The sequence below is a fragment of the Boleophthalmus pectinirostris genome, unplaced genomic scaffold (genome assembly GCF_026225935.1).
Source record: "Boleophthalmus pectinirostris isolate CB_2022bp ecotype Guang Dong unplaced genomic scaffold, ASM2622593v1 HiC_scaffold_14, whole genome shotgun sequence".
NCBI lineage: Eukaryota > Metazoa > Chordata > Actinopteri > Gobiiformes > Gobiidae > Boleophthalmus > Boleophthalmus pectinirostris.
In genome coordinates this window covers 12,251,840-12,378,035 of record NW_026571047.1, presented here as the reverse complement: position 1 = coordinate 12,378,035, position 126,196 = coordinate 12,251,840, and the positions used below count along the sequence as shown (strand labels likewise).

At 39.7% G+C, this 126,196-nt stretch overlaps 14 protein-coding genes and 1 pseudogene across 17 annotated transcripts; 5 read left to right on the top strand and 10 right to left on the bottom strand.

Moving 5' to 3' along the window:
- The first annotated feature begins 4,496 nt into the window (after positions 1–4,496).
- Positions 4,497–7,631, top strand: ube2ib (ubiquitin-conjugating enzyme E2Ib). Its single transcript, XM_020924167.2, has 7 exons — positions 4,497–4,728; positions 5,513–5,591; positions 5,670–5,753; positions 5,856–5,928; positions 6,305–6,414; positions 6,501–6,580; positions 6,901–7,631. Exons 2-7 carry the CDS (start codon positions 5,526–5,528, stop codon positions 6,962–6,964), a joined length of 477 nt encoding a protein of 158 aa, XP_020779826.1. The 5' UTR covers positions 4,497–4,728; positions 5,513–5,525; the 3' UTR covers positions 6,965–7,631.
- A 96-nt stretch (positions 7,632–7,727) lies between these two features.
- LOC129407838 (interleukin-21 receptor) lies at positions 7,728–10,190 on the bottom strand. Its single transcript, XM_055150079.1, has 8 exons — positions 10,104–10,190; positions 9,637–9,757; positions 9,374–9,543; positions 9,139–9,293; positions 8,899–9,067; positions 8,430–8,526; positions 8,254–8,332; positions 7,728–8,180 (listed from the first exon to the last, which is right to left on the bottom strand). Exons 1-8 carry the CDS (start codon positions 10,171–10,173, stop codon positions 7,746–7,748), a joined length of 1,296 nt encoding a protein of 431 aa, XP_055006054.1. The 5' UTR covers positions 10,174–10,190; the 3' UTR covers positions 7,728–7,745.
- A 563-nt stretch (positions 10,191–10,753) lies between these two features.
- On the bottom strand, positions 10,754–14,705 carry si:dkey-220f10.4 (tubby protein). Its single transcript, XM_055150077.1, has 12 exons — positions 14,635–14,705; positions 13,581–13,734; positions 13,302–13,508; positions 12,879–13,013; positions 12,623–12,781; positions 12,407–12,549; positions 12,166–12,327; positions 11,975–12,087; positions 11,786–11,900; positions 11,614–11,709; positions 11,076–11,247; positions 10,754–10,982 (listed from the first exon to the last, which is right to left on the bottom strand). Exons 1-12 carry the CDS (start codon positions 14,674–14,676, stop codon positions 10,849–10,851), a joined length of 1,632 nt encoding a protein of 543 aa, XP_055006052.1. The 5' UTR covers positions 14,677–14,705; the 3' UTR covers positions 10,754–10,848.
- Positions 14,706–15,490: 785 nt separating this feature from the next.
- Positions 15,491–16,834, top strand: cfap119 (cilia and flagella associated protein 119). The gene is made up of 8 exons (XM_055150523.1): positions 15,491–15,611; positions 15,694–15,728; positions 15,803–15,868; positions 15,957–16,120; positions 16,200–16,270; positions 16,346–16,462; positions 16,553–16,616; positions 16,830–16,834. The coding sequence occupies exons 1-8, from the start codon at positions 15,588–15,590 to the stop codon at positions 16,832–16,834; spliced, it is 546 nt and encodes a 181-aa protein (XP_055006498.1). The 5' UTR covers positions 15,491–15,587.
- An 89-nt stretch (positions 16,835–16,923) lies between these two features.
- Positions 16,924–20,167, bottom strand: phkg2 (phosphorylase kinase, gamma 2 (testis)). Its single transcript, XM_020924207.2, has 10 exons — positions 20,000–20,167; positions 19,477–19,588; positions 19,223–19,398; positions 19,095–19,149; positions 18,952–19,017; positions 18,670–18,833; positions 18,498–18,588; positions 18,260–18,413; positions 18,003–18,128; positions 16,924–17,763 (listed from the first exon to the last, which is right to left on the bottom strand). The coding sequence occupies exons 2-10, from the start codon at positions 19,569–19,571 to the stop codon at positions 17,518–17,520; spliced, it is 1,173 nt and encodes a 390-aa protein (XP_020779866.1). The 5' UTR covers positions 19,572–19,588; positions 20,000–20,167; the 3' UTR covers positions 16,924–17,517.
- Positions 20,168–20,289: 122 nt separating this feature from the next.
- rnf40 (ring finger protein 40) lies at positions 20,290–28,279 on the top strand. The gene is made up of 20 exons (XM_055150267.1): positions 20,290–20,433; positions 20,828–20,976; positions 21,061–21,228; positions 21,310–21,625; positions 21,704–21,904; positions 22,132–22,253; positions 22,391–22,537; positions 22,613–22,687; positions 22,794–22,913; positions 22,987–23,166; positions 23,256–23,391; positions 23,477–23,598; positions 23,678–23,940; positions 24,401–24,518; positions 24,599–24,748; positions 25,679–25,891; positions 25,969–26,094; positions 26,784–26,924; positions 27,005–27,106; positions 27,784–28,279. Exons 2-20 carry the CDS (start codon positions 20,839–20,841, stop codon positions 27,958–27,960), a joined length of 3,015 nt encoding a protein of 1,004 aa, XP_055006242.1. The 5' UTR covers positions 20,290–20,433; positions 20,828–20,838; the 3' UTR covers positions 27,961–28,279.
- Positions 28,280–29,486: 1,207 nt separating this feature from the next.
- Positions 29,487–35,002, top strand: LOC110159615 (tumor necrosis factor receptor superfamily member 12A). 2 transcript variants are annotated; one of them, XM_020924195.2, is made up of 5 exons: positions 29,487–29,903; positions 33,115–33,213; positions 33,290–33,433; positions 33,639–33,690; positions 33,794–35,002. In XM_020924195.2, the coding sequence occupies exons 1-4, from the start codon at positions 29,822–29,824 to the stop codon at positions 33,677–33,679; spliced, it is 366 nt and encodes a 121-aa protein (XP_020779854.1). In that variant the 5' UTR covers positions 29,487–29,821; the 3' UTR covers positions 33,680–33,690; positions 33,794–35,002. The 2 variants fall into 2 exon arrangements, with proteins under 2 accessions (XP_020779854.1, XP_020779853.1); XM_020924194.2 differs by having other exon boundaries at positions 29,496–29,903; positions 33,639–33,686.
- Positions 35,003–35,583: 581 nt separating this feature from the next.
- znf646 (zinc finger protein 646) lies at positions 35,584–42,717 on the bottom strand. Its single transcript, XM_055149906.1, has 4 exons — positions 42,561–42,717; positions 39,569–41,932; positions 38,167–39,129; positions 35,584–37,136 (listed from the first exon to the last, which is right to left on the bottom strand). Exons 2-4 carry the CDS (start codon positions 41,782–41,784, stop codon positions 36,419–36,421), a joined length of 3,897 nt encoding a protein of 1,298 aa, XP_055005881.1. The 5' UTR covers positions 41,785–41,932; positions 42,561–42,717; the 3' UTR covers positions 35,584–36,418.
- Positions 42,718–42,929: 212 nt separating this feature from the next.
- znf668 (zinc finger protein 668) lies at positions 42,930–46,270 on the top strand. Its single transcript, XM_055149909.1, is given in 3 exon segments — positions 42,930–43,148; positions 43,601–45,175; positions 45,178–46,270. Coding segments are annotated over 2 exon segments (1,926 nt in total). The 5' UTR covers positions 42,930–43,148; positions 43,601–43,608; the 3' UTR covers positions 45,537–46,270.
- si:dkey-9k7.3 (circularly permutated Ras protein 1) lies at positions 45,879–52,364 on the bottom strand. The gene is made up of 21 exons (XM_055149907.1): positions 52,243–52,364; positions 52,005–52,077; positions 51,391–51,612; positions 50,906–51,127; positions 50,705–50,824; positions 50,552–50,629; positions 50,388–50,461; positions 50,047–50,220; positions 49,932–49,973; positions 49,771–49,860; positions 49,533–49,684; positions 49,374–49,455; positions 48,804–48,934; positions 48,658–48,742; positions 48,472–48,578; positions 48,284–48,396; positions 47,313–47,430; positions 46,953–47,093; positions 46,683–46,776; positions 46,593–46,619; positions 45,879–46,522 (listed from the first exon to the last, which is right to left on the bottom strand). The coding sequence occupies exons 2-21, from the start codon at positions 52,063–52,065 to the stop codon at positions 46,448–46,450; spliced, it is 2,208 nt and encodes a 735-aa protein (XP_055005882.1). The 5' UTR covers positions 52,066–52,077; positions 52,243–52,364; the 3' UTR covers positions 45,879–46,447.
- Positions 52,365–52,868: 504 nt separating this feature from the next.
- On the bottom strand, positions 52,869–58,575 carry LOC110159679 (protein kinase C and casein kinase substrate in neurons protein 2-like). 2 transcript variants are annotated; one of them, XM_055150599.1, is made up of 10 exons: positions 58,417–58,575; positions 57,524–57,593; positions 57,299–57,455; positions 56,203–56,438; positions 55,272–55,427; positions 54,738–54,913; positions 54,361–54,481; positions 54,201–54,268; positions 54,040–54,119; positions 52,869–53,387 (listed from the first exon to the last, which is right to left on the bottom strand). In XM_055150599.1, exons 2-10 carry the CDS (start codon positions 57,578–57,580, stop codon positions 53,275–53,277), a joined length of 1,164 nt encoding a protein of 387 aa, XP_055006574.1. In that variant the 5' UTR covers positions 57,581–57,593; positions 58,417–58,575; the 3' UTR covers positions 52,869–53,274. The 2 variants fall into 2 exon arrangements, with proteins under 2 accessions (XP_055006574.1, XP_055006575.1); XM_055150600.1 differs by having other exon boundaries at positions 58,456–58,505.
- Positions 58,576–60,445: 1,870 nt separating this feature from the next.
- LOC110159688 (SH3 and multiple ankyrin repeat domains protein 1-like) lies at positions 60,446–97,335 on the bottom strand. The gene is made up of 28 exons (XM_055150573.1): positions 97,323–97,335; positions 87,425–87,987; positions 85,140–85,343; positions 83,463–83,534; positions 83,275–83,383; positions 82,995–83,146; positions 82,734–82,901; positions 82,479–82,520; positions 81,398–81,514; positions 81,213–81,290; positions 81,079–81,145; positions 80,711–80,886; positions 80,497–80,627; positions 79,885–80,024; positions 79,671–79,784; positions 78,406–78,484; positions 72,545–72,627; positions 72,324–72,448; positions 71,238–71,373; positions 70,979–71,059; positions 70,797–70,805; positions 70,548–70,574; positions 70,405–70,461; positions 68,958–69,079; positions 66,766–66,892; positions 63,563–66,689; positions 62,340–63,236; positions 60,446–62,106 (listed from the first exon to the last, which is right to left on the bottom strand). The coding sequence occupies exons 2-28, from the start codon at positions 87,884–87,886 to the stop codon at positions 62,055–62,057; spliced, it is 6,954 nt and encodes a 2,317-aa protein (XP_055006548.1). The 5' UTR covers positions 87,887–87,987; positions 97,323–97,335; the 3' UTR covers positions 60,446–62,054.
- Positions 97,336–103,507: 6,172 nt separating this feature from the next.
- LOC110159755 (vesicular glutamate transporter 1-like) lies at positions 103,508–112,369 on the bottom strand. 2 transcript variants are annotated; one of them, XM_020924364.2, is made up of 13 exons: positions 112,024–112,369; positions 108,446–108,698; positions 108,029–108,147; positions 107,764–107,878; positions 107,296–107,383; positions 107,120–107,206; positions 106,762–106,898; positions 106,538–106,687; positions 106,325–106,457; positions 105,894–106,004; positions 105,672–105,799; positions 104,909–104,978; positions 103,508–104,825 (listed from the first exon to the last, which is right to left on the bottom strand). In XM_020924364.2, the coding sequence occupies exons 1-13, from the start codon at positions 112,083–112,085 to the stop codon at positions 104,548–104,550; spliced, it is 1,731 nt and encodes a 576-aa protein (XP_020780023.1). In that variant the 5' UTR covers positions 112,086–112,369; the 3' UTR covers positions 103,508–104,547. The 2 variants fall into 2 exon arrangements, with proteins under 2 accessions (XP_020780023.1, XP_055006040.1); XM_055150065.1 differs by lacking the exon at positions 112,024–112,369 and having other exon boundaries at positions 108,446–109,804.
- A 1,258-nt stretch (positions 112,370–113,627) lies between these two features.
- LOC129407964 (5S ribosomal RNA) lies at positions 113,628–113,745 on the bottom strand (annotated as a pseudogene).
- Positions 113,746–115,707: 1,962 nt separating this feature from the next.
- LOC110159560 (sodium-dependent neutral amino acid transporter B(0)AT2-like) lies at positions 115,708–125,810 on the bottom strand. Its single transcript, XM_020924127.2, has 12 exons — positions 125,482–125,810; positions 124,799–125,002; positions 120,967–121,124; positions 119,938–120,058; positions 119,688–119,857; positions 119,133–119,243; positions 118,807–119,048; positions 118,548–118,731; positions 118,250–118,451; positions 118,009–118,168; positions 117,772–117,934; positions 115,708–117,697 (listed from the first exon to the last, which is right to left on the bottom strand). The coding sequence occupies exons 2-12, from the start codon at positions 124,998–125,000 to the stop codon at positions 117,452–117,454; spliced, it is 1,959 nt and encodes a 652-aa protein (XP_020779786.1). The 5' UTR covers positions 125,001–125,002; positions 125,482–125,810; the 3' UTR covers positions 115,708–117,451.
- Between the last annotated feature and the right edge of the window lie 386 nt (positions 125,811–126,196).

Genomic DNA, 126,196 nt, shown 5'->3' with positions numbered 1-126,196 from the left:
TTCAAGAAAAAGGAAGGTCTAGGCCTGTTGAGATGATGAAAATGCTTTATTCTTTTTTGCTATTTTGATTTAACCATGCTTTTTTTGTAGAATGTCTTGGAGTCTATGTAGTCCAGAAATTGTATCAAAATACAATTACAGTTATTTCATTGCGATGATTCAATGCAGCCCCATCCATCATCAGCCTGTATAGCTCCAACCACAACACAAAACCTAAATAACAACATTTTCTCCACCCAATCTCAAATTAATATAAACCTTTAGAATATTATGCCATCTGAAACCCAGAAGCAGCCAAAGAGGAGCAGTAATAATTAAAGAAATTAAAATAAAATATAGCTACCCAAATAAGAATCATGTTAAACTGAAGTGAGATTGTCCCTCTTAGGTTTATTTTAATCCCAGTTAAAGGCATTAGCCGAGTGTAGGTCCGTGGATTAGAAGAGCTACAACCAAGGTCTTTCATTTTCTCAAGGGCAGGAAGCATGCTCCCACGGGTCCTTCCCCACAGGGCCGCTCGCAGAAGGCAGCCACACATGATGAAGCCTGTTGCCTGTTGTTTAATCATTGCTTAGACTGCATTTGAATCCAGGCGCACATCACCAAAACCCCATCTTTAAATGGCACTTTTTTTTTTTTTTGTAAATTAAAACCTTTTTGATTCACTGGAATGTGCATTACTGCCTCTGGATAAATGTTTGTAAACGTTGTTACTGGTTTAAACCCACTCCATTAGTTTTATTTGTTCCTCCTTTTCCTGAACTTCATGCCTTTCTTGTCTTTCTCTGTGCTGTCTGCATGCTGCATGTTGCTCAGAGCGAGGACGAAGAGACAGATTATGAAATGAATGACTCTGATTAGGGTTGAGCACTTATGAGTCGATGGTGAGTGCTCAACTGCTCCCAGTCTCCAGCACTCACCCCTGGCCTGTCCTCCCTATGTGCTCCCACCCAGTACACATTACACTACTGACATCTAGCACTCATCTGACTGTATACATATTGCATAGCACTCAATTATAGGCATCTGTTTTAAATGTAGGTAACTTTTACTGTCTGGCCTCAGACGTTAAAACCCACCTTATTTCTGATTGCAAATCATAGAGATTTTCGGCCACTGGAACCTGGATCATTCTGACACCCTAACAAAATGTGCACAGTGTAAATGTTAATTTGTTATTGATGCCTATAATTGTGGAGGGCACTGAATCAGCTGGTCAAATAGGTCTTTGAGAGCAGATGAGAACAGCTCTTTGGTTTTTCGGTAGTGTAATTGAACCCCCTGTAATTACTGCCGTGCCTGCTGCCTTTGTTAATAGGGGCCAAGCTGAATCATCAGCTGCTGCATTTTCAGTTCTGGTCCATCAGTCAGAGAAGCATCCATTTCATCTCAATAAAGGTCACTTTGGACTATTGCCATATTGTTACAAAATGAAAATCAAAATAAGTTATAACTAGTGAACACAACTATATGCTACTATATGCTGTATAGCATCAACCCTCTGCTCCATCTGTATTTCTGTAACCTGCCAAAGACTCTCTCACTGTGACCAAAGTATTGACCAAAATCCCTGTTTGTTCTTGACAGATTCTTCAGGAAAGGGGTTCACGAATGTGAAGAGTATTACGAACTCCAGGTGTTATGATGCAAACATATCATCCCTATGGAAGAACATTTGGCACAATGGAGTGTTTAAAGGGGGGTCTACGTTGTCTTTTCTTGTCCCTCCATTTGCTTTTTTATTTCTCAATGTAAATAGGTATGTTTACTGACAATTTGTGCCTGTCTGTTTAACTGGACCTTTGAAAAGTGTAGAATTGTAATTTACTGATATTTAATGCTACAAATGTGGCCGACTTCATCGGGGCCAACTATTAACTCAGGGTCATCTGTTGAGTTTATTCATGATATCCTCCAGCTCAAGGGTCTGGTAAGGGACTGGGCTGGTCTTTTGTAACTCAAGTATCAAAACTTTGAACAAAATAAGACGTTAAGAAGGGACATGTTCAGATTTATGCAGGTAAATGGGAATTCTCCTCTCACACACTGTTAAAAACACCAGTTAATATTTATAGCATGTCTTCATCTCCAGCATGTCTTGGTACAGACTCAATAGAAAAGAAAACTGGACACCAAGTATTGCTGTTGAGATGTGTGGGTATTTTTGTCCACTGTATATACAGGGGGCATTATTTTAAAAGCCAAGTTTTCTGGCACCCATACAAATATTTTATCTGCAACAAAAAATGTAAAACATGACAGTGGTGGATCCTTCAACTTGATCTGTCACCACATCCACCTTGATATATTTTGTTCAAATATGAAAACTGTTTTGATGTCCTTTTTAAATGTGTTTTGCCAAGATACTTGGCACTGGAAAAAATATGAACATTGTCTTGATTATTTTCTTAACTGATTTCTACAGTGACTTTCAAAATTTTTGCTTGAGGGAATATCATTAACCTTTCTGGGGCCATTTGAGGACTGGAAATGTTCAAAGGCAGTGGTGAAGGAAATTTTGATCATATCTAAGAGAACTTGATGTATATAATTCAAGATCAATATTAATATTTAACTCTTAAACTGCACGTTTTGTACACTGTATAGAAAGCATAACTTCATTAGAAGTTCTTTATACTGGATCTTTATGAAAAAAATAGTTTTAAATTCTGTTTTGCATTGTTTGTACAGGTCTACAAATTTCGGAATTAAGGATTGATGCTGAGTGTCTTTCAGCATGAACATGCTTGAGACATGTTTTGATACCAATAACAAAGCTAAACCTGGCTGGCTATGAAGTTGACTGTTACATTTAAGAGTTTTTTGGGGTTTTTTTTCTTAGGGAGATGAGATTTCTTCTGAGCATTTTAGATTTTTGGTTTATAAGCAGCATTACAGCACTACAGTGAATTACCACTGTGCACATTGCTAATGTCATTGTAAATAGTGCATTTTGAAACACTTTTAATAGTTGTTTTAAGGTTTTGATGTGTTTTTATAGATTCATCATACTTTCACAAGTAGTAATCATTTACTGTTGCCTTTCCCCTGGTTGACCAAAATCCAATGTCTTACGTGTATTGTGCACATTGATCAGTGTCAGGGATGAGTAGTTTGTTGGTTTTTTTTGTTTTGTTTTTTTTTTTTTCGTAATGCTGGCTCACATTGTAAATAATTTAGTTAATGACAAACATTTGCTAAATACACAACAGTTTTTATAGTCTGAGATACAAGTATGAGATGCATGTTTGATATAAACATATGTACACAAAGACACAAGGGCTTTTAAAGTGAAATATTTGAGAGGATGACTCGGGCTGGATTTCCTGTCAGAGCTAGGCTATGTTTACATTTGCTATAGTATTCTGAAGCCTTCCAGTTAACACTGTCTTGCACTCCCTCACACATGTTGATACAAGTCTGACTTGTGTGACTTTACTGCAGCTAGCACTCCCATCTGTACTGATATTTACATCTTTGACCGATTATCAGTTTTAGCAACCTATGCTAGAGCGTTGCAGACAATCTTGCAATCTGCCCCATCAATGGCAGACTCAGTCTTAGTTGTGACAGATCTTTATTGGCCTAGAGTAGCAGTTTGTTCATGTAGGTTTTATAAAACTGTTTTGTAGTGACATTTAATGTTTATTTGACTTCACTGTCTAGTAGATGTATTACAGAGAAAATGTTTTACAAATGCCCTGTAATACAAATATGGCCCTCAGCCTGTTGTTTTGTTCAGGTTTCCCATGTATTATCATTTAATGTGATGGATATACTTATAAAAATCTGTAGCCTAATACTTTTAAGTGCCCACCTCTGCATTAAAGTCATAAGCCACAGACCACTGTTATGCATGGTTATATATGAATCCAAACGTGATCATAGGGAGTGAATGTTTCATCTTATTACTATAACTAACAACAATCATGTTGATTTGTTTTTCTCTCATATCACTACACTCTCTATGATCTTATGCAATTATAAAACAATGTGCAAAGTAACTATGAGGTTATGGCTATATAGAACGTTATGGTATTGCATAATGTAAACCCAATAAAAAGTCCATGAATACCGATATTTGTGCTTGCGTGCTTCTTGTCTGAGTGGTTTGAGTGATGGATATCCAAATCATTATTTGATAAATAGCGACATCTAGTGTGGCTTCAATTTACTGAATTCATGTACTCTAGTCTTTAATATTTGGGATACAATTACTTAAACAATATAGTGTTTTTTTTTACTATTATTATTATTACTATTATTATTATTATAGTTTGATCTAAAGGCATTTTTTCATTTACATGTATGAATATTGATAGAGTAGACAAAGATTATAGAAGGGGTAAAGCGAGTATATAGTTACTTCGATGTTGAATTGTTTTTGTACATGCGCACTTATAGTCAAAGGTTAATTTGGCACATATTGAACCTAGCGAATTACACAAGAAGTTTAGGTTTATTGAGAAATCAGAAGTTGCATAACTGAATCAGTTCTGGCATATATGCATGTGAACTCTAAGCAATTTTAAAATGTTCCGAGCTTCCTTGAATACAAAAGCCAAAACCGGAAGTCCTGACATTATACTATTTCATTTTGCTGCTCGCGTCTGGTTGGACTCGAAGCTGGTGGTTGTTCAGGAGGGAAACTTTACAACCTTTAACTGGATTTGAACACGTTCAGTTCCTTCAGTGTGAATAAAAAACACAGTGCCGCCGCATTGAAAGGTAAGGGAATGCCCTCGTATTTGAAAACATGCCATATACTTGCCTTGTTCTATGACATTTTGCCCGCTTCTGTTTGCGCCATTTTCGCTAGTTTTGTAAGGCATTTGTGTGCGCCATTTAGCTCTACCGCTCTTTGTCTTCCTCCTTATTGAATCAAAGAGTCACTCTACCATTCCGGTTGTTTTCTTATCTCCTGTGCCCATTCACTCCTGTATTGTATTTGGTGAGGAATGATTGCAACAGCATCGTTCTCTCCCAATCAGAGGCCAAAGCAAACACAATTGCGCATTTTTGTGCTGCATCAGGCCGTGTCAGCGCTAACGTTTTAGCGCCTGTTGTGACAACGTTCTGGCGCACACGAGTTAGCTTCTAGGCTAACCGGCTGTTAGCTTTTTTAGCAGGTGTAGCATACTTTTATATTGGCTAAAGTTTTGCCTGATGATAAAAGTTTCCCTTGATAACCCATATGACAAAATGACTAACAAATATTATCCGTATGCACACTGCAGAGTCGTGGTAGTTTTAAACTTGTAGAGCTTCTGTATCATGTTTGACTTGTCACAGGACAGGCTAATTTAGCTAATCCATAGAAATAACCTAGTCTAGTTATATTTTTTACTATTCTTTAATTACCTTGTTTACGAGGTTTTGCATAATGTCAGGGCTTACTGTTAGGTTACTCATGGCACTAACAGGGTAGAATCACGTTACTTATGTCAAATACATAAGGGGGGGGGTTTAGTAAATTCATAATAATATGTAGTTGATGTCTCTACACTTTCAGGAGGCTACCAATCATGTCTGGGATTGCATTGAGCCGGCTTGCCCAGGAGCGCAAAGCATGGCGTAAGGACCATCCATTTGTAAGTGAGAAACTGCTGTCAGATTGACCCGTTTGGTTGTGATTACAGTTAACCTCCTGTACATTCATATTTTTTCAGGGATTTGTTGCTGTACCAACAAAAAATCCAGATGGGACCATGAATCTCATGAATTGGGAATGTGCTATTCCTGGCAAGAAAGCGGTAATCTATTCAATACTTTGTCCAAATCTATTAAATTGCTTACTTGTGTGAAGTGGCTGTTTTTGGTGTTTTGAAGTATGTAAATGTAAGTTTTCTCTACAGACTCCATGGGAAGGCGGTCTTTTCAAACTCCGCATGTTATTCAAGGATGACTATCCCTCTTCTCCTCCAAAATGTAAGTTTTAAGTATGAATTGGCATAAACTAACAAGCAGCTCTATGTCCAGGCTTATTGAATTATTAAGTGTACATACAGCATTTGCTGTATTATCAAGACAAACACATCTCTCCTCAGGAGAAGCAACTAAACCTTAAAAAAATATATAAGGTAGTATTTTTGCACCTAGGCTGACAGTTATAGTTTGGGTGGAACCATGGCATGATCAAATACTATAAAGAAAAGATCCTCCCACATTCACTAAAAGGGTGATATGTAAATGGTGGTCATGAACAACTAGAATTGTATTCTGTCCACTAAGGCAGTGGTGGTGGGCTTCTCTGTAGGAACCTTCATTGCTCTATTTAGTCAATTGTATTTTCTTATTGTTTCAGGTAAATTTGAGCCACCACTTTTTCATCCAAACGTATATCCATCAGGCACAGTATGCCTTTCTATTCTAGAGGAAGACAAGGACTGGAGACCAGCCATCACGATAAAACAAGTAAAATAAAAATCACAACTGTCTTTTGTTTCAGATGAATGATAATTTTTATGTACCCATTGTATTCATCATTGTGTGTTGTGTAGATCCTACTAGGCATCCAAGAACTCCTAAATGAGCCAAATATCCAGGATCCAGCCCAAGCAGAGGCCTACACAATCTACTGGTAAGTTTTCTGCACACATTTTCAATTACAGACACCAGTCTGAAATGTCAACTACAAGATCAAAAAATGAGACAGAGGCAGTGACAAAAAGTAATGTCCTAGTAGCAGGCTGAGCTCTAGCCTGCTATAGAGCTGTATATGCTGCTATATTTGTATAAGGTCATAGGTGTGAATGGTAGTAGTTAGCATTTAGTATAATTTAAAATGTAACCTAGTATTAAATTATTGTGAAGCCTCCATTCAGTATGCAGTTTTTTTTTATCTTTTTTGTAAAATTGTACTTGTACTAAATACATACATTGATTTGCTTTTACTTTCAGCCAAAACAGAGTAGAATATGAAAAAAGAGTTCGAGCACAGGCCAAAAAGTTCTCTCCATCATAAGGAAGAAGGCTTCAGTTGAAGGAATGGGTTTAACAAGGATCACCTCTCGCTCAGTCTCTCAATGAATGTGCTCCTCTCACATGGAGACTCACTTAAAGACTTGTATTTAAACTCCACACATTCTGTGCCATCCGCCCTCCCATTTTTTTTCTTAATTGCCGGTTGGCACATAATGCCGGGAGGGAGTGGGTGCTTGGACACCCTGATTCTTTCTTTTTAAACATTGTCTTATATGGTGCAAAGGACACAGCTCAGTACCAGACTCTACTCCGTGAAGCTGGCTGTCATCAATGTTCAAGAAAGAAGTGTCTTGTTTTTCTTTACCTTCTCTTGGGTTCCCATTTGTTTTCAATCCACCTAATGTACATTTTGCTTATTTCATTGTCAGTATTCCCACTGCTGTATAATGACTGGCACTTTTCTACTGTCGTATCTCACTAGTGTCTCTAGATTCCTCAGTCTAATTCTTTCCCAGGTTTTCTACTCGGCATGCTGTAATATATCAGACTCTGCTGCCTCTATTTTTTGTTTGTTTTCAGAGTTTGCTTTGAAATAAATAAAATGGCCACATTGACTGAGGCAGGTAGGCTTTCTTCTGTATCTGGCTGTAAGGTAAAATGGTGCTTTGTTCATGTATGTGTTGGCATAAATAAAACTTTTTATAGAATATATGCACATATTTATTGGCTGAATAATATGTACAATATTGTTTCTGATTATATTTTATACAGAATACACATTGGGAAAAGTCATTAAAGCTCAGCTCAGTTCAGTTCATATTTCAGTAAAGAATATCAATTTCTTCTGTTTCGTCAAATCCCATGATCATGCATTTTAGTGGCTCACTTGCACCCAGTGCAGACTGCTGGAAGGTACTGAGGGTGCAGTAGTCGTTGCAGTACCAGGAGGGGCCCCTCTCCAAAGAGTGGGCACTGCTGAGCCAGCAGCCAGAGTCCCTCTCTGCAGGACTTCTGGACTGTGGGCTGAGGTAAGCACTGGTACAGCTGGCTGTAGCAGAGTCCAGCTCCGATGTACTCACTGCATAAGGAAGACCCGGCTCCAGTAAAGCACCATCAGGCTCACTCACGTTGGCATATGCACTTTGAGTCACTCTGGGGGAAGCCTCACAAATATCCTCATACTCGAACATTTTGTCAATGTGAACAGTTTTTTCTGTCTTTGGCAGCTCCATAGTTTTCTCCATCACTACCCAACTCTGAAATGTAGAAGAGAATATTTTATTAACATTGCATTATTGTATGTGAACTTAAACAAGGTGCAAATCCCACCTTAAAATCCCCATTGCAGTCAGTGTAAAGAGTGTGAAAATAAGACTCTGGAGTTGGAATGAAAGTTTTCACTCTCCACCTGCAAGAGTAATATAGATCTATAATAACTGGAACACTGTCACGGTCAATCTTTGCTCTGCCAAAACAGTATAAAATATAAAACTTTGAATTCTTACATCTTAACAGGAATGAAACATAAAATAAGGAAAAATGGCACCAACATGCACACAAGGATGAGCACTCTTTCCAAGTATATGGCGAGTGGATTATTTTCTGTAATGAAAGAGAATTTTATTATTGAAAGATTAAGAAGGAACAAATTTGTTCACTATTGATGTTATCATGAAAATTGTTAGTTATTAATGGTAATTTTATTTCAAGTATCCACAACAATCTGAAGTTGTTGTTTTTTTTCATAGTATCAGTTCAAACAAAAATCCATAAAGGAAACTGCTCTGTCTTGAGATATGGTATGTGCATGTATATGCAAATGTTCTACCTACAGATGGACTATGGTAGCTTTCCTGGTAGAGGATCCCCAGCCCGCTTCATCTCCACGGAGATGGTATTTTGTTTCGTATATTCCTCAGTATGGCATTAAACATATAATGTTTATAATTTAAATGGTATATGCTGAGATATTACCCTCTGCAGTCTTCCAGTAGATCTCTGTGGACCAGTCACTCCATTGTCCTTTGTAATGAGCCTGGTTGGGTTCAGACCGGACCTTGGCAGCATACTCCGTGTCAGGCAATAAAATACCATCTCGAACAGTAAAAGTTTTTTCATACGTAACAACATCACGTAGGCTCCCCTGTGACATAAGTTTATTGTATTAATAAGTGCCTACAAACAATAATTTTCTAGTAGTAATAGTAATCTAACATTGAACTCTTGTCCTTTTTTGTAGAAACGTAGCTGATATCTCAATTTTTGGTCAAGTTCCGTAAAATCGTGTTCCTCATACTGGCTTTTCCAAGAGAAGCTGTACCGACTGGAGTTTAGACTCATGGTAAAGTTACATGGTGGCATTGGTTTAACTAAAACAGCAGGAAGAAATAAACAAAAAATTCATACAAATCACATTTACATTTGTGTTGAATACAAGTTGAGTTCTCACTGGTTTCAAAAGGGATAAACTTGTCATCTAGTAGCTTACAGCTCTCTGCCTCATTATGGTAACAAAAGAAGATACTGTAGACATCAGTATCCACAAAAACAAAGGGTACTTTAACAGTACAGAAGAAATGGTCCATCTGCCAGTTCAGCGGACACAGAGTAGGCTCACTCCTGGAAAATGGGAAATGGTGAGGGCAAATTTTCAAATAAATAAATTAACAAAATCTAAACTAAACAAAGGCATTAATAGGAAGTATCACTTACTCCACATCTGATTCTCTTAATTTGAGCTTTTCAGGGATGAGATCTGCAGACAGGTTGCCTTTCAGGGTGCAGTTAATGATGGACACGTAGTCATTAACACAGTGCAAGATGTAACTCAAATCTAGACAATACACACTGAGTGAGGTGGAAGAAGTATTCAACTTTATATTCAAAATATAATAGTCAACAAATATCTTATGTAAATGAGAATTATGGCTGTACAAAACTATGTTTTAATACTTGTTATCATATCTTACAAATATGACTGATAATGCTACTTAGCCTGTATTATTACACTATCTAATACCATATGTCTAATACTAGGACTCATAATCCTAATCATGCTTCTACTCAGTAATATTAATACTACCACTACATACTAACTCTGTTTTTTTTTTAATAAGATGAAAAAAAAAAAAATCTTGGAAAAAAAATATAGAGAAGCTATTGGATATTTTTGACATTACCTGTCATACGAACAAGCGTGAATAGCATTAAGAGCAGGATAGTCGCTGTCAGCCTGCGAGTTAGAATCATGTTGTAGGCAGGACAACGCTCTCGTCTGTCCTCTTTGCTGTGGGACCACAGTTCAGTGATGTCTGTGTGAAGCTATCATACACTAACTGAGAGAGAGGTATCAGTCAATCTTCACTTCAGATACGTATCTTTCTCATGTGACCACTGTGTCAGGATACACCCATTTGTGCTACTAAACTATATGTTATCTTGATAATATTGGTAATGTTGTAACCCATAGTGGTTTATTTATGTGAAGATAGATTTTAGTAAGAAAAGGAAGCCAGTATGTGTTTAAATGGGGCCTCAGTCATCATAGCTTTACCACAGACAGTATCTTACCGCACTGCACTGTCTAAAGGGACATATATTTTTAAAATTATCTAAAAATGTTTCTACAACTGTGTGAACTCTACATCTCAGTTCATACCGTATGTTGTGCAACAGTCTATCTCCATCTTGCTGCAGTTCCTGTGCATCTGATACATATATGTTTTTTCCACATTTTGTGATAAGACCTTTTAAAGAAGGGCTTGTGGTTGAACTTAAAATTATCAGATGTACAAGGACAGATGTATTAGTATTTTATTTAAAGCTGAAGTATTTGTACAATTTTACATAAAATGTGTGTATAAATATATATGACTAAAAATAATAGTTTTATATAGGCCTGGATTGTAACATTTAGGCAAACCATCACTCACAGGCTAGCTTGCTATCAAAGGCAGACAATGTGATGGCGAAAGCTTGCAGGGCGCACATGGGGTAGCTGTAATCCATGGAGAACACATCTTCTGCCACACGGCCAAACTGCATCACTATGTAATCCTCTGTAGTAGACATCAGCAGGAGGCACAAAGAAGAGACGATTAACAAGAGGAACTTTAATGGATTGAAAATAAATACATTTGTGTTTATCTTACCATTATCAGGGTGAATTATCTGAAAGTTTTTGACGGAAGCTTGCGTGACACGGCCATGAAAGTTGAGAACGTACGAGTGTGTCTGCTCGTTCCAACTGGGACATTTGTTGATAAGAGTAATGAGCTGATCCGTGTTGTGATTGGCATGGCGAGTGAGCAGTGTTTCCAGTTCCTAAAAAAACAAAAACATTGCTACTATAAATGAGAGAAAAAATTAAAGAGTACTAAAAATTTTACACAAAAATCCACTTTATAACTATTACGAAGCCTATACCACATTTTAAAATTCCCTCCTCGTCAGCTTTTAGCATATTGTTTCTCATTACATCACTTTTGGCCACTTGATGTTACCCAATAAGTCAATCTTTCTGTTATTTCAGGTCTTCCAAGATGTCTGTTAAACAAATGAAAAATCTATTCACTGCTTTAATTAATTTTAAAGCTGCGGATGGTCAAATATTTAAGCAAACCCAGATGTAGATTTGATTTCTAAACCGAGCATGGCGGGCATGTGCTGATATTTTGACAGCAGACTCACATTCTTTGGTGCAATGGATACTCTTTCATCATCAATCATTCCTGGGATAATCACAGTCATTTTCCTGGGACCTTTAAACCCCAACACATTTGTCTCCTGGAAAAATACAAAAATTACAATTTAATTAGGTGTTATAGTTTATTTAATTGAATAAGTAACTGTTTAGACTCACATAACAAATTGCTGCCAGCTCTTGTCGCACTGATTCACTCTCTTTTATAAAGGGCTTTTTCTCTGGGTTTTCCCCACCGTCATATACTGTGAATTTTGTACCTAGAACGTTGGACCTGAAGAAAGCAAGCTAAATATGTAATATGTGGACAGTAAAATACTACTCAGGAATACATTGGGGATTATATACCTTAATTTTCCTATGTAGCTATTTGTATTCCTGGACAGATTTGTTGGGTCAGTTGAAATCAAATAATTAGCAGTTTTACATTTTTTTCTCTTTCTTCCCGCCATTAAAAACACCTGTGCAGGGATAATAAATGTTCATATTTATGTTTTTCTAATGTCATTAAATGTATGATTGGTTAGTACTAAACCTACCCTTTTTCCATCATCTTTCTCCAAATGCAGGTAGTACGTAGGAAACATCCCCTTCTCCATACCTCTCCGATCTCTGGTCACTCGACATTGTATCGTCACCTCTTTTGGGGCTGGGCGCAACGCAAACTTCTCCAGATCCTCCACGGACATGGGAGAAGTTGTCTGAAAGATAAACGTGTTTTTAAATTTAGAAAAAGTCAGTCTTCAAATGATTTTTTCTATAATGAGCTGTATGCCTTACTCTGTCATGGTCACTTTCAGAATTCCTCCTGTAGTTGGAGTTCAATGATGCTAGACTCTTTTCTTTTTTTGTTGATTTCTTTTCTTTTTTCTCTTTTTCTGAATTATCTTCATCTTTGCTTTCATCACTTATTTGGCACCTTGCTATAGGATGAGATTAAGTATTTTATTACTGAATTATGATTTGACACATTTATACTATTATAAACATACTTACTAGTGTCAAGCTTATTAGCTCTCTTTTCTGACTGTGGGGAAAGCCACTGCTGGTTGCTCTCCTCATTATCACTTTCATCACATTTTTTTGCATTTTTTAGACTTGTAATTTCATGAACTGTGCCTGCTTCTTCTTCTGAATCTTCTTTTGGATTTCTCTCTATAGCCAAGAAGACATCAATTTGAACAAGTTATGATTAAGATGAATATTGTACATTACATTTCTATTGAGAGTGTCTATGTAAGAGTGTACATACTTTTATGTTCTTGTCTCTGTATTTTTTCACTGTCATCTGAGTCTTTAGAGCCTTTAGATTTGATTTTCTTTTTTGTTTTCTTTGGCTTTCTCTCTATCTCTTGCTCTTTCTCATTTTCTTCAGTTTGTTCCACTTCTAAAAATTAAACACAACACTGTGAGAACAGACATAAAGGTGCACTATGTAACTTTTCTGGTAAAGGGTCTGTCACGTGCTTGTCTCCATGGAGACAATGCCCTAGGATGTTCCTCAGCATTTAGTCAAGTTAAATAGGCTGTACTATGGAGTATTCCAGGCAAAACAGTAGTATCTCCATAGAGAAAAGCAAGGTGTGGACCTTCCACCAAAAAAGCTACATATTGCACCTTTAAATAGAACATCTCTGCACACAGGAATTATTCACTATAATTAACAATATCATACTTTTGTCCTTTTCTTTTTTCTTTTTGGATTTCTTGTTTTCCACTGGGACATCATGTTCAACTTTACATTTTGATTCCATCTCTTTGTTGATCTCTAGGTTCACTGTTTTCATTGTCTCCAGTTTCTCCAAAGATATCTCTTCTGGAACGTCACATTCACCCAGTGTGATCTCATCCACTGGGTTGTCATGGGCATGTTCAACTTGGTCTGAAAAGAACACAGCAGAGGCATAAGACATAAAATAATGTGTTTTTGTTATACTTTACTGTCTTCACTCACCAGTTAGGGAAGCAATACTGAGGGAATGGTTAAATAACAGAGGTGTCTCGTCCGATTTGGTTTTCTGTTTTCTCTTTTGCTTTGAGTCCATATTTGAAACTACCATCTGATTGTCAGCCCTCTTCCTCTGCTGTCTTTTCATCAGAATGGCTCTCTGAAACAAATGTAATTTTATAATGTGTAATCATTTTACATAATTATGCTTGATTTAATAAAACATATTGGTCTATTTATGCCCACTTTTACTACAGTTGAGTCTTTGTTTAACCATAATTTATTTAGCATTGTTTCAGTGATGCAAGCCAAATAAAACCAGGTGGTTTAGACAGCAAAGTAGCTTTGCAATTAGCTTACTGGTTCTACTTTTTGGCATTACACAATGTTATTGGAGATAGTTTAGGACTGTAGACTGTATGCGATGTATTCTGGGACACTTCATCCAATTCAAAACTCCAATCACAGAGTGAAGGAGGACACTTGAAGGGATCTGAGGAGCTTTAATGCCCTTTCTTGTATCTTTCTCTCAGGTTATCTATCCTTTCATCTGGTTATCTATATTTAAGAACATTTAAATCATATTACTAACTGAAAATAATTGTCACAGAGCTACTACATATAATCAGCATGAACAACTGTTAAACAGTTTACATCAACAATCCATCAAAATATGTAAATTAATCACGTTAATCAAATTAATTAACATTAGAGCATTACATAACAATTAAAGCAACAATTAAATAAATAACTGATGCTACAGCAGTTAGGTTAAAAGTAATAGCACTACCATGGTACCAGCATGGATTTATAATAATATTATTATTATAGTTCCATAAGTACCAGTAATAGCGTTGCCATGGTACTCCCAAGGACTCCTGGGCTGCCTAGAAATGCCTGAACTAAATAAACAGTTACTGAACTAACAGTTATACTGGGGAATTTACAACAAAGTAGCTGTGAAATCCCAGCCGCTGTTTATGCTAAATTATAAAAGATTTTCACATTTAGACAAATTATATCAACAGTTTGTCATCCATCAATTGTATGTCTTAATTACCTGATTTTCCAGTTTTTGTTGTCGAATATCTGTATCCTCCATGATGTCTTAGAGGCGGTGTCACTTCAAAGCTTACAAAGATTGCAGAAAAAGAGCAATCTCAAACTTGTGTTTCTAATTAAACAAACTCTGCCATTTCACACATCGTAGGTTACCTTGTACATTCGAGAGACTGTCAGTCGGGTGAAGCAGAAGGCAAAGTGGATTAGAAGGAGATAATGTTCTTATATTGACCACACTACGGAGTATGGACAGGGAATGGACAAGGAGCGGACGGGGGGGCAGGACGAGGGAGGCCATGCCGACCAAGAAAGCCATCGGACCGTCGGACCAGTGTCATCAGTTCACTTTCGCATCAACGCTGTCGAGAGTTATTGTACCAAGCCATCATCATAATGTTATTAAAAAGACATCTGCTTTGCTTGTAAAAAACAAATAAATTACAAAAAATTGAACCCTCGCGTTTTAATCCATCTACATTTGATGTTTGTTCCTAAAAGCCTTCAGAAGCGCTAGCATTGCACACGCTACTCTCAGCGGGAAACTCACAGGTTTATCCCGTTGTCATGGATACAACAGCAGTGATCAGCACCGTAAGGCCACATTTCAGAAGACGGCCTTCATGATAAAATCAGTTAGGCCTACATCAAACATACGTTTATAGAAATATACGTGAATGGTTCATATGAAATGTCATATTTAAATGTGGCATTAGCTTTTTAACAGTATGTCCACTTTAATGACCAACATAACCATCTGAAATATCATGACCATTATTATGGTAGTAAACGAACCGGAAATGCAGCCACCGTTGCTAGGGAACCGTGAAACTGACAAACAGAAAGTGGTCCAGGATGATTTTCGGGCTTTCCTTCATCTGGTTTTCTTTAGGGTTTATTTGTAAAATATTAGCTGGTTGGTGTTTTTTCTAAAATTATCTGGTTTGGCCTAAGATGACAATGGAAATAAAAATTATGGTGAGATTTTTATTTTATTAGAAATTCAAAAAGTCTCTGCATTACATCTTCTGTAAAACCTCATTCATATCTGATCTTCTAGATACCACAAGAGCCAAAAGCCAAAGTCATGCTGTGGTAAGAATTGCTCTATACACTGTTTTTAGTTAAATTATTTTGCTTTTAACCTTTTGTGTATTTGTACATTCCAGGACAGACATAAGCTACCATGATATGGAAAGGCTGAATAAAATACAATCTATTCCTGAGCTACAAATGTGTGCAAAAATATATTCTAAACTCTTCTAAATGTTACTTCTATTTTCAGCCATGTACACTATATTTGATACATATTTTGCTTGACAGTACTTTGTGTGAATTACTCGAGATAGATGTCCCAAACCCAAAGCGTGGAATTCTGCTGGACCTTTATGTCCAAACAGTATTTTATTGCAGAGAAAATAATTTTAAACCTACCCAAACATCCACCCTTCTATCCATCCTTAAATCTATTCACAAGATTAATGCTGGTTGGTAACTCTTACCATTAATAAATGAGTTGACTAGAAATATAGGGCTTTCATATTTTGTCCATGCTTTCTCCTGCAGAAACTGTCATTAACAACATAGAACATTGTCATACATATTGCAAAGAGCTGTTGCTTTGTCATTCAGTTCGGGTTGGTAAACAAAACATTTAATTGATCGAAGCTTTAAAATTGTCCATTATTAAGACTTTTTTGTAACTCTCACAGCAACCACCATTTAGCATTGACCTTTATAACTCAGAGGAAGTGACTTCTATCTATAAATACATCTACAACAGTTATATGAGACACTACAGACTCTATAAATTTGTTTTTACTCCACAGGTATGAAAATGAAACATAAGCATGTTTATTATATGTATACTTTATACACCATAAATAAAGTACACTAACTTTTTCTTTTCTGTATCACAGTTAAAACTTGATTTGTCTCTGACATATTCGGATAGCACTGATCAGAATGTTGCTGCTACTTCAGGTAATGATGTCACTATACTTTTTTTACACTATTCTTTCATTTAAAGCTATATGCATTTTTATGCATGAAATGATAAAATAGAAGATGTATACCTTTCCCCAACAAAATCAGAGGACAGCTAAGAAGGCAAGCACATATTCTGCAGTAATTATATAATATTTAAAATAATTTGGTTTGGTTTAGTTTCATAATGTCATTCTTTTTCATCTTCAGCCTAGAACCAATGGGACAAGCAATGCAATACTACAAAAAGTAGAAGCAAAAGAATGTTCTCTGTATTTGCTTTCTAATAAAACACACTGAAAAATTGCCTGAAATGTTTTATTGTCACAAGGAATTGGCCAATATTTTCTCATAAGCAGATGGTTCAATTACACATTCTTCAAATATTGATGAAAAGGTACCAGTGGTTCTGAGTTTTTCAAACAGTAAAACCATTCAGTTTGTGTAAGCAGGTCTTTTAATCACAACATACCTTAGAATGTAATAGTTTCTCTACATCAAGTAATAGTCATAGTAAATAATTATATCGGTTAATACAGTGTTCCTATATCACAACACACAAAGTACCTGGATGGGTTTTCACTGAGAATGAATACAATGAACAGTTTATATTATTGTGTTATTTTTTTTTTCATAGTATTTGTGCAATGAGGTTAATGGCGATGTGCCAGTGCAAACATGTTGACCTAACATAAACACTAAAATCAAAAGAGAAAAAAGCATTTTACTTTATATTGTGCGTGCCAGAGATAAAATTGCAGAACCAAGGCTTAATTTAAGGCAAACAAATAAAACTGGTCTTTCTTAAAACAGTCTAAAAATATAACTTGATAAAAGACAGACATAAACATGGCAAAAATGCATGTGGTCAAATTAAAAATAAAAGGAATGAGGCTATTTAGGTATCAAAGTCCTCTAGACCCAAGAGAACAATTTTAGCTGTGTTCTGGAAGAGAGCTGCGCGATTCTGCTGCTCACCTTTCTTTACCCAGTGCCCATAAATTCGGAAAGCACAGCCATCAATGAGCTTACGCACCCCACGGATGGAGTAAGGGTCTCTGGCCAAAACGTCCCGGGTTAGTGGGCGGACCCTGCGGTATCGACTGTACATTCGAATACAGGCCAACACTGAGACAATCAGCACCTAAGGATAAAAAATAAAGGAAATTAGAGACTTGTACTTTTTTTGTTGATAAAATGTGCTATAGAAATTTTAATTTGTATGAACCCAATTCTAAAAGATGAAGATAAAACAACACCATTTAAAAATAACACACTTAACTTAAAATGCATCATATTTTATATAGACCACCAATATAAACACATTGCTTCTTGGAAAATCAGACAGCAGACACAAGCACTGACATTTGTAATTTTGCTCACCCTAAAAGACTTTCTTGGGCTAAAAGTACGCAACTCTTCTTTCTGATAAAGTCGGAAGAAGGAATGTGCCAAAGCCTGTTCAGCTGTCAGACGGGTAGCAGGGTCCACCACAAGCAGCCTGGAAATCTGATTAGAAACAAAGTTATAAATAATGTTATAAAGAAGGCAGACACATTTACATACAGTAAGTACATATGTACTACACACATGTAAATTTTAAAAAAGCTGTTAAAATTAAGAATTTTCAATAACTTTACCAAGTCTTTTACAGTGTCAGACCGGTCATCCCACTCCGGGGAGCTGAACTGATAGCGCCCCTCCATGATCATTCTCAGCATCAGCATCTGTTTACGATGCCAGAAAGGAGGAGACCCAGCCAGAAGGGTGAAAAGTATCACTCCACAAGCCCAACTAAGTCACAAGAAAAAAATCATCAAAATCTTGGTATCAACAAAGTGTTTTCTGTAATGTTTGTATACAGATCATAAGTCTTACAGATCAACCTCTTTGCCATAGCCTGGATGCATTTCATCCATTGAGCATCTCAAGATTTCAGGTGCCAAATAACCAGGTGTCCCACAAAGCTCTGAAGATAAAAAATAAAAATAAAAAATCATCCAAGAACAATCTGTGAGGGGCAACAGAATCTGAAATGTTGTAGTAGTACCTCTGAGTTTTTCTCCTGGTTGTAGCTGCACTGAGAAACCAAAGTCAGATAGTTTAATATGTCCTTGATCATCAAGAAGAATGTTCTCTGGTTTGAGGTCTCGGTGGACAATGTTGAGGGAGTGAAGGTACTGCACAGCCTCCAGCAGAGCTCGCATAATACTCCTTACAAATATACACATAAATAATACATTTAGATAAAAAGACATTGCAATGGATTATTCTGATTAAAAAAACACTTCATTCCATATCCAATGTCAAGATGCAATCATTCTTGTCTCACCTGGTTTCTTTTTCACTCAGAGTTACTTTTTCAGTGAGGTAGTCAAACAGCTCCCCTCGTCGCATGCTGAAAATATATGAGTAAAATCAAGCTTATCTTTTACCTAAAGATGTCTAGTTAAATCAACCAGACTTAATACTTACAGGTCAAACACTAAAAATATGAAAGTTGCTGATTCATAGGAATCCACAAGTGTAACTGAAAGTAAACAGATAATTTTATATATAAAGGAAATGCACACATATAACAAATACATAACTTCTATACATACTTATTGAGGGGTGCCCTTTCACCATGTTGAGCACTTGAATCTCCTTCAGTGTGGACACTTTAACCTCCTCCAACTGCTGGATAGTCATTTTTTCTGCTGTTATTTCAATAATCTTCACTGCTAACTCCTGCCCAGTGTGTCTATGCACACATCTGCGCACAACACTGCTCACCCCCCTTAAAGACAATGAATTAAGTAGATATGACACTGCTGACAGTTCAGATCTGCAGATTAGAATTTACTTTTGGACTCACCTCCCAATCACCTCTTTGGGGTCATATTTCTGGTAAAACTCTTTGGCCCCCACCCAGTCTGGTAATTCATCTCCAACAACTATATCTTTGGTCATAATGATAGCATATAAATCTGAAACAACACAGGAGCCACACAACACCAAACATTGTTAGACTGAGGGCTGTGCATTTAATTAATTAATTAGATGTATCATGTATTGCTAATATGTGTTCTCTGTAAATAGTGTACACAACAGGAGTAGAAATAGGCTATATTTCACTGGAACCTATAGAAAACTATACCATAAATGGCAGCATATTGCAACATTGCTACAGGAACTGGAAAGCCGCAGTACGCGTATTTTCGTACAGGCAATCTTCGGGATAGTTTTACCGTAAATTACAAAACATATTTATGTTTCACCAGGTTCACGCGCTATCTCAGATACACCGTATTACTGTAGCCCTATGCCCATCAAAAGAGTAAATCCCTCAAGGACTTTGGCCTTAGCTACCGTCTCCGCTCATGACAAAATCTACTTACAGTGAAATCCCACAAAGGCCTGGACGCATCAGCTGACAAACATGAAAGTGCACCTATAGGTGCATTTAGTAGTCATAAAATCAGCAGGGTTCTCAGATTTTACATTTAGATCGGACATGGACACTATTTACATTTCTGGCACATTCCTGTAGGAGAGTGTGTCAGTAATGCCCCCTGGTGGTTGGAGTTTAAACTCCAGACAAGTGAAGGAAGTTATATGTTTTTGTTTGTTTGTTTGTGTTGAACCACGTGGCATTTCGTTTAATAGTATTTGTTGTATTTTATATAGTTCAATTATTATATTTTATAGTAAAATATAATTCATATGGCATACATTTTATCAATGTAGATTTTTCAGTCGTCCCGGCGGAAAAACTATTGTGTCACTTCCGCTTTTCTATGTGTACGTCCGTTCTCTGTCGATTGTAGTAAAGGTTTGTACAGTTACATTTTGTCTAAATATTCCACATATCCGATCCTGCTGAGGTGCAACATCCTCTCTATTTCGTGTATTATGCAACGGTTACTAAGACATTAACCAAGAGTCATCTTTTCTGCCCGATTCATGGTGTAGACTTGAATCAATCGGCAAAACGTTAGCTTTAGCTTATGTCTTAGCACTTTGCCGTTCTTAAACCTTAAATTACTCTTGAAATATTTGTTAACACCATATATTGCAATAATATATAGCTATAGTTCAAACTGCAAGATGCCTATAAGGTATAATATAGTTTATTCATCTAGTAATACAGGGTTGGTCTTTGCACTGTAGCGATTTTGTGATTTCCCATGCATGCGTGTTAAAATTATTTGACTTCTTTCATTCAGACAAAGTGAAAATGTCAGGTGCTGGGGGAGGAAAGCGTCCCATGGGCGGGGACAGCCCCCCTGGCCCACCTGAGAAGAAAAGCAAAAAGGAGGAGAAGACCACTACCACTCTGATTGAACCCATTCGCATTGCTGGTGTCTCTTCAACGGTTAGTCTGACCCTGTTTCACACTCTCGATTATTACTGCATGTTTTTTATGTGAGTTCTCAATGCTGATATTCACCATTCACAGGAGGAAATGGACATGAAGGTTATCCAGTTTAAAAACAAAAAGCTCTGTGAGCGTTTGGAGCAGAGACAGGCTATGGAGGATGAGTTGCGTGAGAAAATTGAGAAACTGGAGAAGAGGCAGGCCACAGATGACACAACTCTCCTTATTGTCAATCGTTACTGGTCACAGGTACTGCACAGTTTTGTATTTGTCATATTAATTATATTACACTGGACAAAAACATTATTAAGTTGTCTTATTGATCTTCAGCTGGAAGAAAACATGCATATTCTACGCAAACGCATTGAACCAGCGCCATCAGCTCCATCTGCCCCTGTTCCATTCTCTGCTCCACTCCCTGATTCAGCTCCAATGGAGGAAGATGGCATCAACATGGTATCGCCAACTTCATCTTCGTCTGTGCCTCTGCCTCCGTTGCCGGAAGGACAGAGTGTTGCAGAGCAGCCAGAGCCTCCAAGAGATGAACACCAAGAGGAAAATGTCCCTGAAGCACTACATCAACCTGCTCCTCCTGCTGAAGGAACAGAAGAGCAGTCGGCATCTACCGAGCAGCCACAAGAAACTGGTTTGTTTTACAATTTAACCAACAGGTGTGGAATTCTAAAATGAGACTGATTTGTTAATAGTTTTGTTTTCTGTGCAGATCCACTTCCACCTCCACCTCCTTTGAGCGAGAATGCTAAAGTTTTTCTTACAATATTGGAGCACAGCAGTGAGGAGGAGTTGTCACTTCATCTTCAGGATCGCATGAAGTTTAGCAAAGATGTTGTTGGAAGCTTGGTGTGTGTCTTTGACAGACTACACAATTGTATTGATGACATGTGCAAGAAGCTTCAGGCCGAAGGTAATTCTAAAAACATGACTACAAATGAAAGAATTCAGAATCACTACAATTATCTGATAGTAACCAGACTATTACACATTACTAATAATAATTATGTTGAATATAAACAAGACATACAATATTGTTGTTGGTGTATTAATAATAATTATTATATAATGAATATCTTTTATGTGCATTCAAACATTCAAGAGTGATGATACAGTAGGTTATATTTTGTATTACCACAGTATGCCAAGATGATAACCAGACTGAAATTATGAATACAAATCGGAGGCTACATGATGAATACAGCCGTCTGAGGGACATTGCTACTCAACTGCAAGGCCGACATCACAAAATGTCAATGGAGGTATGCTGCTCCAATTCAGCATTTTTGTTGTTACAAAGTGTTGATTGTAAAACCATGTACAGACAAATCTATGTGTTACATATATTATTTCTGTATGCCATTTGTTGTAACTAAGGGTAATTTCACTTGTTCTGCAGTATAATGAGTTAGTAGATAAAGTGACTAGTGCAGAAACCAAAGTGACTGAGATGCAGACCACAGTAGAAGACTTACAGTGGGATACAGAAAAGCTACGAAACAGGGAACAAAAGCTTAACAAGCATCTTGCAGAGGCAATGGAGCAGGTATGTGGAATGTCTTATTAAACAGTAAGAATTTTCAGATGTTGTTTTTTTGTAACATATGGTCTGTTTTTGCAGCTTAAGTCTGGTTACAGTAGCACTGGCAGCTCTGGAGGGTTGCCTGGAGGCCAGATCACTCTAAACATTCAGAAGGTAAGAATCAGAGCCCTTAAATAACAAATCTTTTACACATTCCTTTGTAATAACTTGATTTCAACATCCAGACTCTACATCTGAAAATGCTTCTTTTTTTTTTTAGTTTGAGAGTCTCAATGCAGAGCTAGAGCACTACCAGGAATTGGCAAATAGCCGAATGGCAGAGTTGGAGAAGCTTCAGGTGGAGCTTCAAGAGGCAGTTCGAGAAAGTGAAAAACTCAAGGTAATTTTTTCTTCATGGGCATCTGATGCAATATTTCTGAGCAAGTAACTAGCTTCACCTCTCTGTTTTGTAGATGGACTTGCGCAATATTCCAGAGGAGGTTGTGAAGGAGACCACAGAATACAAATGTCTTCAGTCTCAGTTTTCGCTATTGTACAATGAATCTCTTGGTGTGAAAACTCAATTGGATGAGGCACGGGCCATTCTACTGACAGCGAAGAATGCTCACCTTCGTCAGATAGAGCACATGGAGGTAGGATTCTCCCTCTTACTGGTAACCTTTCAAATACAACTTGCTGAGTTGCCTTCACTGGACTTTCTAACAACTTTCTTCTTGTTTAGAGTGATGAGCTGTCTCTTCAGAAGAAGCTGCGGACTGAGGTTATTCAGCTAGAGGACACCTTGGCCCAGGTGCGCAAAGAATATGAGATGTTGCGTATTGAGTTTGAACAGAATTTAGCAGCAAATGAACAAGCAGGTATGTTTTACCTTTTCTAAACAGTTAAAGTGGAGCTCTAATGTGAAGTTTTTAGTGAATGGTCTTATCTCTGTTTTTTCACCAGGACCAATCAACAGAGAAATGCGACATTTAATTAGCAGTTTGCAAAACCACAACATGCAACTGAAAGGTGACGTACAGCGCTTCAAAAGGAAACTGAGAGAAACTCAAATGGAAATTAATAAGGTACATAAACTCATTGTCATTACCTTGAATTGATATGTTTTACGTTACATTTTTTTTTTTTTTTATACTTGTTATACAGTTGCGCTGTCAGAGTGGAGACACAGGGGTTCTGATCCTTGAGGAAAGCACGTCTGACAGTATTGATGTCAAGAAGGAGGAAGAAGACGACCAGGAGGAAGAGGAGGAACGAAGGAAGGAGCTGGAGCGGCAGCGGGCTCGAGAGAGGGAGCGAGAGAGAGAGGTTGAACGAGAACGCGAACGTGAGAGGGAGAGAGAGAGGCAACGCAGTGATGAACTCAAGAGGAACTCTGACACTCTGAAGATGCTCAGAGTGGATCTCAAGTATGTCACTCATCTACAGTTTGTAATATTGAAAGTGCTGTGGTCTGTTTTTGAAAAGGTTTATGGTTCCTCTATTAGGTTAAGTTGATGTAAACATAGAAGTAGCAGCTTAGCTAGGACCTTTAAGACTCACTCCACAACAGTCCTCCCAAGCATGCAACACAAATAATGTCATGTACATCAACTGTCCATTTAAATAATTAAAGTTTCTAATTTTCTGTTGTATAGTGTTTATTGTATTATTAGTAGAACATTTGGGCCTGTAATCAAATCCGCAACTACTTTGAACTACTTTTTGGAGGTGACAAAATAAACCAGGGGTATTTAAATAAGTCTGGCTTAGCAATTGAGCTAGATTTATGAAACAAAATTATTTTGGTTATGCAGGTTACCAAGGTTCATGCTTTATATTTTCCTATTGTGATCTTCTCTGGATATTGTTCTCTCTTCTCTTTGTCAGAAAAGCCCAAGAGTCACAGAAAGAGATGAAGCTCCTATTGGACATGTACAAATCTGCCCCAAAGGAGCAGAGAGACAAAGTGCAGCTGATGGCAGCTGAACGCAAGTCTAAAGCAGAGGTATATCTTTTAAGTTTTCTTCTTCAGTAAATCATTGCCTTTTTCAAATGTTTCTAATTTTTGTTTATTTTGTAACATAGGTGGAGGAGTTAAGAATGCGGGTTCGAGAGCTTGAGGAAAGGGAGAGAAAGGAGAGTAAAAAGTTAGCTGACGAAGATGCATTAAGGAAGATTCGGGTGGCTGAAGAGATGATTGAGCATCTGCAAAAGAAACTGGCTGCTACTAAACAGGTAGATTTTGTCTCACTTAGTGCATATATTACTTTTTCACTCTGTTGTTAGCATTGAGCAAGTAAATAACCATTTGGGAGAAAAATGGAAGATTGTCAAGTGTAGTCTAAAGTTCTTTGCTTGTTACAATTCTGCACAATTCTGCTCCTAAAGTGTGGAGGTCAGATATTGTAAGTAAATAGAATAAATAGTATAAAACTTGTTTTTTTTCTGCTACTGCATCTGATATTTCCCTGAACACTTGAATGAGTTGTATTTTAACCCCACTGATCTGTAGTTAATTATTTTAGCTATTACGATGCAAAATAAGTGGTTGTATAGCTGGCTAAAGGCTCATTATTGTTGATGATATCATAACACTATGTACAAAATTTGAACAGAATATGATGTTTGAATTTCTGTTTCACTGCATTGATGAATGAATAAGCTGCAGTTGCGTATGCTTTGGAGCCCGAGTGGAAAAGTATATTATCAGAGGATAAAACCCAGAACAAAGCTGTTTTACCTATTACAAGTTAAAAGTGCAGTGAGTAGAATTGTACTGGCATCAGGGCATTAAAAAGCTACTTGTGAGTTCATACCACTTACATTTATTGGACCTGGTTGGCCTATACAGAATGAAAGAAGGTAAGAAAAAATGATGCAACTGTGAATGATGGAATAAATGAGGGTTAGGATAAAACAATTAAAGACTACACTACTACTATAACCAAAGCACCACTGTAAATTAATATTATAATAATATAATTAATATCATTATTCCTATAGCAAGACTGTCAACTGGACAAACCTTTTTCAAAGAATTGACTTTTTCTTTTGCTATGGATTATACCTGGATGACTGAGAGATTGCACAGACATTATTATTCCTAATACCACTATTCAAGGTGTGAGTCAGTACAAAATTGTCACATTACTATGTTGTTTCCAGGAGGAAGAAAATCTATTGAGTGAGATGGATGTCACAGGCCAGGCCTTCGAAGACATGCAGGAACAAAACAGTCGGCTCCTGCAGCAACTCCGGGAAAAGGATGATGCCAACTTCAAACTAATGAGTGAGCGAATCAAATCAAACCAGATCTATAAGTTACTGAAGGAGGAGAAGGAGGAACTGGCCGACCAAGTCCTCACTTTCAAAACCCAGGTATTTAACTCATGAAATATGTTGGAAAAATGTTGGGAATAAGTCTGTTATGAAAGTGCATCTTGTGTTTTCCTCAGGTGGATGCACAGCTGCTTGTGGTGCAGAAACTTGAAGAGAAGGAGGGCGTTCTTCAAAGCACACTGGCCACTCTGGAGAAGGAGCTAGCCGTGCGGACACAGGCACTGGAACTCAACAAGAGGAAGGTGAGACATTTTCATCTGAACTTGTCACTTGACTGGAGATTATTGCCAGATGGGTTTCTGTTTCACAGCAGGTGCCAAATGCCACACCTTCCCATATCACCACTTTAGTTTGGTGCATTCAGATGCCTGTGAGACATTAATGCAAGCAGCTCTAACCCTGAATTGTCCTTGATTCAAAGCAACAATGGAAAAAAATGTCTCTTAAATGTTTGTTAAATGGTGTTAAGTCTATTGGTCTATTTGAGTATTTCAAATTTTTCTACCTTCCATGTTGAATACTATAGAGCAGTGGAATAGATTTATGAAAGACATAATGTTCATTTACTTTTGTAGTTTCAAAAACAATACTGTTATGTGCTTACAACGTGCTAACAATAAAATTAAAATGGAAACACATGAGAGAGGCTACTTAGTTTAAGTGAAACCAGTAGTTGCCTGGAAGCCAAAACGGAGAATTTTAAAATGCATTGTTTGCTGTGGAAACCTGCTGTCATAGAAGTTTATGTTAACAGCACAGTAAATACATTCAACATGAAACCATTAACATTGGACCACAAAGCAAGACTGTCCAAACTGGTTATGTGCTGATAAAAGGTTTCATGGTAATAGCGGCGTCTTGTAGCACCTCCGCATTTCTGGTCTGCACTAGTTTTAATTGACTGTGTCCGGTTTCCTCCACGCTGCTGCAGGCTGTGGAGGCGGCCCAGCTGGCAGAAGACCTGAAGGTGCAGCTGGAGCACACTCAAGCCAAACTCAAAGAGATCCAGGTGTCTGTGGCCGAGAACCGCACAGCCCGTGAGAGAGAGAGCAGCAACCTCAAGCGTGCACAGGTACGTAGCATCTCCATTAGGGTCACATAGCTGCAGCAGACAAAAGTTCTAATCTGAATGCTCCCTGTGCTGTTGAATAGGAGGATCTATCCAGGCTGAGACGGAAGCTGGAGAAACAGAAGAAGGTGGAGGTGTACTCTGATGCGGATGAGATTTTACAAGAGGAGATTAACCAATATAAGGTTGGATTCAATAACTGACTAAATATAACTGTAAAGTACTTCAAAGAATGACTTTTTTAATCAATCTGAAAAAGGTAAAAAATAGACCATGTCCTCTCATGCACCATCGTATTGTGTTAAAAGGGTCTAGAATGTTGTTGTTTTCACTTATTTTAATTAAGTTAATAATAATAATGCATTGGATTTATATAGCACCTTTAGAGACACCTAAAGCACTCAGTTACAGTGAATTATTCTTTCACTCCACAATCGGTGGTGCTAAGGTGCTATTGTAGCCACAGCTAGGCTAATCTGCGCCATCGGCTTCTCCAAATAGGACCAACACTCACACACACCGTTCACATAAGATCCAATTAGAAGAATGTGTTTAGCTTACTTGTCAAAAAGCCCTAAGAGCCATGTGTATCACAATTGGAATCTACACCATAGTTTGAGAATCACTTTGCAATGTATATTTAATTGTTTTGTGGACTGTTTCTTTTTCCCATATACACCGTGTCTTTAAGCCAGGAAGTGATCTCAAGCTCTTCCACTGCTACTCCATTACAACCCATTTGTGCTTTGGGATGTCTATAGTCATAATTTTTACACCCGTTGCTACTCACAGTGCCAGTCGCCTGACTGAAATGTTTACAATCAAATAACTTGCAATTTTTTGCATTTGTTTTTGCACCCAGGCCAAGCTGAGATGCCCCTGCTGCAACATGCGAGACAAAGAGACCGTACTCACGAAATGCTTCCACGTTTTCTGCTATGAATGTCTCAAGATGCGCTATGACACACGGCAAAGGAAGTGCCCAAAGTGCAACTGTGCCTTCGGAGCCAATGACTTTCACCGCATCTACATTACTTAAAGCAAATAGGGTAAACAAAAGGACTTCAAAAGTGTGGAGAACCAAAAGAGAGAAACACACAAACTGAAATGTGACAGGTCCTGGGTGCCCCTTGTTTTCTGCTGAAAAACTTCAAGTGCTGCATCATTGTCAGTCTATAAATAATATTGTGACCAAACCGAAAGTGACACAAGTGTTGTGTTGTTAACATTGTAGTGAATAAACAGTTGTTTGTAACACATGGATGCATTTGCACACAATGAGCTGGTCCACACTGATTTCCTCTATCATGTAGTCATAACAAAACAGACCCATGATAAAGTGTTTTTAATGTATCAAAGTTTGATGTGTTTTATCTTTCCTGATTTGGAAAAAATATTTGCATTGAACTTTAAATTATAAATTAAAATAAGACATCGGTTAACAATTCAGTCCCAGACGTGTAAAACAAAGCGTGTTTCCAATAAACAAAGCACTTCAGGCCCAAGGAGTTTTTGGTTAGCCTATAGTATTTACAAATCCAGTGCGTCAGAGAGTTTGGCGGGCGGTCAGCACATACGGGAGAGCTTGGATCACCTTGGGCACAGTCCTCAGTGTGTGTTCATCCTGTTGCCATGGTTCCTATTGCAGAGTTGGACACAACATCTGCAGCTTATAGTGCCTCATTACTGATGAAATCACTGCAGTGGAAAGTCAGCTCATATGGGTGTCCTTAGTGTGCTGTGCTTCTCTGCTCCAGGACCCGCTCTCCTAAAGGTTAGCCGTGACAGCGAGTACAAAAACATCTGTCCAACAACATGCTTCAGAGCTAATTGGGCCAATGAAAACCGTCCCCCTCTGCCCCGATGATGTGAACTATTTACAGGGAGGTTGGGCAACGTCTGTTTGACGTTAGCGTTTGTGGGAAAGGCGGTTCACACCATGTTGCACATGCAGAAAAAATCTTCAGGCTGCAGAGACCGAGTGAATACATAAAAAGTTTATCAGGCATTTGGGATCAGTTAAGAAAAGTTTCAAGAGAGTCGGTTGGCAGAGGTCAGAGTCAGCTAGGAGTGGCTGTTGTTCACACAACAGACTGCCCCACCTGCCATAAACAGTTTACACTTGCAGTGGTCTTTATTAAAAGGTGAGACAGACACCAAAGACATGCGTCTTCTCGCTTTGTTTTTGCATATTTGTACAGCGGCAGTTACACCCAGCTCCACACAGCGCCCTGTGTCAGGGACAGTTTTTAGTTTTTAACTTTCCAAAAACATGCCTGTGTCAGCTCTTTGTCTGTGCGCTAGGGTCTAAGCCGAGGAGAAAAGGCTTATCTAAGTGTTCCGGGTGTGCAGAAAGTTTTATTAATGTGCACGTAGCTTTAGTGGGGAATGTCATCTGTTTTCTCCTGCTGCTTTTGCGTATGGGACTCGCACTCATGCCAGAGACTTGTGTTTTTTGGCATTGCGCAGAGAATGACGTCGACAGGCGTGGTAATAACAATGAGAACAGTATTAAGTCCAGACACACAGCCTGTGGCGTAACAAAATCATGTAAAAACTAGAGGCGTGGTTCCAAACCTTAACATTTTTGTACACCTTTACTAATAAGGCTGATTTAATTCTGACTTTTATGTGAGGGACTGTAGTGAGCGCACGCAGCGCGCTTGTGGAGTTTCCTGTGAGCGCGCGCTGAAGATCCGAGCATACAGTACATAGGAAATGAGTCATAGGAGTTGAACTGTGGCGTGGGTGTGTGCGCTATTAAAACAAGGCGCAGACTCCTCCAAGTGACTCACTCTGATGCTCGCTTTTCCATGGTGAAAACCAAGCAGCGCGGGCTGGTGCGCACATGAACTTTTGGGAATTCTGTGGGACACGGCGAGCAGCTTTAACACTCAGACATGGCTTCTAATACCTTTTGCGCTTTGTGCGGGATTATCATAGCAGCTGTGACTCATTTCCACGGAGTGGATGCTCAGAGAAGTAAGTGGATTACTTTTTAAATTTTATTTTACAACACGTTGTTTGTGAAAATGTTTTCAAACATTTTGGGTTGCCTTTAAATGTGTGAAAGTAAAGTGATAGATTTCTCAGTTTAACGTCGGTTTGTCTACAGCTATTGCGTTCTATGTTGGTCCATGTGAACACAAGTTCAGGCCCGGTGGTCCTCCGTTATGATGGACGCAGATACCGCACTGCTTACAGTTGGCTTCCTTTACCAGCTGCATATCTCACCGGTTCCGCATTCCTATCGCCTTATTTCACCCCGTCCATCCGTGCCCCTCGAGTGAGAATGGACAGACCACATGCACAGCGCTCTGTTTAGTGTCCAGTTTAGAGAGATATGCTTTCACCTCTCCTGTTTCCAGACTCTTTGAAGAGGCTTTCCTCCATCAGCGTGAGCAGATTTGGCTTTGACTCGAGACACAGACTGATATCAGAAGAGACAACAATGCATAAAGATTATTCACACAGCACTTCCCAAAGAAATAAGTCAAAGTCTACTACAATATGAGTGTGAACAATCTGTACATCTGGTCATCAGCTGTTGGTCCACCCACTCCTCCTCCTTCTCACTCGTGACAAAATACAGGCCCCCACACCCAAAACACCCTTTGTCAGCCGAGGTGCAGAGATCTGCCAAGGTCCTGGGGGCAACAACTCTAAAATATGTCCTCATTCATGCATAACTCACAGGCAGTCCATAAAAGTATGTCTATGTGGCCGTTAAAGACTGGCTAGGCATGTTAAGGTGTTTATATTCTCTGTATAAACAATGAGGCTTCACAGTTTGGACACATGAACCAGCAGTCACAGTTCACCTCCTTCCTCTGACCTTTGGAGTCTCTCTCTCCCTCCCTCTCCCCCTTTCTCCCCTTTCTCCCCTTTCTCTCTCGCTCAATGATGTAGAGTTGAAGTCATCCACAGAAATGCTTACAAGATGTGTGACAGGGTTGTTACGGTGACCACTGCAGTAAAATCAGTGGAGCAGGAGGCTGGGGTTGGCCTCTAAGGACACATCCAAATACCTTCGACATGACTTTTTACAACAGATGTCTTTTTTCACGCAGGCTTGTTAATGGCCGGTACTACTTTGTGCCTTTAGTAATGTGATCCAACCTTTTGTTCAGCTACAATGTACCTCAGGATCTTGTTCTTGTAAAGGAAAGATTGCACAGATCTGGAGATTTCTCTTAATTCCCCATGATGAGACAATCAGACCATTCTGAAATGTTTCACTGTTGAGGTTCCAGCTACAAATTTGCTAAAGACTGCTTCTTTTTCTGTTTGCAATGAGCTGAAACGATTTGATTTAGCAAGAAAAGCATGTTGTCTTGTATACATAAATGCCACAAATATCTTTATCAGAGTTGAACTAAGGAAAAATCTAACTAGGAAATAAAGTCTTAATTAACAATTTCCTCAAAATGCAACTCACATGCTGAACATGCCTTCTAAACAGTAAGGAAATGTTATCAAGGCAACTCAAGACTAAATGATTCTATTCTTTTAACTTTCTTCAGTTGACGTAGCCACAAAACCCATGTTTCAGACATTCATTTCATTCACCACTCTCTGTGCTAGTGGTTTTATGACTAATAGTTGTAACCACAGCAGAGATAATACTACAGGATGCTTATTTGTCAAAACTCAGTACTCATTTCTGCAAAGAAATTAAGATATCTTACGAGGACAAGAATAACTTGTGATAAAGGTGGGTGAGGCTGGACAAAGTAATTATCTCTTGATCTTTGCATTATCCTGATTACAAACAGAAGAAATAGCAGTGAATGTAGCAGTGTGCTAAAAATTTCTTCAAATGTCTTGGTTAAGGTTCAAGTATTGTGCAAGAAGTGAATAGACCATAAAGCAACAAATGTGCAGAAATATTTTCTTGCTAGAAAGAGTCCACAGCGAGGATACTTTTAATTGTGGTGTAAACAATTGTTTTCCACAGTAATGCAATTTGAGCAAAGATATGGATTAATATTGCATTATATTAGAGGATAAAGTCTATTTACCTAAAAAATGTGTCATACATAGCGCTGCAGTGGGTTGAATGCTCTCTGTCTCATTTAAACTGTGCATATTACCATGAGCGACACTTAGCCAACATAGACCACTGCAGTCACAGCATATGGCTGGTCATGAAGAATCATGTTATTGTTTTTTGACAGTGAGTAGCATGTTTTGACAAAAAAACATTTTTTTTACTATACTAATTTTAAAGTAACGTTACTTTTAATTCAATGCAGATACTTCCCTCCGTTGCTTAACGTTATAATGTATTGTTTGCAGAGGCCAGGCTGTAACCCTATCTCACAGCCACAGATTAAACAAACGACTTGTAATAATGTTTCTGTTTATTTACTGTCCCCTCTGCGTTTCATCTTTCGTTCTAAATCTTTGTTCTCGTCTGGAAGTGCAGAAGTTTTAATTGTTCAGCTGTGAGGAGGCCATAAAAATAGATGAAGCGATGCTCTATGTCTGCAGACAGTGATCTCCCCTGCTGATGTCTCCTCTGTCCCACCCGCCCGGCCGCACACGTACCACTGCACACAACACAAACAGTTCAAGCGCCCACCGTCTATCACACATCCTGAGCCCAAAGTCACTGAGTAATACTCCCGCTGATGGCACCAACCCAAAGGAATTTCCCCAGTTTCTTTTTAGAGGAAAGCCACAAACGTGCTTTTTCATGTGCACGTGTCTTATCTGAGTCCAGAGGAGTTACACAGCTAGTTCCCACCACTGGGTTCAATACAATATGAAAACAAATATCATGAAAGTGCATTTGGGTGCATGGATGTTTACTTTGTAACTTAGCAACTCAAATTCAATGGACAGTGTAATGTGCTTCTCGGTATAATGTTGGAACAGTGGTTACAATACCAGTCTTCTATGGTCTGAGCAATTAATTAATTAATTTTATTTATTTTGCACATCTTTGAGCAAAATGGCCTATTAAAAATATTAACAAAATATTCACCTGACATGTTAGTGTGGCACATTGTCAGGATGGTTGCAGTGACATAAATATTTTCAAGCACTGCTGGAGAACTGGAGTTATGTAAGATTACTTCTGGAGTGAAAAAGTTCTGCCAATACTAATACTGTATAATGATGTGATAACACTGATGTCCCTCTCCATCCCTGATTCTTTTCACTAATGAATTGTGGTGTTTGTTTGCAGGTCAGTGCAACAGTGCAGAGTTCTGGAACTCAGATTTGGACGTGTGTGTCCCGTGTTCATCGTGCAAACAGTACCCCAAGACTCCGTCCTGCAACACATGTACGCCACCCACTTTCACCTCAATATCATCAAAGATTTTGAGCACAGAGTTGATCATGTTTTGTGTTTTTGACAGGCAAGTCCATAGATGACACTCCAGATGTGTGGAAGTTGGCCGCAATCACCAGTTTCTCCGTGTTAGCAGTGGTCCTTGTAGGAGCCGCACTCATTATTGGGGTTATGGTGCACCGACGCAAATCCCACAAGAGGCCTTTACGTGGTGAGACTGCATCATCAACATAATAACACAGAGGACATGATTAGCTCCTTTTCCAAATAAAGATAATGAACATTATATTTGAAAATATGGACCCCAATAACAGTGTTGAAAGATTGTCATTGAGAGCAAAAATAATAACTAACTAATAGTAACTAATAATAACTTAAGAGGGTCTTTAGTGAAGGTTCCTTTATTTTTGTTACAGAACCTATTGAAGAAACTGCAGGACCACTTTATCAAGCTTAACATTAAAGTAAGTAAGTGTTTTAATATTTGTGTGACACTTCTCCATAAGTAGTCTAATAACATTTATATGTGATGCTTATATGCATACTAAACTACTTTTCTCTGTCTCTTCAGCCTCATGATGGTTGATGTGACCACCCTCACAATGAGGTCCGCCTCTGTTAAACTGTGACTGTAGGGTATATTCTCCATGGACCTTTGGACATTACACCGTGTCTCCTCCTCAGTGCAGGTCCAGTAGTGGAAACCCAAACACCTCCATAGCAACAGTGGACAAGTGACTTTTTCTGTTTCAATCCAGATGTTTTCTTCTGTTGGTGAACTTGTCAAACAACTTGTCTCACCTTCTTTGGAAGACATAGTGATTCCATATTTGTTTGATATAAGCTGTGCCTCCTCCCATATTATTCCCAGCTTGGGACAGGCTTGAAGGGTACACTGACATATCACCCCAGCTATAATAGTTCTTTAATTGTTTGATTGGTCAGAGGTAATGACCTAGTAGTTTCTGTAGAGAAAAATACAAATTGGTGCTCAGGAAATTAATCCACAAAACAATATAATTTGTTCCAGTTGGTTGAATGTAAGATCCCATAAACTTCATACCTGGCACATCAAGGCCATTTGAATGTAGCTACTTTTAGATGAATCACATCTAACTCTGCCAGTACTTCATAGTTATTAAAGCAATCAGATGAAGGGAAGAAACTGTTTTTATGCACTGTTCATGGGTCCAAAACTTTTTAAACTTCTTTAACTGTTAAGTTTGACATTACCACCCAATGTTTTACATTAAGTCGTAAGGAAACACTAACATGGAACAAGGAATGTACAAGTAATGGAAACAGCACCTCCACTTATTGAAGGTGGAGCCACGCAATTTAAACGCTGCCAAAACATTTTATATTTACGGCTGGAGTGAAAAAAAAAAAACAGTGGAAGTCTGGTTTGAATTTCCTGGATCTAAACAAGTGCGTTGCTGTTTCCTGCTTTTTATTCCATTCACAAAATCGACAGAGTATTTGTAGCAACATACAAACTCATTCTTTGTTTTTAGTTTTCTAGATGTTTATATTATTTATTTGTACAAATCTTACAGTGTTGTCAATCTGTAAGGTACAAGCACATGATTTTTAAGGGACTCCGGTGAAGATTCTTCGAAGGCCAGCTTTCAATGTTACTGAGCTAAAACTTCCTGCCTTTATTCGCTTTGTATAGATTCTTGTAAATATTGTACATGCACTGGCTTCTTTTTAGGCAACCTTATAAACAGTTTTATGTACCAAATGTATTTTCACAATAAAACTGACCAGTTGTTTTGTATGTGGTTTCAGTTCTTGTTTTTCTAGTCTCCCCACCTTGTTTTTTTGTCAAGATACATTATATTCCTTACTATGGACTTATTTAAAATATTTTACATATCAATTCAATATCAAATGGGAATATCATTGAAAGGTGTATTAATTTCAGTAGGCCAAAGGTGAAGTTAAGTTAATATACATTAAGCATATTATAGCATATTAATACATAAAGCATATTATAATGTATGTATGTTAACATTAGACCTATATGATGTTAGCAATGTGGATGTATTTTGTATTGAATAGAATTGAACTGTCTCAGTTAACACTAACATTATTGAGTAAGTCTGAACTGGCTGACCTGTTCAAAGGATTTGTGCAATCCAAAATGTAGCTTATTGTACAATAACCCTCAAAGACAGGTAAATATTGAGAGGTCAGCTAGTGAGGAATTCTGGGAAAAATCTGTACAAAAAGTCTTAACAGGCATTGTTTGAGACTTCCTGTATACTTTACTAGGCAAATAAAGGAAATGTACCAATATTACCTTGGGTATTTTTCAGCCTCAATGTATAAATATGACTAGGTTACTTAAATATTCCTTATGTAGTAACAGAAGATTGTATGGCAAGTAACAGTTTATTTTAAAATGACAGTGATTTACATTTTATCACAGTATCTTAATGATAAGCAATATAGGCACACGTAGTAAAATGTTAATGCCAAGCAGGAAATTCAGTCAATACTTAATAAGAAAATGGTATATACAGAATAGATGCTTACATGCCAGGTCTGTTTCCGTGCTATCACAGATCAGTCATTTTTTAAGAAAAACAAGTGTTAAGAAATACGAGGTGATATGATTTGAGGCTAGTATATAAAGTTGCATATATAGATTTTTCTACAGTACAAAACCATTTAAAGTGTTTTATCTTGTTTTGTCACTGACATTTGGACACACCCAGAGGTATTTCACTAAAAATAACAAGCCTGCCCCATGTGAAGGCCCAGAGGAAGTGACCACTGATAACGAAGCAAACAAAAGGATTCAGAAATGCAGATAAGCAGCTACAGACTTCCCAGAACTCAATTATAACATGTTAAAGTTTAAAGATGTTATTATTTACATTTTAACAGCCAACTGACAACACTAAAATCTGGTATTGTAACAAGTTTCTGCATAACCAAATATCCTACTTTCTTAAAAAAAAAAAAAAATTGAACCATTGTAACAAAAATGTGTATGAGTCATGTGTCAGGATAGGTAAGAAATGTAGACACTAATATATTCAGGCTATAATCAAAATGGAAGCTATACAGACTAAAGAGATATTAGCTTGAAGAGGTAACCCTGTTGTCTATAGTAAAAATATATAATTATACAGTCAGGTTCTTTACAATTACTGATACAGCCCTCAACTCCCTATGCTGTTTTTACTCAAATATATGCATTGATATCCAGGTCCAGAAAATCATTAGAGTCCATGCTGTTCTGGTGGCTCTTCTGGTGATGTCTCAGGTTGGACTTACTCGAGAAGCTCTTATCACAGACTGAACATGCGAATGGTCTTTCCCTGGTGTGAATCCTCCTGTGGCATATGAGCTGACTGGACACTCGAAAGGCCTTCCCACACTCTAGGCACTGGTACCTCTTTGGCTCTGTGTGAATGCGCCTGTGGTTTTTCAGAGCCATGAGGTTGGTGAACTCTTTGTGGCAAACGGAGCAAAGAAAACATCCAGTTTTGTGGCTGTTTTTGTGGTTGAGTAGAGAGCCTGCGTGACGATATGTGCGACCACAGTGTTCACAGATATGGATCTTATCTTCTGAGTCTGTTTTCTGCTGGGTTAAAGGCGCTGGGTCATCTGTTAACACGTTTTGGTCGGGGGCACCCAAGATGTCGTTTTCCACATTGTTCTGGTGTATCTTTTGGTCTTTGCTATGCACCTCCATGTGGCTCTGCATGTGGGACAGCAGGCAGAAGGTCTTTCCGCACTCAGGGCAGCTGTGGCGGTTGATTTGGGAGTGTGCGTGTAGGGCGAGTGAATCGGGAAATGTCTGAAGGCACAGGGAGCAGTGGTGGAGGTTCTCTGAGTGAGTTTTCTTGTGGTTGAGGAGAGAGCCGGCGTGGCGGTACGAGCGGCCACACAGGTCACATCTAAAACAGGAAGTAGTACATGTCTGGTCAGCACATTTGACATATGTTTAGAGCTATTCTAAAACCCATTGCTTTAGTATTTTAATCAAGTTTGATTCTAATTCATTTGTCATCTATGTAAAAAGTAACCTCTGATATTGTTTGATAGAGACATTATGCATTTCCCCTACACACAAAAAATAAGAAATTCTAGTCTGGGCGCTAATACACTTTCTTAAACATTACAGTATAAAAGATGGTGGTCAGTGGTTCCTGGGTTTATCCTTTGAATAGGAGACCATGTGCATTTTTTGGACATTTTGACTGATGGTTTTGTTACTGTTAAAGTTCCTCATTTAAGTAGACTGAAACTAGTGTTATCGTAGTATTTTGCATTTGTTTAAAGGAAGCTTAGTTGGTTCACTTTTATTTAAATCAGCAGATTCAGCACCAGATGTTCCTGATGAACTGATGATATTGAGTGATGTTTACTAGTCACTTTACATGGAGGAACTTCAACCAAAACTACTGTAGAATCCAAAGTATCAGGTGTCATGCAACTTAGTACTTTTTAATGTAAACATGTTTTGCCAATGTGAGCAAAAAACTAGCAACCACATGGTATCCCCAAACTACCCTTATATATTGTTGAATCTCAATTTGAGATAGGCTGATAAATATGTTGGCCAATGTACTAGGCTGATACGTGCACCTTTTAGCATATCTATTACATGTCGTTATGTTTAGCATATATGTTGTTTTGGTTGACTAAAAGGAAAGACCTTTAGCTTAATTTGAACAGTTAAATGGGAATAGGGCACAATGTGACTACAGTGCTCTTTGATAATCACATAAAAGAATAGAATACATAATAGGTAGACATGAATAACTGCCCCTATACATCAACTCAGCTCATACATCATTTTCTAAAAAAAAATGGGTAGCTGCATCAGCCATGAAACAATTCATATTGGTCGATCTCTAACTTGAATACAAATCAGGTTAATTATGTCTTATGTATAATTCATGCTGAATTGTTAACATAACTCACTTGAAGCACTTGTCTCTGTCTGAGTGCTGCTCCGCTGTGCCACTCTGCTGACCTTGGGTGCACTGGTGTCTCTGCAGTCCGGTTCGCCCCCTAAAGCCCCTTCCACAGTCAGGACAACTGAGGCGACTGGCCCCGCGACTGTGGATCTTCTGATGGTTGTACAAGACACTAGCCACTCGAAAGGCCTTCCCACATGTTAGACAGGCATATTTCTTCTTCTGTGTGTGGATGCGTGTGTGGTTGCGCAATGCCAAAAGGTTTGAAAAAGGCTTGGAGCAGAACGTACAGTTATATTGTCCAGTCTTATGGGTGTTTTTGTGGTTGAGGAGGCTGCCAGCATGCTGATAGCTGCGATTGCATATATTACATGTATAGAAGTGGAGCGCTTCTTTTTTAGTTGGCGGTTCAATAGTTTGACCACCACTCGCTGACGTTTTGGCACATTTGGATCTAATACCTCTCCTACCTCTCTTGAGATTTGTGCAAACATGGACTAAAAGCTGCTTCCTTGACCGCAATCTTTTCCCACACTTCAGGCAAGAATGTCTTTTAAATGCAAAGTGGATGCGCAAGTGGTTCTTCAAGGCGAGCTGATTAGAATAAGAGTTGTTACATATGGAGCACAAGTATTCACCTGTTTTGTGGGAGTTTTTGTGGTTGACCAGACTTCCTGCATGTCGATAGGTGCGACCACACAGGTCGCAGGCAAAGGATCGCTTGTCACTGTTGTCCTCAGATTTGATTGGAGATTCGTATTCTTGAAGCTCTTTTTTGTTATTCTCGGAGGGGGAATCATGACTGGCATTAGGACTCAAGGGCAGCTCTTCTCCTTCAGACCTGCTCTGCTGTTCTGTTCTGTTCTGTACCTCAGATTTAAATAGTTTTTCTTTTTTGTGTCTCCTCATGTGGTTCAGCAGTTGCTTCTGGGTTTTGTAGGCTTTTCCGCACTCACCACAACTATATCTGAAGGAGATATGAAAAAATAAATGCATTATTATTATTTTCATAATTGTATTCTTTTTACTTTTATTTTAAAACATGTTTTTTTTTTTTTTTTAAGGAATAGGCTGAAGCCATGCTTATATGTTGCCTATTAAATATTAAATCTAATTCTTTTACACAATACTGGAATAACTTTACAATAACAAATTCACAAGCCAGCAAGATACAATAGTATAATCACTGATAATTTTATCTCTAAAACATAAGAGAAAATACAGAGAATTTTTTTGTTTGTTTAATAGTTTAAAATGTTTTTAGACCATTTTTATCATACCAAAATATTTATTTTAAATTTAGAATTCAATTTGTGATGAAATTTTAGAAAAAAAATACTTCTATAGTCTACAATAATCTAATTTATCATTTATTGATATGCAGAAGTTGAGGAGGAGAAACAAACCTTTTAATATCAAAGTGGGACCTCTGGTGGGTTTTCAGAGCCAGCAGATTGTAGAAGTTCTTCTGGCACAAATGACAGCGGAACAGCCCTGTTTTGTGGGACTTCTTGTGGTTCAGCAGGGAGCCAGAGTGTCTATACGAGCGGCCGCAATGTTCACACTTAAACTGCCGCTCCTCTTTGTCTAAACTCGTGTCTGCATTATCATTTGGTTCCCTTATTTCTTCTTCATTCTCTGCTGCTGACTGATTAGTATCAACATTACATCCATGGCTTTCAAGATGACTGTAGCTGGTACAGAAGATGCCGCAGTTGCCACAAATGAGATTCTTCTCCTCATTCACTTCATCATTCACTTCAAACTTATTATCTAAGGTTTTAACATTGTCTACTTGATCAGTGTTGTGTAGAAGCTGATGATTGACAAGGTCTTGACTATTTGAAAAACTTTCTCCACATAAACAGCAAATTACAACATTGCCCAATTCTTCTTCTTTGACTTGTTTAGTTGACGATGTTGGGACTGAACTGGTAGCAATGCTCTGTGACTGTATGTGGCCTCGCATGTGGTTCCTGAGGGCCCCAATGCTGTTGTAGCGGTTTCCACAAAATGAGCACTGATAAAAGTCACGGTCATCTTCGTCCTGTTCATCAGCTGCGTAAGAATCATCATCAATACTCACACGCTCGGGAAAATTGTTCTCTTCAATGTCATTTCCATTTATTCCATCAAAATGAATATGATTGCCTTGATTTTCAGCACTGTCTTGGAGATGTTCATCATTGTTATTAGAATTACAACTTATACTGCATGGCTGTTGATCATATTTCTCCAATTTAGTTACACCATAATTCGATGTTTGACCACAGTCCTCGTTTAGGTATCCATTTAACAAAGATTCATCTCTGGGTTCAATACCAACATCAGTGCCATCTTCTGAGGTTTCTTGTTGGTCTTCCATGGTTTGAAGCTGCCTCCTACAGTGAGAAGAAGCTTCTTTATGTGTGCGAAGGTGACTTTTGAATGATGCCAAATGTGGACAGCTCTTTCCACAGATAGAGCACTGATAGTCCCCAACCTGGTGTGACCTTTTGTGGTTGACGAGGCTACCATAGTGACGGTAAGTTTTAAAGCAAATGTCACATTTAAAAGGCCGCTCCTCTGAACCTACAGCTGAGGACACAACTGTAGCATGGTTTGTTACACTTGTGGAAGGTTGCATTTGAATACTGTTCAAAGGTGAAGATTCTACATCTGAACAGTGGTAAAAAAGACCATTGTCATTTGTCATTTGCTCATTGGGCAAATCAAATGACCCACTGTGACTCTGCGAAGATGCAGGAGAGTCATGTTTAACAGGAGGATGATAAAAAGGGGACTCAGAAAAACAAGTGGCAGTTTCATAAAATGTACTTTCATTCTGGTTTAATAAAAGTGAAGAATTATGCATTTGGATGTGATCCTGAAACTCCTCTTCACTTGAGAATAATATCTGACACAAGTGGCAGAAATTTACTGGCACATCCTGATTCTGTGGTGAAAACTGGTCTGAAGATGCAAGGGTGTAGGGGCCACAGAGAGAATCCACTGGACCTTTAGATTTATGACTTTTCTGATGGTTAAAAAGAGCATCCATATCGTTGAACAGTTTGAAACATACAGAGCACTCAAACATTTCAGTTTGGTGCGTCTTTGTATGATGTGACAGGCTTCCCTGATCAGTGTATGAGTTGTCGCTTAAATCACTTTTAAAGGGTTCATCCACAAAGTCACTGCTCTCAGTCTGTGTGTTACAAGCTACATCTGTTATATTCTCAGATAGGCTGTTTAGTGTTGAAATACCAGATGAGAGAAAACAATCTGTGTGTCCATTTTGATCTTCATGTGTGACAAACCCCATATCTACTTCCATGGGAGGCTGTTCTTTTGGTTGCCTTGATTCATGCACTCTTTCATGTGTAACTAGTTGTGATGGCCTATAAAAAGTTTTCCCACATTCCAAACAAGGATACTTTTTCTGTGAAGTGTGGCTCCGGAGGTGGTTCTTAAGTGCCAGAGCATTGGAATTTTCTTTTCCACAAATATTGCACTGAAAAGAACCTACTTCATGAGTCTTTTTGTGATTAGACAGGCTGCCAGCATGCCTGTAGGCACGTCCACATTCATCACATTTAAACTTGCGTTCCTCTTCTGGTTGCAGGAGAGCATCCATGTCCATTGGCAAAAAGGCTTATTGATATGTACCATTCCAAAAAAAAAAAAAAAAAAATCTGGTTATAGAGTTTTTCCAAGTACTTTAACCTTTAATAGGCATGGCATATATTTCATATAAAATGAGGTGATGGTGGGGATGGAAGCATCAAATGCTGTTGAAAGAAAAAAAAGAGAGTAAGTGTCTGTATTCACAAGTATTCAGCAGTACAGACAGAAACATAACGTGATAATAACACACATTACAATACATAGACATAACGATAGCCAAAAATTTATCATGTTTAGGGTAACCAGACATCCCTATTTTTACTCGGGGCAGTCCCAGTTTTGAGCCCTGTCCCAGCAGATTTATCCAAAACCAGTGATTTGTCCCAGTTTCATACAAGAAATGTCCCAGATGTCCCTATCTTTCACCAATCTGATCCGTGCCAACAGTAAAGAGAGGCATACATGTCATTGGTTTAGGTAAAATACAGAAAAGCGGCATAAAACACAAAGAAAATGTGACTACTGGCTCACATTAGTGCCGAGTGCATAACAATTTTCCTTAATTACGCACTCGTTTCACAATTTTATTATTGCCAACCCAAACCAGAGATGTCCCAGATTTTTATTTTGAAACACTTGTGACCCTAATCATGTTCTTCAATTTTATATCCAACGTTATCGGTAACCCTTCAATAACAACACTAGCATCAGTTAGCATATAGCTAGCTAAACAAACAGAAGAACTCTACTGTTAATTGCATAGTAAATCTACAAATGTTCTAATTTAAGTACCTGTTGCGACACTGGAATTGAGGTACACATTCTGAACACGGTCAGTGCCCTTCTCATTCACAAAAATATAATTTCTGTGCTCTTTTCTCCACCTTCCCATACCGTTCTGGTTGCTGGGAAACAGGAAATGTGCAGCAGAGAAATAGATCCCCCTCGACACGAAGGAGCAGAGATGAGATAATTTAAAAAGAAAACACTATTTGCCAAAATGCTGGACTGATATTGGGATGTACCTTCCACTGTCGAGAAAAGGGTGAATTAGAATAATAGCAGATTCGGTGCTTTTGCTTAATAAGTCATGAAAACGTTTAGGCGGAACCAAGTGTAGGGTAGCTAGGTAGCTATTATGTAGCTTTAGTTGTGTGGCACTATTGTTGTAAGCTATACTGATTTAAATAAAATCACCTGCCATCCCTTAACATTTTCTTTAGTAATTGTTTAATGTAAAATATCTTATTGCACATTACACAAATGAAACAGCCGAAAGGTTTCGTCATCATGGTCCTAGAGCCGTCAACTTCCTGCAGACACTGCTCAACGCGAACCATCACCTTACTGTAAATGCGACGTGTCTGTGTCTCGATTCAGGTAAGAAAGACATTCAAATCTACATAATGTGCGAGCTCGTTTAAAGTTATCATCTTTTTGATCACAGTGTCAATTGCAATGCATCAACTATGGTCCTATAGCCAGCCATTTTGAGTGGAATAAAATGCTAGCAAACTAGCTTGTATAAAAATCGTTGTGGTTTCATGCAAATGTGTAATTTCCAGATGCTGATGCTTTCTCACGGTCCTCTCTTGTAAACAGCTCGGAGGTTGACACCTCAGTGCTGTCTGTCACTGGACCTGCTTCCCATGGCTTCAGAGAGCCCTAGCTTATTGTCCCTGAGGTCCTAATGCCAGCCATTTTGGCCCTAATTTTAACGCATATGAATCATAGATGATTCGACATGACTTATCGATTTACATGCCATACAAGTGAATTTCCAAGCTTTCGGTTATTTATTGTTTGTATTTTCTCACTTTTTTACACTGTAGATGTGAATATGGATTCTCTCCAGCCTGGCAGCCCACGTCTAGCGGACCAAATACCTCCTTCTGCTCAAGATGACATGAAACCACAAGAGAGAGATATGCCAGCAAAAAAACGAGGGAGAGGCAGGCCACCAAAGGCCAAATCGCCCTTTAAATGCTCTGCATGTACGGAGGTCTTCAGAAATATCTCAGCTCTATCAAGCCACAAATTGTCTGCACACTCAAAAGAACGCCCGCAACCACTCTCTTGTTCTCAGTGTGATAAAACATTTCCTAACAAGGCTCAGCTCTCTAAGCATGAGCGCAGCCACTCAGCTCAGAGGCCCTTTCAGTGTCCCGACTGTCACAAAGCCTACAAGACTCCCACTGAGCTCCGCAACCACAGCCGCTCTCACACAGGTGAAAAGCCCTTTGTCTGCAATGAGTGTGGGAAGGCCTTCATGCAGGCTATATGTCTGAGAATCCATATGACACAACACAATGGAGAGCGCCCATACTCTTGTCGCCAGTGCTCCAAAAGTTACCCCACCTTATCCAAACTGAAGGTGCATATGCGCTCCCACACAGGCGAGAAGCCCTATTTTTGTGCAGAGTGTGGGAAGAGTTTTGCTGACCCCTCTGTTTTCAGGAAGCACCGGAGGAATCACCAGGGCCATCGGCCTTATGCCTGTGAAGAGTGTGGTAAAACTTACACAGAACTGAAGGATCTGAAGAACCATGAGCGCTCTCATACTGGTGAAAAGCCCTATCTGTGCTCAGACTGTGGGAAAGCCTTCTCCCGCTCCTCATCACTGGCGTGTCACCAGCGCATCCACTCCCAGAACAAACCCTACCAGTGTGAACAGTGTGGCAAAGGGTTCACCCAGCTGTCCTCTTACCAGTCTCACCTCCGCACCCACTCTGGAGAGAAGCCCTTCCTCTGTCCACAGTGTGGCAAGATGTTCTCCGACCCCTCTAGCTTCAGACGACACCAGCGTGCACACCTGGGTTTTAAACCTTATCCTTGTGACAAATGCTCCAAGAGATTTAGACAGCCGGCTGATTTGGCTGTGCATGAGCGAGTGCACTCTGGAGAGCGGCCCTTCAAATGCATGAGCTGTGACAAAGCCTTTGTAGCATCATGGGATTTGAGACGCCACATGCTTGTTCACACAGGACTCAGACCTTTCTCCTGTACTGAGTGTGACAAGTCATTTGCTGAGCGCTGCAGCCTCAACAAGCACCGGCGTGTGCACTCAGGAGAGCGCCCTTTTAAATGTGGAGAGTGCCTAAAGTCTTTTGTGGTGTCTTCCAGTCTGCGTAAACATGAAAGAACCCATCTGATAGAGCAGACAGTGCAGCAACAGGCACAAGAAACTGACACTGGGTCAGCCTGTGAGGTTAATGCCAACACAAATCTCCCTCAGCTCTCATCTACCCACATTGATGCCACCTTTGGGACATGGGATGAAGTACAGGCCCCCGAGAGCCTTCACACTGTGGACTCAACCAGTGCAGCTGTGACCAAAGTGAGTGTACATGTCTGTGAGACCTGTCAGGCAGAGTTCACTCAGCTGACTGAACTTCAGGAGCATGAGAGCAGCACCCTAAGCCCCGGCCCCATGTGTGCGACAACTGTGGTAAAGCGTTTCACAACAAATCAGGGCTGCGCAAACACCAGAAGATCCACTCCAACAGCAAGCCCCATAGCTGTTCCCAATGTGGCAAAACATTTCTGTTTGCTGCATACCTTCGCAAGCATTTACGAACTCACGCAGCATCTACCACAGCCACTGATTTGAACACTGTCCACACAGACCGCTTTCCATCTGCTCCCAGCCCTACAGAGGCTCCACCCAGCACAGTGGAGACCAGCGCTATTGCCCTAACTGTCCCTGTCACTGCCTTTCAGACTCTCCCAGAGTACTTGGTCAAACAAGAGGAACTTTCCTCTGTCTAGTATTTTACCTGTGGGCAACAATAATGAGATCTTCTTTAATGAAAATTAAGTTTTATCCATGTTTGATTCTTCTCAAAATATATGTTGAAAATATGTAAAAGTTGAAACTGTCATGAAAAGTCTCCTAACATTCAGTAACTGTTTCATTACCATTTGTATTCATTTCAGTTGTTTGTTATCTTAGTTTATCATGCAAAAAATATTGTAAATACTCAAACAGTCATTTTGGCATAAAATGAACATATTTCTTCCCTTGTTATCTGTTAGTATTATTGAAAGCTCAATCAACCATATGTCATATGTTTGGTCAAGAACACATACATTAATTACTCAAAAATCAAATGCAATATGATGAGGCATTTTAATTAAAGTATTAGCTATTGCCCAAGTAATAAATGCACATTCATAGACACATACACCTCAACAAATCTATATTTACTTTTAACTTTTGCAATTACCCCTATATCATATAATACTAGAAGAATTAAAGAAGTTTTAAAAATACACTGCAGTATATGGATTTCTGTGCCTTTTATTTTCCTTGATCAATAAATGATTATATAAGAAATGTGTAGAAACATCTTCCAAAAATCTGCAAATTACAGAACCAGGGGAGGCAGCTGAGCTTTTTTTTTTTTTTTTTTTACAGATTTACTGATTGTGCCACTTTCTTGAAATAGCATACAATGTTCACATTATTTTTAAAAAAGTGACTGGACACAGGCACAATACAATATTTGTGGTGACAGTAGTATATTATTTCAAACTTTACAATAGTCCTAAAGTACTGACCATCTATCATACCTATCATGTCTGCCTTTCAGCTGCAGTCCAGTATATACACAACATAATACTTGTCCTACAGGCTTGAGTCTGATCCAAGGAGGTGAAAGGCTGTCTATGTTTGTTCTTCAGTGAATATGGATGGACTTCCTGTTACTGTGCTTCATAGTGTAGAGCAGTGCAGCACCAGCATCAGTAAGAGACTGCAGACAAAATAATGTATGAAAAACACAAAATATTTTATTTATTTATTTTTGTTTTTTAGTTTTTTACCTGTGAATCTGAAGTGACAGATTTTTTCTGCAAAACAGAGAAATGTATCCATTATGAATTTAATCAACAACATCCAAAATAACAACTTACCCTTGTGAAGTTGTTAAAGCTATTGTGGATTGCCTCCATGGTTTTAACCCATTCTTGATACATATCTTTGTCTTCTATGCTGCCATTAAGAGCACTAGAAGAGATGGTTCTGTGTGAAAAAATGGTCACAGAGCAGTCTTATACCCAGCCCCAAGCCCATATAAATACTTAAAATGGGCATTCAGTAAGTTTGCAATAAGTTTTCCAACATTTAATCCACTCTCTGCCACTGTTCCCAGAACGATTTAGTTATTTAAAATGCCTGCATACATTGCCCTCTCTATGAGCCTCTTCTGCTGCTCTCCCTCTTTAACAGCATCCACAAAGCGTCCCCGCACGGCCAGAGCAGCAGTGGCTTGAGATGAGTTGAGCTCAATGATAGGCAAAGACAGGGAGGACAGCGCTGATGGGCTGAGAACAAGAAGCAAGAGACACATTTTTTAGCATTTCCGAATCAATCAAACATCTCCACGACTGCAGCGGTATAAATACATAGGCTATAGTGTGGCCTTCATTGAGTGAATAGACAGAGCACTTGGTTTTATGTGGATAAATTCTACAATCTGTGGAATATACTTTTACTACTTTTAGGATGGCCTATACATTTATAAGACTGTAAATTGAGATTACCTATCATTAGTGACCTCCCTGGGAGCAGTTATCACTCGCAGCCTTTTCTGTCCATTTCTTTTTCTGTATCTGACTTGGAGCTGTACATAAACTGTGGTGCCTGAAGCTGGAGGAGGAACTGAAAGAGCATGAGAAAAATATTAAAATATTAAAATATTAATATCTTGAATAAATCTTTACTATTATAGACACTCAGCACCTAAAAAAAGACACCAGCTGGATGATTTTTTCAGAATGATGAAAATGTAGAACCATTGCCATAGCGATTAACAATTTAAAACAAACAAAACCAGACTGTACATTGAGTAATCCACCTATAGTAACCATATGCAATACTGTAACTTACTGTAATTTAAATTATTCTGGCACAATTCTCTGAAGTCATTTTACATTCTATTTCTTTTTCATTCTGTCCATATGGCATACTGTAAATATCCACTAGTAGTACTGTAGCCTTTTTTTCTTTTTACTATATTTGAACAGCCGCAAAGCATATTTGATCAGAAAAAATTGACAAAATTTAATTTCTCCTATACGATGGATCCTACCTAAATGACTGAGGCATTACACGAACATCTATTTGAACAGTCTATTAAGTCTATTTAAAATATATATATTTTTACCTTTATTTTGATTCTTGATTGCATATTTATCTTCTCCTTTTATCTTTTATCCTGTATTATCTTTTACTATCTTATACTATTTTTTTTATGGAAAATGTCCTGAAAATGTTGCCTAAAAATATGGTGAAAACCATGAATAAAGCCATAGAGAGAGCCAGATAGAAATTGTTTGGACTTCTACACGATGACTATTTCGGTGATGTTTATTGTTTCCTGCAGTAATCTTCCTGTTTTTAATGGCAGCATTGCTCAGCTACAAACACATCTGATGACAAGACTTGTTGACTCACATTTTGTGCAATTTCCAACAAACCAAATTCATAAATATTTGAATTATTTTATTTTTACCTTGTGCTCCATGATCATTAACTCCAAATTGAAAAGTGATCTCTTTTTCTGGGTCAATGTTCCCCACCTCTCGGATTCCTTTGTGACTTGCTTCTCTTTCTCCTTTCACTCGTCTAGATAAAAACATACATATCAAAAACAGTTGAGCTTATTGGTGACTACAACAAACTCTTGGGAAGGGATCTTACAAGGAATTTGGCAGCAGAAATGACACTGTGCAATGTGTGGCTATTGTCCTATTCTCAATAATCTCTTCAAACTCCTGATGCAACCTCTCAGGACTTGCAATGACAACCTTAAAGATACAACTGGATGAGTAAAACATAAAAAAAGCAAAATAAGCAAATTTGAAAGTAAAATTTGAGATGGCTTACTTTGCCTCCCGTTCGATCTGCTAGTCTCCCAAGTTCATCCAACCTGCAGTCTGTTCCCTCAATCGATAATACTGACACTGTCACACTAAAGAGGAGATATTAAATATGAGTCAAGTCTGCAACTGTCAATTCGTTAGCACTGGTACCCCTGACTGGCTGCGTATTCCCCCAGGTCCTGGTAGAAGATGGTGGAGGAGAGAAGGGTGCGAGCATCGATGTCTTCCTCCTCTAGGTTTCCCAGTTCAGTGTTGGCCTTTCCGTCAGTGCAAATTATTACCTTTCGAAAACATAACTGGAGTTTTCATTTGGAACAGAATTTGACAGCAAGCCTTGTTACTAAGATTATATCCTGCCTAAGGTCGACACTCTCTGATAATGATTTCACTGGCCAGCCAGGCAATAGCCAAAATATATAGAAAAAAATAAGCAACAGATGATGTCACTACATGATATATGATATATATGTGTTATTAGGTATAGTTTTAAACACATATTAATAACTATTGTTCCCTCACTGAATAGAAAAGTTAGTGTACTCTCCAGCAAATTATCTGCCAGTGTATATGAAACAATGTAGTTGGATGTTGCAGTATTTGTCCAGTAGGTGGCACTATGTAAGATAATGCCCAACATCAATGAACCTTAAGATAAAATATAAAACCATAAAACCAATAGTAGTAATTGTTACATGTGTCTACATGTGTCTTTCAGCCCACCTTTGACCCTGGGTGTCTGGATGCCATTGCAATGGTAAGTAGAGCAGCTGGACCTAAAGCTGTAGTCCCACTTTCCTTTAACCTTTTAACAAATGCAAACTTGTCAAATAACTTTGCATTAACTTTCTTTGAAGTGTACTAGTATGTCATATGTCTTACCCCATTACTTGTTTCTGTAAGTAGTCCTTATTCTTGTAAACAGGAGGTGGACTGGGGAAAGAGGCGGCTGAATTTTTCAGATACTCAGTGTCAATCAACTCGTCACTGCTGAGGTAATGCGTTGGGTAATTCTCATATCCATGCAGAATTACCTAGGGAGACAAACATTATTTCAGTATATTTATTAATTAAGCCTATGTGCAGAAATAAGTATTAGTAAGTATCATTAGTAACTTACTTTGTAGTTAAACGTTATAAGCCCCACTCTTGTATTTGGTTGTTGTTCACTCAATCTTTGTACACAGTGCAATACAGCCTTTTGAACAAACTTGTAGAATAGACATTCATGAATATTGCAAGCCATAACTTTATTTATATGGTTTGTGGATTTAAAAGTACCTCAAGTCGAGATCTGTGGACTATTTTACCTTGCTCAATGACCTAAAACACCAGAAATATTAAGATCATTAAAGATGAAGGATGCCTGCATACTGGTAATTAGATTATGGATTACCTGTGAGGTGATGGTCATGGAGCCAGAAGTGTCGATGCAGAAGAGGAGGAGGGGATCTGGAGGCTGTGGGCTGTTCAGGTCAGGGCTGAGTGAATACAGGACATCCTGAGGTTGCTCTGGGACACTTATAGGGACAGTCGTCTGCTTGTCTTTACAGAAGTAGCACACTTCCACCTATGGGGCAATGTATATGCACAAGGGAGTGAAAGAGACAGGGACAATTGCAATTGCGATCTCTCAGCACTAGAAATAACACCACTTGCTTGTAATTACTGAAATTATCTATTAACTATCACATTTTCTCTTTTTCAACATATGGGTCAAATCAATAGCGTATTTACCACATTTGCATAAATGGAGTCCAGCACGGAGCCACATTTGGAGCAAGATACAGGCTCTCCTTGTATAAGCTGCACTAAAACATACATAAGTGATTAATTATTTTATTCACCCATGTTCAGATTAAAGAGATTATGACATGTAATTATGGACACATGCAGCTAACCTCTTTCTTCATACAGCATCTTTCCCAAACTGACAAGAACTACATTAGGGTTTCCTGGAAGTGGTCCATTGTCAAACTCTACAGAAATAATAGTTTGTCGGTCAATGCAAACATATTACACGTATTGCATTGTAAAAGTGAAACAAAACATACTTTTGGAAGTATTTTCAACAGGCTGAAGAGCTGATTTTGTTGTAGAGGGTACTGATGGTAGAATCATCAAATACTCAGGCATTGACTGCATATTGGCCGGTCGAGGAGGGAGAGTTGGAACTATGGCAAAAACATTATGAGCTATATACTAGTACTTGTGTTAAATTTAAAGGTACTAAATGTAGGAAAGACAATGCCTACTCGTGTTCTTTCTGCCTGGTAGCCGTGTCTCATACACACTATCAGAGCTCTCAAAGCTCTCAGGGATGCGGTATGTGTAGTTTGGGTCCCAGGGCTGGCTGTTTAAATCAGGCTCACAGGGGGGGACTTCATACTGACTGTCAGGTCTCCAGGGTTCACTGTACGAAGCAGAGCGAGGCTTAGCAAGAGAAGGGGCGACGCGCATGTGTGGGGGCAAAAGAGCTGTAAAAAGACATAAGAACTTATAGGTCAGTATTTTATAAACTAAATAATTATTAAAGTATTAAATACAAGTTAAAATAATTAGAATGCCATTGAAAATATGTATTTTCTAAAAAACAATATATGTGCTTTTTTTTCAGAAATTCCCTTGGATGAAATTATAGTGAAATATTTGATCTGAGATTACCCTGTTGAACTAAACACTGATAAAACTATACTACACACACTCATATTTTACTGTGTAATTTCAAGGGTCACTTTACCTGTTTTTTTAGCTGAATTCTGAGTAGATTGCATGCTGACAGGTAAGACACTGTTTCTTAATGTGGGGTTTTCATAGAAAACTGTGGTCATTAATTCCTTCTTCACTTCATTGGTTGGGAGCTGCTCGATGATCGTGGAGGAAGAGGTCACCTGTCTGGTGGATGTTGGTGGAGGTGGAGGAGGCACCCGAGGACGGATGCACTTCTGTGGAGGCAGCAGAGCTGGTGGCAACACATGAACATATGACAGTCATATTTTCTGGTAGAATGTTTCTATTTGTTGTGTGTGAGAAGTCCAACATACTTTTAAACCAGTGACATTCCCTTCACATAAACATTTAAATAAAATAATGTTTAATACCTAAAAAATGTCACCCCCAAAGGAACAGTGATGTGGTAATATAATTACATGACCTTTGTGTTTCTATGAACAAAGAAACAGCCTATAGACTGCTACAGTATGCACAAGGTTGCTCCCTGTAAGAAAAACATGTTGCTATGGCCATGATAATAACATCTGACTAGATGAACAAAAGAATATTGACTACATTAAAACACACGTGTACATTAAACTCCTTAAAATTATTGCAAAGATGTAAAATACAAATTTTTACCTGATCGTTTAAAGGCATTTTGTGTAGGAGGCACATAAACAAATCCACAAGCAAATTCCATTGATGGTCCTTCCTGCCACATAATTAACAAACACAAAGTCAGTGCCGTTGTATTACAGTAATCAGTGTAATTACTACTACTAGAGCAATCACATCTGCCTTTAGAAGGCTACAGCAAACAGTGCAACTTTATCCCACAGCTTATATAATATAAAATCTAATGAAAAGCTTTACTTACATGAAGAGTAGTTACTGTAAAGCTGATACTTCTGCTGTGTCACAACAGCTGAAGTTAGTCATGTTGTCCAACAGGTTCCACTTTCATGACAGCAGTACAGCTGGTTTGCTGGTTAGTCACAGTTTTATCTCACTATGCACTTGTGGTTAAACATTAGCTGTAAATGGGTGTCACCTCTAAGAAGTACTGATTTGTTCAATCCTGAACTCCATCTGCACCAGGATTTATTGCTCATAATACTTTATAACCACCTGCAATCAAAGTCCATAAAATCAGGCAGGCAGAGACAGCATAAATAATACTTAATACTAAGTCATTAGCAATGCTGTCATAGATTGTATATAAAAATGTACTTAATGCACATATCTGTTATTAAATGTATGAAAATGTACTTTATTACTAGCTTCTGGGGGTCAGTTATCATTGCTTTGGCAGTTTAGATTGAGTGAGATTTGATATTCAGTACTACTGTGAGAACATATCTGCTGAAAGTGAAAATCCTCTGAATTAAAATGCTTTAGGTATTTAGGATTTTGTTCACACAATACATTGTTGCAGAGGGAAGAACATGTAATATTACATCATAATAATTATATTACATTTGCACTAAAAACATAACAACAATATTGTATAGTCATACAATAACAAACAAACTTTTATTTTGAAAATATGTCCCTTTAAAAAGAATCATCTTGTTACATTCAGTAAACAATAACTGGATTGCACACACATTGTAAACCTGGTCTTGATAAACACTTCTCTTTAGGCCATTTAGTTTTCAGGTAAATAAATAAATTCATGATTTCATTTCCCAGAATTTGCTCACATGCAAACACTTATCACAAATACAGTACATTTTATACACACAGCCCGACATTCTTGATAAGTTAATTATATTTAGAAATATTGCAGAAGTGCCCATAGATACAAATATTAAGGCTTCTGGTGTTATATTGTTACAGTCTCCGGGACAAAGTGGTAGACTTCATTCTTCAAATGTAGTGAAAAAGGAGTGTTTTTGACAAAAAGATGTCACTCCACAACTTCTACATAATTGGCTGGATAGAAGCCCTCTTTCCCTCCACTGAGCACGCCTCGACACCAGCCCTGGTCATCCTCTTCCTCCACCTTCAGGAACACTTCACCTACATTAAAAAATAATACACATATGTTGCTTCTACTTTATGTTTGAATTTTTAAATAATTATGTACAAAGATACCAGTCAGGAAAAACTGGACACTACAGACTAACTAAACTATCATCAATGAAATACAACTCTTAGGGCCTGGCTCCACTGCACTCATATTTCGTCCTGCGTGACCGTAAAAACTGCAACTTTTGGACGCGTAACTTTTAGAATGCATTGGAAGTGAATGAGGGCGGCTCCACTGCACGCACTAGACGCACATATGAAGCAGTGCATCCTGCGTGTCGTAGATTTCAGAAAATAGTAAGCCAATGATATGGGAACAGAGTTAAAAGCTTGAAAGAAGATTTTACATTATAATGTTTTCAAGGGCAAAAACTGGCAACCCAAATGAGAGACTTGTGTCAGGCTAATTTCTCATGATTTCTGATTGGATAATCAACTTGAGAACCAAAAGACCAAATTATAACACAAACAATTTGTCCATCATGTCCATTTCACAACCCCTTTGTGTAGTCATGGCAGTCAGGTTTCATCAAGTGAAACAATCCTTCTTGGCCATATGACACATAAATACTATGCTATTAATATCATAAGATTTGCTTTATGATAAACATTCATATTGTAGTCTAAATAAATGATTCATCACCTGCTTTAAAGGAAAGCTCATCGCCCTCCTCTCCTGTGTAGTCATACAATGCTCGCACCTTCACTCCTCCAATCATCACCCTGACACACACACAGTAAATATTTTTCAGTGTAGAACAATAAGGTCTTTATTGGAGCTGGTTTGGGACTGGGATCACTTACGGACGGGAGTCTTTTCTTTTCTGGTCTCTTTTTTTTCGCTTCAACTTTTTAACTGGTGGAACCCATTCCTGTTACAAACACAAGTACCATATGCAAGCTTTCATTCCTCATGTTTTCAATGCATATGTCTTAAATATTCCTTTGTACATCTCTAGCATACCTGGATCTTTGGCCAGTCTGTGGGCATGCCTGGGCCATGATTGTTCTTCCACCATTTGAGGTCGTCCTGATCGCTGATGGCCATGAGAGTGTCATGCAGCTCACTGTACACTGCCTTCACACTGAAACAAGGACATATGGATTCATTCACTGTTAATTGTACTTTTCCACAGCACACAATCTGAGTTAAATTACTCGCACATTCATTTACAGAGGTCTCTCCTAACTCAATGATGTCCACATCTACTGGCTTATTCTGCCTTATTTCTCTTACATATCATCTTAGCATTATAATTAAAAACTAATGATATAACAATGAGCCATTATCCATTAACTGTAATCTAAACTAAATACCTTATGATCCCAGTAACCCTTTACCTCTCATTGTTGGTGATGTCCAGATGTCTGTGAATGGAAAGGAAGGCCTGTTTTAAAAAGCTGATCCTCTTCCTCTCCTCCTCCTGTGACTGCTCAAATATGGCCTCCATCTCCTCCATGTAGCGGGGGGTGTAGCTGGTAACATCCTCAAGCACTTTTTCATAGTGTTCCCTCATCTGTATGACAAGGGGGTCTTATTTTGAAAAGCCTCAGGAAGTTCTTATTATGTGTTCACAAGTGCAGCCGTCCTATAGCATGTATAAATCTTTGCCTTCACTGTTCCCATGGCGGACTCCATAAACACAGAATGGTTTAACAATAACACTGCTCCATACAAGGGAATGTCTGGTGCAAAAACGAGAGGCTGGGGGTCATGTTTAGAGTCGGATAAATAAATATTACCACATGGATCAGGCTAATGAAACACATGTTGTTAGGGGAAACGCAGTATTTTAGCAGCGAGGGCTTATAGTATCCAGTGGTTGTGAGTAAGTGTTGTTGAAGAGTTGCTACAATGTGCAGGTCTGTCCTCACCTTTTCTTTCTCCTCTGTCAGCTTGACTTTGGTGTCGGTGAACTTCTGCTTCTTCTCCGGACTCAGCTCAGGGTTGTCGTTGGCCTGCTTCTCTTTGTCTATGGCAGCTTGTTCCCTCTGACAGACCTTGTGGTACGCCTCTCGGGCCTTCTCCAGCTGCAGGCACATTCACACACATGTATGCTTTTTATTAAGTTAACTTACATGGAATGAAGATGAAAAACAAGTTCTTTCCATGTCCATTCACAGATTTAACTAGGAATGCAATCCTTAGTATGAGGCATTATGTTGCATATTGTAGGCTATATATTTTTGATAAGTCTTTGATGAGCTTGATTTGCTGTTATTTCTATGCAACCTGATAGGCCCTTGTAATTCATTGTGCTGTGCCTGTGCTGGCTGCAACTACAGTTGGAGAAAAATCTACAATCCAATTTATTCTGATTTCTGTGATTAGATTTACGATAAATGTTTAAAAGTAACATTTGTTTCAGAGTAAACAACTCCAGGAGCATTACCTTTGTTATTTGTGAAATGACTGAAATGTAAACTATAAACTAATATAAGAATCTCATACATTTCAGAACATGTCTAAACCACAGGTAAAACAAAACATGTTCTATAAAAAGGATATTTTAGCTATTTGATCATCTAAATAATTGCAGCTTTTGCAATTTGATGATTGTCCCAATTCAAATTGAGATTTCGGTTCGATAGCAATATAATGAACAGCTGTAGATGGCCTTTTATTGTGATTGTTGAGATAATTATTCAAAGCGGTATGAGTCTGGGTGCCTGGCTACATACTGTAAATGTATTTGTCAAGAGATCAGGCCATGCAGTTTTGCTGTCCATCATTCTTTCATCAGAAAACATTTTTTTCTTTTTTATAGTAGCCTATTCAAAGGTAATACTTATGTGTTATGTGCACCTTGACAAGCTTTTTGGTCCAGGGTTTCTGTGCACGTGAAAAGCTAGATTTGTTCTCATGGCTCTCCTTGAAGCCACAGAAGATCTTTTTGGGGAAGGTCTCTTTCTGCCAAGTCTTGATCCGCTCCCCCTCCTCAGACACAAGGGACTGTGAGATGGACGAGTGCAGGGCAGACAGGCGCTCAGTGGAGGTGAAGAAACTCTGCCACGCCTTCATCAGCGAACCGTACAGCGGCCCTGGGGACACAGAGCAAAGAACCAGGCCATGAAATAAAACACACAGAGAAGGAGGGGGGCGATGTTGAGTCATGGAACCAATAAAGACGTAATGACCTCCATTTGTCCAAACAAGTCCAGATGCACTCATTTAATAACAATCAACAGTTCATGTGGACCTGATGAAAGGCAAATGTGCAAACGGTTCTGGAACATGCAGAGCTTTTATTGATGATAGGGCTGGGCACTCTTAATTATTGCTACTTCTTACTTTTTAAACCAAGGCTTACAATGTACTCATCATGTTCTTTTGTCATCAAAACAAATGTCATTTTATAAGTAGGGCTGCTTGATTATGTCAAAATTCATAATCATGATAACTTGGCTCACAATTGAAATCATGATAATTTCAAACAATTACTCCTATACTGTCAAAAATGTATAATGTAGAGTAGATCCAGGTTTTGATGGACAGAATATGTAATACAGATAGTACAGAAGCGAGAAGAGAATAGAGTAATAATAATAATTGCTATCACAAGTTAAACTTTGAATAATTACACACTCAGAATTTTGCAGTTACATACATATGTGGTTGCCGTGTGTCTTTTGTATATGTCCTTTCTTTGTTTCTGTTCCCCCTATGTCTACATTCTGGCCTATTAAGGGTGTACCCTGCCAAAGACCCATAGTTGCTATTAGTAGACTTCTAATAGAAATTATTAGAGAACTAGTAATTACATGGTCTTGTAATAATTAAGAGGGCCATGAAGAGAGATTGATAGTTGCTGTCAGTTCCAAACAGTTCAGTTTCATAACTATAGAAATAGAAAACTATTTGCAAATATGTGAACAAAGCACTGAACAGCTGAATCACTTACTAGAGTCTACTATTGTCTTCCACTTGGTGCTCCACTGGCTCAGCTGCTGTGCATACTGTCTCTCCACTTTAGCTCTTTCAAGAAAGCAGGCCACTAGATCATTAGAGGCCTGGAAGGACTGGTCAGTTCTGTGCACGGTCCGAACATAATTTCCAGGCTGAAAAAGCAAGAAATTGCTAAGATTTAGGATCTTATTATAGATTTAATGTAAAGTCTATTTCTCACCATCCAAAAGCTTAGTTTCTTGGGGTCCTCTGGAGGCTCCTTGGGGAGGCTGGCCATTGTTGAAAGATGTCTGTCATGCAGAGGCAGAGAGAGCTGTTGTCATTCAGCAGAGTAGTTAGACTGGTTAAGATGCACACAATACACAGGGGAAGCAGCTTTTATTGACAAACAGGTAGCAATGATTATCATGCCGCAGGTTGGACGTCTTGACTGTGAAATGTGCTGTTGGTGCTATGTGACAGTGGTATCTGAGAAGAAGTCATCGGCACCTGACTCTTAAGTGCATTTGTTTGGTTTAAGCGTATTACCATAACAACATCTCAGCCTCATGCCGAGTGCATGAGTAAGGGGAGTGCTCCAGTGGCAGACTGGAATTCACAGGGTGGGATCTGACAGCAGGAATAGAGCAGCTGCTCCGGCATTCTTCCTGTTGCCTTCCCAAAATAAACAGCGACGAAAGGTCATCTTTCACCAAGGCTCTGACTAATACAAGCTGTGTTATAAGCAATGCGCTCTATTGGAAATCTATATAATAGTGCAATGTAGTGTTTTTAGAGTGACCAAACACCAAACAAAAGGAAGGACAAGCAAACAAGCAGATAATGCAGCTACATTCAGGCCTGTTGGGGAGTGCTGACACATGGCTGACTAATATGAAGTGACTAACCACACCTCATCATAGACAGAGCATGGCACAGAGGCTGCTGCTAACTACAGCCAAAGTCTTTTCTATTGGTGCCTCATAGATTAACACACTTTATTTCCCGTGGTAACACTGAAAGAGCAGCTCAGGCTTCTGTCATGTCAAAGTGTCCAGTACACACGCCAAGAAGAAGATCACAGCACACAAAGCAGCAGCAGAGTAGGCACACCAGGCACAAAGCAGCACTTACATGTCTCCCTGAATCACCACTGATTACTCAAGTGCTCACTTGTTACTGGTAGGGCCGCTTTGAGGGTCTCCTACTCCATTTGTGAGTCCATCTCCCCTATCCCATCCCCGTGCCTCTCTCCTCCTCTAACACAAGCTCTTCCCTCTCTCACTGACCCAATTTCTCCCCCTTGGCCCTTAAAGTTACACTCGCACTATGTTGATTCAAAAGTGGGTGTGGAAATAAAAACACACGCCTGGTGATCTCTTTGCTGTCATTTGGCTTTAGGGCAAACAGTTAAAAGAGGAGGGAACTTACCTTTGTAGCTCTGCTCCACAGTCCCACAAATGATAGAATTTCAGCTTTCCTTAGTCAAAGTCCATGTTGGTTAACCAGTGTTTAACATTGACAGTCCACTCTGCTAGTATTAAAACAGCTGGCAGAGTCCCCCTCCTACCCTTCTCTGCCCGTCCCTCCCTCGGCCTGTCTCAATATGGTGCTAATGAGACAGGGGTCCTTCATTTTGACCTGGCAGTGTTCACAGAATCATGTCACTGTGGCACAAAGTCATGTGAGCTTATTAGTGACAGTGTGTTAGAGCAGGGGCTGTCCCATGAAGCTATGTGCAACATTTAGTCCTCTATGTGGGCTCCCTTTGTGACCTGCCAACTCTGGTCGGGCCTAGAAACACTGAATTGTAATAGTAGTGTGTACAGTGTGTATTTACCTCCGTGTTGGGGTGGTGTTCTCTTTGGGACAAAAGCCAAGGGAACACTACAGTCATCCAAACCGGTGATGCACCTCTGGCACCAACATGTGGTTTACATTGACATTCTCCTTTCAGATCAAGGTTGTATATACTGTGTTCAAAACAAGAACTAATAGTTAACAGATTGTCAAAGAAAATGTGCAAATCATATAGACAGGCACTTTTAACACACTTTTAAACTTAAGTGTAAACCACAATTGTATGGTACTTACTAGCTCAAACTCATTTAACCATGGAATAATTAGGAAAAGAAATTGAGTAACACTTTATAATAATATGCATAACTAGCCTTAACAGAGCACAAAGAAAGACCATAATGAATAAATAATACTACATCTATTTAGTTCATTAAGAATGATTCACTCTTAGTAACTACTTGATTAATACCTTAGTAAGCCTGAATCATTCTTAATAAACTATTTGTACATTAAGTCTTTTTTTAATTAAGGCTAAGGTGTAGGTCACTCTTATAATGTATAACCAGAAATATTTATACAAGTGTAAGTTAAATTGGCATTGCATTTTCTTACACATAAGACAAAACACTGAATTTCACTGCCAAGACCGAAAAACATTATAATAACTTGGAAATTCCAGTGTGAGTAAGTGTCTTTCTTGCATCACAAAGTAGGCTCCCATATTTTCCTTAGTCACTATGATAGTTACCTCATACATTAGCCTATTTTATTTTCTGAAATGTGTTTTTACAGTGTCAAAAACTGTTCACTGTTAAAGTTAGCAAAAACATACAAAGTATTGCTATGTTAAGACTTGGCTATGTTTCTATGGTGCTATGGCTTAATGGCAGAGGTGGGTTCACTCAGAAAAACAACCTCTGACATGTGTAATGTTGCTAATCGCTAACAGACTGTGCCTGAGGGTAAAACCTGGGCAACATGGACCTTACAAAGCCCTTATATTTACAGTAGATTATAATGGAGCTCAAATAGGCCACCATCATAGCAAACAACCAGTATTCATCTTGGTCCAAGTTGTTTTGGAGCCTCGCAGGCACCTCTTTAGTTTACTGCATGAGTGAAGAAACCACTTGTTTTGGATTAAGCCATCTCATCTTCCCTCCTTTGTCCCATTAGTGTGCAAAGCCTGATGGGAAAGTAATTCTGGAAAAAAAACAATGGATCGTTCAACCACCTCAGGACTGAGAGGAGTAACTGCCAAACGACTCAATTCAGAACAAAAGTCTTTGAATGTGAATGAGGGACAAGAGAGACAGAAAACATAATTTTACCTTTTTATTTCAACACCTTAGTTATACCTCTATCATAATATTCATCATTATATATACTGTATTTTAATAAAACAAAACTTTATATATTCATTTATTTATATACTTTAATCTCTGCATACTTATGGTCATATTGTTTGTAGTTGCATTCATTATGCATTTCACTAGACCTAAATCATAGTTTGTAATGCTTTCTACACTACTGCTCAGTCCTATTGTGCCAGGGTAGTGTCCATTCACTCAGAGTCATGTTGAGGCAGATGCATTATGGAACACATCAGAGTTACCACAGTTCGAGCAGTATAGAAAGCATTTGGAAAAAAGAAAAAAAAAAAAAAGAAATAAACAAAAAAAGTATCTTAAGAGAATTTGTCCACACATATTGGAAGACAAAGATTCTTAAAAAGTTGTACGTACTTAATATAGTCATTATAATATACTATGATAATTATGTTGTAATTGTCAGCATGAATAAATATACTGTAGATCTATAAATGATGGGTTCTTGCCTCATATTTGAAGCCAGTGACAAATAGCTAATGTTTACATGTAATTCTTTAATGTATCTCTTCCAAAACTGGGATATAGAAAAAGGATGTATTTACTCTGGGCAAAAGTGTGAGGTATAAGGATTATTTTGGAGGGAAATTATGTTTTTGGACCATCATTTACATGTTTCATCAAAGGCGTTACAAATAATGTAAGTTGAGTAAAGCATTTGGCCACTGAGGCAGACACAGCGTCAGACACAGAGAGTGAGGAAGTCGGTCAGACAGAAGAAGCAGAAGAAAGCCCTTTTATGATCACTGCACCTGCTGTGAACTCACAGCACTCCATGTTATGGCATCAGAGATTTCTCAGCCAGTGCTATGGCCAAACTTACTCTTGAAGTAATGTGCACATAATTCCACTTTCAGTTTGCTTTCTCATGATTGTATGTAGAAAATATAGTTATTTTCTAATGCTGACTTTGTGAATTCTATACATACACTGTAAAAAATACCCTGACCAGAGACTGCAATCAGCACAGTACAAACAAGTGGCTTGTGGATACCATTGAACATAGATATACTAAGGCAAAAGACGCACATAAATAGCCGGAGCATTAATTTGGGCAATTTGCGTATAATGAATAATACTATGATTCTTTTAACATTTTAGCCACCATTTACAAACAGAATCTTTGTTGTCATATTTTAACCATGAATCCATTGCTTACAGCCATTTGAATCTCAGATGTGCTTAAAGCTACAGAACAGATGTTTGATGTAAAACGCATTGTTTCACAACAGTTTGTGGCCAAATAAGTTGAGAGTCAGTGATGGATTTCGAGCAGCAACTTTTTGACTCTTTCTTGAACTATGATGAGAGTTTTCTTACAGCAGATGGTGTGACAGTCCATCTGTTAGTAGATGTGAATACAGAAGTGTATGTATAAGTTTATTTTGATAGCACAAAATGGTGTCCAAGTATTTCTTCCATTTGACACAATTTTCATATCTCAAAATATATCACTGCATTATCGGTGTATGGCATATTAGCAGCCCTTTGTCCTGTTGAAGTCCACTTTTCTTCTCTGGTACATCCTTTGTATGCCTCTGTTCATAATAATAATTCCCTTTGATTCATCTTAAAGGTCCCCCCTCAGTCTGTGTCTTGGGGAGAAGTAGTGACATGCATGGGAGAACTGGGTACCCTGGGGAGAGAGGTTAAATCAATGTATAAGAATGGGAAAGATTCAAAAATAAAAAGTATGTAAAGTTGATAAAGATAAAGAATAGGAAATATGACTAAGAAAAAAAGAAATGACTATGGTAAACAAAGAAAGGGGATGGTGACTTTAGGAAGAGGATGACCTTCCAGTACCATCCATACTTCCTTTGTGACTTTTATAGGCATTTGTCCCAAAGTTAGTCCATCCTCCCTCACCTGTCTGTGAGCTTCTTCAGTGCCCGCTCGATGTTCATGCGGTGGCCTACTCTCGTCACCCCCAGGTCCAAGAAGTCGTCTTTTGTTAGTGAAGGTAGATGTGATCCATCAATCTCATTGTCTATAAAACGCTCCCTATGTTCACCCAGGTTCAGGTACGTCAGCCAGTCCGCTACGTCGTACTTGGTCCAGTAGGGCAGGGGTTTCACAGCAAAGGGTTTGGCTGGTGGTGGTGGGGTGAGGTGGGGAAAGTTGAGGCATGATGGGCTGGGGGGCAGGTGCAGAGGGGAAGATGCCCCAGAGAGAAAGTGAGTGGGAGATAAGGAGCGAGAAACTAGCAGCGGGTTTGGACTCTGCATCCCTGATGGTGAGTACAGTGGTGGTGTTGAGGCCTGGTAGGGGTCTCCAAGTGGGAGGCCGGGGGAGGGTGGGGTGAGTGGGCCAGGAAAGTCAAAGGGGCCAGTGTAAACGGGTGTGCTGGGAAGTATGGGGAGTGAAGAGGGCCTAGGTGGAGCAGGGTTTTGCTGTTCTGTGTTGTAGATAAGAGGACTAGGGGCCCGACGGCGAGAAACTGATGACCGCATCTCCTTTGTGGGGCTGCACTGGAAGTCAAAAGTCTGCCTGCGCATTTTGGAGCGATGCTTTGGTGATGTGGGATACGGACAGTATGTTGGAGAATGTGGAGGGTGAGAGTGAACTGGGGATGTGGGCATCTGTGGGGATGGAGAGCGGGTCCAGTTCCGCTGCACTGGTACATGAGGTGTGGGGGAGACAGAGGGGGAGGCAGCCAGGTTAGGGGCGAGAATCTGACGGTGCTGTGGTGAAGAGGTTGGTAAAGGTGATGTGGAGCGACCAATCGGAGGACTGTGAAAGGCATCAGAGAAATCTGCAGAATACCTGAAAAACACAAATAAAACTATATAGCTTCAAAAGGAAATACGTAAGTGAAGTTGAAACTAACTCACAGAATATTGTAGTGCAACTTTTGTCACACAAAATGAATGGATAATGACAGATATTTTTGTTATTTACAGCTTTAACCACAGAGGAGTTTACCAGCCTCCTTTGAGACTCCACTGGGAAAATAGCTATTATAGCATGTGGAACTGTCATCCCATGACACTGATGTTTTAACACCATTGTATTACATTGACTAGATACTCACTGAGGCAGTGATACACCAAACTCTGCACTATAATTACTTTATGTAAAGCCATACAAACCTGTTCATGGTGGGTGATTTGGGAGACTGACTCCAGTCGTCCATGCTCTTCATTCCGCTCATCTGCTGCAGCTTGGAGCTGAGCTCATTGATGATGTTAGCCTTCACCCCAGACAGAGGTGAGTGTAGCCTACGGCCATCCATGGCCATGGCCCCTCTTGGGATCCTTCCCTGTTCATGCTCCTCCAGATCGACCCAGCTCACCTGCCGAGTATCCATGGGCCTCTCTAAACATGCTGCCAAAGCGGTACTAAAGCCATCCTCCATTTTGGATCTGCCTTGTTTTCCTCTTGCATCTGGGAAAACTCCATCAAACCTAGGATCTTCAGGATTGACTTGTCTGTGCAGCTGCAGTGGAGCAGGATTGGTACTATTCTGTCGCCGAAGTGCAACCGAGGGACCCCTCCCTCCCCCTTCTTTGTAATGAGTCATCTTTGGAAATGCAGGATTTGCCAGTTTAGCACTGAGTACATCAAATGTTTGCCCACCTGAGTAGGCTGTGCAAAGATCCTGGTTCTCAGAAACCTTTTCTGTTTCTCCTGCTGTCCCTCCTCTGTCACCCCTTAGTCCAGACAAACCCAGCATCTCCAAATGATGGTCACTACTGCTGTGACTGTCCAGCTCTTCTATACCAGAGTCCACCACTGCATCCTGCCACTCTCCACTCTTATGAATTGTGTTGGGATGATGCGGATGGTCAGCAGCTTTACCTCCTGGGGCAATGCTAGCTTTGGGCCCTGTCATGCTGTACTCAGTGGTGGTAGGGGAGGTTGTAGTAGTAGTGGCTGCTGTAGTTGCAGTCATAGTGGTAGTTGCGTATGTCATAGTAGTGGTGAGAGCAGCAGTACCTCTGTCTGGAGGCAGGCTTTGTTCACTCACAGATGGGTCATTGGAGCTACTATAATAAGGCAGGGACTGGGACATGGGCTGTGGCCTGTGCACTGATGTTGGAGCAGCAGAGCTTGTAGCAGCTGTGGTTGTAGGTGGAAATATCTGAGGTGAAGGGTAAGACGGTGACAGGGCGGACTGTGTGAGGTTGGCCACTTCGCTGTCATACGAGGTTAAACTGGACGTGGCTGAGTCCCCTTGTGAAGTGGTCTGAGAGGTATTTTTGGCAGGTGGAGGTGGATGAGGTACACCAGCGGCGTTTTGAACATGATGCGGTATACCCCTCTCATGTTTACCATTGGCAAACTGAAGTGGCGGGGGTAACGGGTCAACAAAGACAAACTCATCTTCTGCATCTATTGAAGGAGCAGGTGGAGGGAGAACCATAAGTCCTAGACCTTCTTGGGACTGTCCTACCACTCCCCTGCCCGCACTTTCATGTGATGGGGCTGAAGGGACAGTGTATTGAGGAATGTAGCCCGTGTGAGAACTGTCAAATTGAAGAAATGAGGGTCTGCATGGAGCTGGTTGACTTGGCGGCGGCGGTGGCTGCACCATTGATACAGGCCTGTTGTTGTACACCTCTTTCTCTTTTGAGCTAGGGTAATACTGCGGTGAATACTGACTGGTTCTGTCCTCCGAGAAGCGAACTCTGAGACCCTCTCGTGGTCCTCCTTCCTTCTCTCTCTCTACCCTTTCTCCACCACCCAAACGCAATATCCTCGGGGACTGGGGCCGGCTGAGCGATGCCGGTGAGGTGGTGGCAGTAGGTGACGTTAGATGCATTGAAACTGGAGAAGTATATGTTGATTGGGTAGGGGTCGCAAAAAGTGAAGGAGTTGGGGTTTGAATAGGGGTGGGAAACGATCCAACGGTAGACATTTGACGACCAAAATATCTATCATCACGCCGTGTTCTACGGTCATCCTTCAAGGCCCTTTCTCTTGCTGCTAAGGCTAGACCAAGTGGTGATGAAGGGTCCAATACTTTCCCAGTCAGTGGATGGATAAACGTAGTAGTAGGCTGGTGGCCATACATTGAGGGAGCTGACTTGGGCTGGCCATCGTGACTGAGAATCGGTGAGGAATACTCCGGTAAACCAAAAGCAGGGGGCATACTGCTGGAGTAGTTGACATAGTTATCTCCAGAAAACATGCCCTCATCAATAGACTTTGAAGGCCTTAATCGAGGCATAGGCACATCCATTTGAGAGCCGTGTAAAGGCTGAATCCTGCTCCCATACTGTCCACCTAGATCACCTCCACCAGCCTCTCCTTGGATATCCTCCTCTGATGACAGGAAAAAAGAAGCACTTTTTCTCCTCATGTCTCGAAATCGTTCCCGTTCTTTCCGCGCTCCTACACCGTCACCCCCTCTACCACTCCCCAAGCCTCCATATGATGTTCCCATAGAAGATGTGTAGTCTAGGTTTTCCACATTTTGTTGGGATGTAACAATAGGGGCAGTTGATGAAGGTGTTGATGTGGATGTTGGTGGTTGGGGTGCTGTGGTGAGCGGCTGAGGCAGGCTGTTGTTGGGACTGTCTGCTGAGTTGTCTGCAGAGGGAGAGGGGGGTTCTTCCGCATCCTGAGACTGCTCTGCCTCCATGCTGCTCCCCTGACTGCTGCGCCCACTGCTGCTTGTGGATGGAGCTTTTACGATGATAGTAGGTATTGGAATAGAACTCTTCTCTTTAGGAGCCCCACCTTTAGCTCTATGCTGTCGGATGCCATCTTCCACTTTTGATTGTTTCATCAGAGCACCGCGTCCCCCTCTCCTGGCTCCACCTCTCCCCGCTGCCCCAGGTTGTTCTCTGTTGCCCATTTGTGGGTGCTGTGGCACTGGTTGCGGTTTAGGTTTAGCACTTGTTGGTGGTGTAGCACTACTATATCCTCGTCTCAACCCGCCCATTTTCCCACCGCCTCTTTTTGGTGCTTCTTGCTCTCGGACAAGTCCTTCCGATTGTCGACGAAGGGTGGGAACCATGCCCCCTGATCCTGCTCTGTCCCAGCCTGCTTGAGAGGGATGTCCTACCTGGGGATGGTGTTGGTAGTGAGGTTGGGAGACAGGGGGTATGGGCATGGCAGGGCCTCTACCAGTATAAGGGCCTGCAGATAGGGGTGGCTCTGGGGCAGATGTGTTTGGGGGTGGAGGGATTTCCTCAGGCCCTGGGACTGAGAGGCTCCGGGACAGCTTCATAGCAGGTGGGTGGAGAAATCCCCGCTCCTCCTCCATTGCACCTGAAGACATAAAAACAGTTAAGCCAAATCAAACTACAAATAAAATAAGATATCTTTTTCAAATGTTGGACGCTACCGATGGATTTTTGTCGCATCATAACTGCATGTTGAGGTCCCTGACCTGGCTGGTAGTAAGCTTGGTTATAGCCATAACCAGGTCCAGACTGCATCATACTCATTGAAGACTGCTGATCATAAACTGGCTATAAAAAAAAAAGAACAGACAATAAATAAAAACAAAAAATGAGTCATATGTTTTATATGCACAACTATTAGAATTCTGGCACTGGATAGGTAACAGTTAGACACCACCAATGGTAAAATGTCTTTCTAAAAATGCTCACAAAAACCTGTTAACTTGTAGCATGCAATGCTATTTTGTCTATTTTCTCATTTGATATAAATGAAAAAGGTGTAAATGTATCTGCCTGCATAATTTGTTATGCTTTAGGCAGCAGAAGATTATAGATGAATGGACACTACCTGACTCACACTTAACAAGTGTTCTCATGTGGGTGGGCTATTGTCAATCATCCTCTGTAAAGACCAGCGAGGGCAGTGGCTAAAAAAATCTAAAGATCAAGTCGCTTTTTAAGCATCAGCATTAGTCACTAAATCATGACTAATCTGAGCTACATCTCAGTGCATTAGAAAGTTATTCTCTCTTTGTAATATATAGGACCTAAACATATTTAAAGGGACAGTTTAGAATTTTGGACTTAAGGCCTCATTTCCTAGTTAGCCAGAATGTTGGAGACGTGTGGAGACATTTAAAAAAATATTTCCATCCAGTCCTTGTATTTGCAGAGGTCGCTAGTGCTAGGCTAGCGCATGTCAATAGCCATAGTTAACCTGACAATAAAAAAGTCTTACCCACTCCACAAAGCACCCGAGGCAAAACAGTTATAACGCCAGAATGTTGATGTGAATGTCTGTGTTGATAGAATAATTTTAGAAGTAAAACAAACCTTGCATTTGAAGGATTTATGTGTGAGCAGCAGCAGCAAGTTATACTTCCTGATAGAAAGCTTGGCAGCAGCGAACTGATATATGAGAAAATAGTCCCTCAATATGCGATGAGTCATGCGATGCAAGGTTAGTTTTATTTCAAACTAGGGATGGGCATTTAATAAAATTTTCTTAATCGATCGATTATTGATTAATCATTAAGGTTTTTATATTAAAATTCAGTCTCACAGAAACAAAACTTAAAACTACATGGCTAATTTGCATAAACTAAGCGAAGAAAAAAAAAACTGCTCTTGTGCGCTGATGCGGCACTACTGAGTGGAATACAGGTTAGTGTGACCATATTTGCGTTTGACAAAACCAGGACACCGTACGGGAGGTGGGAGGTGGGGCCTCGTCATCGACATTGCGCTACTCTCACCTGGCAAAGCTTTTTAATGTTTTCGGTGTCCTGGTGAGCTTTTTCCCACTGGACACCTAAACATATGTGCCTGCTTTGTACACTGTGCACATGACTACCCACTTGTCCCGACCGGAACAGAAAGCGTAGAATTTCTTGTACAAGTCATCATTAAATATGGATTTGCGCTTTGGCATGTTGCAGGCTGACCGACTGTAGCTACATGTACGGACCCCTGTTTGTCCCCGGACACGGTCACCCTACGCTACACACAGCAACCTACATTCGGTTTGTCGATTAAAATGAACGTAATCGATGAAATTCTTACTGATCAATTATCGATTAATCGACTAATCATGCCCATCCCTATTTCAAACATTATTCTATCAACACAGACATTTACATCAATACTCTGGTGTAATAATAGATTTGCTTTGGGTGCTTTTTGGAGTGGGTAAGACTGTTTTTAGTGGCAGGCTAACTATGGCCATTGACATGCGCTCGCCTAGCACCAGCGACCGCTGCAAATACAAGGACTGGATAGAATTTTTTTTAAAAGTGTCTCCACATGTCTACAACACTCTGGCTAACTAGGAAATGAGGCTCTATGTCCAAAATTCTGAACTGTCCCTTTAAGCATATTTAGCATTGCCACTAAGGCTGTGGTCCTTTAAGTTGTTAAGTCAATTAAGTCTTTGTTGATTTTTTATTAGTCAACTAATAATTTTATTAGGGTTAGAAGGATTTATGTGAACCGCAGCAGAAAGGAATACTTGGAATGAGTTAGCAAGTGATTTGGGAGTGATTGGGCAGTTCAAGCAGCCCTAATTTCCACAGCTAGAATCACATAGTTTTATTACTCTAGTCTATATTCTAGGTAATAAAAGTCAAGAGTGTACCTCGTTGGGTGTGTTGGGAGCAATATTCTTGCCCCTGTCCCTCTTGCCCCCATGACCCCTCTGTCCCTGGCTCTCCGGTGTAATCGTGTGTTGGGCAGCAGCCAAGATTTCGTCCAGTTTATCTGAGACACAGAGTGGACAAGGAGGTCAACATGACTCAAGAGAGCATAACAAGTCCTAAGCTTTTTCTTATTCTTACTCCTTGCCCTATTAATTCCTTTTGCCACTTAAAGGGCCTGTATTACCTTATTTTCTGATTTATGTTAGAATGTTGTTACCTCAACAAAAACATACCTGGAGTTGTGTTTTCTTTCATTCATACATGTATAACGCACAAACCCTGAATATTTAGGCTGAGCTCTTCTCTCAAAGAGAAAACATTCTGTTCCACCATGTGATGTCATGTGGTAATACAGAAAGTGCCCCACTGTGTTTTAAACTTCATACACCCTCACTAGAATCATTTGAAAATTTTCTGTCCTAGAATTTCTAATCACTACTGAACAAATTGCCTAGTATGAAAGTGGTGTGTGCGTGAGTGATGCTGGTGGTCGGAGGGGCCAATGGCACAGATTGGCAGCCTTGCTTCTGTCAGTCTGCCAGGGCAGTGGTGGCTACAGTAATAGCTTACCACCACAGAGTGTGGAATGAATGACTAATGCTCTGTAAAGCATCTTTGAATGTACAGAAAAATGCTATATAAAACTGATCAAGTAAAAGGTAAAAGGTAACCGTTAACTTGAAAACTACCACCACATGACATCATGAGGTGGAATTTTTGAGTTTTGGAAATGTAGACAGACTAATAAAGCAAGATTACTCAAATATGTGTGAAAAAAACAAAATACAACTACAGGTATGTTTTTGATGAGTTAACAACACAAAAACATGGCTTACAGCTCACAAGAGTCAAATTTGTGTAATACAGGACCTTTAAAGGGTGAGTCCTAAGGAATGAGATGCCAATATAACTTTTCTTAAACAATTTAAAATAGCTTTTTAATACATGCTGAGATGACTACTTTACACAATGTTTTGTTTAAGAGGGCTTGTGTTTTCACTAAATTCAGCAAGTATTTGAAATGCAGAGGAATCCGTGTTCCATCTGAAGACACTTGAGTACCACCAGTGATACAAGTACCACCATATGAGCACCACTGCCCCAGAGTTCTACTGCAGTTTAAATATTTGCTGAATTTAGAGTGAACTTAATCCTTTGAGGTAGCACTTATTTAGAACAATTGTTAAGCCCTATTTAAACCTGGTTTGAGCAGGTGGTACTCCAACAACACCAAGTATTTTCATAGGTGGTACTTTGTGTGAAAATCTAAGAACCACTACTGAATGCTTAAATGTTTAAAAGGGGCCAGTGAGACACAGTAAATTGGTACTGGGTCTTAATTTTCAAAACACACTCAATTTCACAAGAGCTTTTATAGTTTCTTACTCAGTGCCATCTGATAGACTGTCCTTTTCTTATCTGGGCCCTGGGATGGTTCATACTCTGCAAAAAGAGGAAAAGCTTCAACTGATGTTGTTTTAATTAAAGCTGGTGGACTGATGGGGGGAATGATAAGAGCTGATATTCACCTGCTTTCTTTTTCCATGGAGAGGCAGCTGTTGCATGCATTATTTGAAAAATAGAAATCAAACTTGTGACTCAAAGCGCAATGCCCATGCTAACTGTATATACTCTAAAGCAAATGAAAGGATGGAGTACATACATACACTATACTGGTCACGTGACACATGTGATGGCGTGAGTGCTGATGAGAGGACAGGGACTAGGATGAAGGACATAAAAAACAACCAGGGAACACATTGCTGACATATCCACACCTTTGTCCACTGTACGCAGCATACAGCATGTTGTTGGAAGGGTTCAGAAAGAAAGATTAGTTAGACATCATGTTTATAAAAAGACACTGGTGAATATATTTTCCTAATAGTAACTATGCTTTGTAAATGTGCACCCCCTGAGAATAACTGTAGTTTTCTTAGAGTCTCCTTTGTCGTCTTACCCATCTCTTCCAGCTCTGATGTCATGGACTTGGAGCGCAGGGCGATGGCAGGAGGGGTCAGTCTCTTAGTCTGCTGTGGGGCTGCCAAAAGGGAACCCAGCCAAATACAGTCTTAATGTAATGTTTAGTACACTCATATAAACACACAGTCACCAATGACAACACTCAGGCTTTTTAGAAAGACACATACAAGCAATCACTCTTTGTATTGCACCATTAAAAAAAGTGGAACACATCATGGGGAAAAGCTGAGTCGTACCTCTCTTCCTGGTGGTGTCCTCGAGCTCTGGGTTTCGCGCCACCATGACGACCTTCACCATCAGGCTGTTGCCCCCTTGTCGGATCATGTTGACCACCTGCCTGTGACCGACCTTGACCACATTCTGCCCATTCACCTGACCACAATACAAGGATATTATGAACCATTAGAGTGTAAACATTCCACGCTAGAGTAAATATTTATTCCCTCTCTATCCAGAAGTAACTTCAGCAGTACTAAAACTAAAAACCTGCCATTCCTGAGCAATTACAAAAGCTGCCACAAAAATGACTCACTGCCGGTTGAATATGTAACATATAAATTAGCATTTGGTTGAATTTAATAGAGGTGCACATTTAAGAAAACATCAGTAAAGGGACAAAGAAACTCTGTTGATGTGGCACTAAAAAGGTTCTGTGATTACCGCAATATTAAGTGGCTGTGTAGCCTACGCAGCACCATTTTTCAAGAACAAAATGAACTAAGAAACTCATAATAAATAATACTTTGATTAAATAAATATTTGCCTTTGAGCGTACACACACAAGTGTAACAAATATGGCAATTTTAAGCCTCTGACATCATGCTTTAACTTAACCTGTATTTAAACAGACATAAAAAGCTGCATACAATTGACTTACTTTTTTTTTCTTTTAATAACAATCTTGTAATTTCTAAGCTAATTTCAAACAAGAATGTTCCAGTGGCTTTGTTCTAAATCTCACAAAATCATTTTTAAAGTCATATGACGACAAAACTGTATTTATCACTCACTGAGAGGTTGGAGCCCTGGGTCTTTAAGGCATTATAAGAGTGCATCTCTAATTGTGTTACCATCAACAAACAGCACGCTGTGTAATTCAAACATAGCATCACCAATCAGAGCCAATCACACTTTTTCGATAAAACGTAATTTGTCAGTGGAAAACTTTTCTGTCTGTTGACATAGGCCTGCATTTAAAGCACTGGAAACATTGCATAATGCGCTAAGACTGGACCAAATGCTGAGTAAACAGACAAAACTGATGATTAAATCTAATGTACCATGGGAACCACGGATTAAGAGCCATGAAGCATGGTCCTTACCTCGATGAGGAAATCCCCCATCCTGAGGCCGGCCCTCCAGGCCACGCCCCCCTCATCGACAGATTCCAGGTACTGAAGCGCGGGGAAGGCTGGCGTGGGGGTGAACTCCTCTATGGGAGTCTGGGCTGCAGTAATGAACAGGATTTGAACGGATTAAAGAATGCTACTGGAAACAGCAAGTCTATCATAAGTTCTGTGGGCACAATTTGATCAAAGCTTACCCTTGGCACCTCGCAGCACAAAGCCAAACCCCTCATTGTCTTTCTTCTGTAGCAGCACTGTCTTCTCCTTAATGATGTAGTCACTTAGAGAAAGACAAGTAAAAAAAAGCTTCTATTTTAGATAAACTGCCTCACAGAATATGTTTACTGCAGCAAACAGGATAATTGGCAGAGGATGACATACAAAGAGATGATGTTAGTTTTTGTTAATGAAAAGTGTATCTGAGGTGACATGCAATACTAAATGGGTTAATGCACTTTGAAGAGACAGGGACTGGATCAAGAAAGAATTGCAGAAATCGCAAAAAATTAAAATTTTGCATTAAGTTTTGACATTCATAACATGAACTCTCATATATGACACATTTAATTAGACACACTAAGGCAAGACTCTATATCCACAATACTGACGCCTGGGAAGACAGACAGACTGGATGAGACTTGCGGTGTAGCGTTGCCATTATTCCATTATTATATTACCACGTCTGGGACTTTTGACCAAGCTCTCTGTAATACACTGCACACGGGTGGTCAAATGGACTCCACGCTGCCACATCTCATGAATCATTTCTGGGCAAGCGTTTCCAACAATATCAATTCCCCCTTGTTCTCGCAGTGAAACCCGCGGCTCAACAAGAGATGGATGATGTAAGAGGAATTGCATCTATTTCTTTAGAGGCAGATCATTTCTGCATTAGTTGGCACTCGGCCGTTTAACTCCAAGTGACTTCACACCTCAAACCAAAAGACATGAAACAATAAAAGGGCTGCACCGTGGACTGGTTTGTTACCGAGGTCTACTGCCAAAACAATGGACCTAGCAACGGGCATTACAGGAAGTAATTTCCATTGCTAATCATTTTTTTTATTTGGAACTTCAGACGGGTTGCTTCATAATATGCATAAACACTCTATTTAGCTGCAAGTTAAATGCCTCCCACACTCAAGAGACGGACTGTGGAGCTGTACATTCCATCTCTGAGCAAAACAAAGGCATTTGCACATTAAATGCTAGAATAATAGTTGTCTGTCTGCTTTGCCGGAATTTGGATTTGGACATTATAAATATGAATCCCCACACAAAAGGTTGCTCCTTATGTCTGAATTAAAACCAGGAATAACATTCACAGTAAAACATATGACAAATTAATATGCAAATCATATCAATTTGTTGCTGCCATGTCCCATTAAAAAAGCCAATGACAAGAAAATGTATTATTTCAATAAAGTCCACAATACAAGTTAGCTCTGTGCAGTAATGCAGCAATGTGTGACTCCTGGAGGTGCAGTGGAGTCGTGAGCCACAGGCCTGGAGTCCCAGACTTCAACACCAAGCCATAACTTTAGCACCCAGCAGACGATCACTAGTTTCCCCTACTGAGGTCCATCCCTTATGTGTTCTCCATCAATGTTAACTGTTTCGCCAACGCACGGCCGCCTTCCATCCATCTGCTCCTCACACCTCACTCCTCTTTTCTCTCACCCTGTCCTCACATCATGCCTTCCTTCTCAGAGGATCAAAGTAGCATGCAGTGGGTGGACGCTCCAGCGGGCCGGTCGACTATGGGTCTACCTCTCCCGGAGGTGGGTCATGATGTTCTGCCTGCAATGGACTACACTCCTGAGTCATCCTCTCCACTCAACACAATTACCAGAGAAAAGCAGTTTTAACCATTCATCTGCTTTTAGGCGTCTGTTTGAGGACCCCACAAGTGATACACTGGATAACTATGGACATGAAGACAAGCAGCAGAGATATGTATAGCCTACTATACTGTTTCAGAGACACTCCCTCAGCAGTCGTACACTATGACGTATGCGGCTTATATGTGAAATGTCTATGTTCTTTTCACAATGGACACACACACAAACCCAACCACCGGCAACACCGCACACTCCCCCCCTCCCCAGCATTGACTTTTATCTCCCGGTGCAGGTAAAATGGCTAATAATAAAATATCAATGTGGACATGGACTGGTGGGAAGCACAGGCAGACTTTAAATGGGGAAGTGGTGAATGAGTATGATGTGCTTAGAGAAATCATGACTCAAAGACAATGAAATACACCCACACTGTCTGACTGAAACGCATCAATATGAGCGCTCGCTAACACACAAGGGGACACACACACATGCACACAAGAGGGAGAAAAGACACGCAAAAAACACAAACATGCTGCAGTCACTCGTCAATGGTCGCCACATTGATAAAACATGCAGGGAGGGAACAGAGGACTAGGCATCCTCGTACATACACGGACACACAACACATAGCTTATTAGACTGTCTTTGAAAAGGCACGGCCTGTCAGTAGCAACATCTACCTCTCCCCTCTCTCCATTGTCCTCTCCTCACATCCATAGCCAGCCAATGAATGAGGAAACAGCCCGCTACCTGTAAATGTACCACACGCTCCTGTTTCTGGGGCCCAGTGACGGCCACGAAGAAGAGAGGGAGAGAGAGAAATCTCGCTCTCCGCATCCCCCCATTGCCGCGAGCCCCCCCTTTTCTCCTCTCTCTCTCCACAGCGCGCTCCTCACACCAGCGCCGCACCTCCTCCCCCCTCCTTGCTTGCTCTATCCTGCTACAGCTCAGCCTCACACCAGAGAGAGAGAGAGAAACAGGAGAAGACAATGTGGAGCTAAAGAGGACGATTCCCAGTGGTTATCGCAACACAGGGGGGGACGTAGGGAGATGGAGAGAGCAAGGTGAGCAGTGGGAATGCAGTGGGGGGATGGGTGAACAGCAAAAGGCGATATGGGGACATGTACTGCATATTTGCAGATCATATTAAATATCACTTAAAAATACCATGATAATAGAAGTGTTTATTATTGTATGTATAGCAAGGAACCTCAAATAAATAACAGTTGATAACAAAGCAAAGTCCACTTCAAAATATGCTCTGACTGGTCTTTACAGTAAATTACCATGTTCCAGCATTAAAAAAAGGTGCAAAATGTTGCAATGTTGTTCACCAGCATTGCAAAATACATACATGCAATATAAAATGAAGTGGTCTCACTCTCAGATAGGGATAAAGAAAAATAATTATAATATCTGAATGTGTTACATTTTTATTATTCATTACAAGTTTAACAACAGTTCCAAAGACAAAAGTCAATATGGCTTCACTCCATACTCTTGATGGTGATGAGCTGCCAATCTGCTTCATATGCCCCAACAACCACTGACACCCACATTCATTGAGTGAATTGTCTTACCCACAGACACAACAACACTGTGCTCTAGTAAGAGCTGGGATAGAACCACTGACCTCTTGGTTGGTGGGCAAACCAATTACCATTAAGTCAAGGCACTGCTGCCCTAATAATTCCTATACCGGATTAGGCTATTTTAATGCTGTTTCCAACCACACTTCAAAATCTGTAAAAGCAGTTCTAAATTTAACTCTAAGGCCAAGGCCAATCAATTTCAGGGATAGTAGACCATCCACATGTTAGCAAAATATAAAAAAAGAATGCCTAAACTTAACATGTGAATCTGTAAATGACTGTTTTTATGGTGCACTAAATTTGCCTGTAGAACCCTGTTCCTGGAGCTGTCAGCGCCCCTCGAGCGAACACAGCTCTACAACAGTCATTGACATTCTCCTGTGCGCAGCGCCACAGAGAGGGGGAACATGGTCCAGATCACAGTGTAATGGAGCACCACTTCACTTCACCATGTGGCTGCAATTACCACCCCCCTCCACATATGTATCAGGACCCATGGGCTGCCACTGCATTCATTTACAAAACAAGGCAGGGTGAGTTAAAGGGCTGTGCTTTCTGAGTGACAAATGTATGACGTATGGGAAACTGTGAAACCTTGAGGAGAGGCTGGCAAGTCATCTATGTTAGCCCAAGGAACTAACTGGAGTTTGTGCTGTAGTCATGACTCATCAGAGATATGAACCATATCCTTACTAAGAGACACAGACAAATGCAACAAGGGTAAATGACGATATGGGCATATAAAGTTACAGTATGAAGCTTTATAAAATCTAAAGGAGAACCATGCAATTATCCTGCAATGACAGTGATCTAACCTCAAATTAATCTGGTGATCTTTGAGCTCAGATACTACTAGGAATCTGTACCACTTATAACTAAGCCTGAACAAAACTTACTCCATGATGAACAAATATTTTTTTATAAATGGTTCAGTCTTAGTAACTAAAGGATTAGGGTTAGGAGTTAGGGTATTAGTTAAGTGGTTACTAAGCCTTAATCATTATAAATAAAATGTGTTCACTGTGAATGAAGTTTGTGTTCATGCTTTATTAAGGCTATTAAAAATGTAGTTATTATAAAGTGTTACCCAGGGATCCCAAGGAAAACATTTGCCATAAATATCAATCAATCGTACTTTTACTGACCCCTTGTGACTGGAGTTTACTCCTTTCTCACATGAGCCAAAATTGTAAAAATGCTACTTTCAGTTTTTGGTAGAGGTAAATGGGAAACACATTATGTCACATGTGTCTGTTCCACTGAGTTGCAAGTGAGTGATAACATGGAGTAGTGTTACCCCAAATAGCTTTAACATTTGACTGTCCCTTCACTTTTCCCAGTATCTGTTCTCCATATGAGCTCTGTAATATTGTTTATAATAGGATCATCATATTTCAAGAATTGTTGGCAGCTGGGTTTTTGCGTAATGCATATGAAATGGAGAAAAACATGACTTAGCAACACAATAACAAACCCAACACGTTTTGATGTCTTGTGGCTTTCACTGTGTATCTAAAGGCAGAAAACAAAACTTCATTTCCCATGGTACATGCAGGGGTCAAGCACACATGCCCACTGTGATAGAGCGCCTCCCGCCTGTTGCCAAACAACAGTGTGTCAACTATTTCAATCACCTTGACTGGCCTCACAGGTTCCCATTATAATAATAAACTAGCAGCTGCCTACACTCATGTGACAAATCACGGCTACAAATATATTCTCTCTGCACCCACTCCAGTTTAATCCAGCCTTTGTTAGCCTTGTACAAGTTGTAAAGGGCCGTATCCCAGCATGCTTTTGGTGAGAGATTAAATGCATAGTTTTATCCACATCTGGTTTGGAGTATATTGCACTGTTGATCTTAGCTGTCCTGTGTCACGGCTTGTTTTTCATGATGCTATCTGAAGTGGACACCGCCTAAGTTCATGACCGTGTCCTCTGAGTCTTCGATGACCACATCAGATTTTACTGCACCTCAGCACACGAAAATCCTTCAGCGTCCCAGGCCACATTGTCTAGTGCACTCGTTTAAATAACAGATCGCAGTTTTGCAAAAAGAGTGTTTCCATGTGTTACCCAATATTGTTGTTACACACTGAATGAATGATGATGTGACAACTTTGGCCATTTATTGTGTTTTCCTTGGCTCAGGTATGTATCTGTGATAATTGTTCTGGCAATGGTTGCAGCAATCCCATCTAAATTGTGTAAACTATCTAATTAAATATCTCTGCTCAGAGAGTATCTTGATTTCTAATGACGTCAATAGCTGTTAAGTCAACTACAGCTGCTTATGCTTAAGGTTTTTGTCTAATTTATTGATGACTTTAGCTAAGGTTTATAATCTGTCCACAAAGCTTTGGCTGAATACAATGGGAGTCATATCAAAGACATCTGATACTTGATTTAACTTAATTATTGTGTTTTTCAAAATGTAGTTATTTGCCTATTTACATTTAGTATAGTATTGTAGTATAGTTGTATTGAGAATTGTGCCATTGTATCATATACTTGAGTTGTGTTTGCCTGTACAAAATGTGTAATGGTAAACTGGGAAATGGTGAGTGCTTTTAGTTTTCACCATAAGTTTAAAAGGGGGACATAATAACTGTGGATGTTTCTTACCTGGGCCCATCAGTGCCATCATAGGCTCCCACAGTGACGTTACGGAAGAGCTTCCTCTTTGCTTTCTCGCTGCGTGTCTCTGCAAACACACAGTCATGTGTCAGTGCCTTTCTGCTCAGGTCTTTTTATATCACACTAATCAAATATGCAGTATTTACTCTGTGTTTCAAGGCAGCTACAACACATGGCTCAGTGTATGGCTCACTGATCTGTGAAGAGGAAAGTTAAAGTGCCTCTGTCAGCTGCTCCTGTTAACATGACTGTTTCTGGTGCTACAGTGACTTAAAGGAGACATTCAGCCTCAGGGAGAACACAGCCTATTACTCACAGTGCCCACTGTCATGGACTGTATGTGCAATCCAGTTATGGGCTCAGTGAATCATATTCACATATAATATATAATATCTAGATATTTTTTTAAATAGATGTTTAATTTGACAGCAAGGAGCTAGACAAAAGGTTTACAAAAATAGAATTTTGAGTGGAGTAACTTAAATTTATGCAATTTGTTAGGATTATAGTTTTGTTTACAGTACTTGTTTGTTACATTTTGTTATTATTTCAAACAAAATCATCTTCCAAGGCAGTAGTGTTCGGAAGTAACTATATACAGTACATGTACCGAAAATATGTATTCAGAATACAAGGTACTGCATTCCGATACACCTATTCATTCCTTTTGTGGTCTTTAGAATGAAGTTACTTAAAAATCTATTTTACATTCCAGTACATTGCCATTTAAGATTCAAACTGTACAGTGTCTGTGAGAACAAAAAGAAAACACTGCTCTTGCTGTGCATGCAAGTGTGATCCTCCTCAAGTTAGTGATAAATAAATGCATAATAAACATAAAGCTGTTTTAATCCTACACTGCATTTTACACTATAATATAATGCAGTCAATGTAAAATTATTCCAAGTATTACGAATGCTGTACTCTGATTGGACCATGTAACATAACTTTTACATAAGTACATTTCCAGTATTCAATACCTGAATACACTTTTCAAAAGAATATTTCCATCACTTGGAGTAAGACTTTTTATGTGTATACTAAGTATTACACAGATTTAGTAGAAATTAGTCAAGTCCAAAAATCAAAAGCCATAAACTAAATAACTAACTAACTCTTGTTTTACAAAGCAGCTAGTCTGGCTTCTGTCCTATGCATACAGTCACTTTGTTTGCCTGTAAAATGTAAGCTAAAACTTAACAGACAAACAGTGGCTTACATTGGCACTGAAGCTTCCTGCGGCTGAGACTCACCTGATCGATTGTCCTTGCCGAGAGCTGCCACTTCCTCCACGCAGTCCGAGGGAAACCATCCGGTGCGACCTTTCACAGTGCCCTCCCAGAACCCGCCCTCACCTACGCTCAACACTACATCAGAAGTACAGACAAGAGCAGAGCAGGTTTTGATATTTAGACAAGATAGTGAAAATTATGTATGTACCACGTTTAAAATATTGTTCATGATCACCTTTAACTTTGTCTCCTTTGCTGACCGACAGCTCTCGGTCTCCACTGGCAGAGTAGGACTTGGTAGCCACATACACGCGCCCTGGTACTGCGCTGTACATACGCTTCACCTGACCTCCCCCACTGCCTGCTGATGGCGCACTGCACAAAAAGTAATCTGTTATATATAAATCTGTTCAGACTTGTTTTATAGTGAAAGCATTAGCAATGATTGGTAAAATAATAAATTTAGCATTTAGTTATGTTTGGTCTGTTACTCTGGCACCATTTAGCATAAAGAACATTAGCTGATTATACTGTAAACATGAACTAATTGGCAGCACAAAATAATAATGTATGTTTTAGCTTTTGGTTTTCATCCTGTGATCTTGAAACAGTGGCAAAGTTTACAAGCACATCAACAATGTTAATTTCTGAAATCTAAAAATCTGAAAATTTCATATTATTCAACATCTTATGTGAGTAATCTGATGTCGGGGATTGTTCACACCTGTGCATGTCTTGGCAGAAAAATTATACAGTCTTATGTGACACAGATAAAAATTAAAGGAAATGTTAAAGATTGAAAGAGTTATTTTCTTCTTAATGTAACAGTTCATCACTTGTGGGTTACCCCTGTCTCCCCCGTGGCTGTCTGTGCCTCTCCTCCGTATCACTCTGTCCCCCTCTCCCTCGGGATGGGGACCTGTGTCTGGTCCTAGGACTGCTGGAGCTCCTCATACTCACTGATGCTCTGCGCTGACCCTACTCCAACAACAAAGCATACTCTAAACATGTGAAAGATGTATTACAGTGAAAATACAGGACCATCACCTGAGACCTTGTACCTGTGCAGGCGTGGGATTGTTGGGGGGCTTGTTTGATGGGTGTGAAGGGTCTGGCTGGGTCATAGTGTTGTCACTGTTGGCTCGCAGTAGGGGGTGGTTGTGTAGTCCTGGCAGAGAGAGGGTGTAGGAGCTCTCTCTGCGTTTGGGAACATACTTAGGTGACTCCAGAAATGGTACTAAGAAAAAAAGAGGAAGTGTTCAGTACACAGAAACCAGACCAGAGTCCAATCTCTGAACTTTATGTAGCAATGGGAAATAGTATAATGTGCTGTGCTCTAAATGTTACAAACAATTTAACACTGTATATTATTCTCTGCTGACCAAATCAACCATAAATGCATTACTTACTGCATTTTACTAACACATACCTACATCTGTGTCCTTATGGTTTTTGATGAGTTCCCCGAGTTCAAAGTGTCCAGACATAACTGCCAACTGGAAAGCAAAACTTTATAATCTAATTCAAAATCAGGAATTTCTGTCTTAACTCATACAATTTTACCTGAAAAGGTGTGTGTCCATGCTTGTTTTTGGCATCCTTATTGGCTCCCCTGTACAGAAGAACACGCACACAGCTCTCCTACAAGCCCCACAGAAACAGAGACAGATTTTGCAGCATAAAAAATATGTAAAAAATTATGATTATTGCTGCTGGTTTATTATATAGCAGTTGTTTTTCATACTCGCCTTATTGTAGAGGGCTGAGATGTGAAGAGCTGTGTTCCCTGAGGCATTTTGAGAAGTGGTGTCTGCCCCATAAAACAGCAGATGCTCCAAGTGCTGGGCAAAGCCATTCTGACAAGCCTTCCACAACATCAAAACAATATGATTAGGGTTAGGTCACACAGGAAGCAAGAAGTGGCACGGAGGAGATTATAATGCCATTCGTCAAAATTGCAAATGTGTTAAATAAATAAACATATGCACTGTTATTGTATTCTAACCACAAAGGAATTGATGTGAGCTACACTCACGACAACAAACAATATCCTTTCCTTCATTTTATCTGACCAGTACATGCAGGATTCTGGATTGTGGAAAGCTTGAGATGAACTGTTGTACTGTTAACATAAATCAGTATTTGGATGACAAAATAATATACAAAAGGAACTCTGATTATTGTTATGATAGGGTCTTTGTTGTAACTAAATGTAATTCCTAAACATTAAACTTACTGTCTTGTACTGTAGTACAGCTTGACGCAATATTGCAATATTGTTATTTATTGTTGTCACTTATATATCAGTTGTGACTTTTGCATGATTACACTAATTACAAAATAAGTTATAAAACACTGAAATCTCATCTGTGCCAGTTTTCATGTCACTGTGAATGTACCACTTGATAACACTATAAATCTTGAATACATATTTGAATGCATAATGTCATAAAAGACTGCACAAATCACTGTAGCACATAACATTAGGCCCACAAAGTCAGAGTGAGGGTCAGACTTGGTTTCTCTGCACCATGGTGAAACACTTTGAAAACAAAAACAACATAAACTTGCGAGGTTTCCTTCATATTTTGCTGCAGGGATGGAAATATCACAAGACATGAACTAAGTAAAGATACAGACACACAGCGCGCAGTCACACCAAAATAAAACTCCATGACAACCACCGGCTCACGGCTTAATCATCATGTACGCACTGTTGGGGAGGCAATGCAACCACAAAGAAACTCTATATGTGGTTAAAATGTGTCTCAACTATTCTGAACTATTTAATATTAGGCAGGAATATGGGAATGGAGGGATGAAGGGTACCTTATGTATTTCTTCCATTCCAAACTCCTCTTCATCCCTGTGCTATGGAGAGAGAGAATGGTTGAGTGAAAGGGTGAGAGTTCCAGTGGCTAAATCTCTGTTCTGTAATGTAGTGAGCTATAGTGCCAGACAGAGATAAGAGTTGGGAATTGAGGTGCCTTGCTCAAAAACATACACAGTTGGGCAGATGAATGAAAAATGAGACAGGAAAAATGATGGATTCTTTTGACGAGAAGTTGCAGAGTTTGTTGGTACCTGGTGCGTTTCGTCCCATCCATTCTCATCTCTTGTGCCCAGTTTTGCCCTGTAGTAGAGTAGGGTCTCGCAGCAAGAGGTGTCTCCCCCTGTCAGAACAGTATGGTACAGCGGGGTCAGGCCACAGCGGTCCTTGTAGTCCGGAGAGGCGCCCAGAGACAGGAGAGCCTACAAATAATTCATGCACAAAGTTTCATTAATGGAACCAAAACCAAGATTTTGCTATATTGTATTGTAGTCTGAATTCATGTTACTGCTTACCAGGAGTCCAGTGTGATTGTGAGCTCTGACCGCCTTATGCACCGGAGTCAGCCCATCTCTGGTTCTAAAGTCTAGATGTGCTCCCCCGTGCAGCAGCACCCTCACCCCCTCTACAGACAGACCAGTCTGCATGGCCACGGAAAGGGGCGTCTCTACAATTAATGACAAAGGTTATTATGGCATTATCCAGGCTCATATATGCCTTTACACCAAAAGACCAAAAGACTCAACTTCCAAACCTATTGTGTGTAAAGCTTAAATATACGGCTCATGACCTTACCTCCGCTGTCAGGATCATGGAAATTTGGGTCAAGCCCTTTTTCAAGGACTTTAGCTAGTTTCTCCACTGCTCCAGTTTGAATGTAATCAAGAAATTTCTTGAGACTTGCCTAATAGAAAAAGGAGCAAGATGAAATTATTTAATTTGTTTTCCCGACAATTCAGTGGAATTCATTGAAGAAGAGATACCTTTGTGGAGAGCTTGGCGAGAGCTTTTTCATCCAGATTGGTCTGTTTGTACACTCTGGTTTTGTACCGAAACTGAGAAAGGAAAACAATGGAAAATGAATGTGAGTCTCATCAGACCTGCGTACAGCTGAATACTATGACTTTCAATCTGCTTTAATGCCTCTACTAAGGAAATAAACCCCATTATTTTTAAACTGTAACAGCACAGCAATAATTTGAAATGAAATTGAAAATGTTTTTTTAAAAGTATGTAATCCTGGCTTGCACAAACAATTCCCCCCAGCACATAGAGTGTCTGCATCGTGGCTAAAGGGATGATTATTCAGAAAAGTAAAGTCTTTGAGTGTTTGCACAGATTTAGTCTCCCACTCATTATCACTGGAACAGCTCCACCACTTTGTTCTCTCAGTTATTAAGCCACACTTTCTCTGCTTTGGGGAAAAGCTTGATTTAAAATTTTTATATTTACACAATTAAAGTTCTAGCATCAAATCTCTACCTACTGGATGAATTTATGTCAAAGGTCTAATATTTCTTAGTTATGTAAAAATAAAAATATAAAAATAGATATTTTTTGTAGTTACAGTGCTTAGTTGTTAGTTGTAATGGCAGAGTTCATTGCATTTGTATACATAAGTTGCAAATTGTTTGCATCATGTCTGTTTTTGTATCATAGGCATATTAATACTAATATTAATATTGTAACTGTTCATTTCTTGTATCTAAACATATTGTTTAGATACAAGATACAATTGTTATAAACATGTTCATTGTTATAATATCTCAACCACTATTACAAAACAAAGAGTATTCAATAGCAGGCTTACATTATACAGAATAATTGGAGTATAAATGGGTGTAGGGGGTTAATACACTTCAGCTGTGGCTATTTAGTGTCAACAGGACAAATATGACTTCACATATAGTGTGTAAAGACTATAGGAGATTGTGGGGTTTTGGCAGACACTCCAGAAAATGCCAAATGAAACCTGATGCAATGTTATAAATACATTTGATGTGAGACAGATGTGGCTTCATGGTTGCTACACTTTACAAGGCCTCTTCATGGAGAGGCATATCCTCCACTGGAGCAGAGTCAAGAATGTAAACTATCTGGTCCACAGCCAGGATCTCAATGGGGTCCTCTTTCTGCCCCACCCTCTAACATGAACTTCCACAGTTCATCCACCAGAGGACACTGTCACACAACTCTACCAGAGAATCAGCACCAACTCTTCCTCCCGACTTGCTTCTGAACTAGGTTAGCTCTATATTATTTTAAAGCGGTAGTACATTGGAAGCATTTATTCGGATAATATATAGATAATATCTGACAAAGCTTAGTCAACAAACATATACCAACTTTGGCATCTTAGTACCACATATCTACAATACATCTTTCTCCATAACATTTTTATTAACTATGGTACCACAATAGTTTTAGTACCAATTTAAATAAACTAGTCCCAAATAGAACTTTGCCTGGTCTAACTATGACTAAATCAGATATTAACTAGATTATAACCAGGTTTAAATTTGAACTACCAGGACTATATTAGGACTAATCTTCCCTATCAATTTGAGAATATCACCTGATGAATCCCACACTGACAAGCACACTTTAACCAGTACCAACCATTGATTGAACTTGTGAATATGTAAACTACGGCATCATACCTCAAGGTAGGGCACCCCCTTCTCGAAGGTCTGGGCATAGTGGCTCAGGGGCCGCTCCTCCTCCAAAAAGCGTGCGTCCCGCCCCTCTCCGGCTGGCTGAAACAGGCCATAGTTGTAGACGTCCCACAGAGACTCACTGAGGGAGCAGATGATCTGCTGTTTGGCGTTCCACACAGTGCAGTCCTGGTCAAACTGGAGACACCTCTAACATCACAGACATAAGATCATGTTAACGTATAGTAGTGGTCATCAACACCAACTAGGCACACTATATTCGTTCTTTTTGAAAATTTTGTTGTTTTTTTTTAACCCAAACATGAATCATGTCTTGGGTAAAATGACAGAAATTAGCACAATTATGAATAGAGTTGCTTCTCCTTTGAAAAAAGTCAGATGTAAAACTCTTAGGATTGTTACCAACATCATATTATAAATAATGCCCAGTTCACTTCAGATTAATTGTGGCGTGAACATGATTAGTTTCAATTATCACTTTGGAGTTTGCATAGTGAGTCTATTTTTGAATATCAATCAATCAAACTTTATTTGTATAACACTTTTCATACATTTGAAATGTAGCACAAAGTGCTCTATTTTTGAATAGTAAGTCTATTAACAAAAACTTAAGCTTTAGTGTTTAATTTATGCCTATATAGCGGTGAGTGCATGAGGACAAAATGCTGAGCAGAATATAAATGCACTATCTGTAAATAATTAATCACATGACACTTTCGTCAAGATGAAATTACTTGAGTTGTTGAGATCGTGAGCTTTCCTCACAGTTCACACTCAAGCTGTGGGAAGCAGAACTACAATGTGTATGCTAGGATAAATATTTCCCTTTGCTGATTTTCTTTGATGTCTTTATGAATAATGCCCTTATTTCCTTTCCAGCTATACAATAGACATAATATCATTTCACAATAATTTGTCCATACTGTACATAAAGACAGTCATTTTTTGTTATTTTCTTTGTAAAATGTAATGTTACAGGGCAAAAGCTCTGAATGAAATTTTCATATTTCCAGAGCTATTGTTCTGTTTCAGCAACCTGTGAGTAAAATTGCAGAGCTCAGCACACTACTGTACCCCCTGTGCACCCCACCCCTCTCTCCACTACCTCCCTATAGGATGCACTATTTGATTGTGTAGCCGACTGTATTGGCATGGCAACCAGTTCATTAGAGGAGGCAGGCAGCCGTTGCCGTAGTGATGTCTTAGTGGTCCCTGGGAGGTACACCACATGATCAGGGCGTACTTGTGTTGTAAGGCTTTCTAATGCACAACTAACCCAGTAGTAGATATATATAGACCTTATATGGTTGACTGTACTGTGTACTTCATTATATCTGGATTTACAGAGGCGCATGTCCACTCATTTACATTGCACTACAGGCTTTTGCAGATGCATACATCCTGCTTTTTGCTTATTCATCCCATCCCTAAACCCGCACCCCTCTCACTTTAACCTCCTTATGTCTCAAATTATTCCTCTGCAGTGTTCAGAGCAGAAAATGATGTATACAGGAGTACAATTTCTTGCACATATTTCCTTCCTTCTTCGCGCCTGTCCCCGAACTCATTAAAAAGCTATTAGATAATTAGCAATTACTGTTATATTGAGGGCAGATTAGCTGACATGTAGAACAGTTGGCATGTTCAGGGAGTTGTAAATGGGGAAAACTATGGAGGAGGGCTTACACTAGGGGACACATTCACACCTGGATATACAAAGACCTCAGGTCTGAAGGAGGCCGGGGACAGACACTCCCACTTCAGCAAACAGTGTGAATTGGTTTTGTAAACTAGCAATACTCACATGACCCACAGCTCAATATTGGAGTGTTACCAAAGTCTGTTTGCACCCAACACTAGTCAAACTATATTTTTATCCTCACCTCAATTTTAGAAAGATTACATCTTATAGGATGACTGCTGGGGCTTGTAGTAGTCCCTTAAGTAGTAAGTGAAAGCAGAAAGAGCAATTTTCAGTTTTTGCTTGAATACTAAGTGGTTGTTAAGTAGTTAAAATAGGGGCAAGAGTTTGGTTTAGCCTGAGGTGTAATAACCCATATAAACATTTTAGTAAATATGTATTATTTAATATAGTAGATGTTAAAAATTTCAAATATAAAAAAACTTGAAACTGTATAAACAGAGGGACTTTACTAAAAGTCTAACATTGTTATGAGGCTTCATTTCTAGGGTAAGGTTTTGAATTATAAATCTCTGAGATTAAGACAAGCTTTAATTTTGTGTGTGTCTGTATGGCAACATGCACCTACTGTTTGTTTGATGTCTGGGATGCCGATCCGAAACACCATCATGGTGGGGTAGGACTCTTCCATGGGGGCCACTGAGGTCATGCTGCGTTCCATTAGGGCCCTTCTCTTCTGCACAGCATTTAGCCCAGAGTGGTGTTGGTTGAAAACATTTGGTAGATGCTTATTGGTTGGCAGATGAGGGAACTGACTGGATGTGTAACCTCGGTTTCCCTGGTTACCAGGCCTCTGTGCTCGGTCAGCTCTCTGTCTACCAACCACTATGGCGGCCGGTTTGGTCACCTCTCCACCTTTAAGGTCCCAAGACCTTCCTCTCAGCATATCCCTGTCGTCCTTCAGCCCTCCGTTCTCCGGGTCACAGCCACCTTCCTCGCTCTTCTCTCCAGCCAGCTCCTCTTCCTCCTCCTCATCCTCCCCATCTTTGCCATCCTGACTGGGATAAAAGGGCTTGTTATTTCCCAGCATCCCTTGCTGTGCAGGGGTCACTGCAGAGAGGGCTGAGTGACATAGTTGTCATGAGGACAAAACATGGCTATCCCATGACAGGGTCCATCCAGAGACATACGCTGTGGAAACAAGCAGAAAGGAGTAAACTTAAGCCATTGATTTTACCTTGTCATCCTCAGGGTCATCTACTACAGACATGTTCCATAATGAGACAGAAGCCAGCGGCAAAGCTAAACGTCCGTGTGTAAATGAGAGCTGGTCCGCATTCCCATTTAGCCACTGGGAAAGCATCAGGGAATAGCAGGCTGATGGAATACAGGCTAAATATACTCTCTGTGAATTTGCATCACGTTTTTGAGGAGGAGAGTGAAACGACAGGCCATTTTCACGCAAGGTCAAGATCACTGCTCTTTTATAGGGCAGCTGTCTGAGGCAAGACCCAAGGCTAAAGAGCGTACTGTGAACTTCTCGTCAAGCATTACTTGTCAAAACTGCTTCAGCACAATTATTCCAGACAATAGCTATTGGAAGTCCTCAGAGAACTTACATGGACTGGATACAAAGTTATTTTTAGAGTGACTGGGGCAGTACAGCTGGCCAAGCCTGAGTGTACAACTGAATTTGATACCTGTTTTGTATACTGTATTCTCACCTTAAAAAACATTGTCCACAAAAAATTAAATATATAAATTCAGTTTTTGCAAAGGTAGCCAGTGAGATAGATATGGTTAATGCCATACTGTGGAACATTTAAATTAAAGCAGGTTGTGGAATGGACTCCCCACCAGAAAAGTTAAATAGTGCATTTTGCAATTTTGCAATTTTGCAATGACAGTAACAGGAAGATTCAACACAGGGAAGCATGACCAACCACCTCTAGATGGATTTTAATTGCAGAGTTCATCTTGGGGAAACTGGGGGCCTCCATATGTTCTGTCCCGGTTATTTTATGGTGAAGTCTGTCTTGAGGGCTGTGCCATAATGCTGTTCTGGACAAGTGCCAATAGATACTACAGTGCTGGTATATAATATGACTCAGGAAATCTCCAGAGTCTTGTGAGCATCTTGAATACTACATGAGATGTACTGTGGAGTTCATAGATAAACAAAGTCACAAACAAAGTAAATATAGCATAAAACACGGAGACAACTAAAATGGGGTACTGAATATGTCTTAATATTCTGGAGACTAAGAAGACGTATTAAATTTTATAAAAAATACTGTGGCCCTGAAAGTTCTCTGCATATGTTTTACATGTATTATGATGAACAAATCTGTCACTTCTACAACAGTGAAAACTGATTAAATGTCACATGTATTAAAAAAGTATTGTCTACTTACTTTTTTGGTGAAATTAAGCGGCACCCAAGGACTGTACAAGTTAAAAACAATGAAAATGGCATTTATCTTAAGCAAATGGTTGCGTTGTTAGTATTTATACATTATATTTATCTTTGAGATTTCTCTAAAAGGTCATTTGCCCTTTACCTTGCGTTTGTTTGTTGTTGACTGTAATGCATTTCGAGCTCACCTACTAATACCTGCAAAGAATTATACAATGATAAAACGATAATTGTTTTAACTGTTATGGGTGTACATGAAGCTCACCTAGAAGTACATAGCCAGCTTGAAGAGAAATATAAAAGATTTAACAATTGAAAAACACTTTATCCTAAGGGGAGCTTATTATATTGCATTTGCTGACAGAGCACATGAGTCATTCCTGACATAGCTCATTCTTCTGTGTTCAAAAGTGAGCCACATATTTTTTCTGCTGTCATTTGAATAAGCGCAAAAGTGGCATACACACTAAGGGACTGATTTGGACTTGAACCTGCAGTGCTGGCCTGGTTGTATACATCTCAAACTGCTTCTTGTCCAGTTGGCTATTATTGTCTCGTGTGTCAACAAAACTAGATCAACTACTCATGGGAGCAGATGCACACAGATCAAATCACAGATATTACAAGGCTACGATTGATTTGCTGTGTGGAGCGAATGGTTGCAGCACACTTTCCTTTCCTTGTTTTTCATGTTGCACTGCACAAATGGATGTATGCTTTTGGGTCGTTTCTAAACTTGTGCCTTGTTCAATTTCCCATGATGCTTTGAAAGTGACAGGTAGTCTAAGAAAATAATATAACTACCTACTGAATTAAGACAAGAAAAATGGCAAGAGGGTTAAACTTTACTGTACACTGTACACTTTACTGCTCAGTGTGTTGACGTATTAAAGATAGAGCTGTCTTATTATGAAGTGGCAAAAGGCTGCATGCACGACACTCAAATGCTCTGGGAAACTACTGTTATGATCCTTCTCTGAGTGGGAATAGGGCTAGGGAGTGATTTATTAACAAAGCCTCATCAAATATTGAACAACATTGAATCTGCACTGGGCAAGATAAGGGAGTGGTGGGACAGGCTGAGAGGAGACAGGAGGCAACTAATTGGGATGTAAAAAGCAAAAAGGCGAATGCACCAGAGAGGACGCAGTTGTAGTTTGCATATAACCGAGTAATCAGATTGAGAGTGAAGAAAAGCGCGGCTGAGGCAGAAGATCTAAGACAAAATCAACAGTAAGATGGGAGAAAAAACAAAAACATTGCAGTAACGAAGGTGTATTTTAATGTGCTGCCCTTCCAGTATCTCCTTTCTTAAAGACACATTGTCAGGGCTCTCCTTGGCTTTTCCTTCTACTTTATGTCACTCAACATCTACTCCTGCGGTCCATCATGACAGCCGCGAGCACATCTTTGTCAGTGTTTTTCTACTCTCTCAACACAGCAATGACCGTATCTCTTTATCAAGTCAAGACAGCAACTTTAGGGGAAATACAGCGGGTACTTTCAATCCCCACATGCCAATTATATGGAACCGACATCGCCATCTTCTGATTGTTTCAAATACAATGTTTAGTCTGTGTCTCTACCCAGGGAAGCTATAGGTTAACTTATTGAACAGTTTTTCATATTGTAGTAATAGTAGTAGTATGTCCTCTTTTCTTTTGTTTTTTAATTAACAAATCATGAAAGTTAATTAAAATTCAAATGGCAACCTATTGGGATATTGGCTAAAAGTGAAGTAACATTTCAAATTCTCAAAGTAAATTTGTCAAAACTGGGATTTGGAGTACCTTATTGTGTGACAATGATTCACCATTTGATTTCACTTGTCAGGTAGTATCAAGTATATATAGTATGTAGATGTGTGTGTGTGGTCTTTAAAATGCTCTAACAACATTGCCAAAACTCAAAACTATAACTGATTTAATAATTATCTTTTTACCATTATCTTTTTGAATAAACCCCCTTGGTTACCACAAATCCAGATCAGTGTCAGCAGACCAGAGTAAAAGCGTATTTGAGGAACGGGGGACTGATTAATCATGATAATGAGGAAGTGGATGGACACCTGAGGAGCAGTGATGGATGCTGCTGCTAGGACTTGCTCTGATTGGTCCTATTTCTATTCATCTTATTCTTTCCTGACTTTTAACCACATTGTATCCCTCCTCACATTTTGGATGCTTTATTGCCTTTTATAAATAAAACATGACTCATGGTTTGAGTTTGCTGCTGTGCAAATTGTTACTAATTAAAACTGTGTTGTGGTTTGAGAGTCAACAATCTTTAGAAAATTACATATTTTTGGACAGATGCCAGCACACTGAGAGCCTTACAATTTGCCCTATGTTAAACTCCTTTTCCTTTTTGTCACTCTCACTCACTCGTGCACTCTTCTTTCTATGTAGGACAGAGCATGTGTATAGATATATTTTCAGTGTATTGGTCCCCGGAAAGTAGAATTGGAGACCATCCAAGGAACAGATTGTCCCACTTTTACATCCTGCAAAAGTGGAGCGGCCAAGTCCTGTCCTCTATCCTTCTCCATCACTGGGTCTTCACTCTGTAGCCTATTTAACACCAGTCATGACAGGTACCACCACACCAGTCACTAAACTGTGGAGAGGCCTGGGCTGGTTCACATGAATGATGCAGGACAACAGCCTGAGGAAGTGCGAGAAAGCTGCTCTGAGGTCAAACTGGGAAAGTATGCAATGTGCGACTAAGAAATATAAAATGATATATACGAGGAGAAACATATGCTACTCTATAGGTAAGGTGGCAAAGCGTGTAGATGTGTATATATATTTTTCTTCATTTTGACATAATAATAAAAAACTCAGGACCACTACCAAGGCCTTAGCTCTATCTTGCTAAAGTAAATACAATTCAAAAATGGACTCTTTGAGGAAAGGTGTCTCACAAAAAACACTAAACACTAATCACTTTACTGTCCTCTTGAGGTTGGTCTTTGGTCAGTCAGTTTCTTGAAAATATGAAGACAGTGACAAACATCCACACCAAAAGTAGCGCAGCAAGGCTCGGGTTGGTACTTTTGTCACTAACGTAACAAATTGGATAAAATCAGCCGGAACTAGCCTGTGTAATTGACAATCATGGAGCTGAGCCTTGCTTCATTTTACCACAGATAACAATACCACTCTCCAGATATTTCTCAGTGGGATATGAGACCAGTCCTCCACACAAATGCAAGCTTTTGTAATCATTTTCACATCGGATGCTAATCAAATCCACGCTCTAACCAAAGAGCAGATAACCCAGCTAATCAGTAATAAAGTGGATGATTAAGATAATTAGTCCTGGCTTTGTAATTTTTTCAACAAATACCCCTTTGATGTGCCATCCATCTTTCTCCTCTTCATCGATTACATGGGCTTTTCAACAGTAGTACAAAGGCGACTTCTAAAGCTAAGAGCCGGACCAGCTAGTGTGGATCAAAGTGTGCTGTGTTCCCCTCTGTATGGGGATAGAACTGGGTCAGGTGGAGTGTGCGCTTTGGGCCTCTTTCGGGCTAAACTTGGCTACATGGGGATGGGGAGATCTCAATGCAGGGTGAATTTAGGAGATGCATACTCCCTGTATCCTGAGTGTAAACAGCTTAGTACAGTGGAGGATGATGCAAAACAAAAATCTCCTAACATTAATTGCCAAACATGTGAGCATATTTTAAGTTTTCATGACCCAATAACCACACCAAATATAAGTCAGTGTTAAAATAAGACATCACATGTGCGCTCTACTTCCACTCCATTTGACTTTAGCTTCTTCCTATAATGAAAGACTATAAAACAAACAGTGATGCAAGCTGCCTCATTTCACAAACAACAAGCAAGCAGCAGACACACAATCAACAGACTGGAAAAAATAAATGTTGAAAATCTCTGTTAACTTTCTTCAAGGGTAAAGTTTCTCTATTCTGGCCCCTCGCTGAGCCCTTGGCCGAAACATACTCAAACAGTGTTAGAAGCAGGCCAAAAATGAGCCAGGCACACAGAGGCTAGCCAGGCATATGCTTAATGAAGCTAAAAAAAGCCACAAATAGACCATCTAGTCATTGACACATCCACTTACCTTCAATGTCATCTCATTTTAAAGGTAACTCTGGGAGACAAAAGTCAACATGGGTCTGATATGGGCCTTTAGACATGGCCGACAAAGAGGGGAGCACGTTCTACGCTGTCGGACTTCATTACACACTAACCACCACATTATAACTGAATCTAATGAAATCTATCAGTTGAGCTGCAGCTACGAGGTACATTGTAGAAAGTCACAAGTGCCAGTTCTTGTTAAAATGGTACAAAGTGTCCGGACATGTAATAGAGTTTAAGCTAATTTAATGATAGGTGATAGAAGTTTTATGAAAATGTTCCTTTCACTGTCCTGTATAGCTAAAGGACAAACTATCAGCATATATCTATAGCATAAATTTGTTTAACTCTTGGCAAATGTTGCTGACTGGACCTGTAAGCCTAACTAATTAATTTCAGAGATAAACAATGATATACTATACTACTATAATGAGAGAAACAATTGAAAAAAACATGTTGTAGAAAAAATTCAATAGTCAAGTGAATTCACGTGGGGTACTCAAATGCATATGCTAGCCTAAAGGTTTAGGGCCTAATTCTGAATTTTTATTTTACTTTATTTGAGCTCTCATAACTGATCTGAATGTTGTTGTAGACTACCTCCCTCCAAAGTTAGTCTCCTCTTCTGAATACTAAAGTACTTCAAGTAACATAAAGGTGATATTACATGATTTTCATAAATGTGGGAAGTGTTGCAGCTCACCGACTTCTGTTTCCTCACTGATTACGGCACTCCTCTAGATCTTTACCCTGGAGACTAGTCCCTGTATGTAATAATGGAAATCCTGCAGAGTCAGAGGAAACTGCTTTTCCAGCTTGATCTTAATGAGCACCGCAATGGTCCTCTGCAAATACATCTATTATCCATTCATTAAAATCACAGTGGTTGATGTTTGTGTTTGAACATGGAATCGCACCTTGAGCTTATTTGTAACTGCCCTTGACTAATGACTAGTGAGGTGTTCATGCGCTTGAATGTGCTTCTCATGCAGCTGTAACCTACTTCTCCTGTCCCCTGAGACTGACTTGAGGAACATTTTGTTGTGGTATACTGCATTCACGCTTTACACTTTGCAGCTAACAAAAGCCTTGTAGTTGTGATCTTGACTCTCACTGGGGCTATTCTTGTGTTCCGTGTCTGTTTTTGTCCTCCATTCGCTCCACACCAAACCCAGGGGAATAACTGGACCAAAGAGCTTTGTCACATCTGCCACAGAGGCCCATCCTCTTATCGACTTATTCCTCCTGCAGAGAAGGTAGAGGACAGGGCAGTACTGGACTCATGCGGGAAACAATGGGAGGAAGTAACCAGTAATTGTAGAAATGTTGTGCTGAGCGTTGCCGTGTTAGTAATAAATATATTATGTATACTGTTTTTGCCAGTCCCAAACCTGAATAAAAAGGCAGGATGTCAGGAAGGGTAATTTAGTAAAAAAAATCGATGCCAAATCTATGTGTAATTTAATCCACATAGAAGGCAGATAAATGCAAAGAAAGTAAAGTGTCCTAAACACAAAAGTGTCCTAAAAAAAGAAAACAAAACAATCGGGACAACATTGGGGACAAGTGTGAACGCACCATTAGGTCCAAATCTGAAATAAATCTTGTCTAGACTAGATTAAGACATGATCTAAATCTGTACTGAAACAAAACTACCAAGGCTCTACTGAGAAACCTAATGGAGTTCTTTTTTGATAATTACTTAGGGGGATATTACATTAGTTCTTGCACTATACAAAGTGCTGCAAACTTGCTATTACTTTAAATTGCAATATTTTTAGTGCATATCCCTCAAAATTACACAATTATATTTACACCTACCTATTATATATCACTTTTGTTTCATAAAAATCAATAGTTCTATGTGTACAGACCATTAATCTTAACTGCTCTAACTGGCCACTTTGTTTATTTTTCTTCCAAATGAATTCCCCTGGGTTCAGTTTCGCCAATAGAGAAATATGCTTTTAGGAGGTGGAATTGCTTGCACAGTGCGGGGGCCAAGTCTTTTGAGGCCAAGCGAAGTCAATTATGTCGAACGAGGAACTCAGCGGTGGTGTGGAACTCAAGCGGTGCTAATGCTTAAAACTGTAACTGTTTGAAGAAGCCAGGTGAGAGGCCCGAAAGAGATTTCACCTTTCTAAAAAGCGGGCGTCAGGTAGCGCTTCTGACTCCGCTGCAGAGGAAGAGTGTGAAGAGTGGGTGTCAGTACACTTGATTTTTGCTCACCTTTTCACTTTACAGCACCTTTTGAATGTTACGCCTATCAGGTGTTTGAGATATTGCATTAACATTTTAGTTTAACATGCCTATTTTAAGTCATAGGTGCTTTATGACAGACTTCATTTGTGTAACTTGAATCCTAGTACTGTAACTGATGTAGGCTTAAATACTTAAATATATATTCAGAATACCTATTTTGAGCAACTATACCAGAATCCTACAGTTACTTTTTCATTTGGTGGTATTCAGAATATAGTCAAATCAAAGGAATATATGGCAATACTTGATCGCAAAATGTATCTTTCAGACTGCACAGTGGGCTATTAATAAGAAGGAAAGATCTGTATGCAATGTTTTCCTTCTGTAATTGTAATTAATAAAATGTATTGTAAGTGGTTCAATAAACATAAAGCTTTTCTAATCCTATCTCTTGTTTTTACACTCTAACATACTGCAACTTAAAGTAAAAGTATTCACAAAGTTTTAAGAATTCAGTACTCTACTTGGAAATCAGTATTCTAAATTTATCCCTCCATTCACATAGAAAATAATTAGCGTGGACTAAAAGGTCAAAGGTCAATAAACCAATGCTGGACACTGGACACTGGACACAGGAGAAATTGTCTGTGTTCTCTATTTTATTTGATATCTTGAAAAGACTTACTTTCTAAAGATTGGTCTCAAAGCCATTGACCATTATACTAGAATAGAATACCATGAAAAGACTCAAAAGAACTACCATGGTTCAGTCCCAATTTTCATTCTCTGTTCTAATGTGAAATTAAATTAAAAGCTATTTGTTAGGGTCCTGTCTTTACACTTTTGCACTACTTGGGCCAAAGAAAGACTTTATATATCGAAACTATCATATTTTTGTGGTGCCTCTTTTCTGTTAGTTATGTCTGAGTTGTTGCATTTTGTAGCCAAACATAAGAGTTATCTTTCTTGGCTGTATATAAAATTGGTTATCCCCAGGAACTATAAAGATCCTCAAATCAACTTTATCATTATTTAATCAACAATATTCTATTTAGTATACAAAATGTTCATTTCAGTAGTATTCAGTGAGCCAAGCCGCCATTTTGCTTTCACCTGCCCTATACAACATCCCATTTTTTTTTTCTATTTAAGATTGGTAACATTATTAAAAAAAACATGTACAGGTAAAACACAAAATTGGCGACTATACATAAAATGATTGGATTAACTTTTTTCTTATGAGCACCTTCCAACTAACTCACTTATCAAATAACTTTTTTACTTCCCACTTCTCCACAGTGCCCAGAACAAACCCAAGCACAACCCCAAATGTCTTCTCCTTTCTCTTGAATATCATCTATATTTGTCTTTTGACTATCCAGCTTTAATTATGCAGAAAAAACAAATACAGTGTCTTCCGCTGTGTTTGCCCTTTTCCCAGAGCCCCTACAAGCTCTGGCCAATGAGCTGCAAAGGTGGTCTGTACTGATAGGAGTTTGTTTGCCTTTGAAGACTAGCTGTACCAAATGGCTTATTTTCTGTTCTACTTTGTTCCTCCACCCTCCCTTCAACATAAAAACCAGGATTTAAACCTTGTGATGTATAGACCCTCACTTTGGGCAACACCCCTAAAACACCTCTGAAAACCTCTATGACCTGATTCTTTCTTCATTTTACTTTTTTGTAATGGTAAATCCTTTTAAGTATTTCATTCGTTAGATAACGTATTCCAGTAACTTTTAATTGGCAACTTGACAACAATATAATATACAAAATAACCTAAAAAAAGTACATACCTTGTGGTTTACACTTCACGTCTTCATGCTCATCATTGTTTTTGTAGCCACCTCCTTAAAACAGGCACAAAAAGGCAGGATTAGAAAATGTTTTTACACTCCAGTTGCTGAAACATAGATAAAAAAGAATAATTGACACAAAAAATCTCATGCCTTCAAGTCTTCAGCAGAGCGTCTGTGATGGGAGCAGCCGGAGTGTGGAACTGCCTCTCTCACATAGATACACACACTTTCACCTACTTGAAGCCCCAGTGCAGTCTCTCCCTCTCTCTCTTTCTCTCCCTCTTTCCCTCCCTCTCTCTCCCTCTTCCTCCTCACTGCCTAGATTGATCTGCTCCACACTCCAGCGTCTCCTCCTCCTCACACCCAAGTACTCCTCTTCTCTCCCATTATTCCCAATTTTCTACATTAGTTTCCCATATTCAGTCTTTTAACACTGTGTCGTTAGTGCACTCACTCCATCATTTGCACTGCTGTACCCTCTCTTGTCTTGGAAGGGAAAGATTCAGGCCAGCGCACTGTCCTCTTTTACTTAATTATGCGAGCTTGGAAATGTATAAGACAATTAGTCACTAGGCAGCCAGGCGCCCTATATGCTGTATTTCTATGGTTGCTATTATAGTCATCATGCTATTATTCTAAATGTGAATTAAGTGAGAACTCTCAGTTATAGACAGTGAAGTACCCATAGTTAAAGGTGAGAGCTTTATCAGAAGGTGTAGATTCTTTAACTGGTATAACCTCCCAAGTTGTCCAATTAACTGAACATTTTAATTTGACTAAAAAGAACATTGGCTGAGGCATAATCGTAACATAACTGAGGATAATGACAAAATAGAACTATACTTTAGAAAGCAAAAGATTTGTATTTAAACGAACTGTATGTAGCTTGCCCTCTGACAGTTTTACAGCTACTACAATCACAACTGAAACTTAGATGCCATAATCTGCATATAGAAGACACATACAAGTTGTCCTCATTCTCAGTATATGGACACCATGAGAGTCCTTTTAGGTTTAAACCAACTGGATTTCAGCATTGAAACTGGCGATCAGAATGAGAGCTTCATGTGAGGCTCACTCTGCTTTCTGCTTGGATAAATGTCTTGAGAACCAAAACACCAAATTATAGCACAAACAATGTGGACATCATGTCCAATTTTTTTTGTAATTAAGACTAAATCAGCTTTAGAATTGTTATCAGTAAAACTACGTTTGATTTGGACATGTTTACCTCTTGGGATACAGACATTTATGTCACATACAGTTCCTTAAATTAATAGTCCAGAAATTACAAAAATAACAAGATAATTCTATCTAGAATTATATCACAAGGAGATCACACCAATCATTTCAAAGTGAATTTGCAGTCTGAACAACATCATGTAATATTTAATTCTTTTACTTACTTGGATGAACAGAAAGAGGAAATTAAGAAGGGAAATTATAATGTACCCATAACAGTGGAAAGATGCTGCATAAAGTCCTGTCTTTTTCAGTACAAGGGAGTGCAAACAAGTATTCAAGAGCTTCACAACTCTATCTACACAAACGTTAAGACAATACATTATTAGCTGACATGTAAGCATCTTTCCAAGCCATCAGAACAGTTCAAATAAAAACAATAATAAACCATAATTAAAAAGATTCATTCAGTTATCTGTCTTGGTTGGATGCAAATAGATTCGGATAGGCTACTTCTGTAATGTGGCATATATTTCTTGAATTCAGTTCTATTATTACAAGCTATATTTGTTTCATAAATGGGTATTTCGTTGTGTCAAATTGTATATATCTTTTGCACTTTCTCCCTGTCAGAGTTAGTTGAATTTTGACAATGAATAATAGCCGTGTTCTGAGTCTTTTCCACTCCATTGTACAAAGATTTTACAATGACAGTAAAGCTATTCAATTGTAATGTATTGTTTGTAGAAATCTGGGACTTCAGAAATGACAGAATGAGGAAAGATGGTGTTTTGCAACTCTTAATGTTCATGACTGATGTCAGTAATGAAATGTATTGTTAAAGAAGAGTCAGATAAAGCAGAATTTAGGATGACAGACAGTTTACAGCACAGTAAGATGGTGTGTGTTAGTTTCTGCTCTGCATCTCAAAAATATGTTGAACTGAATTTATAATTTAATCTTTTTGTTAGATTTTTATATCAAATGGCTTGTGTGATATCAGTTTGTATGATAATCTTATTGACAATAGACTCAGACTTAATCCTTATTGATCCACGAGAGAAATTACTTGGACACATTAGCCATCACGTAATTTATAATGACTTTAATACATTTGAGCTATTTTTTGCACAATGACAATATGTATTCACTTATAAATATTAATATTGATCCACTCCTCTGACTTCGCAATAGTGAAATGCCCCATACCCTGTCAGGATCATCCCTAAGGCTTCTCGACAGGTGAGACATGGTGTTTGTGACATATCAGTGACTGAGTGCATCATTATATACTGTACTATCCTGTGTGTCCCTCGAGTAAGAGCCTAGATGTGCTTGCGCTGTTCTGCCATTACAACACTTTATCTCACCCTCTCTGCCTCTAGAAATGTGAAATATATAGCAGGTAATAGGGTATATGGAAATGCTTTTATGTATCTGAAGTGTGAGAGTGCTTGAAAAGACATAAATGCGCATCTTAGTACAGTGACAGTGGGTGTTTGGTTAGATATTGCACCACCTAAGGACAGACCAAAAGCTCTTGTAAGTAATAGTGCATTTACAATTGTAGTACATGTACCAGACTGTTTCCCACTTCAAGCTCATAAGACCTTTCTCCATGAAATTAATGTACACCATTTTTCAGCAACATAAAAGATGGATCATAGGCATAAAAACAACAAGATGGTGGATAGATTTTTTGTGTAATGTGGAGGGCTGTATTGTGCTTGGAGGTAAGTCAGAAAAAAACAAGTCAGTAGCCTACTTGAAAAGAAGTAAAGAGACCAAGAGAAGTGTAATTACTGATTTGTTAAAGCAGGGTTGTTGAATGGTTCCATTACATGGATCAAAGTAAGATTAACATCAAATTTGCGAAAAACGTAGAGGGAAAGTACTAAGCAAAAACGAATGTGCTGAATGAATTTTCCTGTGCAAGTTTGATTCACAAGTTTTCATTGTTATTCTTTTACAAAGCGGTAGTGGACTCTGGTGGCCATAGGGTGTAACAGTTCTCTAACAGTCCATATGGAGTATATTTGTTGGTCCAATTAACACTGTGACCAAAAACTGTACCACTTAGATTTGAATAAATGCTGAAACGTTACAAACGGTTTTGCCAAGAGATAACTCGAGTACAGTCAGGTTAAACCACACAGTTGAAAATGTGTGACCTCTTGGTGTTCTTACTGAAAAAAAGTGAAAAGTGAAAAGAAGAGAAAGCAAGAAGTGACATGTGGGAAATACAACACATTCAAAACTGCATCTCTTCTATCAGAGGAAATGCAGTATAACGAAAGGTACAGTAAAAAGCTGTGTCTAATTTACATCTTACACAGTGAAATGCCATAGGTTATTTCGTTTGTTGTATATTACATTACTTGTAGGATTACTGGGTTAGCACGTTAATCGTTAACCAAAACAACAAAGATATATTTGTACCTGACAATTCGTGCATGCGGCTCGTCATCCACTTGAAACCTTCCCAACAGTTGTTACACAGGGCTCGGCACAAAAACTACATAAAAACATGCAACACATAAAAATTATTGTTAGTTATTTAATTACATCCAAATTTATGCAAATACAATCGTTTTTTCCTGACGTCCCGCGCCCTGGTAACCATCCCACTCCCTCCCCAAAGCAGACACAGCGCATGTGTAACTTGGAATCAAGCATATTTAAGAATTAAGTATTTATTATACAAAAAGAAAACTAAACGTGTTAGTGATGTGTTGGGTAGTTTTGGTTGTTGTTTACTTTACTTCCGTTTTAAATGTATTTTCAGTAAATGTGTTAATCATATTACATGCATGAACTTCCACAACTCCAAGTAAGCAACCGAATGGCAAAAAAGTTAAATCTACGAAAGTAGATTATAATGCTCATGTATCAAATAATGACATTTTTAAAGCAATTTTGAGTCTGAAGTTAACGGTATCTGAAGTAGAGCCACATATTGTTGGCGCGGAGTCTCAGCTATGGGACATGAAAAGACGAAATCAACAGTCCAGAACTATTCGCTAACTTGGCTAAAGCTGTTAAGTCCAGTGCTCAAGAACGGTCAGACTCCAAAGAGTGGGCAAACTTGAAACCGCCAGTGGGAATTTGTTGAAGGAGAATAACCAGCTAAAGGGCAAAATAAGGGAACAAGAAGGGTACAAGATGCGGTAGTGTCTCCGACTAAAGCCTTGTACACACACAAAGCGTCAAATCACATTCGCTTGAAGCCGCTACAGACTCGTGAATTTGGCGCTCTGTTCGCGAGGTGTACATTGGCCTTGGTCGCCTTCTACTCCAATGCGCAGGCAGACAGTACATCTTTTTAACAAATTTTATTTATTCAGTAATTTCTAAGTAAGTTATTGTATTATATGTTGCAAGTACAAGGCAAGTGGAGGCAGTGCGAGGGTCTTTCCCTCTACCAAATGTGATGACCACAAAACAATTGATAAAAGCTGTACCCAAAATGTGAACCAGCCACCATTTTCCATGGACTGACTCTTGAAGATATACTGAGTAATTTCAGAAGAGACCCAGGTAAACTCTTTATCTCACCAACCCGACTTTTGAAACTTTGAATCTATGTACAAACATGTGAAACTGAAACTCATTAATGAAGTTTTAGTTGGAGTTACAAATATTAGACAAAACTACGGTTACAAAGAGTTGAGGAAATGAAACTTAGACTATACAAGGGTGCTTGGAATGGTGAAATGTAAAAAAAAAAACCGTTCAGTTGAAGCTTACAATATTTGTGTCTTTAATATGATCAAAACATTTTGAAATTCACAAATTTTTTATCATTTGTATGTTTTTTAGGACTAAATTTGGGCTCCAGTCATTAAAAGGTTTCTCCTCAGTGTCTCAAGTAGGACTATTTTTTGTCTCTATTGCAGCTACTAAAATGGTTTCTCTTTTTTTTCCAGATATCCTTTATGAGCTTTTGGAGAACCCTGACCAGAGGGAGTTTTTGTTTTCATGTTAGATGCGACTTGAGCTTGGTAATTGTGTTGAGGCCGAGAAGAGAGAGCAGTGCATAGAGCTTCTCAAGTCAATGTTAAAATGGGATGAGGAAGACAGGATCACCCCTTGGGACATCCTTCAGCACCCATTCATCACAAAGAGTTTCCTACTGAGTATCCACATTTATTCTTGATGTTTGAGAGTTGTGTATAGATACTCAGCTCATTTTCTTTGAATAGCCAAAAAGTTCCATATAATGAGGCCCTATCAACTTCATCAAGGTTCAAGTTTTTTTCAGAGACCCCTTTCACGTCCAGAAAATAGGACACGTGAGAATGTAAAACCTGATCACTCACGGTATTCAGGGATAAACAGATCAATGTTTCCCAAAAGAGAACAAAAACCTGCTGTCTTTTTGTTAACCACATATAAAGCTATCGTTTGTGATCCAGAAAATACCATACCATACCAGACTCATTGTGATGGCTTTTGGTTACCTTAGATACATATCTGTGTCGAACTTCCAGTGTACAGCACAGCTATGTTTTTGTTTTTGTTTTTTTGTCTAAATTAAAGGTCCAGCTAGTATTTATTATTGCTTTCACTGGAATGTTCCACACTGTGGCATTAAACATATCTATCTCCATTGGGTAACGCCTCCAAGCTGACATAAAGGTCAGTTGTGTGAGGAGGCAAGCCTGCTCACAGTAAGAATGCATGTTTTTCAAGGTATTTGGAGTAATAAAAACACCTGTAATTGAATAAATGCAAGATAGATGTATTTAATACCATACTGTGGAACATTCCATGCAAAGCAATGCATGCAGCTGGTATTCATGGATACATGCAGATGGTAGATCCCCACCATAAAAATTACATTGGGCAATTTTTACTTCTTCATTCATAAGTAGACACCATGGCATATGAAGTCTTGGTCCACCAAGCAACAGAGCTGAATAATAATACCAATACCATTGCTATTTTAATACAGAATACAGGTTCAGGTTACAACCAAAATTGAACAGAATAGAATAAAAACACTGTAAACATTGTAACAAATAAAACAGACAAAATGTAATTAACTAACATTGGTAATAAATTCAGAACTAAAATGCAACAATATTTTGTGATTTTTTTCATCCATTGCCTTATTTGTTAGTAGTGATTTAGTCACTTTTCCACTACACAGCCTCAAATGACCACAAGTGGCTTGATGCTTTCTCCTGTCCAGTAAAACAACCTACACAGCTTTATCGATCACCTTGGAACCAAAGGTCTACACAATTTTCAAAAAAGAAACACTGGGTTGTAAAAAATATAACATTCCAAAGACTTGAAGGCATTTTCAATGTGAAAGGGCTTTCTTTAGGGTGAAATCAACCCTACATGATTATTGGAAATACTGTATTTTGACCAAACTAGCATAAAAGAAACTCACATAACCAAAGTATTCAAAAAGGTCCATAGCAGCGGACCAATCCTAGAGATGGATCTTTGCCATGCAGTGAAAAAGTGACTTTTTGACTTGCCGACTCATTGAGGCTGATTATAATCAAATGTCACTGAGTATTTACCAATTTTCTGCACTATAGGTCGAATGGGCGTCAACATGTCAGTTAACCAATACTACAAGAAAAAAGTATTGGCACAAGCAAAATGCTCATACTTTAACCAATAACATGCAATAAGGGCAATGATTAATACTGGTATTGCCTTTTGTGCAAAAGTTTTGCATAATGGTACTTCCTACGGTGGGATGAATAACTAAAACATGTATAGTGACTGTGGTGAGATCAAACACAAATAAGAGGCATTAAACTGACTCAAACAATATTAACCAGTAGATTTCTAAGATATTAGGATTCAGATTTTCAAAAAGTTTTTGTGAGATTGCAGGAAGGCTCAAAGACATTTTATCTGCCACACAAAATCTCACTCAGAGTTAGACAATCACACACAAACACATAAATCTGACTACAGTCTGTTTCAAATGTGCGACCTCTTAAAAGTCCAGGGACAATAGTGAAACAGTTTCCTCAGTGCTTCATAATAAGTAAAAGTCTCACTGGGCCCAGTCTTATGTTGACTCTTGTTCTCCCGTATAGCAATTATTGGCTTCTGGTTGTACATACTCTTCTGTTTTATCCCAGTCGGACACCCAGCCCCCTCCGGACACAGGTGCTCCTCCGTTGGGGTCGCCCCCCTGGTCCATGGCTCCATACCCCCCTCCGCCGCTGGTCCTGTACAGCTCTTCTGTCTCATTCGCCAATTCATCCTCATCCAGGATACCACATTTTTCATCACTGGTCTGCTCTGGCTCCGCCCACGCCTGCTTCTCTCCAGATGCAAAGAGGCCTGCATCATGGAGAATACAAACAATACGGTAAGACTCATGTGATCACGGTTTTTGTTTAATATTATTAAGAATTTAGACCCACCATAAAATATAACTCCTCCATAATGGACTAGGGAAGCGATGAGGAACACACCCTGCCACTCTTCTCGAGTCTGCAAACATGAAAGAGGGTAAAAGTTATTATTAGTGTTAACTAGGGTCACATGGTGGTATTAAACATTTGGCAGTACTTTAATTTATGTGTTTATTTATTTATTTACATATTTTAATTCATAACAAATGGGTACATGTGGCATTTGAAGTTAGTTTGGTATTGATCCACAAATGCAACTACAGTGACAACAGCGACAAGCTTTTTTTGTATTTTTAATCTTTTTTGTGCTGGGCTGTTCAACTTTGAATATAGAAAAGCAGAGTTGTGGAGTCTTGTGTTGAGCATCTGATGTGAACAGCAAAATATCCACCACACCAGCTCAGAGGTCTTTCTTCTGTTTATTTTGGGAAAAAACTGCCACAGACTGAAACAGATCTATTTGCACAAATGTATGTCCAGGAAGCTTTAAGTGGCTTTAGCGCCACCCGGTGTTTGATTTCATGTTTACTTTTCAAGGCAATGGCCCATTTCTCGTCTGACAGAAAAGCTATGTTTGAATGTTGGATGAATCGGTTTAAAAGATACTTGTTACATAATGAAATAACTGTTTCTGTGTATCATTAGACAGTCTCTGTGGACTAAAATGTCAGTAATGAGACATCACTTTCTGTGCTATTGGTTCAGATCTTTAGCTAAATACTGCCCCCCTCTGTGTGTTTCATGCACTGTCTTATGCCATGCTTTATCTTACCTTGTGCTTTGTCATGGCACCAACAATCAGAGGACACACCATCCCAGACAACGTGCCCACACCATTGGAAATGCCCATGAGGATACTGGCATAACGCGGTGCAATGTCCAAGTGGTTCACATTGAAACCTTTAAGGAAAACATTTGCACTTTGTTACTATTATGCCTGCTGTACCTCAACATTCCTTGTTTCTCCTTTGAATTTTTAAAAGACTGTTTGAACCTGAAATAGCAAAGCCAGAGAAGCCCACTGCCAACACCAGGAACGTAATGGCCACTCCCTTTGTGTGAGAGAAACCCACCACCAGCAGCAGTGTGGCCTCCATCCCAAAGCCTGAACAACACAGAGATGAAACATGAAATAAGAGTGTGTTTGGGTCTCAGATGTCATTTTATTAGCTGGGAGACCATTTCATTTTTGCCATTTAATGATTTCTTGTTAGAGCTATGACCTTACTTGGCCTGATACTAACGCTGCTTCCCACAAAGAGATCAGTACACTCTATGCCTCTCCATTTCACTCTCCTATTGATTTCTTTTGCCTCATCAAAAATAGGCCAGGACTCGTTTGGTTTACTGGATATTTCCCTTCACACTGCAAAAATACTTTCAAACAGCTCACTTCTATTTTTAAGTTATGTGAATCCATCTTACCTCCACAGTTCATGAGTTTTCTGACATTGGTTGTTGTCATGATGTGATTGGATCGAAGGTAGTCAGCAATTTGTCCACCAATTGGTACAATAATGGTCATAACCAAGTGTGGGAGAGCAGAAACAATGCCAACCTGATAATATGTAGACCAGTGATTACAATTCAACTAAAGGATTCATTGCATAGTTGTGTTTTTATGCTCGAAAGTATTACCTTGCTAATCTCAAAGCCAAACACTTCCTCAAAGTAAGCAGGCTGGCTGATAAGAAGCAGATAAAATGTCCAGCTTCTGCAAAAATTAGCCACAATAATGGCATATACAGGCATAGATGTGAAGAATGCTCTCCATGGAGTGTTGAATTTCTATTAAAATATTTACAAAGATTGATTAGTTTAGGAGAAGAGAGAAAATAGTTGCTTTTGTCATGGGCACTCACTGTAACTGAATGCTGGGCGGATTCTCCAATGCTTTCTTCAATGTACGTCCTCTCCTCCTCTGTGATGGTGGGGTGTGCTGCTGGACTCTCATATGACACCAGAATCCAAAAGCAGTACCACAAAACACCAAAGGTCCCTGCAAATAATTAGAATTTTTGTTATTTGTTTCACCATGATGTAAATCAGGGCTGTCGGAGATGTTAGATTTGATTATATTAATTTCAGTTAAGACTCTAGCTTTGTGTGTACATTGGGAGAGAGGGATCAGAGCATCATTGTTGTTTAATCTAAATATGTGAAAACATTCCTAACCTTAACTAATCTAACAAAGAATCCAATCCAATAATTTTCTTTTACCATATACATAAAACACAGATGACCATCCTGTGTACTGGACTAAGACCCCAGCTAAAGGCATGGCAATCACAGCTCCAGCGTAAGACCCTGCACACAGGGGCATTATGGGTAAATAAATGTACTCATTACATATGCCAGGATTGGCGAAATTGGTGACTTTTGTTCATAAGACTTACCACAAAATGCTGTGGTTGCCAAACGACTTCTTTCAAGAGGTGGTGCCCACTTTGCCCAAATACCATGACAAGCAGGGTATGAGACTCCCTAAAAGATAAGAAAATACTGAATGTTTAAAAAGAAGGTGACGATACTGCTTGAGAAAATGCCCGATCTTGTCTGATCTGGGAAGTTAAGGAGGGTTGGGTCTGGTCAGAACTGGGATAAGGGACCGCCTGAAATACCAGGTGCCATAGTGAGACAGCAGTAGCACAGTGGGAAGAAGAGCACTTTCCTGCTCAGACCAATGAATACTTTCATTGTGTTTTTGGGCAAGACACTTGACCGACCTTGTCTTCAGTTTAATTTATGCTGGTATATGAATAAGAGTGCATTGAGTCAATATGGAATGGAAATGAGCCCATGTGTGTTCATAATTATGAACTGTCTCCACCAAATAAACCCAAGAGTCGAAATGTCTAGAATACCTCCACAAGTCCTTGGAACACCCTCACAATGATTACACAGCCAAAGTGCATTTTTGCAGCTGAGGGGATGAGCATGTTCAGGCAAGAAGTGGCCACTATAGCAAAGCCAAATACCCTAAAAAAGAAAAGAAGGATCAGTTTTTGTCAACATAAACATAACACGATTTGTGAAGTTATTGAAGTTTAATCGAGTCCTTTCTAATTAATAATTTCACTATTTACTGAGTTTTTTATGAATTTATGGTTCTAATGTTTTGTTTCTTACCTGTTGGCTGCAAACTTTTGACATATAAAGCCTCCTGGGATCTGGGTCACTATGTACCCCCAGAAGAAGGAACCATGAATCATTCCCACTGTTTCAGGGTCCCACTCAAACTCAGCTTTCTATAAGAACATGAAAAAGATAAATTAGAGGATTAATCGTGGCTATTAATGATGTGACTATTAATAATCTGGTTCAAAGTTTTCCTTTCCAAATTTCCTTTTTGTTAATTCTTGTGTGTTCAGAGATAGAATCACCGAGAACCACAGAAAATTTCAATTTGTCAACAGCAGTCTTCCCCATCTAGAGTTTCCAAAGCAAATCATTTACTTGCTGGGGTCCAAACTATGATAAGTTAGGGGCCATTCCTCAAGCGACCATGTTATGTTTGACATAACATGTACCTTGTAGTTGACTGACCTCTATATACTCCTTGTCATCCCTGAAGACTGTGTGCTCGTTCACCATGCTCACGATGGCCACTCCGAGGTTACAGCGGATGCCAAAAGAGATGCAGAAGCCAATGCCTGAGAGAATAGCTATGATGTATCGCCGTGGCAACCCAAAACATGTACAATCAATGACGGGCAGCTCCTTCTCCTCGATCAGCTCTGGACGGCCCTCTGCCGACAGCTCAATGGTCTCCCCATTCTCCTGCTTCTTCTCAAGAGCCCTGCAAAAACACAAGTGAAACTCAAGCATCAAGATGTCACTGTCACTTTTACCTCACATGCTACCAACAAACAAGATTTTAGAAAAGGTCCAAAGAGTTATAATCATGATCATGATCAAAATGATCCAAGGCAATATCAAACAAAAACAAATTTCCTGTGAAAAAGAATGTTCCAGCCAATATAACATCCAGAAGTATTGCTGCACTAATTGTATTCAAAGATCCTTATAAAATAATACATTTCGTTAAGTATTGGTATTTGTGTGATTAAATAAATAAATAAAACTGAGTGTTTTGAGCTCCTGGAAGACCTGTTCACTGCTGTCCACTCCATAGTCTATCATTACTTGCTGAACTGTCTGCTTCACAGTCAAGAGGTCTGCGTTGGTGTATAAAGTTTACCCATACGTGAGAAAAAAGCATCTTGAAACACAAAGAATAAACTATTGCAACTTCAGTACCTCTGACTGTGTGAAAAAGGGACATCAGAAAAGTATTTGAAAGCAGCCACTCACCAGTTACTAGAGTATGTTTTTCAAAACCAGGTTAGCAGAATGCTATTTGAGTGTTTTTGCAGTTGCAATAGTTAAGGTTTTACCCTGGTGCTCTTCTAGTTGAGGATCAGGCAACGTTTAAAGGAGGATAGAGGATTTAGAAAATGTTAAAAAAAAAACTTTACTGAATCATGGCTGATTTCAGTGTAGATAACAATGGAACACAGGAATCCTTAGTCTGAAAGGAGGCCTAAAATAGCTTACTGAACAGTAATATAAATCTGAGCTGTGGACAGAACAAAGCATTAGCGTGGCTGTTCCAGCAGTGGTCATCTGAACAATGATCGAGTTTCAGACAGAGGCGTCTCCTGTATCTCCAAGAGCCACTGCAGTGGAGTCTGTAGCCCACTGAGACCTACATAATTTATAACAGGGCTGTGACATGATACCAGCCATAAAAACAATTAAAAACACTTTTTATTTAGGGTTTGTCAGAGCAATATTTCAGTACATTAGGATTATGCATTCTCACAATCCCTGTTTTGCTTCCATATATTCTATTTAAAATAAATACAGTTGTAGCATAATATCTCTTGACTGGTACACATCAGGGTTAAAACTTATTTTAATATGGCCTCATTTAAATCTGGTAAAAAAATAACACTTTTTTTTTTTGTCAAATTAAATGGATTTGTTGGTTGGTCTGCTTATAAAACGCACTTATAGGATGGATATTTAGATTCCAATGCTGCCATCATATTAAGCCACTTTTGTCTAGTTCACCTTGCATGTTTGATAACACTTAAAATATGTTCAAAAATCCATTATTAAATCCTGTGTAAAGATTTTACAAATAGTGCTCTGAAATCTATCTGCACTTTCTCTGAAATAGCACAAATAGAGAGAAAAGCACAACAAAGCACGGTCCCAAATTGACAATTATACAAGCAGATCCATTAGTTATACTGTAAGCAGGGCTTCAGTCTTCAACAATGATCAAGTATTAATGATTTTAAATATGAATTATTTACATCTCTGGCTTACATGAACTATTTTTATCGAGCTCCCTCCTCACTCTTCCTGTCTCTAATCTTTAATCAAACCATATTTGGACTTTTTATCATCATTGTATTGATCAGTTCCTCAAAGCCTAAATCCTTTTAGCCACTAATATATAATTTCATTACTTTACTGTTTGTTGTATTTATATATTTACTCATAGAGAACATGCACCTGTTTTAATTGCCAAATTAGAAAACCCATATTCTAGACAACCAACCAGGTGTTTGTTGAACTGAATGAGAAGTCAGGCTGCAACTGCTGAGAAGAAACGTGAATGTAGTGTTTTGAGAAGCTTGTCTGCCTCTCCCACAGTCACCAAATCAATGCATCAAGGGCGCAGTCAGAACAGCTGGACCTGCCCTACAAGAACTTGCATATGATGTCTGTTTTTGACTGTCAGACAGCTTGCTGTCAGAATGCTGCCAGGATCTATGACATAGTATTCATTTGCTGTGACTAACAGAAAATACATTATTTTAAAAGAACATGATGCAGGCGTGTGTTAAGTGGGTATATTTTATTTTAGGGGTAAATTCTCAAATAAATTTGATCAGTGAAACTGCAAAATACTTCTCACAAGATAAAAACATTGTTTTTCTCAATATTAATTAATCAAGTTTATAAGTCAAAGTTTAGTTCCAGAAAACACCTAAAGTCTTTTGACCTTGTTGCAACTAAATTATAATAAGACTAAAAATGTAAAAATCTGTTTTCTCATTCTATTTTCCACTTTTGGAAATAATCACTGAAATAATAGCGGTGTCTGCAGCAGGTGCAGGTTGCGTGCAGAGCTCCTCCCGTTACGCACGACACCCATGTCCCAGCGAAGCACCTGTGGGCAGGTGCTCTCACCGGAAACGAAATCTTATAGGTGGGTGGCGGTCTGTGTGGCGGGTTTGTAATCTGGAATCGGAGGGGGAGGGACGTTGTGATAGGACGAGCTACTTGGCTACTTAGCGCATGAGCGGGAGGAAGTGAGAGGCGTCCCAAGGTGTTCACGGGCGGATTTACGTGGGCCGACAGCTTGGAGGAGAACAGGATCTATTTCTGGAGGGGATTTAAGTGTTTAGACGCAGCATCAAATCCCAAGAGAAAGAAAGGGAACCCATCAATACCCCCTGCATTAGGCCACAAGACTTAACACACATTCAGCCAGGCTTTTCCATAAGTCTCCACTTTGATTTGTGTTCCTTCATTTATGAAAGTGCCCAAAATGATCCCAGTGACTTGGGCAACCGCCCAAGCTGCCCTCGAGTGCATATGACCTTTGTGCACATCACAGGGCCGAGGAGTGATTCCTGGAGTGAGAGAACCCATTGATGCCCAAGAATCAAAGTTTACCTAATCCTATAAGCAGCGCTGGAAGAAAACAGGAAAGGCTATATTGATATTATAGATGGCTGAGCACAAGCACATTCCAAATAAGCTGCTACTTTTGATTTCCATAGCCTTTAGGCTGAAGTTTCATACTGGACAGGGTAGGCCTAAATTCTACTCTGGGATCTATCTGCAACATTCAGGGCTATGTCTAAGTGAAACGCAACTTAATTAAATTCATGCGTAGGCCTAATGGGTGAGATTTGCAGGAAAAATGAGGTGCCGTTTTGTCAGTGTGTGTTTCCATTAATAAAAACAGGAATTCGTCTGCTGATGCGACCAGTTTAGAAACACTGTGGCAATACATTTAAATTTTTACGCACAGCGTTAGTGCTGTATGTTGATTACCTGTCTGGGATTTATGAAAAAATTAATAAAAAAATAATACATACCCATATATTTTACCGAGAGTCTTGGCAGTTACTGCCTTTAACCTGTCCTGTCGGAATTCCATTTTGTTGACTCCAGGATCGCGCTAAAGTCCAATGTGCGCGCACTCCCGTGTGAGCACACAGACTCGCCTCTTGTGCCGTGCTTTTCACTGAAACTTATAAACGCGCACGGTCAAAAGTAAACTCTGAACCAGACAAATTGTTTGGTGTGTTCTCTCAAAAATAATTAAATAAACCGAAGCCTGCAGACATGGTCGGAAGTCCACTTTGTCCCACTCCAGACTCCACAAAGATTCATATAAAGTTCCCAACTTTCGACAGGATACATGGCCAAGCAGTGCCTCTGGCCGTGGTCCTGAAACCAGATTACTGCAGTCCGCGCGCTAATCTCTCCAAGTGTGTGAGTGAGTGGAAGGTGGATGTCACTTCCTGTCCATTCTCCACTCGAGCAGCGGCTATTATTGGCACACCCCGGCTCAGAATGGAAAATAAGAGTAAACAGTGCGATACAAGCAGTCATTCTTAGCCGACACTGAGACTACGGAGTAGGAATAGTCTTGTCTTGTCTTGTTGTTTTAAGTCTTGTCTCAAATTGGGACAATTACTGAGAGTGAAAAACTTGAAAAGGAAATACACAATGCACAAAACACAGGCGACTGAGTTTTTTAATGAGCCATAATTATATTATGTCTGATTCAACTTTGAAATGTATTGTGAGTAAACAAACCAGGACAGAAGTTGTGTTAATGGCTGTGTTGTGAGCACAGTTAATGCAGTCAGATGCAGCTCTTCTGCAGGTCCCGTGCTGAGATGGTCCTGAGAGAGTGAGAGGAGAGGAAGGGGGGTGGGAAGGGCATAGCGCAGGGGGGAGGGGACAGGGTGGGGGGTATAGAGATGATGGAGGGAGCTTCAGACAGGGAGCCATATCTAGACTTTTGAACATCTGAGGAACTGGAGAAGGTGGAGCCATGGAAAAAGACCCGGGGAGGATCAGATGGGTCTGACAGGAAATCTGGAGAAACATGACATTTTTATAAAGTAACTTCTATAACAAGAACTGTTGACATTCCATTTGATCTGCTCTAGTTGTTGCTATTACAAGTCAAACTAATCTATCTATTTCGGAGTGGTTAAGAATAGACAAAATTCAACACTGGTAGAATATATGTAATTAATTTATCATTCATTCATATTTTAGTTTTTAATAAATGGGTACAAAAATATTAATATAAACATTAACACTATTTTACAACACTTTTTTTGCATTTTAAAATGTTAACTTTGCATATTTATTGATTCAGCTTCTTACTCCTCCAAACACTTGGCATGGTAGGCTTAATAATGTTTTATTATTTATTATTATTATTGTTGTTATTAATAATAATAATAATAATAATAATAATAATTATTATTATTATTATTATTATTATTATTATTATTATTTTACCAGATGCTCAAAGTCACTTTTGTGCATTATTCTCAGTCTGAGAGGCAGACTGAGGGAAGCGATGGCACAGTTTGGCAGCCTTGCTTCCCTCAGTCTACCTCATACTAGGCAATATGGATTAAGTGTCTTGCCTATGGACACAACTACAGTTTTTTTGCCACTGTGACACCTGATTTTCCCAGCAGTCTCCCATCCAAGTACTAACCAGGCCCTGCCCTGCTAAGCTTCTGAAATCTGACGAGATCAGGCTTTGACAAAGTGGTTTGGCCACAATTTACATGTGCACTATATAACCTTTCTGCACTACCTGTTTATCTCTATGGAGATGTTATTCTTATTGTTCAGAAAAGTGACGTAGTGCACCTTTTAAGACAATTAAATTTGTGTCCCATCACCCACATCTCCATATGTTGATCTAGTTGTTTTTGAGGACTAGTACTGTAAATATAACCACTTATCAATAAATTGGTACCATCCTGGTGTTACTGTAAATTGCAGGAAGTCTGTGATGATATTGCTAAATCAGCATCTCTCTATTTTGATCAGCTGACTGTTAACTTCTCTGGTTTCCTTACAGCCCTGTAATAACACTCAGAGTAGTGTAAACAGGTGAGGTAGTTCTTGTATGTTTTGCAGGATAAAAGTACACAAATGTATATTAAGTTAACCCATAAAAAGTACCTGGGTCATCGTTCAGTTGGGTGTGCTGATATTGCTGCTTGGTATAAAACCGATTGTAGATGCAGTAAACAGCAACCATCAGTGCAAATATCCCAATGGAGGCTCCGATGAAAAGCCCCACTTTGGTCATGTCACTGTCTGACTGGTTACCTAAAATAATAATAGTAATACAATACAGTAGAATAGAGTACATGTCCAAATTTCCATGCACAATTTCGTTTTTGAATGACACTTACTTTTGGTGTTCACATGTGGGTTTTGATTGTGGTCGAACAGGTTTCGGAGCTGTGCTGGAGGCGGGGGTGCAGCCTGGGCCTCGTGAGGATTAATTTGACCCTCAGACTGCAAAGTGCAAAGAGGAAGGAGTAGCAAGACATAGAGAGTAGAAGCACCTGCCATGTTTGCTCCTACAACAGAAGAGAAAGCTGGAAAGACAAAACAGGATATATGGCATTATATCTGAACTCAGAGCAAGCTAATCACAACATAAAATCTTGTACAATAAATCTTAATTCCTGCTTTTTTTTTGTCATTCCTTACCTCAATGTGCAGCTGCTGTGTGGTCTCTGCTCTCTATCTTGTTAGTTGACTAAAATGAAAACTGCATCCAAGACAACAGAACTCTCCAGGCTCCTTGTATCTCCAAAGGGACACCTGCAATATACACTCACACAGAGCCAGAGTCAGAAGTATCCAACCAACACACATATATGATTTATCAAAGGAAGACATTTGTAGCCTAGCCCAGATTATTTAGCTGTGTAAAGTTTCTGGCTGAGTCTTGTGCCCTTTAAGCCATGTTAGGACATTGTTACCTCATTAAAAAAACAGAACTGGAGTTGTGTTTTGCTTCATTCGCACATGTTTGAGTAATATGTTTAAATAAATCTAAACCATGGGCTGGAGTAGTATGTAAATTGTATTTGCATGTTAAGTAGTAGAAAGGAATTGAGAGCAACAGAGCCCTCTATTGACAAGTTTGGGAAGTTACTCCGTGTGATTTAACAGCTGCATGTACTAGTATTTATACACTGTATTGATTTTACACTGAAATTTGTTTGATTTTTGTAAATAAATAAAATGGAAACGTATTGTGGCTTAGAGACGTCTATAATGGAGCAAAAGCTGCAAGGACATTATATGAATAAGATATAAAAACAAAGACAGAACCAAGTCATAATGATTCTTTTACGGCAGTGTTATTAAAGGTCATTGGCCTGAGTAAAATCCTCAATGTTCTCCTTAAGGCCACCTGGTGTTTGGGGGTTTGGGGATACAAATGAATAACTTTACACACACTAAACTATTTCGACGTCTGTTTGTACAAAGTTCATGATAACATGGTTTTATGTTCTGGTGTCTAACTTTCTCAGGCAGAAGCCATACTGGAAATAGCAGGAGGCGTAACATGTGTAACCCACCCTTATCATCGCATGTGTTAAATTATCTAGAATGTGCTGTGTCTAAATTATTCTTCCAGCATGAAATTCACTATTTTCATGTGTTGCAGCTATTAACAATCCTTAACCTCACCAAAGGAATCGTTTTACAGCTAGTTCAAATGCTCAAAATGTATTTATTAAAAAAATCCATAAATATATTACAAGGTATTATATTACATTTTCTTTTCATCTTTTACAAACAAATCTACAAGACAACTATACTCAAGGTAATGGGACAGTCATAAAACCTATACATACTGTGTGTTGGAATGTGGTGACATCAAAAATTCATCATCAATAAAAAGCAGAAGGCACTTGAGACTTAATAATCCAACAGCATTTAAATCTACAAGAAAACCACAGCAGTGATATTACAGTACACCAACAAAAAGACAATCCAACCATAAAGGGAAAAAAGGTATCACCATCAAATGTTGACATAATTTTGGTCAATTACAACATGCATATGACTTTAGAGTTATTCAATGAATTTGTTCTGGGCTATGTTATTTACAAATTCATTAAATTAGACCAAAGTTTCTTGTTGATCTTGATGCCCAACTTTTTCTATACAAAGTAACCCAGGGCCCAGTCTCATTATATTCTACTGATTGTAGGGCCCTCAAGGAGGGGGTCACAGCCCTACTTTATGTCCCAGCCCTATGATTGGGAATTACTGATTAGACACTGTTACGGCCCCAGGCCTTAGGTTTAATTTGCTGTGTGATTTTTGCAAAGTTCTCCTAATTCCTGGTCTGTGATTGGTGGGGCAAGTCGACGCCCACCTCACCTGCAGCCACCGCCCCCTATTTAAAGAGATTGCCAGCACCTGTTCGGGGCTGCTGGCCTTGGTGGCTAGTATGCCATATTGTTTTGTGTGTGTGTTTGTGTGTGTGTGTGTAGTTTTAGTTGTGTGCCTTTTTTGATTTGGTCACTCGATTCTGTTTGTGGGTTTATGTGGTTTAATTTGGGGAACTTGTGTTTTAGTTTAATGTGTGTCCCTAAGTTTTACCACTCGTTTTTGTGTAAGCCTGCATGTCCCCTTTTCTGGCACAAAGCTCTGTTTATTCTGTTGTTCTGTTTCTTAGTTTAGGTTGTTTTCTGTATATTTTTAGTGTTTTGTTAATTTACCTTTACATTCCTGTTAATTAAACATTACTTAATTTATTCCATTTTACATCTTGGTTTTATTTTTGTTACTTCCCTCACCCCAAACGAGCTGGGTCGTAACAGACACTATTCTCACCAGTGTCCATATGATATGTACCAGAGCAGTTTAGCTCATATGCATCATTTGTGCTCATACTAGCAGCACATCACAAAGTGTGTTTGAAAAGGAAGACATGAGACCTTTATGACTCGGGAGGAATATTAAAGCTGTAAACGTGTTTCAGTGTGATTTACATTAATACTTTATCTGCTATAATCTTTAGCATCTTCATGGCTAAACACTGGGTGTGTGCTCTGGTGATCATGTTCCAGTTCTCGCTCTTATCAATACACAAACAACAGTGTCAGTGTGTGAAGCAAGAGGTCTCAGTCTCAGGTGTTCACTGTACAAACTCCCACATTTTCCTGTTAATAACAGCAGGACTTTTAGATGATATATCTACACCAGAGATACCCAAGAGCATCTGAGTTTGTTGTGAGGAGAATATTTTGGGGTGTGATTGTGGACAATATTAATGCAATTTCCTTCTGAAATGTAAAGGCACATTTCAAGTTGTTGATGGCAACAGTGAAGTAATACAGTTAACACACTGTTACAGCAAACTGCAGTAACTGTGTCATGGCTGAATCAAAATCTCATCTAAAACAACAATCCTGTAGAGCATAACAAAGAATTTGTAACGGTTTACTAGTACATGGCCGCAGATCCATTCCTTTGCTCCAGTTCTGACATGTCTGTGAGGGGAGTCTCACACTTGTCATCTGTACTGACCATGCTGTACGCTGTATTTTCTACATCTCTGGACGATCGCCTCATTCTGTCCCGCAGCACTGAGTAGATGAAACATAGAGGGACAGGCATCATGGCAAATATGATCAACAAAGCTAGAACAGCCAGTGCCCAATCAGGATAGTCTAGGTAGACCTCAGAGGCCTGGATAAACAATGCAAAGTCAATTAGTAACAATAATACAAGTAATACTAACATTAGTCAATTTATTTCCTTACTTTTTCACGATTCCATGCCATGTATGTTGGTCTTTTAATAAACATGCGGATTGTTGTGGCCAGCAGGAGACCCAACATTGAAAGCAGACAAATGTATTTCCACAAGTATTTGTAAATAACATGTGGCCGCCATCCAAGCATCCCCTCACAATCATCGAGAAACCTACAAAACATGAATGAGAGAATTTACAGGCTTATTAATATTAACTGCCTTTTCCAGGTAGCACTAAAACTCGCCTATCAGCTCCATAGAGCCAAGACACACTGAAGGTCTCGAACACCACCACAATGATGAGGGGCAGAGTGGCAGAGTAGTCGTCAAACATGGTGACGAAGTAGTTTCCACAGCGCTGAGTGAAGAGCAGGCCAATCAGAAAGCCAATGACACAGCTGAACACTACAAGAACAGTTTCACATTAGCCTCTAAAGTACACACAGTATACAACACCAAAATCACACCACTGGAACAAGTTCCTACCAGTGAGTTTTGTCTTGTTATTGGCCAGTGTCTGAAAACGGTCACTTAGTGGGGCCAGAATGCCTTCCATAGTACCAAACATTGTGCTGAGTCCCAGGTTGAGAAGCATGAGGAAGAACAGGGCGGACCAGAAAGGACTGCCAGGGAGCAGCGTAATAGCTTCAGTGAATGCTATAAATGCCAAACCAGTGCCTTCCGCGCCCTCAAAAAACAATAACAAAGGCACAATACTTTCAGTTAACATTAAAAATAAAAATGTCCCCAAAGGAAAATCATGTTATATCGAAGAGAGTTTTACCTTTTGCATCTCGTTCTCCAAGTTGCACTCAGTTATACTCCCTGAGATGTTCTTGCCATATTGTAAAAACCAGGAAGTGTAATCTTCAGGAGCCACAGAACTCAAGTCTGACATGTTGAACTTTGGCATCATGCTTATGTCCATCATCCCACTGTGAAATCCCTCAGACAACTTCTTCATATTACTGTGAAAACAAAAGCAATGTTAACAACGTTTAATCATGTACAAATCTGATCATTAGGTAACATAGTATACATACCTAGAGATACATTCTTTAACCTTGTCTTTGGCACGAAAGCCTAGCACTGCAAATACAACCAGAGTGGCCAGGACTGATGTCAGGAAGTTGATGAAGGAGACAGTGAAAGCATCTCTGTGGCAGTTATTATTTTTAGGATTATAGGATGAATACGCGATAATAGACCCAAAGCCCAGACCAAGGGCAAAAAACACCTGGGTGGCAGCTTGTCTCCAGACCTGTATGTTGCCCCAAATTTCAATCTGTAAATTTGAAGAGGAAGCTTATAGCAAATATCAACTTTTTGTAATAACTTGTAATAACAATGGACAAAAATGACAGTGTACCTTTGGGTAGAACATGTGGGCAATGCCCTCCATGGCACCGTCCAACATGAGTCCACGCACAAGAAAACAAAAGAGCACCACATATGGAAATATAGAAGAGAAGTACATAACCTGCAAAGTAAACAGAGGATAATGGTTAATGCACAAATAAGTAAGTAAGAGGAACATCTTTTGTATTATGGTTTAGTTTTCATAAAGGTACATTTACATCATAATGTACAATTAAATTTAAATGAATTGTTAAGCAAAAATAAAAAAGGTTTCAAGTATTCTGTACTTCAAATACAAGTGCATTCAAGTGCACTTCAAGTACATTACAAAACTAAAACAACTTTTGTACTTCACCAAGCGCTACACTAATCACTAAATATCATAGAATCCTTGTTAAACTGTAGTAGTAGAGTAGTAAAGCTAAACCTTTAGGTGAGGGGTTTTGTAATTGTTTAAATTCTCACATTGTACAAACACTACAAATATAAGCCCACCACAGGACATGGCTATGATGAGCTGAAACTGGAAACAGTGTTAAGAAGTCAAATGAGATTAGCCCAGTACCTTGACAGAGCTTTTGATTCCTCTAAACATTCCAAGGCACACGATGGCCCAGGCTCCCAGCAGACAGCCCACAATGTAAGGGTTGAATGAGCCTGTCTCATCAATCGAGTCAGTGATGTCCAGAGCTTTCCGGTACCAGAAGTATGATGTGTTAGAGCTCTTTTCACACTCTGTTATGGAAATAAAGACAAAAACATGTTGAAACACTTCCCAAAAATGTATGTGTGATTTGCTGTAGGGGAGTATTTACCAGTAGTATTGCCCTCACTTGGACACTGTTCCCAGGGTAAAGGGTACTGGAATGAGTTCCCCAGGTAGAAGAGGCTCCAGGCAAGAATCACATTGTAGTAAAGAGCAACAAAGAAACACACCTGGGAACAGTGTGAAACAAAAGATTAAAGCAACATAACAGTGTAAGGTTAATTTTAAACATAAAAACATAAAGAATTGTGACTTAAAAGTGCACTGTGTAACTTTTAAGCCCAATTTATGGTCATGGTCAAATTGAGTGTGTCACGACACAGAGAGCCTGCATTGCCATAAACCCTTTCCGCAGAGCATCTGTGTTGACCAACGTGCACCTGAGAAATTTTTTAACTACAAGACAGCAAGGGGAAGCGATGCAGACAATAAGGGCTGTGATTGGTGTTCTCTACCACCTCTCTACATACATTTCTGGTATTCTACTTTCCTGCTTCATTTTGTAAACATGCATGCAATCCTAGCCTCCTAGCATTGTGGTGGTGAATTACTTCGCTGCACATAGACCTCGACGCAGTTCTATAAATCAAAACAACAGCGATAGTGTGCGTTGAGTTGACACAGAACTATAATTCCTTTTTGGTTAGACCTGCTTGTTAATAAGGAGATGTCACTGTTCTACCTGGAATGTTCTACAGTATGACATTAAACAGCTCTAAATTACATTTATTCAATTATAGGAGGTTTTATAGCTCAAAAATACCTAGACATTCTGACTACGAAGCTCTGACCTCTAACTTGGTCTGGTTAATGGCATATTGTGAAACATTGCAGACAAAGCAGTAACATCTTCATGGAGAAAAAAAATTGATGGACCCTCCACCAGAAAAGTTACACAATGCACTTTTAAGTTATGAACTAAAAGCTGAAGTCACATTATTTTTTAAAGAAAGAAGGCTACGGTAATTGAATGCTCTGGTATAATGTATAATATAACAATTACTATGCAAACCTACCTAATGCTTTTGTGGACAAACAACAATAGTTAACATAAAAAAGTTAATTGACAGTGTCTAACCACACAGCTGGAGTAGCCGATCCCAGACAGCCTTGGGGAGATGTACTTCCACACACCGATGCTCCCCTGTCTAATGGCCTGTCCTGCGGCCAGCTCCAGGAAAAACAGGGGGATACCCACCACCAGCATTAGCAGAATGTACAGGAGGAGGAAGGCTCCTAGAGAGAGGACCAAGTTACTTTACCTATTTTTAACCAATTAACAATAAACATCTATGTATCAATTGCAGTGAACGTTAAACCAACAACTTGTAAGTTTATTTCTTTAATACATTTAAATGTAGATTTATTTTCTTCCGCTTATCCGGGGCCGGGTCGCGGAGGCAGCAGTCTAAGCAGGGACTCCCAGACTTCCCTTTCCACGCACACTTCCTCCAGCTCTTCTAGGGGAACCCCAAGGCGTTCCTAGGCCAGCCGAGAAACATAGTCCCTCCAGCGTGTCCTGGGTCTTCCCCGGGGCCGCCTCCCAGTGGGACATGCCCAGAACACCTCCCGAGGGAGGCGTCCAGGAGGCATCCGGAAAAGATGCCCGAGCCACCTCAACTGGCTCCTCTCAACGTGAAGGAGCAGCGGCTCTACTCCGAGCTCCTCCCGTGTGACTGAACTCCTCACCCTATCTCTAAGGGAGCGCCCAGCCACCCTGCGGGGGAAACTCATTTCGGGCCGCTTGTATCCGCGATCTCATCCTTTCGGTCATTACCCAGAGCTCATGACCATAGGTGAGGGTGGGAACAAAGACTGACCGGTAAATCGAGAGCTTTGCCTTTCGGCTCAGCTCCCTCTTCACCACAACGGTCCGATACAGCGACCGCATCACTGCTGAAGCTGCACCGAGCCGCCTGTCAATCTCACACTCCATCCTCCCCTCACTCGTGAACAAGACCCTGAGATACTTGAACTCCTACACTTGAGGCAGGGACTCTCCACCCACCTGGAGAGGGCAAACCACCTTTTTCCGGTCGAGAACCATGGCCTCGGATTTGGAGGAGCTGATCTTCATCCCAGCCGCTTCACACTCGGCTGCAAACCGCCCCAGTGCACATTGCAGGTCCTGGTTCGATGAAGCCAACAGGACAACATCATCTGCAAACAGCAGAGATGAGATCCTGTGGTCCCCGAACCAGACCCCCTCCGGCCCCTGACTGCGCCTAGAAATTCTGTCCATAAAAACAATGAACAGAACCGGTGACAAAGAGCAGCCCTGGAGGAGTCCAACATGCACCGGGAACAGGTCTGACTTACTGCCGGCAATGCGAACACAGCTCCTGCTCCGGTCATACAGGGACCGGACAGCCCTTAGCAAAGGGCCCCGAACCCCAGACTCCCGAAGCACCCCCCACAGGACACCACGAGGGACACGGTCGAATGCCTTCTCCAGATCCACAAAGCACATGTGGACTGGTTGGGCAAACTCCCATGAACCCTCGAGCACCCAATGGAGAGTGTAGAGCTGGTCCAGTGTTCTGCGGCCAGGACGAAAACCACACTGCTCCTCCTGAATCCGAGGTTCGACTATCGGGCGGATTCTCCTCTCCAGTACCCTGGCATAGACCTTACCGGGGAGGCTGAGGAGTGTGATTCCCCTGTAATTGGAACACACCCTCCGGTCCCCCTTCTTATACAGAGGGACCACCACCCCGGTTTGCCAGTCCAGAGGTACTGTCCCCAACCGCCACGCGATGTTGAAGAGGCGTGTCTGCCAAGACAGCCCCACAACATCCAGAGACTTAAGATACTCAGGACGGACCTCGTCCACCCCCGGAGCCTTGCCACCAAGGAGCTTGCCAACCACCTCAGTGACTTCGGCCAGGGTGATGGATGAGTCCGCCTCCGAGTCCCCAGCCTCGGCCTCCTCCTCGGAGGACGTGACGGTGGGATTGAGGAGATCCTCAAAGTATTCTTTCCACCGTCCGACTACATCCCCAGTCGAGGTCAGCAGCCCTCCCCCCGCACTGTAAACAGTGTTGGTGAAGAACTGCTTCCCCCTCCTCCCCGCCGGACGGTTTGCCAGAATCTCTTTGAGGCCGTCCGATAGTCCTCCTCCATGGCCTCTCCGAACTCCTCCCAGCTCCGAGTTTTTGCCTCTGCGACCGCACGAGCTGCCGCACGCTTGGCCCATCGGTACCCATCAGCTGCCTCAGGAGTCCCACGAGCCAACAAGACCTGATAGGACTCCTTCTTCAGCTTGATGGCATCCCTTACTTCCGGTGTCCACCACCGGGTTCGGGGATTGCCACCGCGACAGGCACCACAGACCTTACGCCCACAGCTACGGGCAGCCGCATTGACAATGGAGGTGGAGAACAGAGCCCACTCGGACTCCGTATCTCCAACCTCCCCCGGGATCTGGGAGAAGCTCTCCCGGAGGTGCGAGTTGAAAATCCTGCTGACAGAGGGTTCCGCCAGACGTTCCCAACAGACCCTCACGACACGCTTGGGTCTGCCAGGTCTTTCCGGCTTCCTCCACCGCCAGCGGATCCAACTCACCACCAGGTGGTGATCGGTTGACAGCTCAGCCCCTCTCTTCACCCGAGTGTCCAAGACACGCGGCCGGAGGTCAGATGACATGACTACAAAGTCGATCATCGACCTCCGGCCTAGGGTGTCCTGGTGAAACGTGCACTTATGGACACCCTTGTGCTTGAACATGGTGTTCGTTATGGACAAACTATGACTAGCACAGAAGTCCAATAACAGAACACCACTGGGGTTCAGATCAGGGAGGCTGTTCCTCCCAATCACCCCTCTCCAGGTGTCACTGGCATTGCCCACGTGGGCGTTGAAGTCCCCCAGTAGAACAACGGAGTCCCCAGTTGGTGCACTGTCTAGTACCCCTCCCAGGGACTCCAAGAAGGCCGGGTACTCTGCACTGCTGTTCGGCCCGTAGGCCACAGTGAGAGACCTGTCCCCGACCCGAAGGCGCAGGGATGCGACCCTCTCGTTTACTGGGGTGAACTCCAACACGTGGCGGCTGAGCTGTGGGGCTATAAGCAAGCCCACACCAGCTCGCTGCCGCTCCCCGCAGGCAACACCAGAAAAATGGAGGGTACAACCCCTCTCGAGAGGTTGGGTACCAGAGCCCAAGCTGTGCGTGGAGGTGAGGCCGACTATATCTAGCCAGTACCTCTCAACCTCCCGCACAAGTTCAGGCTCCTTCCCCCCCAGTGAGGTGACGTTCCACGTCCCTACAGCCAGGTTCTGTGTCCGTGGACTAGGTTGCCGGGATCCCTGACTTCGACCGCTGCCTAGTTCACATCGCACCCGACCCCTATGAAACCCTCTATAAAATATAATATAAATCTACATCGGGGCCCGGCCGGGCTCAGCCCGAAGGGCCCCGATGTAGATTTATATTATATTTTATTTTATCATATTAAGTTTATTGTGGACACGACATTTATATCTCATATACATTCAACAGCTGTCCCAACAGATCTCAAGCAACAGCAAAGTGTTACAAAAACAGCCACCTGCCTCACACTTAACCCATAGGTTATTGATAAAATATGTTTATTTAATTTAAATCCGCATTAACTGTTCAGCCAAATAAATAGTATGGTAAATATGATTTTAACTTTCTACTTCCATGGAGTCAAACAGGTGACATACCACCTCCAAAAAGTTACATACTGTACCGTTAAAACCTTATTATTCACAGAGGTTAAAACTGCATCTTTGTTTTTGAAATTTACCTTATTTTCTTTATTTTACTACAGAACTGCTAATTGCAGAGTTTACTAAGTAAATACTGTACATGCTTTACTGTGTTGGAGTAAAAAGGGGTGTCCTATTACTTCAGACACTCTCACTAGTCAACAAGAATAGCCCCTCACCTCCTCCGTTCTGGTGGCACAAATATGGAAACCGCCAAACGTTCCCGAGACCCACACTGAAGCCCACTTGGGCCAAAAAGTACTCGATTTTACTGTTCCAGCCTGCTCGTGCCACTGGCCCAGAGTCCTGCTGCCTGTCTTCACCCCCATAGGGTCCACTCTCAGTCTGGTCATCATCCTTAGGCAAGGGCTGCTTCTCCATGTCTGAAATGATAAAAAAGAGAAATGAGAATTATATATATATATATATATATATATATATATATATATATATATATATATATATATATATATATATATATAATAGTAACACATTATTTTACAAGGTATGTTTATCACACATTATTGTTGGTCAGTTGTGTTTGGAAATTAGATCATTCCCACCAGATGGCTTAACACCTCTGTCAGGAAAAATCCCTTATTAGTGGACTAGTTACATTGTAAACAACACTGTAACAGCGTCGTATTTTTTCTCAATACTAGTATATGTTATGCTGTATGTCTTGGAAGTATAATAAGATCATATTCAGTCCATATTACAGATCCATGCTGATGCTATATACATTGGCGATATCTAGACCACGCCGAGATAATACCAGCAGTGACGTTTGCAAGTTCCAATGGTTTTGTCTTTACGCGCATAGAAATCTTCCGTGTTTAAACACAAAACATGTTAAACTAACCTTGTTCACAAAGACGTCGCGGAAAGCGAGGTAATTTAGAGTAAATTCCTTAAACTACAGTCAAACGTAGACTACAGGGATGTGAAATCCTTCACGAACACGTGTAGCACCCAGAATCTGGCGCGTTACTACCAAATTATTACGCGCGAATGTAGAGCCAATACATTCTTCTTGGTTGGCACAAGCGGTTGTAGGTACTATTGTTTAAAGCAAAATGCCTATGAAAGACTGTCTGTCACCGATAGATATACACATGATCAAAGAAGCCCGCATTCACTACCCTTTATTCATGCCTTTATCTGGTACTAAACCTCTTCCGCTTGATGCAATACAACACAAACCACACCTACAGTATGTTGCGTTCAGGGACATTCGAGCACGCATTAGCATCCATCGACTTTAACCATGCCTTCAACAGCATAAATACTAAGAGTAAAGCTCTGCTTTGAGTTAGTTTAGTAGTGGGGATTGACCTGTTAGGTGCAAGCACATGCACACCATCTATCACATTTAAAATTAGTATGTACCCTTAAAGCCAAATAGACTCCAAATTGACTATGTCACCTAAATGCAACATAATAATAATAAAAGACCCTACTGATTTATCATAGTAAGTGATCACTCATTTTCTACATGCAAGTGAGCAAACAACTATAACCGTATATATGAGCAATGGCATGTTTTTTGTTATGGATCCAATGGATCTGTGATCAAA

What these genes read in the sequence shown, in the direction of transcription:
- cfap119 (XM_055150523.1), top strand. Translation starts at nt 15,588, where the DNA reads ATGACAATGGAAATAAAAATTATG. An exon ending in AAAGCCAAAGTCATGCTGTG is followed by an intron (nt 15,729 to 15,802) that starts GTAAGAATTGCT and finishes TGTACATTCCAG; the next exon opens with GACAGACATAAGCTACCATG. An exon ending in TCTATTCCTGAGCTACAAAT is followed by an intron (nt 15,869 to 15,956) that starts GTGTGCAAAAAT and finishes TTTGCTTGACAG; the next exon opens with TACTTTGTGTGAATTACTCG.
- phkg2 (XM_020924207.2), bottom strand. Translation starts at nt 19,571, where the DNA reads ATGACCAAAGATATAGTTGTTGGAGATGAATTACCAGACTGGGTGGGG. An exon ending in CTGAGTGAAAAAGAAACCAG is followed by an intron (nt 18,834 to 18,951) that starts GTGAGACAAGAA and finishes TATATTTGTAAG; the next exon opens with GAGTATTATGCGAGCTCTGC. An exon ending in CTGACACTGTAAAAGACTTG is followed by an intron (nt 18,129 to 18,259) that starts GTAAAGTTATTG and finishes GTTTCTAATCAG; the next exon opens with ATTTCCAGGCTGCTTGTGGT.
- LOC110159560 (XM_020924127.2), bottom strand. Translation starts at nt 125,000, where the DNA reads ATGGAGAAGCAGCCCTTGCCTAAGGATGATGACCAGACTGAGAGTGGA. An exon ending in GTGCCACCAGAACGGAGGAG is followed by an intron (nt 121,125 to 124,798) that starts GTGAGGGGCTAT and finishes TCCTCTCTCTAG; the next exon opens with GAGCCTTCCTCCTCCTGTAC. An exon ending in GAATCAAAAGCTCTGTCAAG is followed by an intron (nt 119,244 to 119,687) that starts GTACTGGGCTAA and finishes TTTACTTTGCAG; the next exon opens with GTTATGTACTTCTCTTCTAT.
- si:dkey-9k7.3 (XM_055149907.1), bottom strand. Translation starts at nt 52,065, where the DNA reads ATGGAATTTGCTTGTGGATTTGTTTATGTGCCTCCTACACAAAATGCC. An exon ending in CCATGACCATCACCTCACAG is followed by an intron (nt 49,974 to 50,046) that starts GTAATCCATAAT and finishes CTGGTGTTTTAG; the next exon opens with GTCATTGAGCAAGGTAAAAT. An exon ending in TAATGATCATGGAGCACAAG is followed by an intron (nt 47,431 to 48,283) that starts GTAAAAATAAAA and finishes ATGCTCTTTCAG; the next exon opens with TTCCTCCTCCAGCTTCAGGC.
- LOC110159755 (XM_020924364.2), bottom strand. Translation starts at nt 112,085, where the DNA reads ATGGAATTCCGACAGGACAGGTTAAAGGCAGTAACTGCCAAGACTCTC. An exon ending in ATCTGTGTTTTATGTATATG is followed by an intron (nt 106,899 to 107,119) that starts GTAAAAGAAAAT and finishes AATTATTTGCAG; the next exon opens with GGACCTTTGGTGTTTTGTGG. An exon ending in CCGCCCAGCATTCAGTTACA is followed by an intron (nt 106,688 to 106,761) that starts GTGAGTGCCCAT and finishes ATATTTTAATAG; the next exon opens with AAATTCAACACTCCATGGAG.
- ube2ib (XM_020924167.2), top strand. Translation starts at nt 5,526, where the DNA reads ATGTCTGGGATTGCATTGAGCCGGCTTGCCCAGGAGCGCAAAGCATGG. An exon ending in GGCGTAAGGACCATCCATTT is followed by an intron (nt 5,592 to 5,669) that starts GTAAGTGAGAAA and finishes ATATTTTTTCAG; the next exon opens with GGATTTGTTGCTGTACCAAC. An exon ending in GAGGCCTACACAATCTACTG is followed by an intron (nt 6,581 to 6,900) that starts GTAAGTTTTCTG and finishes TTTTACTTTCAG; the next exon opens with CCAAAACAGAGTAGAATATG.
- rnf40 (XM_055150267.1), top strand. Translation starts at nt 20,839, where the DNA reads ATGTCAGGTGCTGGGGGAGGAAAGCGTCCCATGGGCGGGGACAGCCCC. An exon ending in ATCACAAAATGTCAATGGAG is followed by an intron (nt 22,254 to 22,390) that starts GTATGCTGCTCC and finishes CTTGTTCTGCAG; the next exon opens with TATAATGAGTTAGTAGATAA. An exon ending in TGGAACTCAACAAGAGGAAG is followed by an intron (nt 26,095 to 26,783) that starts GTGAGACATTTT and finishes ACGCTGCTGCAG; the next exon opens with GCTGTGGAGGCGGCCCAGCT.
- LOC110159679 (XM_055150599.1), bottom strand. Translation starts at nt 57,580, where the DNA reads ATGGCCAGCCTCCCCAAGGAGCCTCCAGAGGACCCCAAGAAACTAAGC. An exon ending in AAAAGAAAAGACTCCCGTCC is followed by an intron (nt 54,120 to 54,200) that starts GTAAGTGATCCC and finishes TGTGTGTGTCAG; the next exon opens with GGTGATGATTGGAGGAGTGA. An exon ending in TGAGCTTTCCTTTAAAGCAG is followed by an intron (nt 53,388 to 54,039) that starts GTGATGAATCAT and finishes TTTTTAATGTAG; the next exon opens with GTGAAGTGTTCCTGAAGGTG.
- LOC110159615 (XM_020924195.2), top strand. Translation starts at nt 29,822, where the DNA reads ATGGCTTCTAATACCTTTTGCGCTTTGTGCGGGATTATCATAGCAGCT. An exon ending in GACTCCGTCCTGCAACACAT is followed by an intron (nt 33,214 to 33,289) that starts GTACGCCACCCA and finishes TGTTTTTGACAG; the next exon opens with GCAAGTCCATAGATGACACT. An exon ending in CCACAAGAGGCCTTTACGTG is followed by an intron (nt 33,434 to 33,638) that starts GTGAGACTGCAT and finishes TTTTTGTTACAG; the next exon opens with AACCTATTGAAGAAACTGCA.
- LOC129407838 (XM_055150079.1), bottom strand. Translation starts at nt 10,173, where the DNA reads ATGATTCTAACTCGCAGGCTGACAGCGACTATCCTGCTCTTAATGCTA. An exon ending in TTAAGAGAATCAGATGTGGA is followed by an intron (nt 9,544 to 9,636) that starts GTAAGTGATACT and finishes CCCATTTTCCAG; the next exon opens with GAGTGAGCCTACTCTGTGTC. An exon ending in AAAAAGGACAAGAGTTCAAT is followed by an intron (nt 9,068 to 9,138) that starts GTTAGATTACTA and finishes CTTATGTCACAG; the next exon opens with GGGAGCCTACGTGATGTTGT.
- si:dkey-220f10.4 (XM_055150077.1), bottom strand. Translation starts at nt 14,676, where the DNA reads ATGGAGGATACAGATATTCGACAACAAAAACTGGAAAATCAG. An exon ending in ACAGAGACAAGAACATAAAA is followed by an intron (nt 12,782 to 12,878) that starts GTATGTACACTC and finishes TCTTGGCTATAG; the next exon opens with AGAGAAATCCAAAAGAAGAT. An exon ending in AGAAAGATGATGGAAAAAGG is followed by an intron (nt 12,088 to 12,165) that starts GTAGGTTTAGTA and finishes ATCCCTGCACAG; the next exon opens with GTGTTTTTAATGGCGGGAAG.
- znf646 (XM_055149906.1), bottom strand. Translation starts at nt 41,784, where the DNA reads ATGGACATGGATGCTCTCCTGCAACCAGAAGAGGAACGCAAGTTTAAA. An exon ending in TCCCACTTTGATATTAAAAG is followed by an intron (nt 39,130 to 39,568) that starts GTTTGTTTCTCC and finishes TATCTCCTTCAG; the next exon opens with ATATAGTTGTGGTGAGTGCG. An exon ending in GACAGAGACAAGTGCTTCAA is followed by an intron (nt 37,137 to 38,166) that starts GTGAGTTATGTT and finishes TTCCTGTTTTAG; the next exon opens with ATGTGACCTGTGTGGCCGCT.
- LOC110159688 (XM_055150573.1), bottom strand. Translation starts at nt 87,886, where the DNA reads ATGCTGGGAAATAACAAGCCCTTTTATCCCAGTCAGGATGGCAAAGAT. An exon ending in TCTCAGCCCTCTACAATAAG is followed by an intron (nt 81,291 to 81,397) that starts GCGAGTATGAAA and finishes TGGGGCTTGTAG; the next exon opens with GAGAGCTGTGTGCGTGTTCT. An exon ending in ACAATCCCACGCCTGCACAG is followed by an intron (nt 80,628 to 80,710) that starts GTACAAGGTCTC and finishes TTGTTGGAGTAG; the next exon opens with GGTCAGCGCAGAGCATCAGT.